At 43.6% G+C, this 144179-nt stretch overlaps 1 protein-coding gene across 1 annotated transcript; it reads right to left on the bottom strand.

The window, feature by feature from the left end:
* Positions 1-68952: 68952 nt before the first annotated feature.
* Positions 68953-140824, bottom strand: LOC138786495 (G-protein coupled receptor 54-like). The gene is made up of 5 exons (XM_069963479.1): positions 140533-140824; positions 94925-95049; positions 91696-91831; positions 69918-70156; positions 68953-69342 (listed from the first exon to the last, which is right to left on the bottom strand). The coding sequence occupies exons 1-5, from the start codon at positions 140822-140824 to the stop codon at positions 68992-68994; spliced, it is 1143 nt and encodes a 380-aa protein (XP_069819580.1). The 3' UTR covers positions 68953-68991.
* Between the last annotated feature and the right edge of the window lie 3355 nt (positions 140825-144179).

The raw sequence follows: 144179 nt of genomic DNA, 5'->3' as shown, positions 1-144179 counted from the left end.
TATAGTAGGTAAAGTATTTGAGGGGTTTATCTTTATGAAAATAATCTTATAACGCAGCACCAGCATGGATTTATGAGGGATCGGTTCTGTCAGACTAATCTGATCGCCTTCTATGAAGAGGTAAGTTATAGACTGGACCGGGGGGAGGCTGTGGATGTTGTGTATCTGGACCTTTCAAAGGCATTTGATACTGTGCCGCATGAAAGGTTGGTCTACAAAATGAGAATGCTGTGACTCGGAGAAAACGTATGCAAATGGGTAAGTAACTGGTTGTGTGATAGAAAACAGAGGGTGGTCATTGATGTCATTTGTGTCATGTCATGTCATTGGTGTCATTGAACATATTCAGATTGGGTTTTAGTTACTAGTGCGGTACCTCAGGGGTCAGTGTTGGGTCCACTTCTTTTTAATATTTTTATTAATGATCTTGTTGAGGGGCTACAGAGTAGAATCTCCATTTTTGCAGATGATACTAAACTGGGTAAAGTAATCAGTACAGAGGAGGATAATATCATATTACAGAGGGATTTGAAGAAGCTGGAGGCTTGGGCGGTGAAATGGCAAATGAAGTTTAATGTGGATAAATGTAAGGTTATGCACTTGGGCCATAGAAATAATAAGTACAGCTATGTGCTAAATAATAAAACAATGGGTAAAACTACTTCCGAAAAGGACCTGGGGGTATTGGTGGACAGTAAACTCAACTTTAGTGATCAGTGCCAGGCAGCAGCTGCCAAGGCTAATAAAATAATGGGATGCATCAAAAGAGGTATAGATGCTAAAGATGAGAACATAGTTTTACCTCTTTATAAATCACTGGTCAGACCACACATGGAATACTGTGTACAGTTTTGTGCACCGGTATATAAGAAGGACACAGCTGAACTAGAGCGGGTGCAGAGGAGGGCAACAAAGGTCATTAAGGGAATGGGTGGGTTACAGTACCAGGACAGGTTATCACGCTTGGGGTTATTTACGCTAGAAAAAAGACGTCTTAGGGGCGATCTGATCACAATGTACAAATATATGAATGGACAGTACAGAGATCTTTGTAGTGGTCTTTTTACTCCTAGGTCTGTAACCATGACAAGGGGGCATCCTCTACGTCTAGAGGAAAGAAGATTTTATCATCAGCATCGACGCGGGTTCTTTACTGTACGAGCGGTAAGACTGTGGAACTCTCTGCCACATGATGTTGTCATGGCCGATTCATTAAATAAGTTCAAGGGAGGCCTGGATGCTTTTCTTGAGCAATATAATATCACAAGTTATGGGCATTAGATTTCCGGTGATACGTTGATCCAGGGATTATTCTGGTTGCCATTGGAGTCGGGAGGGAGTTTTCTCCCTGTGGTGGGGTGGTTGTCGTCTGCCTCATAGGGGTTTTTGCTTTCCTGGATCAACACAGTAGGATTTCCCTAGGTTGAACCTGATGGACTCTTGTCTTCTTTCAACCTTATTTACTATGTTACTATGTTACCATATATTTGTTAACAATGGTTTGAATTTTTTAAAAGCCATCAAATAAAATGTATACATGTTACATATTGTTGTAATCGTAAGGACTTGAGGAACATACATAACAAGTCAGTTTTACCTCAGGGCAAACAGCATAAAAACAAAAACCCTCCCCCAAAAAATTTTTTTTTTTTCAATTTCACCACACATTTAAAATTTTTCTGCTTTTGCAGTGTACGCTCTGAAAAAATTCAGCCTTTCAGCCTTTCAGCCAGCCTGTCAAAGTATAAAAAATAACGGCTCATGTGGGTTTTTAGGTAAAAAAAAAAATGCAACTGCTATGGCCTTTTAAGCACAAGGAGGAAAAAACGAAAATGCAAAAATTTAAATTGGCCCAGTCCTCTAAGGGTTAAAAAAGTCGCAAATGATAAATTGGTTCATAAATAGAACAAAAATGGGCAAAAATCCAATTATTTGCTTAAGAATAGGCACAAAACCCCTAAATTTCCCCTACTGTCTGTTTTCGCCTTATTTTTGGATGGCCATCATTTTGAGGCAAAGACTTCTTTACGCCCCAAAATGACAGCTGTCCAAAAATAAGGCCAAAAACTAAAATTGTATGAACACAGCCTTACACTACTATTCATTCTGAGTTATTGGAACCTTGTAAAAATAACAGCAAATTGAGTACTAGAGATTGTCCAGGCTTAGATGTGTTTTTTCCAACCCTGGATAATAATTTTAAAGGAATTTGTTTCAATGCAGCATCTGAAAATGAAACTCCAACAGCAACCACTAGGTTAGGGTCCTATTACACTGAGCAATTTTTAACGACTAACGATAAACGATCGCAAACTAGATTGTTTATCGTTAACCTGAAATCGTTCACCATATTACACAGAACGATAATCGTTAGTTACGATCGTTACTATGATCGTTATTGCGATAGTTACTATGATCGTTTATTCCTTCTGATTCCAGAAAAACAATGAACAATGTGCTATTACACTGAACGATTAGTGAAAAAACGGGGAACTTGAGCGAACGAACGTGGAATTACAGCGAACGATTAACGATAATTTTAGGTTCAGATCTAACTAAACGATCAACGACATACAAACGATTTTTCGATCGTTGCCTGCAATTACACAGAACGATTATCATTTAAATTCAAATGATTTAACGATTTTTTGCACGATAATAGGGCCCTAAGTTCAGTTCTTCAAGTGGCCATTGTCAGGTGTGTACAAGAAGTAGTCATGAAATGACTAGAGATGTACAGTTCGGTTATAAAGTCCTGTACATCTAGCAATGTGAATATGGGCTGCTGATTGGTAACAGTTAGTTGGAGGCCTTTACTAGGGCCTTGTGCTGGCTTCCAGCAGAGCACTGATCTAAATGATAAATGCTATGCTAAATATTGCTTATAACAGTCTCTTATGTGGACCAGGACTGTGCATTTGGAGCCGTGGAGTCTAAGCTAGTTTTGGTTGGAGTTGGAAAAAAACTATTTCAAAATGTTATTATTAAATTTTCATATGAATTTTATTAATGTTCCTCATTAATATATTTTATATCCTATAAATCTAAGGGCCCTATTTATAAAGAAAAAACAGAAAAACACTTTCTCACGTACATTTAGTTAGAAAGGGTGAAGCTTTTCCTCCATATATCAATAATAAAGCGCTGGCCCTATTAGATTAGGGTGGTCGGGGGAAAGTTGTCAGTCACTATTTGATAGTTTGTCTCTTGCTGGATGATTAACCCCTTGCCGCATTTGGATGTACCGGCACGTCCAAATCTGCATGTAGTTCCTGCAGATGGACGTGCCGGTACGTCCATGGGATGACAGGGGCGCAGGAGCTGCACTCCTGTCATCCCCGGCGGGGCCCGGCTGTCAGTGATAGCCGGGCACCCGCCGCAACTGCCGAGATCCGGGCCGAGCCCGGATCCTGGCAGTTAACCCCTTAGTGACCGCCGATACGGCGGTCACTAAGGGGCCGGCGCTGCAGTGCTTTTTATCTCCCCCCCACCGTGAATCCACGGTGGGGGGAGATGAAATATGTAAATCAGACCCCAGATCAGCCCCCCCCCCCAGTAGCCAGTCACTAACCCCCCTCCCCCGGCGGCCATCGGATCCAAGATGGCCGCCGCCATCGCTGTGAACAGAGTATATCTGTTCACAGCGATGGAAATGTAAAAATTAATTAAAACCCCATGCTCTCCGCCACCGGAGGTAGCGGAGAGCATGGGGCAGTGATCGGGGACCCCCCTGTGGGGTCCCGGAACAGGCGATCGGCGGTATATACTATATACCGCCGATCGCCTGTTCCCAGTGCAGGGATGCACTTTTTATCCCCTGTCACCATGAATGATTGGTGACAGGGGATAAAAAGTGTCAGTGTCCGTCCCCCCAAGTAACCACTGTAACCACCCCAGGTTGCCCGTGACCACCCCATGTTTACCGTATCCACCCCAGATTACCCGTAACCACCCCAGGTTGTCTGTAACCACAGCAGGTTGTCCGTATCCACCCCACGTTGCCCGAAACCACCCCAGGTTGCCTGTAACCACCCCAGGTTGCCTGTGACCACCCCATGTAGACCATATCCACCCCAGATTGTCTGTAACCACCCCAGATTGTCTGTAACCACAGCAGGTTGTCTGTAACCACCCCAGGTTGCCTGTGACCACCCCATGTTCACCGTAACCACCCCAGTTTGTCCGTATTCACCCCAGATTACCCGTAACCACCCCATGTTCACCGTAACCACCCAAGGTTGTCCATATCCACCCCAGATTACCCGGAACCACCCCAGGCTGTCGGTAACCACCTCCAGATTAGCCGTAACCACCCCAGACTGTCCGTAACCACCTTACGTTACCTGTAATCTCATTTTCTTTATTGTATTTTAGTAACTGCGCTATTCTAATAACTATTACTAGCTGCGGTTTTGCTCCAGCAAATTGGCGCTCCTTCCCTTCTGAGCCCTGCTGTGTGCCCATACAGTGGTTTATGCCCACATATGGGGTACCGTTGTACTCAGGAGAAACTGCGTTACAGATTTTGGGGTACATTTTCTCTCCTGTTCCTCGTGAAATTTTGAAATTTCAAACTAAATGAACATATTATTGGAAAAATTTGAATTTTTCATTTTTACTGGCCAATTTTGAATACTTTCCTCCAATACCTGTTGGGTCAAAATGGTCACCACACACCAAAATGAATTCTTTGAGGGGTGCACTTTCCAAAATGGGGTGTCTTATGGGGGGGGGGGTTCACTCCGCTGGCACTACAGGGGCTCTGCAAACGCACCTGGCTCTCAGAAACTTCTTCAGAATAATCTGCACTGAAAATGCTAATTGGCGCTCCTTCCCTTCCGAGCCCTGCTGTGTGCCTATACAGTGGTTTATGCCCACATATGGGGTACTGTTCTACTCAGAAGAACCTGCGTTACAGATTTTGGGGTGAACTTTCTCTCCTGTTCCTCGTGAAATTGAGAAATTTCAAACTAAAGGAATATATTATTGGAAAAATTCGCGTTTTTTATTTTTACTGTCTACTTTTGAATACTTTCCTCTAATACCTGTGGGGTCAAAATGGTCACCACACCCCAAAATGAATTCTCTTAGGGGTGCACTTTCCAAAATGGGGTGACTTATGGGGAGATTTTACTCCGCTGACACTACAGGGGCACTGCAAACACACCTGGCGCTCAGAAACTTCTTCAGCAAAATCTGCATTGAAAAAGCTAATTGGCGCTCCCTTCCTTCTGGGCCCTGCTGTGTGCCCATACAGTGGTTTATGCCCACATATGAGGTACCGTTCTACTCAGGAGGACCTGCGTTACAAATTTTGGGGTGCTTTTTCTCTCATGTTCCTTTTTAAAATGAGAAACTTTAATCTAAACATATATATTATTGGAAAATTTTAATTTTCCATTTTTTTACGGCCTAATGGTGAATACTTTGCTCCAGCCCCTGTAGGGTTAAAATGCTCATTATACCCCTAGATTAATTCTTTAAGGTGTGTAGTTTCCAAAATGGGGTCACTTATGGGGGTTTCCAGTATACAAGCCTCCTAAATCAACTTAAAAAAAGAACTGGTCCCTAAAAAAATCAGTTTTGGAAACTTTCACGAAAATGTGGTAATTTGCTGATAAATTTCTAAGCCCCGTAACACCCTAAAAAAGTAAAATATGTTTATGAAATGAAGCCAGAATAAAGAGGACATATTGGTAATGGGACTAAGTAACTAATTTATGTGCTACGACTTTCTTTTTTTAGAAGCAGAGAATTTCAAAGTTCATAAAATGCTAATTTTTTTAAATTTTTCATGATATTTTGATGTTTTTCACAAAAAACACACAAAGTAGTGACCAAATTTTGCCACTAATATAAAGTGCCATATGTGACGAAAAAACAATCTCAGAATCAGTGACTGAGACGGGAAGTTCCTGTGGGGCTGGGATGATTCAGGAGCATGGTCGCTGACATGGAGGTGATAAATCAGGGCCTCTATATCACAGGTATCTGGCATTGTTAGCAGTTTTTCTTTGTGTATGGTGAATATTTTGTTAGAAACATAGAAGATTGTAAGCAGGAAAAGACCACCTGCTCCATCTAATTTTGTTTCAATTTCATCAGGACATGGTGGCTGGAGACTGGCTGCATCCACTGCACACACAGCAGAGAATTTGCTTCATATCTTTGCCTTATTCACTCAGAAGTCACCCCAGGATCATGTAGGACATTACATAGAGGCTGCTGAGCCAGATCTACTTCACACTAGTTAGATAAATAACTCCCCTGTTGTCTGATTGGCCATTTGTGAAGGATTCTGAGTCGGTGCCTGATAAAATAGTCGTAGCTTCAGCTTGCCAACTCCAAAGCCCTGATGGGGACTCAACCTCTCAACAAATTATGGCCTCCAGCTACATCATAGTGCTGTTAAGGGGGTACAGAGAGGGCTCACGACATGACACACCACTCCCGGATGCTGTTAGCAGCCAGGGACTATGGCTATTAGCCATCACAATTGTTTGTGCCAGCTAATTAACTATTTAAATGCCACTTTCAAAACTGACAGAGGCATTTAATTGGCTTATAGAAGCCATCCCCTGTGGTACAGTAGTGGGATCAGCTTGCTGTGATGCAATTGTAGCAAGCCAATCCATGGTACTTATGGTGTTTTTACACAGATTTAACTGAGAGATCTTTAAATCCAGGAACAGACTATAAACAGGGAACAGGTCATAAAGGAAAGACTGGGATCTATCCTCTTTTCAAATCCATTCCTGGCTTTGGCTTAAAAAATCTGTCAGATAAATCTCTCTATGTAAACACACCATTACTCTTCTGGCTCCCAGCACTGTCCCCACTGTGTGCAGCAGCCTGAAACAGAAGTACAGTAAACATTAATGAAATACATAGGTACTGCATTGATCCCTATCAGCAATCATGATATTACTCATAGGGTCTCCTAAATGGACTTAAAATTAGTGTGTTAAAAAAGTTATTTTTTTCATAAATAAAGAAAAAAAATCACATCCCATAATAAAACTTAAAATCGCAGTGTGCAGAATCACTCAGATTAATAAATATTAAATTCCTCCACGCCAGTAGCGTAATTTGGTGGGGGCAGAGGGGGCGGATGCTCCCGGGCCCACACAGGCAGGGGACCCACTGAAGATTTCACCAGTTAATGCTGTCTGCAAAAGCTATTGCTTTTGCAGACAGACTTAACAAATGTCTATTGGCTGTAGGTGGCCCCTGGCCAGCACTACGTGCTTCTACACGGCTAGCAAATGCTGTGCCTGATGCGAGAACATACGGTTGAATGCGGCACAGTGATTGAAAAGGCTCTCCACCCTGCCAATCACTGTTGTGGCCACAAGAGGCCGTTCCCTCCCTTAGAGCTTTTGGACATGAGTGATGTCACTCATGCGCTCACAGAGTAGGGAGAGAGTTGACATGAAAAGACTACAGTACTGCAACCGCACAGCAGGTAAGTATGGCTTTTGTTTCCTTAGTTATAGAGGAGGAGACCTATGTGGATGGATGGCTAACTCCTGGGAAGGATGTTATCTATAGAGGTTGGGGTATGGGATGTGCTGCCTAACTGAATAGGGGTACCTAATTTGGAGGTACAGTCCACTCACAGTGGTGGTGTCTAACTACCAGGAGGATTACCAGGGAGATTACAGCTGGGGAAGGGGGTGGCCGCATGGGGAATACATACCGGGGGGATTACCTACATGAGATGGTGCTGGAGGTGATGCCTACATGCAGGATACTATCTTTTGGGGGGGGGGGGGGGGATTGCCTGATAAAGATAGATATGAGATAAAGAGATAGAAGAATGGATGGATGGTCAATTAGAAAACAGATACAGCGCCATAACTTCCTCTATGTTGTTTGTGGTATTACAACTTGGTTCCATTCTCTTTTACTGGAACTGAGCTGCACTACCACATCCAAGCTTTGGGGGAGAGTGGCACTGTTTCTGGAAAAAGCCTGCTATGTTTTTGCAATGCTGGATAACCCCTTAAATTTTTACATGGTTATATACAGTATGTGAAATGTAGAAAGTATTTTCCACTGTTCTCAGTCCCTGTGCACTATGAATAATGTAGTAGAAAATACCCTTTATTATTCGGAAAGCATTGTCATCTACTGAGGTTCCCTATGGGTAACATAATTGGTTGGGGGCCCACTGAGACTCACTCGCCCCCCCTAGGCTTAACCCCTAGCTACGCCCCTGCTCCACGCAAATATTTTTTTTCTGCGTTTCGCAGAACAAAAACAAAAATTGGCCTGGTCACTAATTATTTCTATTGGTTATTATTGGAGATTTATATTCAGACTTGTGCTAAAAGGTCCCTATCACATTATATATGTTAGCAACCTGTCAAAAAGGTACCACACATAAAACATGTACATTCATAAAAATTGACTGAACAGGGTCACTAGACTATGTTCTGTCCATTAAAGTCAATCAATATTTTGCATTATACGCAGTAAACCTTTTGACAGGTTCCTGACATACTTGCCTTATGTGCAGAAATTGTAATGTAATACATTACCACATTTACATTTAATACAGTTTAAGTGTCACTGTCGTTTGTTTTTTTTGTTTCCAGAAATCAATGGTCCAGGCGATTTTAAGAAACCTTGTAATTGGTTTTATTAGGCAAATATGCCATTATCTGCATTCAAAAAGACTTTCCCTCATCTCCCTCCACCCCTCCCCTCTCCATAGAAAACCATGAAGACGGGGAGAGCTTCAAACTGCTTTTTCATGATAAAAATGCATTTTTCAGATAATAAACCCAAAGTTTCTTAAAATCATCTGTACTATTGATTTCTGCAAAAAAAAAATTAAACGACAGTGACACTTTAAAGTAAGTTGTGGCATACCCCCATTTGCTGTTTTGCCATTGAGACCATACCAACTTTAAAGAAGTACTCCAGCGGAAAGCTTGTTCCCAATAATTGAAACACATTACAGAGTTATATAACTTTGTAATATGCTTTAATCACCTATCTGCCCAACGTTCCTATCTTTTTTCCCCCTCAGCCCCCCACCAGGAAATGAAGTAAACTCATTCTTACCTAAGGACTGCTGACCCCAGGCTGCTTTGTGGCAGACATTTTGTGACAATGGCATCATCAAGAGGGAGGCCCTGTTAGGCCAGCCTCGCTTTGTCAGATGACACAGGTTGCTCAGCTCTGATCTAACAGTTTTACAGAGTCAGACATCACAGGAGCCAAATGGCATCATGGGAAAGCCCAAACCAGGAAGCGAAGAAAAAAATTAAGACACAAACTGGAGCTTCAGGGACCTGCAAACAGCGGGAAATTCAAATGGAGACAGGCACAGGAGGGATGGTAAATGTAAAAACTATCCTTATGATTTATTTATTTTTATTTTTTTATCAGAGGCGCAGTAGCCCTTTAAGGATGTCTTCACGCAACGAGTTTGCAACGGAACTTTCATTCCGCTGCAGATATGTGTCCCGGCCCCTTTAACCCCGGCAGCGGTGCGCAGCGCACTGATTTGCTGACCGCCAGGAGATGCTGGGAGGCCCCGAAGTAGCCTGAAGCTGGTGATGTATGCTCAGGGCTGTGGGCAGCAGGGGTTAAAGGGGCCGGGTTATGTATCCGCAGCGGAATTTTTATATGTAACCCCATAGACCTTCACAGCACCAGGATCCGCAGTGGATTTCGCTGCAAACCCGCAGTGTGAAATCCGCTGCAGATCGGTACGTGTGAAGGCACTCTAAAAGGGTTTTCTGATGTTAAGCATTTCTTAATATATTGCTGCTGGCGCATATAAAACAATGAACAATGTCCTGTTGCAGTGTTGCCAGTGTACCCCAATGAGTGCAGAGCCTCCGCTTCCAAGAGGAACTCGTCTTGGGAGTGATAGCCCGTTCAGCCAATCAGTGGCTGCGGGGCTGTCCCACCTTAGTTGGTGCTTGGCTGAGCGGGCTGTCACTTCCGAGGTGAGTTCGTCTTGGAAGTGAAGACTCTGCATTCAGCGGGGGACACAGGTGACACCGCAGCAGGACACCAGGGGAGCACAGAGAGATAAGCATAGGATGTTTATTGTTTTATATGTGCAACAGCAATATGTTAAAAAAATGGTTAACGTCGGAAAACCCTTTAATCCATTCACAATTTATACATAATAGGGCTTGGTTAACAGCAGGATTGCTATGTTGATGTAAGAAACAAAAAATGAATTCATACAAAATAAAAAGTAAAAGTTGCCTTGCAGAAAATAAGGCGACCATGGAAAAAAATGTAGCCTGAAAGTTAAAGGGGTTGTTCACCAAATTTTTTTTTCTTTCAAATCAACTGGTGCCATAAAGTGCCAGAGATTTGTAATTCACTTCTATTACAAAATCTTAAGTCTTCCAGTACTTATCAGCTGCTGTATGTCCTGCAGGAAGTGGTGTTTTCTTTCCTGTCTGACACAGTGCTCTCTGTTGCCTCCTCTGTCCATGTCAGGAACTGTCCAGAGCAGCAGCAAATCCCCATAAAAAAACTCTCCTGCTCTCCAGACTGGAAATAATACAACTTCCTGTTGGGCATACAGCAGCTGATAAGTACTGGAAGGTTTGAGATTTTTTAATAGAAGTAAATTACAAATCTCTGGCACTTTATGGCAGCAGTGGATTTGAAAGAAAAAAATTTTTGGTGGACAACCCCTTTAAGACCATTACAGTTGTGTTACTTTCTAGCAGATTTGATACTCATTGACATGTAGTAATGTTGCTGCCCTGTAGAGGGAGTAAACATTCTGTTTTAAAAGAAGTGTTTTGCAAACTTTCAAACAAGATATTTTCAATGAAGGTAGGTATAATACCCTCATTCCCTTTAAAGTGAATCTGTCATACAAAAAAAAGTTGTATGTAAAGTTATAACCACTATATACACTATATACTTTTGTGAGCCTTGTGGCAGGATTGGCCATCAGTATAGCGTGTACGGGGCCCTCCCAACACTTTACCCACAGATGATGTGCCATGCCGAACATTCCTGTGTATGTGGAGGACGGGAGAGATAACTGTAGCCTGAACAATCATTCAGCTCACAGTTATTGAAAGCCACCTTAAAGCGAATTTACCATTTACATGAATAGAACAACGCCGGCACTGGGAAGTCAGTGCGCGGTCCTTTTTAGAACCATGGATTAGAACTCGGTTTATAACCTCAGCCTATTCCTAGGAATCAATGGAGCTGCGTCACAGAGGGGAGGGGAGATCGTCATACGGGGGGTGGGCAGACCCATCTCCAGTGCTTCATGCCCCGCCGGGGCCCGGGAATAGAAAGAAAGGATCATTGCACTGGCTTCCCTGCATTAGAGCCATTCTATTCTTGTAAAATACTTAAAGCAATGTCCCTGATGGTACATTCGCTTTAAGAGGGGAATTTACTAACACTGGCATTTCTTACACTGGTCTTTAGTAAACTCCCACTGCCGTTCTTTCTGGGAGATTCATTGAGCTTTGCAACATTTTAATGCTACAACCTGGTGTAAACAAAATAATAAATTTATCCTCACTATATATTTTGGGGTTTGATTATTAGATGTAAAAATAATTCATTGTATTTAGAAGATTTGGGTACAGATTTACCTTTACACCATGGGGGAGATTTATCAAAGGGGGTAAAATATAGACTGGCGTAAACTGCTCACAGCGACCAATCTTAGCTCTGCTCTCAGCTCTGGTAACATGAAAGAGGAGCTGTGATTGGTTGCTGTGGGCAGTTTACACAAGTCTGTATTTTACACCCTTTGATACATCTGGACCAATGTGTTTAAATAAAAATACACTTTCACCAAGGAGGTTTAATACCTCAAAAACGTATGACACATTCTCTGGGACACTCACCTGTTGGGAGAATCGGGCTCCTCTTATTCCCATTCTGCCAGATTAGAAGGTTAAAAATGTATTGAAAGGTTCCCCAATAAAAATGGAACCTTTATTTAAAGCTAATGTACCATCAGGTGCATTCACTTTAAGAATTACACATGTATAGAATGGCGCCAGTGCCGCGGTCCTTTTTTTTGACTGCAGCCTGGTTCCCCTGTACAGTGCCGCTCTATTCACGGGTACCAGGCCGGGGTGAAGCACTGAAGGCGGGCCGGCAGGCCCCCAGTGGGAGGACACCCCTTCCCCTCTATGACAAGGCTCCATTAGAATCAACATGGGTAATATGGTAATTTGATCACTATATCAATATTATTTGCTGCAATGTGGTGCTGGTTTGGCATTGCTTGGTGATATTATGTGCACTATGTGGCGGTATTCGTAGCTGCATGGTAGTGTTTGTTGTTGAGGCCCCAGCATCAACATGGATTGCCTGGTAAGACGCAGTGAATACAATTGTTATAAACACAATTCTTCAATATTTTAAAACATCTCCAAACAGTATATAAAAGAGTATTGCTTGCAACCTCATCATTCTGTATGAATACGATAGTGATGAAACGGGGAAAAACATTGCCTGCCAACAATGAGTGCATAGGAGGTATGTCTTTACTGTTTTATTTCTAGAACATTCAGGTTGTTCAATAGCTGCTTATTGAAGTACCCAGATTTAATTGCATGTGCTGAGGAAAGATGGAAAAGGTTGTTTTTATAGCTTCTTTGAAAAACACATTGTGGCCTTTTGTTAGTGTTTACTTATTCTTTCATTTCCCAAGTGAACGTAAGCTTTATTTTATTTGCATCTATACAACTGCTGATGCCGGCATATCTGTACTTAATTCATTCACATATTCAGTACTCTTAGATAAATATAGACTTGCTTTGCAGAATATGTAATAATTTAGATTTAAGCCTAAAAGCCATTTGCCTGTTTGCCGCTTTCCTAATTTATCTGATTCATATGATGGCAGGAAGACATACAACACAATAAAAGTTAGGATGGAAAAGTTAGAGGTTGGACTTTCTTTAGTAACACCAAATTCCAAATTATATTTAATAATTATAAATAAATATATAATTATATTTAATAATAAAATATAGTGTTTTTGTAGATATAGTGTATAGATTGATGCAAGGATGTGAGGAGAGATAGAGATGGGGATAGGGAGATTGATAGGAGGATAGAGAAATATGAGGATAGACAGATGCCTTTTCCATAGGATAGGGAATAACAAGCTGAACTGTTGGGCTCCTGCAGTTGGGACCTTCTATCAATCCCAAAATGGTAACAAAATTGTCCTCAGAATAAGTGTTGTGCACAGTGCATGGCCAGTGTTCCATTCAGTCACTTTAGGGCCTCCAATCATTTTAGAGTTCAACACTCAGAAAGGTTCACAGTATAAATGGAAATATGAACAACAACACATGGGGCCCCATCCCCTCTTTCCCGGCCGTATTCACTAAGAAGTGCACACCTCTTAGTGAATCCGGGCAGCCGTGCTCTTGACCCTGCGCCCAGTGTATAAAATCTGGAAGCAGATGTAGATTTGGATCATGATTTACGTCTGTGAACAGGCATAAATCATGATAAATTAGGTGCAGAGGAGGCCACTCCTCCTCCCTACTTTGCTGAGCCCCCCCTGCCTGCCCAATGGTGAGCGAGGAATACGGCAGGCGTACGCCAGGGAGAAGGGGCAAATCTGCGCCTTCTCCCTGGCGTATGCCCCTGCCATAACTTTGATAAATGTCTCCCATTGTGGGCACTGTTCATTGTGCAGATAATTTTGTCACCATTCTTGGGATCGGTGGGGGTGCCAGTGATCAGACCTTGATGATCAGCTTGTTATCCCCCTATCCATAACATCTTGAGATGGAACCCCCCCACACACACTCACAATCTTTCCCCCCAAAACCACTTGTACCTTCAGATAGCTGCTTTTAATCCAAGATCTGTCCTGGGGTCCGTTCGGCAGGTGATGCAGTTATTGTCCTTAAAAAAACTACTTTTAAAACTTGCAGCCCTGTGTCAAACTGCCGTGGCCTAGAGTATCTGTGCCCTAACCTTGCACCACCCCTCTGTCCCTCCTCCACACCCTCTTCATCATTAGGAATGCCACTGGCAGGATTTTTCCTATTCCACTGCAGTGAACACTGCACAGGTGCCTTAACAATCCAGCCCATGTGCAGTATTCACACAGGTGATGAATAGGAGAATACCTGGCTGAAGCATTCCTTATGATAAAGAGGGTGGGGAGGAGGGACAGAGAACTTGTGCAAGCCTAATGCACACACACTCAAGGCCATGCCAGTTTGACACAAGTTTAAAATTTGTCTTTTAGAACAATAACTGCATCACCTGCCGAACGGACCCCAGGACAGATCTTGGATTAAGAGCAGCTATCTGAAGGTACCAGCGATTTGGGGTGGGCAGATTGTGGTTACAGAGTCACTTTAAGATATAAATAACCTGTTAGGCTTTATGCTCTGTATCGGTAGGAGTTGGACTGTGTGTGCCTCCTGACTGCAGGGAGTATTTTAGTAGTGGAGAGGTTAATGATGCGGGCCATTCCCATACTAGTGCCCTGGGCCCCCCCAAGCCCCTCTGGTGGGGCTATTTAGGTGCCATCACTTTCCTACTCTCTGCAATGATCTGGCACCCACCCGTACCAAGGAGGAGAAATGTTGCTGCTGTATCACCCTGTTTTGTATGTTGTATTGGTCGGAGCATACTCCTGGTGTAGACTGGTCTTAGTGGGTATATATGCCGATAGAAGGTTCTTTGTTTTTCTCAGTAAAGTGGAGTATTTCATAAGATAGTAAGAAAAGATCAATAAAGCTTTGGTCATTATTCTCCATAACACCATGGACACAAGTGGGTACCATAAATTGGTACTACAAAACTGCAGTATTTTCACTAGAGTTCATTTAAATGACTAATAACCGTATGACTTTGAATAATCATTGTTTTGCATCTTTCTGTTGCATATGATGTCATAAAAATCACATATAATAAAGTGGACTATATACTTATGTTGCAAACAATTAGTGAATGGTTCTTTAATTTACGGCAAAAACAATAGGAAATGAATGATAACAGCATGTAGTAGTGAGTATGTGACAAGCTTTCATAGTTACTCATTACAGCTGAGAGCCCTTTCTGTGAGATTTGATTAGTTTGTCATCATCAGGATGTCCGTAGATGTAAGATAATAGAATACAAAGAGCAGAAATCATTGCACAGTGTCCTGCTACATGAAGTATCAGTTTAAGAGTCCTTTCCCAAGTATAGGATCTGCAGCAGATTTGATGCTGTGTTCCATCATTTAGTCACATTGGCATAAAATCTGCAGCTACAAATTTGCTGCATCAAATCTGATGCAGATGTTGTATGTGTGAATAGACCCTAAGGGTGGGTTCACACAAACCGGAATCGATTCCCGGCACTGTCAGTTTAAATAGTTTTACATACTCACAGCGGAATTTTCATTCCCTTAACCTGCCGCGGCCCGGTGAATACTTTACCCATCTGCGCTGCGGCCTGCTTCTGTGGCTCCCAACTCCCTGGCTGTGGCGGGACAGCATACTGATTGGCTGAGCAGGATGCCAGGGAGCTGGTAGCCACAGAAGCAGGCCGGAGTGTGGACGGGTAAAGTACTCTCTGGGTCGTGGCGGACTAAGAGGGACGGAGCTTTACATACTCGTATTGGAAAAAAAATTCACACATGACAATTTTTTTTTAGTGTTAATTATGCGTTTTTGCTGCTATACTCCTAGCATGTTGGCTGGATTGCTTCTTTGTCTGGCCGGTAAAATCATTGTTATCAGCCGCACATCTCTTTGTCTAAATAGGGGATGTGCGGCTGATAACAATTTCTATGGTCACACAAACAATACATCTGCGCTCATTTGTGGCAGCATATGTTCCCACATCAGATGATCTTAAAGCGACTCTATGCCCGACTCTGTGCCCAAACCGATTGTACCTTCGGATAGCTGCTTTTAATCAAAGATCTTTCCTGGGGTCCTTTCGGCAGGTGATGCAGTTATTGTCCTAAAAAACAACTTTTAAACTTGCAGCCCTGTGTCAAATGGGCATGGCTGAGAGTGTGTGCAGCCTAGAGTGTGTGTGCCCCAGGACTGCGACTCGCCTCCGTCCTTCCTCCCCACCCTTTTCATCATTAGGAATGCCCCCAGGCAGGATTTTTCCTGTTCCTCACCTGTCTAAACAGTGCACAGGTGCCTTAATAATACAGCACATGTGCAGTGTTCAGAGAGGTGATGAATAGGAGAAATTGTTCTAGGGGCATTCCTGATGATGAAGAGGGCGGGAAGGAGGGATGGAGAGGTGTTGCAATCCTAGGGCACAGACACTTTAGGCCATGACAATTTGACACAGAGCTGCAAGTTTAAAAGTTTTTTCAGGACAATAACTGCATCCCCTGCCGAACGGACCCCAGGACAGATCTTGAATTAAGAGCAGCTATCTGGTGGTACAAGCGGTTTGGGGGCAGATTGTGATTACAGAGTTGCTTTAAAGGGCCCTTAGGGTAAGTTTCACACATGCAGATTTGTTGCAGTTTCTGCACTAATACAAATCAATGTATATACAAGTTGCAGATCTGCTGTGGATCAGCTGCCATAAATTTGAAGCAAATCAGCATGTGTGAACATACCCATAAGGCCTTAGTACTAGCAAACACTGATCATCAGCTGATTAGGGGTGTGGGCTGTCAGGAGTGTGTGTGTGCATCTGGGAACATCTAATGCGGCATCAGTAAGTTACTGCAAACTTATCACCTAATCAGGAGCTATCATGTATGAGTGCTTTTTATGGGTGTTTGCGGTGTAGCACAGCAACTTACAATCTTATAAACTATTTATACTGTTCCCCAAACGACAAATAACGTAAGATAAATGGCAGAGGATGCTGTGATGTCTCTTAGGGGTGGGTTCATACTGAGGAATTCTCGCGAATAATATCCGCAGAATTCCGTTGGCTGTCTGCGCACGGCCGCGCGCCTTTCCGCCGGCTCCATAGACACCATTTTATGGGCCGGCTTATTCTGCTATCCGCCGAAAGAACTGATATGTCACTTCTTTTGGCGGATAGCGGAATACGCCGGCCCATAGAATGGTTTCTATGGAGCCGGCGGAAAGGCCCACGGCCGTGCGCGCGGACAGCCGACGGAATAACGTGAATATTATCCGCGAGAATTCCTCAGTATGAACCCACCCTTACACAGTATAATGTGGCCTGTGACAGACAATAGCCCTGACTAAACCAACTAAAGGCCCAAAATCTACTGACCCGGGTCCCTTTTAGATATCTGTCGGGTTGTTTCACCATCTCACACTGCAGCGATCGTATGTGTTTCTTCAATGATAGTAGATGAGTGATCTGTGCAATAGATGGGACAGATCTGCTGCTATATAATGTACCACGCAATCTAACCCTTTATATCTATTTTGGGGTGCATTGAATATTTTTACATTTCCGTTGGTATGAGGGTGCTGCAAAATGATGGTGGGCAGGATTAAAGTGTCACTGTCGTGAAATTTTTTTTTGCAGAAATCAATAGTCCAGGCGATTTTAAGAAACTTTGTAATTGGGTTTATTATCCGAAAAATGCATTTTTATCATGAAAAAGCAGTTTGAAGCTCTCCCCCGTCTTCATTGTTCTCCTATGGAGAGAGCTAAAGAAAAGACCAAAACAGGACAACAAAGAGTTAATCTACAAATCCCTCACCCGTTATCTGTTCTGACCATCACCAGTGACCTGTCTGAGCTCGGATTACAGCTGTCACCCAGCTCCCTGCCTGTAATCCTCTGTTATCTGCTTTCTGCTGCCGGCTAACTCCCTCCTTCCTCCTCCCCCCTCCCCTCTCCCTAGAGCAGACAGGGTACGTCTCCTGCAACAAGTCACAATTTTCAGATTTTTCAGAGTGGATGAAAAAGAGGAAGGAGGGGGGACCTGGGAAAAGGCTTTTTACATGCAGATAATGGCAGATTTGGCTAATAAACCCAATTACAAAGTTTCTTAAAATCGCCTGGACTATTGATTTCTGCAAAAAAAAAAAAAAAAAAACGACAGTGACTCTTTAACAGTTTACAGTATCATGGGGTGGTGCAAGAGTGGGGCAGTTTCATTGATAGGTGTATTGAACATGCCAAGTACAGTAATACCTCGGTTTTCGAAGGCTTTGTGACTCGAACTGCTTGGTATTCGAACGAAAATTTACCCAGAAGTAGTGTTTGGAACTCGAACTTTGCTCGGTTTTCGAACGTTTTTTGAACATTTTTGCGAGCGTGGATGGTGGGTTGTACCTGGCGAGTTAAACAGTGGTGAGGCTTCACATACAGTACAGTGCTGTATAAGACTGCTGGAGTGCGTATACAGTGCAGTAGTAGTACAGACAGTGCACCACCATCTCCCATACATTACAGTGCTTGGATGGGGGGGGGACGCTATACAGTAAAGGATGGGTGAGGAGTTGGTGACTACTGTACTATAATTGCTGGTTCTGATGAACATTTCTTATGTTTAATGTCCTGTACAGTATAGTGCTGTTCTGTACTGTACTGTGGGGATTATACTGAGCACTTATCAGTGTAATAAATGAGTATTGTAGGTAATTATTGGTGGCTGCTGGAACCAATTAATCACATTTACATTATTTCCTATGGGAAGACACTGCTCAGTTTTCAAACTGCTTGGTTCTCAAACTGCCTTCCGGAACCAATTAAGTTCGAGAACCGAGGTACCACTGTATTTTGTTATGTCATGTGATATAATTTATTTAAACATACATTGACTTTCTACCTTATGGCCCCTGATGACGTAACCGACACTGGTACTGAGACGCGTTGGGAAAGATGGTGTTTTAGCCTCCTGTAGATAGAACTGGATTGAATATGGTTGATTGACTACTAGGAGCATTTTTTCATATTGGTGTATCGATACCTCATGGTAGCCTGGAGTTGGCAGTGTTAACTGTTGTTATGTTAGAATACTGGAATATACATCTGTGCACAATAGACAGATTGTTCCATGACAAAGACAGACTGACTAATAGTCCTCCTCTCAGGCTCAATACTGTTTTTGGAGATTATTGTAAATTTTTGTAAATACTTTGTTTAAACATGTACCTTTTAATTTATACCTAATAAAATTTAGTCATTTAAGCATATCCTTCATATCTCATGTTGCTAGGGGCAATAAAGACAATCCCACTTTACACCAGTTTGATAAATCTCCCCCTTAGTGTCTGTCTTCCTTACCAGGCAGCTTTTAATTAGCATTTAGACTGCAGGTAAGGGAGAAATTAGATACACGGGGTTTGTGTAAAACAAGAACTTCTCCAATTTTTTACCTACGACATCCATCATCAAATCAGCAAGTATTACATTCCATATAAACCTAAAAAACTGTTGAGATTATGTTGTTATATGGAAACCCCTAATGGTGTGAACATATGCCATTTGACCTTCTTTTAACAATGGTTACTTTGACCTGGGATAACATTTTGCATGTATGACAAAGACACTCTTCCACATGGATTATGAGTAGAGATGAGAGAATCAACAGTATTAGCAAAATGCTGTTCTACGGGGGCGTGGCCTGGACATGGAACGGGCCGGACGTACTGTGTGAGAGCTCCGGCATATGCAGCACCCCGAGCACCGACGCTGACTGCCCACGGCCTCCTAGAGAACCCCAGAGACCTCCCAAGAGATATCCAGGAGATCTAGCCGACCTTCAGCTACGCCCGGCTCCTCCATCACCCGCTACCTCACAGCTGCCGGCGGCTCTGCAGTATCAGCGCGCGCATCCAAGATGGCGGCGCTGCGCGCTTCACAGAGGCAGGCACAGAGGGGACTGACGGGGTCCGTCTGTCTCACTGCAGACAAGCGATCCGGTGAGTCTCCTACCACCCGATCTCCCACAGCAGCGGGCACTAGCACTACCAGACCCGGGGGCGGAGGAGGCAACAGCATGTCGGGCAGCCCGAGAGGACCGCTTAACCCTCCCCATACCCCACAACAGGCCCACATTGAGACAACCCCTAGCCTACGCCGCTCAGACCAGCAGGGAGAGGCAGCTATGGAGAAAGGTCAGGGGAGAGCTGCTGAGGTGACACGTGCAGCACATACAGCTCCCCTTCATGGACTCAGTGACATGACCCAGGGTCCTGGTGATCAGGGAACCCCTCTGCCTGGGGGGTCCCACAACGACAAAGGGGGTGCTGCAGAGACTTTTTCTCAGGGTCAGTCGCCCATTTCCTCACAGGAGGGAGACACAGCCATTCTGCCTGCACTGCAAAACCAAACACATTCCTGAGGCAGAATATGCATTGAACCCTGCTCCAGATAACTCAGAGGACTTTTCCAGTACCCCAATGATATTTCACACTCAAATGCAAGGGGACTCCTCCAGTGATGCTTGTTCCCTGTCAGGGGGATCGGACAGCCCATCGGGTAGAAAAAGAATGAAACTCAGGGACCTCTATTCCATTCTAAGTGATCTGCCTACAAAGAAGGACCTTTCTGCTCTAATCCAACAAGTAGAATCTCGTCATGAGAAAGTGTTAAAGGAACTGAAAGTAGACATCGGGTCCCTTTCTCAACGCTTGTCCTCCCAAGAATCTGGTGCTAGTGCCTTAGACAAACGCATCACCAAGATAGAGGACAGCCTTGCCTTGCAACGTTCCCTTAACCGTACTTTACTGCTCCAAGTGGATGATCAAGAAAACAGGGGTCGCAGGAACAACGTTAAACTAAGGGGTGTCCCGGACTCGGTCCAAGCCAAAGATTTGCAGCTTGCAGTCACAACTATATTTAACACGGTCCTGGGTAGACCACTGGACACTGAGATTAACATAGACAGAGTACACAGGATTTCTGGTCCGAGGGTCCCGGGTCGACTAGACCCTAGAGATGTTCTCTGCAGAATTAATTTCTATAAGGAGCGGGAAGTTATCCTGCAAAAGGCCTGGCAGAAGGGCCCGGTCCCCTTCCAGGACTCCTCGATCCAACTTCTTCCGGATGTGTCCAGACGCACACTAGCTATGAGACGCTTGCTCAAGCCCCTATTGCAGAAGATACAGGAGGCTGGTGCATCTTATCGTTGGGGCCATCCATTTCATGTGATAATACGTTGTGGCAATGATGTCTTTACGCTGCACTCTCCGGATCAAGCAGAGGACTTAGCAAGGTTCCTGGAGCTTCCGTCTCTCTCTCTCTCCCCGATTGGCTGGACTTTCCACTGCCGCAATCTACCTCTGCCCCGCTACCTTGGAGGAAGAATCGACGTGCTGGGGGATCACGGCCCGGCGGAGAAGTCGCCTCCCAGGCGGAAGATGGCTGATGAGGATATGCAGACTTTGTTCGTCTCGCTCCATTTGATGTCTCTTTGTTCTTGAGAAGGCCCAGTTATCTATTTGCCCGTAGAGAGTTAGTTATTTATCTTATTTAATTTCCCCTTTTTTTTTTTTATTTTATTGTTGTTTCTCTCTCGGGCTTAGTGTATAGGTTCTTGACACTACCTCTCTCTCATATTCTCTCTGGTGGTTGGGGCTCACTGGGTAGAAGGCCCGTGGGTAGCCTTCAAGTTTTCTACATGTTATTTCTCCATTGGTGCATTGGGGTGTTTATTAGCCGTTCCTGGTTTCTGTTTCAGTCCCTCACGACCCCACGTTAGTCTGACCTCGACGGGTGCGTTCTGTGCGTCCCCATAGAGGTTCCAACATAGTATTTTCTATACCATCCCTGGATTAGCCAGGTTTGGCAATTAGTGTTCCTACACTAGATCTTTATTCTCTGTAACTTTCTTCTTTTTCTTACTTTCCTTCTTCCTCTACTTCCCTCCCCCCCTTTTTTTTTTTCTTTTTTTTTTTGTTGTTTTTCCTTTCGTTTCAGGATGTCCAGACCGGACCTCCTGTCCTTTGCAACTCTGAATGTCAATGGCCTGAACACCCCGGAGAAGCGTTCTGCGCTGTTTTGGTTGTTGTGGAGTTAACGCACGCAAATCGCCTTCATCCAGGAGACCCACTTCCGTGCAGATGCCGTCCCCTCTTTCAGATCTCCAAGGTACCCGGACATTTATCATAGCTGCTATGCAGGCTCTAAATCTAGAGGGGTTAGCATTTTTATATCCAGAGCTGTCCCATGGGAATTTGTCAAGTTGCTGAAAGATGACTCGGGCAGATTTCTTTTTGTCCAGGGAAAACTAGCTGGTAGACTTTACCCGCTTGCTAACATATATTTGCCCAACACCCACCAAACGCAGACCCTGGAACCCATCTTAGCAAAGCTTGAAGAGTTTGCAGAGGGAACAGTGGTCCTGGGGCGGGATTTTAATCTAGCTATTGATCCGAGACTTGATGTCTCCAGGGGAACATCTAGTGTACCCGGAGTTTACCTTCGGAAGTTCCTCCGTCTTCTCCATTCCCATCAGCTGATGGATGTGTGGAGGACGGCACACCCTGATGGGAAAGATTTTTCCTTCTTCTCAGCTGTCCATGATGTTTATTCCCGCCTTGATTATTTTTTCATAAAACATGCAGACCTTCCCCAGGTGCGCACAGTGGTGATCCACCCGATCACATACGCTGACCATGCGATGGTCCGTATGGAGATGGTGTCCCCCTTGTCTCTTCTCCGTCAGTGGCACTGGAGGTTAAATGAGTCACTCCTGAATGACCCCTTAGTGGCTGAGGCGATCAGGTCGGACCTCGCCAATTACTTTAGAGAAAACCGTCCTGTGGATACATCCTCTCTCTCGGTGTGGGCAGCTCATAAGTGTGTTATTAGGGGCTCGTTTATCAAACACGGAGCCAGACTGAAAAAGAAAAGGGCTCGGGAGTTTGCTAGACTGATAGCCTCGGTGGAGTCCCTGGAGAGAACGCATAAAAAGTCCCATAATCCTGAAGTGTTAGCAGACCTGATAGTCGCCAGGAAGAAACCGAGAGACAGTTTAAACTTTAAAACTAAATTTCTCCTTCTTAAGGGGAGACGCCATCTCTTTGAGTTTGGCAACAAGAGCAGTAGGTGCTTGGCAAGATCGCTGAGGGAGCAGAGATTGAGAGCTTTTGTCCCGGTCATAACCAAAGGTCACTGATCCTAGTGGGATAGCCGCGGAATTTACGGCCTTTTACCAAAAACTTTATAACCTCCCTGAGCCCTCATCGGACTTAGCATCAGTGATCCGCCAATATATTGTAATGTCTGGCCTACCTAGCTTCCCAGAGGATGTTACTAAGGCTTTGGAGGCCCCTATCACAAAAGAAGAACTAGCTCTGGCCCTAGAAACAATGCATTCTTCCAAAGCCCCAGGCCTAGATGGGTTTCCGTCCTCATATTATAAGAAATTTCCCGACCTACTCCTGGAGCCCCTCTCGATGGCACAGGGTCTCTCCATGGGATCACAATCCGTAAAACTGGCCGCATATGCGGATGACCTTTTTTTATTACCGCGCCCCTGACCTCTTTCCCTAATTTGTTAGAGGAATTGGGGACGTTCTCTGACCTAGCTAACTTTAAAATTAACTACCAGAAGACGGAGGCTCTTAATGTCTCGCTCCCGTCCTCCCTACAATCTTTCCTGGCAGACTCCTTCTCCTTCCGCTGGTCTTCCTCTGCTATTAGATATCTCGGAGTTTGGATCACCAGGGATCTCTCAGAATTGTATGCCCGTAATTTCCTAACTTTGTATAAGACTCTCCATGAGGACTTAGCCAGGTGGTCTAAAGGCCTCTACACATGGTTCAGTAGATGTTCCATTTATAAAATGAATGTGTTGCCCAGACTCCTGTATCTTCTGCAGACCCTCCCAATTAAACTTCCTAACCACTTCTTTTGTCTTCTCTCCAGGGACTTGACCAAGTTTATTTGGGCAGGAAAGGCGCCCAGAATCTCACGCTCTCTTCTGTACATACCGAAGCATAGGGGTGGCATAGGGCTACCGAAAGTTAGGGCTTATTATGAGGCCTCTGTGATGCAGAGAGTCCTGGACTGGCATCGTCATGCCGGTCTTAAGCAATGGTCCGCTTGGAACAAACTTTCACCCCAGTGCCTCTCACGTCTCTCCCCTGGATCCACCCTGCGCACCTGGGGAATTTGTCTAGGCATCCCTCTATAGGCCCAACCCTAACTACCTGCCAACGAGTGTTCCCTAGAGCGGATGTTTCCCCTAGACCTTCTCCGCTTTTTCCGGTTCTAGGGAACCCTCAGTTTGGCCCAGGGCTGTCAGGACCATTCCGGTCTTGGCGAACTGCAGGGAAATACAGAGCACAGGATTTTCTTCACCATGATAGGTGGCTTACAGCTCAGGAACTATTGGAGGTGCGGGACCCGATTAGTCTCGGTGCCTGGCGAGTACGACAATTGTCGCACTTTATGGGGGCTCTTCCAACACCGTCAGGGTTCGCCCGCCCCCTTACTTCTTTTGAGACAATCTGCTTGGGGTCCGACCCATTGCGCCATTCCCTCTCAGTATTCTATTCTCTTCTGGTCTCGCCCCGGATGATTTTCGTCCTCCCTTTATAGCTAAGTGGGAAGAGGACCTCAACATCACACTCACTGACAAACAATTAGAAAGGGTGTTCCAATTCACGCATAAATCATCTATTGCTAATAAATTTCAGGAAGCGGGCTACAAATTGTTAGCCAGATGGTATTATGTCCCTGTTAGATTACATAGAATCTTCCTAGAGGTGCCCTCTGCGTGCTGGCGATGTGGATTGGAGGAAGGCACGTTACTCCATGTCTTCTGGTCGTGCCCAGTGCTACGACCCTTCTGGGAGGGAGTCCATAGTGTCATCAGTACCAAACTGCAACTTCAAATTCCAAACACTCCTGCCTTTTTTTTACTACACCTGTCAAACATCCCCATTAAATGGTACAAAAAAATCTATCCTGAAATTTTTGGTTAATGCAGCTAGAGCCTGCATACCAGCTCATTGGCAGTCCAGAATCCCGCCTACAGTGGGTCATTGGATTCGCAAGGTGGAGGACATACAGAGGATGGAGGAGTTGACGGCATCTTTGCGGGAACGGTCGGACAAATTTGCCTCTGCCTGGACGGCTTGGACTGTCTTTGAGAGTTCTCCCGACTACAAGCAGCTTTTAACCATCTGAGGGCGTTAGTGTGCGGTCCGGGAGTCCTGAGCCTTCTTCTCTCTTCTCATTAACGCCCCTCCCCCCCTTTCTGTTTTTTTTTTTTCTTTTCCTCTTCCCAGTCTTTCCCCTTTCCCTCCTCTCCGTTTCTCTTTACTTCTCTTTTTACAACTTAAAATGGTTTAAGAGCTATGCCTGCTTTGCGGTGTTTATTATTTCTTTGCTGTTGTTTGTTGGCTTTCAGCAGTTGCTACAATGTTATACGTTGATGTACAATTTATCCTTATTTGTCTGCGGTCTGTAACCGCTTGGATGATCTTCTTATTAAAAATTTTATAAATAAAGAATTAAAAAAAAATGCTGTTCTACGCTTTGAACTCCACTCCAGATGCCTGAAAAAGCTGGATGCAGTCCTGGGAAAATCCCAAGATGGCATCCAGCTTTTCCAGGCCCATGGAGCGGAGTTCAAAGGCAGCCGGCTGACAAGCTGAGGGCCGAGCGTAGAGAATTGCTTCTCTAATACTGTTGACTCCCTCATCTCTAGTTATAAGAAGGTGGAGTATGTTCATCATGAGTGTGTGTGTGTATATATATATATATATATATATTTGCCATGTAAAAAAAGAAAAGTTTGGTCAGCGGTCCTAGAACACCATTCACACTAGGCATGAGCATGTTGCTATGGCTGAAATTGTAAACACAAAAAAATGCAACAGCTCACCGCAATGGCAAGATACAGACCCACTACAGACATGAAAATAGTTAAAAGCAGCCCCCCAAACTGCTAAAAAAAATTCCCACAAAAATAATGAGGCTCTTGGTTACCATTTGCAAACAGTGTAAACCACCCCACCACGATAGGGTGGCCTCATATCGGGGCAGACCCTACACTGTACTATGGCCTCTTCATGGCGTGTAATATGCCTATGCTCTGGGCATGCAAGATCCGTCTTATACCTGCAAAAATAATTGCACCACCTGGGTGGGATAGGTGGAGTGCACGACCAAGTAGAGCCAGCCACTCCCCCCATCTGGAACACAGGAAAAAAGACAAGTTTAGTCAGCTCTCCTATATGTTACATGTGTCATGGAGTGCTTCCAGAAAACATATATATCACATAATTTTAAAAACCTTTGTCATCTTACTATGAAAAGCAATGCAGTATATATGAAAATGTCTAGCAAGACAGAGTCTCCCCATGTGATGGCGCTCTGTTTATTTTAAAACAAATCTGTATTGTCAAAAAAATATATGTATGTATGTATGAGTAGTCAGACTCCCAACAATCAATGTTTTATAAGCTACAGTATCCTGTTGATCGGTCACGAAACATCCACAAGACAACCTTTTAGTTGTGTTTCTTCAGCCAACCTGACATTTAGAAAAGTTGCACTATAGCAATTTAGTCACTTCATATTCTCAAAAATCTATATTAAAACCTGTGATTACTAATAAAACAATTACAAATATGGATAATATTTCTCTGCAATCTTACAGCACAAACATGAACAAACAAGTGTCAGTTACCTGGTGGGGGCTCTGCATATTTGCCCGTTGCTCCTTTGTTTTAAATAGAGCCGCAGGCATGGCACGTGACCCGCAGCTCTATTCGTACCTATGGAGTCATCGGAAAGAACCGGGTGCTGTACTTGTCTCTCTCTCTCCGGTGCCTCCATTAAGAATGAATGGAGTAGCCAGAGAGAGGCGAATACAGCAGACCCTCCTCCAGTTTTTAGTGTGTCTTATGTGTAACTGTTTTTTTTTTTTTTTTTTTACCAATATACATTTTTATTAAGAAGAGTTTTAACATTTATTTTTTGAAAGAGTAAAGTATGTGTCCACTAAAAGATGTTCATCATTTAAATGGTGCTAACGATACAGCCTTTGTGGATTGCAAACTGAATATAACAATAGGTCAAAATGTAAATAAAGAAACGGGGAAAAGTCAGGTATGGGGAGGGGCACACAAGGGGAGGTAGAACGGAAGAGGTTGAGGTGACAAAACAGTACGTGAGGGTATGGGCAAAAGTAGGGAAGGTAAGTGGGGGGGGTGCAGCAGCTATTAGTTAAGAGAACAGATAACTTGCGGCATTTGTTTCGTCCTATAAAAGTTTACACAAATGGAAGATATTTTCTCACTTGATGGGTTGCTTATTGGCGTCACAGAGTCAGGTCCCACAGTCAGCATCTTGAATATTTACTCGATTAGTTAAAGTATATTGTTTATCGGTATGTTTGTGTCATATTTAAGTATGTTTAAAGTGTCGTTGGTACTTTAGTTGTTCTGAGAGTGAGAGTTTTGTGAAGAGGATACAGCCGTTGTGTTTAAGAGAAAGTTACTTTCTCTGAGTGTGACCCAGGGTAACCATTTAGTATAAAATATTTTACTGTTATTTGCTTCATCTGAGACCAGTTCCTCTAATCTGCGGTAATTATCCACTTCTTCTGTCCACTCAGTTAAGGAGGGGGGAGAAGTGTTTTTCCAATTCCTTGCTATTACAGCTTTAGCTGCTGTTAGTAGAAAGCCTACCAAAGAGTTTTTGCAGAGGTGTTGAGGAATAGGACGGCGTCATTCCCCTGCGATCATGTGACGGCGTCACGTGACCGGGAGGTGTGACGCACTTCCGGGGAGCGATCGGGCCGTGTCAGGAAGCGGGTGAGTAGCGTGCATGCGCTACTACGCCACAGGTGATTGTTAAATGCCGAGACACTATTGGAGGATAGGAGTATATAAGGCCCCCCCTGCTAGGACGTCATCACCCCCGGACGAAGGACACGAAACGCGCGTCGGGGTGGTGGCGTCCTGGAGAGTGGTTTGATTCCTGTGACTTGTTGGTAATATATACAGTTCAGATATGGGGTGGGACGGACTTGTATTATATACTTAGGACATTGTTCCAGCGTTACTATCTTGCACTTAGCACTTTGTTGTCCAGTCTCAGTGTTCTTTTTCATGAATTGTTCTTACATTTGGTTGTTACATATGATATCTCTCCAGGATTGCCGCCCTGCTTTTAGTGTTGATCACATTTTTGTTAGATTCTTTTTGTATTTTAATATGGTGTGAAATAAATTTATGCTACAATACTCAATTTTGTGTTTTCTTGGTTTAGTTTAGCTATGTTGAGGTAGCATCACGGCTTAGGCACCATCTTTTGATGGATACCCATTTGGGGATTATATATGTGTAACAGTGGGTGCCTTACGTTTATGCGATTTTGGTTAATATATTGGCCCAAGCTGAGTACAAGCAATAAATAAGGCAAGCAACTGCATAGTGAAGTTATCTAAGGGGGACTAACAAATAATTAAAAAAAAAAAAAGTTTACAAAAAATCTAAATACCCCAACCCCAAGCATATTATTATTATTATTATTATTATTATTATTATTTTTATTTTTATTATTTTTTACAAAAATTGTCACATGAACAAATGTCTGAGCTATTAAAATATTACCATATTTATTTCCTGAAGTAAACGCCGAAAATGAAAAAATACCCTGTCTATGTGACTTTTTGATTGCTTTTTGGTATCACATTATGCCATTACAATAGCATAATGTGATACCAAAAAGCAATCAAAAAGTCACATCTACCCAAATATGTTACTTACAAAATGTAAAGATTGACACCTAAAAAATTAGACCCCCCCCAACTCTGTCAATGGAAAAAGATATGCAGATCCCAGACAGTAACATGGATTTTTTTGCTGTTTTAAAGGAGAAGTCTGGCAAACATAAAAAATTTGGTGCAGGCAGGGGGGAACATAATAAAGAAAGTGTCCGGAGGGGGAGGTAGAGACAAAACAAGACAGTGGACCCTAAGGCTGAACCCACCCACTGTCCCTACCTACTTGCCTCAGTCAGCACTAAGCGGTGGCGGAAAACCACAAAGACGTGCCCTACACTTAATAAGTACAAAACAAAAAGTAGAGATCGAGGCGCTTTCTAGTGTAGTATCCAAGCACAGGTTAGTAGAGGCTACAAAAGGTGAACAGCAATATGCTCACCTGGGCGAGTTGTGCTAAGCATAGGCACAACTCTATTGTAGGCTTAGAGAAGCTCACTGCTGCCAGCTCTAGGTGTCTCGAGGTAAAACCAGGAGATGCAGGATAATGTTTCCCAGCAGTAGCCGTCTGGGACAGGAAGACCTTGGATGAGTCCGGCGCAGGTGACATGCACAGTGGTAGCAAATGCCGCTTAGTATATAACCATTTTTTTGGGGGGGGACATTTGACCTCATCCACCCGGAAGTGGTTGAGGCCTATTAGAGTTACTATCTGTATATAAGAGTGTTTGCTGTGTATATCTACATGCCTGAGGAAGGCTCTGCCTTATTATAGAGCCGAAACACGTTGCTTGTAATAAATCTTCATTGTAATATACCGCCTATGGTTATATACTAAGCGGCATTTGCTACCACTGTGCATGTCACCTGCGCCGGACTCATCCAAGGTCTTCCTGTCTCAGACGGCTACTGCTGGGAAACCTCTCCATTACACTTAATAAGTGTAACACCGAACAAGACAGACAGAAAAACACAACAAAGGAGAGTCGACAAGCCAGGTCAGAACCAAACGGACAACGCAGTACAAAATCAGGGATTAAACGCATGGTCAGAAGGTCTAGCAGGAGGTCAGGTAAAAAGTCAAGCAAACGGAGGAATTAGGAACGGGGATCGCAGAAGTAGACAGGTGGAGCTGGGATAAGGGTATGAACCTTAATTTCCAGCAGGGAATAACTGGCTCTGCTTTCATTTATGAGGATCAAGATCCCGGTCCGGATCCCCATTGGACCGGCACTCAGGACCCTCAAGGTGCCGGACAGGTAGAGGCATATGTCGATCAAAAACACTGCTCAGCTGCAGTGATCAAGACTAGCAGTGAGCAGTGTAACTCCTGCATTGCCAGGAGACTGAAAGAAAAGCGGGTGTGCCAGTCAAAAAGTAGAAACAGGCTTAGTTCACACCAGGCTCACTGCACATTCCTGACAGTACCCCCCTTATGAGGGGCCTCAGGACTCTTAAACAATGGACCCTGCTTTGAAGGTTTATGTATGTGGAATTGACGGATGAGACGTGGGGCATGCATATCTTTGCCAGAAACCCTCGTACATTCCTCTGGGCCGAATCCTTTCCAATGCACAAGTTATTGTATGGAACCCTGTACCCGGTGTGAATCTAAAATCTTTTCTACTTCATATTCTAGTTCCCCCTGGACAATCAGCGGAGCAGGGGGAGTCGACGGAAGAACTAGAAGAACATACCTTTTTAACAGAGATTTATGGAATACATTGTGGATTCGGAATGACCTAGGCAATTTTAATCTAAAAGTAACAGGATTGATGATCTCCACAATGGTGTATGGACCAATATATTTGGGTGCTAGTTTACCGGACTGTAACCTTAACCTTAGGTTCTTAGTAGAGAGCCAGACCTTTTCACGTAAAACGTATTGATGGCCAGGTATGCGTCTTTTATTTGCATGTTTTTGGGATAGCTCTTGGGCTTTAACCTGGCTCTGATGAGCCTGGGCCCAAACTTTGCACAGTTTAGAGAAAATAACTTCAGCTGAAGGGCTTACTGACTCGATGGCATGAATAGATGAATACCTCGGTTAAAAACATAATTGCAAAAGAACGGTGACATTTTTAATGAGCGCTGCTCATGATTGTTTAGTGCAAATTCTGCTAGGCAAGAGATATAAAGTCCCTCCATTTGTCTTGGGCACCAGCCACGAAACATCTCAGAAACTGTTCAAGAGATTGGTTAATCCTCTCCGTCTGCATGTTCATCTGTGGGTGAAAGGCAGACCAAAAAGTACAAGCAGATACCTAATCGAACATGTTGAAAAACAAGTGACTGATATAGCAGCAATCTGCTGCCGTCGCTCCGTTGAATAGGAGCATCGGCAGCAGGCGCTGCTGTATCCTATGGGCTGCCCGGACAATCAGCGATCCCCCGGGCAGCCCCCCCAGCAGCTCCCCGCGGCCCCTCCCGCACTCACCCGCTCGCTGACGCCGCGTTGAATAGCGGCAGCAGCGAGCGGGGAACGAGGAGCAAACGAGCGCTAATAGCGCTGGTTTGCTCCTCCAAACGACTCGTGGAATAGGGCCTTTAGGAAGTTTGCACAAAGGGATAAGATGACACATTTTGGAGAATCTATCAACAACTACCCAAATGACAGTTTTCCCCTTGGACAAGGGCAAGTCTGTGATAAAGTCCATTGAGATGTGTGTCCACGGTCTCATAGGCACTGGCAGAGGATGTAACAGACCCTCAGATGGCCTACGAGGGACCTTGGACCTAGCACAGGTCTCACAAGCATCAATAAAGGACTTGACATCTCGGGCCCAAGAAGGCCACCAGTAATGGCGCAAGAGTAAGTACCTGGTTCCCAGCTAACATGGAACTGTGAATTTTCTCCAAGACCCGGAGGAGAAGATTCGGGGGTACAAACAACATAGAGTCACCAGGTCCGACTGCAAGATAGTCACAACCACAGCGGGGGACAAAATAGTATTGAGCTAGTCCCTGGGAGTGGTCTCGATGTCAAAGCTGCAAGACAAGGCATCAGCCTTGACATTCCTGGAACCACGCCGGTAGGTGATCTCAAAATTGAACCGAGTAAAAAACAAGGCCCATCTGGCCTGATGTGGTGTGAGACGTCTAGCTTTGTTCAGATACATGAGGTTCTTATGATCGGTAAGAACCACAACCTTATGTTTGGCACCCTCTAGGAAGTGTCTCCATTCATCAAAAGCCATCTTTATGGCCAGTAACTCTCTGTTACCTATGTCGTAGTTACCTTCTGCCTTGGAGAACATCCTAGAGAAGAATGCAACTGGTCGGAAGTTGGTAAGAGATGCGGATCCTTGATACAGAACCACTCCTACCCCCACCTCGGATGCATCCACCTCAACAATAAAAGGTCGCTTAAAGTACGGCTGTGTTAGTACTAGAGCCTCTGAAAAACACTGCCCTTGCTTGTCAAATGCCATGATAGCGTCTGGGGTCCAGTTTAACAGGTCCAGTTGGCTGTAAGCGAGAACCCCTTAATGAATTTCCTGTAGTAATTGGCGAAACCCAAGAACCTTTGCAGAGCCTTAAGGTTATTGGGTCGCTCCCAATTTTCAATGGCTATGACCTTCAGAGGGTCCATACTAAACGAGTTTGATATTATCTAATACCCCAAGAATGAGCCCTCCCGAATTCCAAATTGGCACTTTGACAAGTTGGTGCAGAGATGATTTACTCTCAGAATCTCCATGACAGTACGGACATGCAGAATGTGAGAAGACCAATTGGAGGGAAAAAATCAAAATGTCGTCAAGATACACAACAAGAAAACGACCAAGGTATTCACGGAAGATATCATTGACAAAGTGTTGGAAGACTGCCGGGGCATTGCATAACCCAAAAGGCATGACAAGATACTTAAAATGGCCCTCTGGGATATTGAAGGCAGTCTTCCATTCATCACCTTCCTTAATTCTAATCAGATTGTATGCTCCCCGCAAGTCTATCTTGGAGAACCATCTAGCACCCACAATTTGGTTAAACAAGTCAGGGATAAGGGGTAGTGGGTGCTGGTGTTTAACCATGATCTTATTCAGCTCCCAATAGTTTATACAGGGATCGAAACCACTGTCTTTTTTTACCCACGAAGAAGAATCCCACTCCCAAAGGAGAAGAGGAGGGACAAATGTGGCTCTCCTTTATATACTAACACATGGCCTCAGTCTCTGGACAGGATAGGTTGAATATAAGACCCTCGGATATTTGCCACCTGGAATGAGATCAATCGAACAATCATAGGGCCGTGGGGGAGCAATCCACTGAACTCTCATCAAATACTTCCACATAGTCAGTCAAAAACAGGAATCCGGAATCTCCACCTCCCCAGGGCAACACTCCGCAAGCGTCATAGCAATACAATGGGAACCACACTTTACTACAATACAGACAGAAGTTGTTCAGCAGACGGTGTGCCCATCTGGCCTTGGTGTCTGTGGCATCTACTTGCATAGGTTCCTCTAGAGGGGGTAGAACAGGAGGGGAAGGTATAGAGGAAGAGGTCGGAGACAAGGAGGTTCTAGAAAGGTCTGGGGTACCCTTCTCCCACTGTCTGTCCCTCAAACGTTGGTCTACTCAAATGGCCAAAGTCATGGTTTCCTTGAGGGTGTCGGGACTCGGGTATGCCACTAACGTGTCCTCCAAGCGGTCACTCAACCCAGCCCGGAACAGGAACCATAGGGCGGGGTCGTTCCAAGTGGAAGGGCCACTCCACTGCCTAAACTCGGAACAGTAGTCCTCAACCGGACGCTTGCCCTGCCATAGCATAATGAGATGTCGCCTAGCATTGGGTGTGTCAGACAAAAAGTAAAAACAGGCCCAGTTCACACCATGCTCACTGAACATTCCTGACAGAAAGTATACTTACCCATCCCCATTCCCCTACAGCACAACATCATTGGCTCTCTAACAGCTGCTGGAACTGCTTCCTGGTATGTCACAACTTAGGTGAAAGCACCTGAGCTGGCTGATGGATTGCCCGCTCAGTCAGTCAGTGACTGCAGTGGTGGCCTGCCCCAGTCATTGACCAGTTAAGCGGAAAATCCATTAGCTGGGTCATGGCGTTGCTGGAAGAAGAGCTGTAGGGGGCCAGGGAGGGTACAGTGACAGGTAAGTATACTTCCTATATTATGTTCCCCCCTGCCTGCACCAGATTTTATTTATTTTTGCCGGATTTCTCCTTTAAAAGAGTAAGGCCCCTTTCACGCATTCACTAAATCTGTTGGACAGATGCAAACTCATTCATTTCTAGGGATCCATACACACATCCGTACATGTTATGGATGTGTGTTGGGGCTTGGATTCGTGCCGCAAAATATAATAGGATCTCCTATCTTGAATGCAGAGGTCTGTGCCCTTTCAGACAGGATGTGGATGCACATTCGTGGTCTCACCTGTAGCTGTGGGTGCATGGCTACTGGTGGGAAAGTGGATGTGTAAATGGGGCCTTAAGCAATACGATTGACAGTATATAGTTTGAAATGCATTAGAGACTCTTTTGCTCTACAAGACAATTATCATCTCTCCCAACATGACTGTACTTGTTTTCGTCATGAAATAACAATTCTGGATCTTTGCTCTTTATTGTGCTGTTCCTTAGTTATTACTAACAGAAAATTATTAATTGACAACTTTGTTCCTACACATTGAGTGTTCACTCATTACTCACTGTGTTAAATTGTGTATTTCTTATTGATAAGAAGAATGGGAACACCAGGTTGTGACTTGGGCTACACAGAGACTTTTTGTATCTTATTTTGTACTGATTTTTTTTGTCATGTCATGCAACTCAGTATTTGACTGACTTTGCAGTGGTAGCTCCTTAGAATAAAAAGATAAAGCTCGATGTACTGTATGCCAGGGCAGACAACAAGGAAAAGCGCAAGTAAACATACTTCACAAGTACACCAGAATACATACTAGTACCGGAATGTCACTGTTTATGTTGATGGTAGAAAATTACATAAAACAGAAAGAAAAAAGAAAAAACTATACATATGCCACATCTTTAACAACCCTAGCTATAAAACTATGCCATTATTTATACGGCATGATGAATGCTGTAAAAAAAAATATTTTAAAAAACTACTCCAGCATTGTTTTGTCAATTCACCCCAGGAAAAAACTTCATAAAAGAAAGATAAGATTGCTTTGGGTCTTGGATTGTGACAACAGTTTTTTTTTTTTTTTTTTTTAAGATAATAGTTTCTATTGTGCCAAAGTGGTAAAAATTAAAGGAGATGTCCGGTGATAATTTTTATTAAAGTATTGTATTGCCCCCCCCCCAAGAGCTATACAAATTACAGATATACACTTATTACGGGGAAATGCACATAAGGTTACTACTGCATCAAGGCTTCACTTCCTGGATAACATGGTGATGTCACGACTTGACTCCCAGAGCTGTGCGGGCTGTGGCTGCTGGAGAGGATGATGGCAGAGGGATGCTCAGTGTCCCTCCAGTGCCCTGTGTCCCTCAGTGTCTCCCTGCCATCATCCTCTCCAGCAGCCACAGCCCACACAGCTCTGGGAGTCGGGTCGTGACATCACCATATTATTCAGGAAGTGTAGCCTTGATGCAGTAGTAAGTGCTGTTGGAGGTCAGCGATGAAAAAAGTAAGAAAATTGCTTGGTCACTAAGGGCCAAAATAGGTTAGTCACAAAGAGGTTAAATGGACACAGTAATAAAATTTTTGGATATGTCACAGGGACAAAAGGTTTAGTTGGTTGGGATCTCACTTCTGAGACCCCCACCGATCAGAACAGGCCAGGAGAAGTACATAGTACAGCATTTAATTCTCTTGCTTGCAGCAACCTCCTCAGTATGCTCCTCTGTGTCACTAGCTCTGCAGCTGCCGCACATTGAAGCAGCACGAGCCAGGATAACTGTCAATCACCATTCACTTTGCTTCACTGCACCACGGCTGCAGCGCTTCTGACACAGGCTGCTTGCCCAAGTGTAATGTCTAATCTAATGCTAATACGTTAGAATAAACATTAGCGAGGCTCATTACCGCTAACGCTGCATGCATCAGCATTACCAATGTCAAACTGTGTCAGGACCAAAGAGACTCCTGCCAGACGCCCACCTAGATCTTCTCTTCACTGCAAGTCTAGAAATATAGCTTGAGAAAGATCCAGAGGGGCCAAAACATTGCTTATTGCACTACTTCTGGATCTTGTTATTGCCTTTATCTGCCTTGAGTATGTATGCTTCTGCAATTTTGTAAATAAATGTTGCATCCACTTAACTTTTTAAGTGCCGCGGTTTTCCTAATGACTTATAACAGAGAATAACAGATAGAGAATGCTGTATAAATTCAGCAAGGTCAGGACCATTAGGAAAACTTTCTGGTAGACCCAGTGGAACTACATGAAAAAATTGGGGTCAGAGGGAGAAATTTTTAAGGCTTATAGTAAGATTCTCTTTGTTGCCCATAGAAACCAATCACAGCTTAGCTTTCATTTCTCACATTGCTTTGCTAATATTAAAGCTGAGCTATGATTGGTTGTTATGGGCAGCAAAGAGAATATTACTATAAGACAGCTTGATAAGTCTTCTGTATAGAAGCTATCTGAGAACCACAGTTCCCATCTGTGACGCGGCTCCAGAATGAAATCTGCCCGCGTCACAGAGGACACAGTGGGGATATTGGTACACACGGGGGTGCCAGGCCCCCTCCAGTGCATAGAGCAGCCCTTTTTGCATATCAGAAACCAGTGCAGACAACAGGTACTCGGCAGTAGTTTAGAAAATGTACCGCACCACTGGGGTGTACGCGTCGCCACTGGCAAGGTAGCATGAATTTTTTTTCACTGATCTACGCGGTACATTCGCTTTAATATAGATGTATAAGTGATAAGACAACTAGGTGACATCAGTTGGGGCATATCCCTACACTGTCTCAGACTATTCAATCACTTTGGAGGGCCCTTTTACACAGGCCGATTATCAGCCAGGAGCTTTGCTAGGAGCATTAGCCAAAGAGCACAAAAATGCCCAATCCTCCGCTGATTGCATCTTTTGGATTCTGGCAAAATTTGTCACTATCGGCCATATATCTTTTTATATTACACAGCAAATTGAGCGCCCATGTCTGTGCTGTCAGTTTACAGATCACACAAGCGGTGCATTTATACCTAGTGCGCTGCTGTATGATCCGGCAGGATGGGAGAGCGAGATGCCGATCACACAACAGCACAAAAGGTATGTATGCACTCCTTGTGTGATCTGGAATCCTGGTATATCTGTGCTGTCCATGGCTGCATGAACGATACAAGGATCATTTGTGCGGCCTGGCTGCTTGATTTTTTTTTTTTATTGTGCCATGTAAAGCTACTGCAAACGAGTGCTGATCTCACTGACTGGATCCTTGCATTCCCCCATGTCAGGCTGTGAAAAAGGACCCTATTACCCAATGGGTTATTTAGTGATACATTTCTAGTAAGTATAACAGGAGCGGCACAACAAGGAGCTAGAAGAAAAGATGCTCCAGAACTATTTATTGAGGAATACAAAAATGGGCTAAAAGAGCGAGTCAAAGGAGGCCACAGGTCATCTTCGAAGAAAATGTGTCATCTCAAAATAATATAATTGCTTTAAATATATTTTTAAGATTTTTTTTTCAAAATTTCCATTTTACTAACTATATGAGATATATATTATACTAATATTTATTTTGTCCATACAGTGGACACTCACCAAGAATTTTCCTCAGTGTTATTTGTTTCAAAATGATACCAGCTCTGTGGCATCTGTACATTTTATTACTGTATCTAGGCCACGTAATCTCAGCCACCCTTATGACTGATTTTAAACTGCATCTTTCCCCTTTAAAATCTGCTATCTATCCCATGATGCATCAGAACAGCATCTCATGGGCAACTAAAACTATTAGCATATATATGCCTGCTGGGACGACAGTGTAATAATCCTCATCTGTATATATCTGTAAATAAGCTAAATGACCGTAATTATACGGGGCAAGGATAGTGAATTGTAACTGTGTGACAGGACCTGTGACAGAAGCTTTTGCTAAAGGAAAGAATTTCAGGAATTTTCATACAGAAAGGAACAACTAAATGAGGTAATACTAGCTGAATTATATATGGTGCCTGACTATCTGCATAATGAATAACAAAGAAAAAATACCGGAGTGCTTCTTTATGGTGAACAAAGAAATGTTGCACCTTTCTGTTGCCATGGCTACACAGAAGAGCATAACTATCAGTTGGTCATTTAATTCAAAGGCTATCAGTGACTTAATCACTTAGTTACTATGCCCACCTTAAGTTCCCCTAGGAGACAGCACCATGGCCAATGCTAATTTTAGTTTTGCTCGAACTTTAATGTCTTCTCTAAGAGCATATTAAATGCTACTCTTCATCATCTGTATTCCATCTTCAGGAATATGAGTGGCAACCTGTGACCTGTGACCCCTTCCATGTCAAATAAATACAGAGGAAAATGGTAGGGGGATAAAGGTGTGCTCTTTTTACTTTAAAACCCAATTCTTAAGAGACTTGGAGGCCTACTCAAGCTTTACAATTTCCTTTTTTTTCTTATTGATTTTCTTACTTGTTTTTTTTGAAAAGTAAGAAAAGGCATTACAATAACAAAGGTGAAAAAGTGTAAGCAAAGCGAGGAGTCCTATGGTACAGGAATAATGAGGATAGAATGATAGAATGGTAAAAATACCATTGAAAACAAAGCCAAGCCTAGTCAGTAATAATAAACCCAATATAAACCTCTGTGGCAGATGCAGCTACGATAGGCAAATGCCTGTTTAACCCCTTAAGGTCAAAGCCAATTTTCGTTTTTGCGCTTTTGCTTATTCCATTTTAAGTTTAAAAGTCAACAGCGCTTGCATTTTTTCACCTAGAGACGTATATGAGCGCTTATTTTTTGCGAAACCAATTGTACTTTGCAATGACAGGCATTATTTTTCCATAACATATGCTGCGAAACCGGAAAAAAATCATTTGCGCTGTCAAATTGAAAAAAAAAACTAATTTGTTTTGATTTCGGGGAGTTTTGCATTTACGCCGTTCGTCCTATGGTAAAACTGACTTGTTATGCATGGTCCTCAAGTCGTTACGATTACTATGATATATAACATGTATAACTTATATTGTATCGGATGGCCTGTAAAAAATTCAAACCATTGTTAACAAATACGTTCCTTAAAATCGCTCCATTCCCAGGCTTATAGCGCTTTTATCCTTTGGTCTATGGGGCTGTGTGAGGTGTAATTTTTTGCGCCATGATGCGTTCTTTCTATCGGTACCTTGATTGCGCATATACGACTTTTTGATCGTTTTTTATTACATTTTTTCTGGATTTGATGCTACCAAAAATGCGCAATTTTGCACTTTGGAATTTTTTTGCGCTGACGCTGTTTACCGTGCGAGATCAGGAATGTGATTCATTAATAGTTCGGCCGATTACGCGCGCGGCGATACTAAATATGTTTATTTATTTATTTATTAATTTATATTTATAAAATGGGAAAAGGGGGGTGATTTGGACTTTTATTAGGGGAGGGGATTTCTTATTAATAAAAACACTTTTTTACTTTTTTTTTTACTTTAACTAGAAGCCCCCCTGGGGGACTTGTATATAGACAGCACTGATCTCTCATAGAGATCAATGCTGTGTATATACACAGCAAAGATCGATTAGATCGGTCATAGATTACTATGGCCTGCTGCAGGCCATAGCAATCTATTGCCGAGCCGGGATCAGCGTCATTCCGACGCTGAGGCCCGGCACGGGCAGAAGAACGGATCTCCCCCCCGCGATCGCATCGCGGGGGGGAGATCCGTCCCACTAGGCACCAGGGCCACGGAGAGCACAGCATCTACGTGCAGCTGTCAGGTTTGACAGCTGCACTTAGAGGCTTAATTAGCCGGCGCGGCAACGGGACCCGCGCCGGCTAATAGAGGCACTGCCCGGCTGCACGTGTCAGCCGGGATCAGCGCCGTTCAGAGCGGGGTCCCGGCAGGACCCCTCTCTGAACACCCCGAGCGGCACCATGACGTATCAGATACGTCATGGGTCGCTAAGGGGTTAAATTGCCCAGGCTGTGAGAACATGGTACACCAGGGAGAAAGTGATTCGCTTTGTAGTCCCTGCTCTCTTTTTAGGTAACCAGTCCTCCTGACAGCGAGGCTGGTAGCCCTGGCAACAGAATAAAGCTTAAAGGGGTATGCTATAATATAGAGGTTAATCAATCTTACCATACAATAGCTAAAAAGTAATCACTAATGCAAATGGTTTTTACAAGGGTGTTATTGAAAGTCTAGGAAAGTCATCCCTAATGTTATATATGTCCTCTGCGTATAGAAATTATTTGGATTTTTTTGCATGAAATAAGTATTTGATCACCTACCAACAATTAGAATTCTGGCTCTAAAAGACCAGTTAGTTTTTCTTTACCTGTATTGCACCTCTTCGAACTTGTTAGCTGTATTTAAAAACTTCTGTCCACAAAATCAATCACACTCTAACCTCTCCACCATGGCCAAGTTCAAAGAACTGTCTAAGAACACCGGGAACAAAATTGTGGACCTGCACAAGGCTGGGATGGAATACAGGATAATAGGCAGGCAGCTTGGTGAGAAGGCAACCGCTGTTGGTGCAAAAATTAGAAAATGGAAAAAAACACAAGATGTGGTTTCCTTGGTTTGCGGCTCTATGCAAGATCTTGCCTCATGGGGTAAAGATGATTCTGAAAAAGTTCTGGAATCATCCCAGAACTACATGGGAGGACCTGGTCAATGACCTGAAGAGAGCAGGGACCATAGTCTCAAAGATTACCAATTTAATATGTGGATTTTCTGGACCATGTCAAGTGGTGGAGAAAGCCGCACCAGGGAGCCATGTCTAAGGGGCCACTGGCCTTCAGCAGACACCACCACAAGGCAGGCTGGGTGACCCCCAAATTGCTACGACTGGTTTGGCTGGCTTGCGGTGGTTGGCGAGGTGCAACAGAGAGCAACATAGGCAGGGTGCAGCCAGGGACAGCGGCAGGGAATGGTATTGACACAGAGGCTTCAAGAGAGGAGCCAGGAAAGGGTAGTGCTATTTATACACATATACTGCAAGGTACCCAGTTATTGGCACACTGGCCCTTTAAATCTCAGTGAGCCAGGGCACCATTGGAGGTGGGGATACACACGCTGGCAAAGAGAGGAGTCACCAGGAGTGGGGATGGTTAAGTGGCTGTGAGGGGGGGTAGAATTGCAGGCGGAGCAAAGACCCCATTCTCTGGCTGCTGCAGCCATGGGTGTGTTTCCCCCTTTTTGCCTCCACATTTTCTTGGGGGTAGATTGCTTTTCAGTAGATTCCGGTCCAGGATGTTAATCTCGGGCTCCCAAGATCTCTCTTCAGGACCAATGCCCTTCCAGCCTACCAAAAAGAAATGTTTTCTTGTAATTGTCTTCCTAGCAAGGTACTCCTTAAGAGTGTAAACCTGAGAGGTACTTAAAAATCGTTGAGTATACCTACTTTTAGAAGGGAAACATAGAAGGACTTCAGGATGCGCCAGGTAGGAGAAAGGTGGAGCTTATAGGCAACTGGGTTAATGGTTTTCAGCACTGTAAATGGTCCAAGAAACCGTGGGCCTAACTTGTAACTAGGAATCTTCAGTTGAACATACTTGGCAGACAACCAAACATTGTCACCTGCTTAAGACTTCATCCAAACAGGTGCATGCACTAGAGATCAGATTTCAGATTGAAGCAAAGTCCTTAATTAGATCTACCATGGCAGGAACTTCGGAGGATGTGGACAAAGGCAGCCGGGGCAAGGGCGTCATCCATAGATAATAACAAACGGAGATGCACCTGCAGTGCCCAAATCCAAATGGTTGTAGAACAATTCTGCCCTTTGTAGCAGATTTGAATAATTGTCCTGACAGGTAGAAACAAAGTGACAAAGATAGTTTCCAAGGAACTGATTGACTCTCTCAACTTGACTGTTGGTTTGAGGATGGTAAGCCAATGAAAAGTCTAACTTCACCTGAAGATGGCAACTGAGCGACCTTTAGAATTTAGAGACAAACTGGCATCGCCAGTCAGAAACAATTTGAAGTGGTAATCCATGGAGATGGAAGATGTGCTGGAGAAAGAGACTGGCAAGGCAAGGAGCAGATGGCAACCCAGGAAGGGGTACAACATAAGACAAAATGAAAAACAATCTGTAACCACCAAAATTACGGTGTTGCCTGCTGATGGAGGAAGGTCCGCCACAAAGTTCATTGCTATATGCACCCATATAATATCTGCCCCGGGCAGTTAGGAATTGGCAAAGGCTGAATCAGACCAGCTAGTTTAAGACAAGAAGCCTTATTTGGTGCAGGTAATGCAGGAGGTTACATACTTTTTGACATTCTTAAAAAGACTAGGCCACCAGTAATGGCGGGAAATCAGTAGTCCGGTATTATGGATACCAGGATGACACCATTTCAGTACTCTCTTCTTCAGCGCTGGGTGAACTTAGGTGTTGCCTGGAAGAACATTCTGTAGAATCAAGGTGGCCATAGGAACTAAACATTCAGGTGGAACATTATGGTGAAGTATAGTTTCTTGACCAAGGAAATCAGAAGCCAGTTTCCCAGAAAGCATTGTATAGCCCAAAGGCCAATGGGTCACTGAAGAGTTGGCGTAAGAAGAGATGGAAGACTAGTCTGGTGGAAAATACACTTTTCCAACTTGGCATAGTGATGATTGCTTCTCAAGCGTCTTAGCACTTGAAGTACACATTCTCACCAAATTATATATGCCCACAGATCCAGTTTAGAGAAAATCCAGGCGCCTCAAAGATGGTTGAAGAGTTCATAGATTAATGGTAAAGGATACAGGTTCTTATCATTCACCTTGATGAGACCTCGGTAATTGATGCATGGTCAAAGAGATCCATCTTTCTTCTGTATGATGAAGAACCCAGCACTAGCTGCAGAGAGAGACTTGCAAATAAACTCTTCTTGCAGGTTCTCTTTGATATAAGCTGACATTGCCTGGGTTTCTGGTAACGAGAGTGGGTAAATTCTTCCCAGAGGGGGTGAAGCTTTGGGCAGAAGATCAATGGGGCAATTGTATGGGCAATAAGGAGATAACGTCTGCAAAATCTTTATACGGAGCAGGGAGACCTGGCAGATGTCAGTGTGAAATACAATATCAAAAGAAGGGTTGGCACTATGATCAAACTGGTGTCAGGCGCCGGATCTAAATGGCTTAGGTAGGCTAGGCAGTGCTTGCATTAGAAAGACTTCTTATAAACATCCAGCAAAGAGAAAAAGCAAAAAGGCTGATTCACTAAACAATACTGTTATGGATCCTTTAGTTTCCATGTAAAAAATGTACAAGGACAAAGTGTGGACAACTACCGGGCAGATGCAAGATAGGTGTAAGTGACACTGTGTCACGGAATCTGCATTTCAACAGATCACCCCCAGGTCACTACCCCTGGTTTGGTTTTCTTGCAGTGGCGGGTGAGGTGCAACAGAGAGCAATGTAGATAGGGTGCAGCAGGGGTGGTCTGTTGAAGCCTGGATACTGGGAACCAAGTTTAGCTTGCTTGTGGTGGGCGAGGTGGAACAGAGAGCAACGTAGACAGGGCGAATCATAGATTCCTACGAATGTTCTTCAGAGCCTCACTAGTGTTATATTGTGTTGCTGACTTTCTGCTTTTACCTTGATTAACCTCCTGCCTGCTGATGCTTTTGGTACATGACCTCTTGGACCCTTGAACTGTACCCCAATTACCCATAGCCTGCAGATACATTATCTCCAGGTACCAGCTCACCCTTCCTTTTATTTCCAGTCTCCCTGCCACTTAGTTTAGGAGCGGATCATTGCTTAGGTTGGATTTACCCTTTATGGCAAGTGCTCCCAGATGCAGGACAGAGGTTCAGAGACAGATTGGAAGGCAGTGCTTACACTGAATAGCATAATGGCCATAAACTGATTACCACCCTACAAATAATGAACACGTTCATTATTTACCATTTGCTTTTGCAAAATACAGCTCTTTTTTCTATCTGTTAACACATTGTTTTGTTTTCACTCAAATGGTCATATGGTGATATTTAGCTTTTATTTTACTGTGTGTGAACTTAGCCTAATGCAGGAAATCAGCAGTTTCTTTCTATTTTCCTTCTGTTCAATAGACTCTGTTAGCAGTGAGAGGGAAAGTATGAAACAGCTCACACACCAAGACAAAACATGCAGCCCTCCTTCCTGCGATTGAACGACATATTAACCCCTTAACGACATCGGGCGTAAATTTACGCCCCCGCGCCCTGGTACTTAGCGCAAATGGACGTAAATTTACGCCCGATGTTTCCCCGATCGCAGTGTCCTCACACACAGCGATCAGGGAAGATGGCCTGCTATAATGTATAGCAGGCCATCTCTGCTCGTCGGCACGGGGGGTGGTTAACCCCCCCGTGCCGACGATCGCTGCTATCGGCTGATCAATACAGATCAGCCGATAGCAGCTGAATACAGCTTTCCGGGTCATCGGTGACACGGAAAGCAATGGCGATTGGTGCTGTCCGGGACAGCACCAATCGCCATTACTGTCCCCAACAAAGATGGTGCCGGTGCCACCCCACGATCGCCGTGATAGGCCAGGCCAGTACCGGCCGGCCCATCACGGCGATCTAACAGTTAAAAAGTGTCCGGCCGGGTTCTGCACCCCTCAACTAGGTAGGTGAGGGGTGCAGAACAGGTGTGTGTATAGTGTAGTGCACTATACTCACCTGATCCTGGCCTCTGGAACGAAGATTCGCGGTCCCACGCGTCCTCTTCTCCTCGTCGCCGCCGCCGGGTTCGTTCGGTCTTCGTTTGATCTTCGTCCGGAATCTTCGGCTCTTCAGGCTTTTCCGTCGCCCCCATCTTCGGCCAGCTCCGCCAGCTCCATTCTACTGCCCCCCTAGCGGCTGATCAGTGTTTTTTTTTATTCGCCCTAACGCCGCTGAGTGCTCATCAGCATCGCATGTAAGTGCGCCGCTGATCAGCAACTCCTCCTTTTTGGCGTAGGGGCGTTTTTCCCCCCTATATCCTACCGCCACTGTCTGCTTATAAGTGCCACACATAAGTGCGGCATTTATCAGCAGCTTCTTTTTTGGCGTAGGTTTTTTTTTTCCTTACTGTTAAAAAAAGAAAAGTAAAAAACACTACACTACACCACACTACACAAAAGTTTTACACTACACCAGAACACATTTACATACCCCATTTACTAGTCCCGGTATAAAGATGGCCCCCAGGGTGTTTTCGGCGTCGGACGCATACGTTATTATTGCGTCCGACACCGAAACAGCCAGTGAGGATGAATGGGGGGGATCCTTCTGCCCCCCAGACACGTCTTTTCCGCCAGTACCGTCCCAATAAGAGATGACGGTATGGCGTGAAATTCTCCAAACTCTGTGAGAGTACCTCAGGGTACACTTACAGATTTAGGGTATGTGCACACTGCGGAATGGCGAAGGATAACCCTTTGTGCATTCCGCAGCTCGCAACCCCGGTGGACTGATGCGGGCGTGCGTCTCCACCCGTGTCATAGACTCCATTCCATGCATGGGCGGATTCCATAGAATGAACACATTGGACGGAGAGCGGAATCCGCCCGTGCATATGTAACCGGTTGCTTTTGATAATAGTCGGAGAAGGCTATAACCACACAGATTTATAGAAAAATAAGGTATTTAATACAAAGAACAATACTTAGCTGTAGTTACAGATGGTACAGATGCATAGTTGTTTTATCCACAATGAAATGGGGAGCCCCTTTGTATATTATGGTCTAATATACGCCCATTTCCCTCGATGACCACCAGGGTGCTGGGCACCTTCCATCCATGGTCCCAGCTGAGGCTGGCTCGAAGCTACATACCCCCGACCTTTATAGTAAGTTTGGGTGGGGGTGATGTGCTTGTATGTCTATGTAGACCACTGATGACCATGAATGGAAGTTATCTGATGTTTCTCCGGCCTTGTACATATTTACCAAGCACAATGGGGACCCAGTTTTACAATTACAGCTATAAGGTTCTTTCAGCCATACAAAAATAGCAACAAACAACTGTATCCTCCAATGTTTACACTATTGTGAAGGTATATGGCTGGACAGTTGACATAGGTGTGACAGTATACATACACACACACAACTACAATGACTTCTACACACATAGCCATACGAATAAATATATATACATATATATATATATATATATATATATATATATATATATATATGCAAAAAAGGGATCCGTGGAGCCTCAGTTACGAGTCTCAAAACACGGGAATAGCCAGATATCCCTCTCTCCAGAGAAGGAAGCCCATTGCCAAGGGGTGCCTCCTAGTGGGGAGAGCACCAAACCACCCTGATACGTAGTCCCTCAGGTCTTCACTTTGTTGCGAGCTTTAGGACCTAAATAGGGAAACACCAGGGTGGCCCCTGTGAGTCAAAGTCTAACTCTGTGACGAGTATAACGACATAAGACAAGGGTTACCAAGGCTAGGCATCCATCCACAGACTGCAGTTTCGGGGTATTTGCCCCTCGTCAGTGTGGAGCAGGATTCTGGCTACTGGGGCAATGATAAATAGACCAACAAAACACAACAATCACTGAACTCAGGGAGAACAGTGAAAAATTCCAATGGAGTACTCATTTACGAGTCTCCATTGATTGTCCCATACAAAATTTAAATATGCAAAAAAGGGGTCCGTGGAGCCTCAGTTACGAGTCTCAAAACACGGGAATAGCCAGATATCCCTCTCTCCAGAGAAGGAAGCCCATTGCCAAGGGGTGCCTCCTAGTGGGGAGAGCACCAAACCACCCTGATACGTAGTCCCTCAGGTCCTCACTCTGTTGCGAGCTTTAGGACCTAAATAGGGTAACCCTTGTCTTATGTCGTTATACTCGCCACAGAGTTAGACTTTGACTCACAGGGGCCACCCTGGTGTTTCCCTATTTAGGTCCTAAAGCTCGCAACAGAGTGAGGACCTGAGGGACTACTTATCAGGGTGGTTTGGTGCTCTCCCCACTAGGAGGCACCCCTTGGCAATGGGCTTCCTTCTCTGGAGAGAGGGATATCTGGCCATTCCCGTGTTTTGAGACTCGTAACTGAGGCTCCACGGACCCCTTTTTTGCATATTTAAATTTTGTATGGGACAATCAATGGAGACTCGTAAATGAGTACTCCATTGGAATTTTTCACTGTTCTCCCTGAGTTCAGTGATTGTTGTGTTTTGTTGGTTTATATATATATATATATATATATATATATATATATATATATATATATATACACACAAGACATTAAAATAATACATTCCTTCTCATTACATCAATAAGACACCATCCGGTTACACTCCACCCCTTGTCTTATTGATGTGATGTAAGGAAGTTACAAAACATTATTAGTGACGCCATTTACACATTCTTCTGATATCATCCTCATTTAACCATGTGATTGCTCACTTCCTATTTTCTCTTACATTGGTCGGTTGTTACAAACAGAAACTGGTGCGGTCACAGCTGGGCTTAAAACCAAAAAAGAAAAATCAAATGTCCAGTAATACAAAATACAATATCCATTCTGGTGGGAATTTTCTTTCTTCTGATCTTCTTAGACCCCAATCTCAGGTGCAGGGAAGCAAGGGTATTATTGTGCCCTCGCCACAGGGGCCTATTGCTCAGGTAACGTCACTACTTCCATGGTTGGCCAAAGGACAGATCCTCAGTAGGCATCTGCCCCCACTCTTTACATGTTCAGAAGTCTGTCTCATTCCTCCCCTCCCCTATGTATCTCTGGTGATGGATCAGGGGGTTGCAGGTATGGCTGGAGGTGCAGACTGTAGAGCCCCTTTAGCAGTGTTGTTCCAGGTACATGGTCTTCCTTCACTCGTGCATCATCTTGGCACCTTGGAGACACTGTAGATCTCTGGATGTCAGCTCTTCAGGCTCTCTGCACTTGCTGAGTTTTAAGAGGGGTCAATATCCAAATAGGAATGAATCAACAAATCCACAGCAGATAGGAAACATGGTGGCTTTAGACTCAGTCACATGAGAACAGAAGGTCATTTGCGAAGTCTCTGTAAACTCTGTATAAAGTCCTGTGCATTATTTATGGTGGTCGCTCATTCCTTCATCAAATGGAGAACTTAAAAATAAAAATCCAAATGTCTTTCTTAGGGAAAAAAAAACAACAAATCAAATCTCTGCCCAGGAAAGTGTTTCTGTTGATAGCAAGGACATGTAACAATGGCTATCTACCTAATCCCATTACCAACATGTTTATCGTCAAACAACATTCTTAAATTTCAAGCATACAAACTAAACATATAGTATATGACTTCAGTCTATTGGATGAATAAACAAATCAAGAGTATACACACATATCCTTTAATATGCATCCCATGTAAAGCAAACCCATCATCCTGTATTGGAGATATATATATATATACACATACATATATAGCTATATCCAATGCAGGCATTTTCTCACTAATGGTTACCCATACATATTTGCATTTTCCCAACACAATTCACCCACCCTTATTGTTTTGTTTGTAAACAATCTTGAACGTTCTGAACTCATTCAGTTTATTACTTCAATATTGATTAATTTTTATCCCAAAACCAATTTCAGTGAAATATATTCAATTCAGCATTCAGATACACCACTTATATAGCACCAAGTAGGCATCTGAAGACAATTCAGACTTCTCAATCTTATTTCCCTCTCAGGGTTTCAAGTGACAATGAGGTCTTTAGGAGGGACAAAGGGCTGGTATTTCCAAACATAAGGAGCTGTCACTCTCCCTTTCTTATCCCACCTTTCTCCTCCCACCTTTCTATGTCATTTGTCACCACCCCTTAGTCCAGGGCTTTGTACTGTCATACTTCAGGTCAGTGGTCTGCAACCTTGGGACCATAAAAGCCTACTAACCTTCTTGTGGTATCACAAGACAGACAAAACATATAACAATACAGACATGTACAAACATAAAACACACATGGGCCCATTCATTCATAACATATAATTCACACAAAAGAAATGTTAAAAATAAAACAAAAGAAGGAGCTCCTTTAAAATAAAAAAAAAAATTAAAAAGCTTCATGAAATGCCTACAAAATTGTGGTTACCATATAAAAAAATGTCTCTTTCATGTGCAAATCCTAAAATATAAATGGACAGTTAATGGCATTTTCACACAGTTGAAGTTCTCGGTGACCATCCTTCCTGCCAAACTGTGAAAAAACAAAACTTTTCATTAGGGCAAAACTTTCCTACAGCTGTGGAAATAAACAAAACTCATGGTTATTTTTCAAATCTTAAAAGATGTAATCAATATCACCACGTGGATTTTTCTCTTTCTATACCCCAATTTACATTTACCAATTTAAATGGATCCATTATATTACAAGTTATACACATACTATATACTGTATAGCAATACTCCTTCAAGAACCTGCAAATAAAACACAGACATATTAGTTATATCATAGATTACATAATCCCATGAAGTCATCAGATGCCATCAGATTATCGTCTATCTGACTGGTCCACAAACAGAAAATACAAACACTAAAACAATGGACAGAGTACAACACTTTGCACAGAGATTACGTTTATAGCTCTCAGACACAAAATCTTCAAATGACAAACAGAGAGTCCTCAACTAACCTTTCCAGAGAAGTCACAAAAAGAAAACCTTCCTGCCGCAGCAGAGCTACATATTGTCATTTATCAATTACTATGAGATTAAACCTCCTGTGAGCTCCAGACCTTCTATTGTTTTCTTACTGACAAGCTGCTTCTCACTCTGCTCTCCCAGGTACAGAGAGAAACATTTCTGCAGTGTAAAAACACATACAACGTCATTATAAAAACATATACAAGCCTTCATTTATGGCTGGAAGTTACACTTTTTACTGTCACACTGTTACCTTCTACACATTAATCGTTCCAATACCGGTAAAACAATAACATCCATTCTTACCTGCCAATAACACACAACTTCTACTCATACTCTTTGCAAACACATTACTACAGGTTTCACATCTCTCAAACACTTAACTCATGAGTTACTTCAAACCTATAAAACAACACACTGCGACCACTCATTGGCCAAAACCTGGTGAGGAGCCTGCTCCCACCCTACAATCTCCACATCCATGAAGCCCACTTGCTTCACTTCTTTTTCTTGTATGTCTCTCTCAATTCGCACCAGCAGACAGATCCATCCCACATCTGCTGCGGTCTTCTGCCATTCAAGAGACATAACAAGATGCACCACCAGCTGAAATGGTGTCACCATCTTCGAGTGCTGGGTGCACAGGGTCGCGAATTACAGACCCACCAGGGGACTGGACTCGCTTTGTCATCTACCCCACAACTACACATCTCAGCTAACACATACATTATATCCTATTAAACAGTTATAGCAATTCTATGACTATTATCCCACTTCTGACACCATTATGTAATCGGTTGCTTTTGATAATAGTCGGAGAAGGCTATAACCACACAGATTAATAGAAAAATAAGGTATTTAATACAAAGAACAATACTTAGCTGTAGTTACAGATGGTACAGATGCATAGTTGCTTTATCCACAATGAAATGGGGAGCCCCTTTGTATATTATGGTCTAATATACGCCCATTTCCCTCGATGACCACCAGGGTGCTGGGCACCTTCCATCCATGGTCCCAGCTGAGGCTGGCTCGAAGCTACATACCCCCGACCTTTATAGTAAGTTTGGGTGGGGGTGATGTGCTTGTGTGTCTATGTAGACCACTGATGACCATGAATGGAAGTTATCTGATGTTTCTCCGGCCTTGTACATATTTACCAAGCACAATGGGGACCCAGTTTTACAATTACAGCTATAAGGTTCTTTCAGCCATACAACAATAGCAACAAACAACTGTATCCTCCAATGTTTACACTATTGTGAAGGTATATGGCTGGACAGTTGACATAAGTGTGACAGTATACATACACACACACAACTTCAATGACTTCTACACACATAGCCATACGAATAAATATATATATATATATATATATATATATACACACAAGACATTAAAATAATACATTCCTTCTCATTACATCAATAAGACACTTTAATTTTCTGAAATGAACCCATCCGGTTACAGCATAGAATGGAGTCTATGACACGGACGGAGACGCGCACCTGCATCAGTCCGCCAGTGGGTGCCAGCTGCGGAATGCACAAAGGGTTATCCTTCGCCATTCCGCAGTGTGCACGTACCCTTAGAGTGTATGAAGGAAGGGACACCCAAATCCAGCCCCCAGATGCCCCCCCCATCCTCGGAGTTAGTGGGAAGATCGTTCGGGAACTGATCTTCCCACTGCTGGATAAAGGTTACCACAGGTACGGGGATGACTTTTATACCAGCACCCCCTCTTCCGGTCCCTCGCTGCCCGAGCTACCAGAACCAGTAATTAGAGCCCTAATATTTAGCAGCCATGGAGCGGACCCAGCGCTTCTGGATATGAAAGACCCCGTATCGCACCAGGACAACATTTTCCAGGTGACGTCCCCCACACTGGAAAACAGGAGACCCCAGAAGAAGTGCAGAGTGTGGCATAACAGTGGGATCAGGAAGGACACCCTTTTCCAGTGTGACACTTGTCCTGATCACCCCGGCCTCTGCATACTGGATCGCTTCAAGGCGTACCACACGCCATTGGAGTTCTACATTTTCTAAATTCTGTCCCTTATTCCTATTTCAGGGGTCACGTTGATCCAGGGATTATTCTGATCGCCAATATGGAGTCGGGAAGGAATTTTTCCCCTGAGATGAGGCTACTGTCGTCTGTCTCACAAGGTTTTTTTTTTGCCTTCCTCTGGTTGAATTTGATGGACACCTGTCATTTTCAACCTTATAAACTAATAATTGGCCTAATACCCCCAAATAAATTAGAATGGTCCCTTTTCCCCAGCTAAATAGGTATGGCCACCATTCCTATTAGAGACTTGCCATGATGCAATTACAAAGCCTTTGTGCGGCCAGGACAGTAGAAACCCCCCACTAGTGACCCCATTCTGGAAACTACACCCCATAAGGAATCTAAAAAGGGGGGCATTGGGGATATGGCCCCCTGGTGACTGCCACATTTGGGACGTGAAAATGAAAAAAAATGGTATTTTTTATTTTCCTGGCACATGTTCGACAAATTTGCCCGTCACTAGTGGGGTCCATATGCTCACTGCACCCCTTGTTAGATTCCTTATGGGGTGTAGTTTCCAGACAGGGGTCACTTGTGGGGGGGTTTCTACTGTTCTGGCAGCACAGGAGCTTTGTAATTGCGACATCCTCCATTCCAGCCTCTAAATGGTGCTCTGTCCCTTTGGTGGCTTGCCCTGTGCCCATATGGCACATAATGTCCACATGTGGGGTATTTTCGTACTCAGGGGAAATTACTCTACACATTTTGTGTTCATTTTCTTTTTTAACCTCTTGTGGAAATGGGAAAAATCAAGGCTAGACCAACTTTTAGTGTAAAAAATGCTTAATTTTTACACTAAATCATTGATCTTGTCCTGATTTTTTTTCATTTTCACAAGGGGTTAAAAGATAAAAAAAAGCACAAAATGTGTAGAGCAATTTCCCCTGAGTACGAAAATACCCCACATGTGGACAGAAAGCGCCATGCGGGCGCAGGGCAAGCTTCCGAAGCGAAGGAGCGCCATTTGGTTTTTGGAGGCTGGATTCGGCCAGAAAGGATGATGAACGCCATGTCGCATTTACAGAGCCCTCGTGCTGCCAAAACACTGGAAACCCCCCACAAGTGACCCCATTCTGGAAACTACACCCCTCAAGGAATCTAACAAGGGGTGCAGTGAGGATATGGACCCCTTGATGACGGGCACATTTGTGCCGTGAAAGTGAAAAAATTTAAAATTTCCCTTTCACGTAACATTGTTCCATATTTGTGCCCGTCACCAGTGGGGTCCATATGCTCACTGCACCCCTTGTTAGATTCCTTAAGAGGTGTAGTTTCCAGAATGGGGTCACTTGTGGGGGGTTTCCAGTGTTTTGGCAGCACGAGGGCTCTGTAAATGCGACATGGCCCTTGAAATCCATTCCAGTGAAATTCAGCTTCCAAAAGCCAATTGGTGCTCCTTCCCTTTGGAGGCTCGTCCTGCGCCCGCTTGGCACTTTATGTCCACATGTGGGGTATTTCTGTACTCGGGAGAAACTGCGCTACACGCTTTGTGTTTTTTTTTCCTTTTATCCCATTGTGAAAATTAAAAATTGAAGGCTAGAACAACGTTATAGTGTAAAAAATACATTTTTCTTTTTTCACGCCACATTGTTCTGAAAATCTGTGAAGCACCTGTGGGGTCCAAATGCTCACCGCACCCCTTGTTACATTCCTTGAGGGGTGTAGTTTTCTAAATGGTGTCTCTCTAGGGGTGTTTTTTATGTTTTGGAACCCCAGAGCCTCTGCCAACCTGAAGTGGTACAGTCAAAAATGACCAAATATAACGGAGGCGTTGAAATTCACTAGGCGCTCCCTTATATCTGAGGCTTGTGGTTGCGTCAAACAATGCAATAGGGCCACATATGGGGTATATCTATAAACTGCAGAAACGGGGCAATAATTATTGGGGTGCATTTCTCTGGTAATAGGTTTATAATTATGAAAAATATTGAATTACAATAAAATCCCTGCACAGAAAATAAAAATTTTCAAATTTCTTGCATACTTAACTTTTATTTCTGTGACTCTCCTAAAGGGTTAAAAAAAATTTGGATGTGCTTTTGCAGAGTTTAGGGGGTGCAGTTTCTGAAATGGGGTGCTTTGTGGGGCTTTCTAACATGCAGTCCCCTCAAATACACTTTAAACCTGAACAGGTCCCTAAAAATATCTGATTTTGAAATTTTACTGAAAATTTGGAAAATTGCTGCTAATGTTTTAAGCTTTCTATTGTCTAAAAAAAATGAAAAATAGTTTAATAAATACCGCCATCATAAAGTAGACATGTTGTTAATGCTATTTAATATATAATTTATGTGGCATAACCATTTTCTGTATAAGCAGAAAAGTTTCAAAGTTGGAAAAATTTATTTTTTCACAATTTTTCACGTTATTTTGGTTTTTTTCATAAAGATTCGTTATAAGTATCGACTCCAATTTACCAGAAATGTAAAGTACCATATGTCACGAGAAAACATTCTCAGAATCGTCCGGATAGGTAAAAGCATCCCGAAGTTATTAATGAATAAAGTGACACTGGTCATATTCATAAAATTTGTCTGTCCTTAAGGCCATTTCAGGCTCTGTCCTTAAAGAGAACCTATCACCTAAAAATCACTGTCCCTATTATTAAAGGTCCTCTCTCCCGAAGTCTATTCCTGAAGATACAGACTGCCTTTGCAGTCTGTATCTTATTCTTTACCTAATCCTCTTCTTCGGTGTAGTAATGCCGGGGCACCGCCATCTTGATGACGTCACGCTGGATTGCACGTGCGTTCCAGCGTGACATCATCAAGATGGCGGTGCCCCGGCATTACTGCACCGGAACAAAGGAGTAGGTAAAGTATAAGATACAGACTGCAAATGCAGTCTGTATCTTTATGAAGTCTATTTATGAAGATACAGACTGCATTTGCAGGCTGTATCTTATACTTTACCTAATCCACTTGTTCCGGTGGAGCAAGGCCGGTGCCGCCATCTTGATGACGTCACTTTGCGTTCCACCGCTGGAACGCAAGTGACGTATTCAAGATGGCGGCGGCCGGCCTTGCTGTACCGAACAAGAGGATGAGGTAAAGTATAAGATACAGACTGCAAAGGCAGTCTGTATCTTCATTTTGTCTATTTATGAAGATACAGACTGCCTTTGCAGTCTGTATCTTATACTTTACCCAATCCTCTTGTCCGCTGCCGGGCGCCGCCATCTTAATTTAGTCACTTGCGTTCCAGCGGTGGAACGCAAAGTGACGTCATCAATATGGCGGCGCCCCCGGCATTGCTGCCACTCTGCATGACGGGAGCTTCCTGTCTCGCGCCGGCTCTTTTGAAAAGAGCCGGCGCGAGACAGGAAAGTAAAGTGTGTATATCTCAAAAATACAGTTATAAAAATAATTAAGTGTATTTGCAAATATTAATAAAATTTAAATGTACAGCTAATTAGCAAAAAAAAAATTTTTGAATTTCGGCCATGATTGGTTCTCTTTAAGGTTAATATTAAGTCATCTGAAACACACTACACATCCATCTATATTATAGCAATTATATCAAAGGTACCAAAGGTCTGAAACTAGTTTATATTATGTACCGTATTCTCCGATGTATAAGGCGACTGGGCGTATAAGACGACCCCTGACTTTCAACTAGATTGTCAGGAGTTCGCCTTATATGCCAGAAAATGTTAACCCCTGCCTTACTGCAGCAGGGTTTACTAACTGGAGCCCTGCTGCGGTCAGGCACGGGTTAGATGCAGTTAAAGAAAAACAAAAAACAGTTAACTAACCTGTGACCCTTTCCTGGCAGCCGCGTGTCTTCCATCTAATTCCCTGCTCAGGCTAGGTTCACACTGCGTTTTCAGCATCCGTTTTTTGCAAAAAACGAATGAAAAACGGATTGCAAAAAACGGATTCATTTGTGTGCATCCGTTTTTCCATTGACTTCCATTATAAAAAAAAAACGGATCCGTTTTTTTTTGGCGGACCAAAACGGACCAAAAAACGTTGCTGACCCTATTTTTCTGGATGTTAAAAAAAACGGATCCGTTAAACGGATGCTGAAAACGCAGTGTGAACCTAGCCTTAGGCAGTGTGACGTAGACTGTCTGCGCCAGAAGTCCCTGAAGCTCTCCCGGGCAGCTGAGTGTCTCTGAGCTTCTCCGATGTGACGCTTGGCTGCCCGGGTGAGCTTTGGGGACCTCCGGCACAGGCAGTGTCACACTGCCTGTTCCGGAAATGGGTCACAGGTAGGTTAACTGTTTATTCTTTTATATTGGTCACCCAATATGGTGGGGATGCAGCCATTTTTGAGCTCCCCCACCGTATGCGGCGACCATACCCGGCGTATAAGACGACCCCCGACTTTTGAGAAGATTTTTCGGGGTTAAAAAGTCGAGGGTACGGACGGAACGCGTGGGGCTCTGTGGTCGGCACCCCAGCTTATCCCTGTCTCCCTATGGTGATATACAGCCTTGGTCATTTTCTTTTATAGCCATCATTATTCAAATTCTTTAGTATTACTTACTCCCATCATACTTTTGTTGTATACCTTACATGTATTGTTGTGCTATAGTGGTTTTTCTTATACTATATATATTCACATTTTTTTGCTGTATCTCTACTGTATGTATTGCTGCATCTTTGAATTAGACAGGGATACTGTATGTATTGTATATAGGGTTGCCACCTTGGATAGCATTGGATTTTATGCTTTCCCTGGAGTTTTTTTGGGGGGATTTTAAATGGTTTTAATGGGGATCTTTCATTTGTATCTTTGTACCTGATTCAATAAAGTACTTTTATATATCTAACATTGTGGTGTGCCGATGTTACCATTATAGTACACGTCTTTTGCTTTCTTTTTTGTGTTGTGTAGGTTGTGACTGTTGATTTTGAAGTTTAGGTATAAGGCTATGTTCACACACAGTATTTTTGCTCAGTATTTTGGTCAGTATTTTCCAACCAAAACCAGGAGTAGATTGAAAACACAGAAAGGCTATGTTCGCACACTGTTTAAATTTAGAGGATGGCCACTGTTTTAAACTAACAATAATAATTTGCCGTTAAATGGTGGCCATCCACTAAATATATAATGTGTGAACATTTTCTGTGTTTTCAATTCACTCCTGGTTTTGGTTGCAAAATACTGACCAAAAATACTGTGTGTGAACATAGCCTTAAAGGGGTAGTGCACCCAAAAATTTTTTCTTTCAAATCAACTGCTGCCATGAAGTGCCAGAGATTTGTAATTTACTTCTATTAAAAAATCTCAAGCCTTCCAGTACTTATCAGTTGCTGTATGCCCAGCAGGAAGTTGTATTATATCCAGTCTGGAGAGCAGGAGAGGTTTTCTATGGGATTTGCTCCTTCTCTGGACAGTTCCTGACATGGACAGAGGAGGCAACAGAGAGCGCTGTGTCAGACAGGAAAGAAAACACCACTTCCTGCTGGACACACAGCAGCTGATAATTCCTGGAAGGCTTGAGATTTTTTAATAGAAGTAAATTACAAATCTCTGGCACTTCATGGCAGCAGTTGATTTGAAAGAATTTTTTTTTTTTGGTGCACTACCCCTTTAAGGTGTTTTTGATATGCTCTAGACTTATAATGGATTAATAATTAAAAGAATGTATTACCTACTTCAAAATTGCATTGTGTAACTAAATATTGTAAAAATCAAACACACCCATCCATCTTTTTATTTGTACTGCATACAGCTTTATACATAATGTAATTACATATGAGAAGACATGGTATACATACAAGAAAGTGTAATACAAAGATTTGCCAATTTGCACAAAGAAATAGTATGCTTGCTACAAAAAATACTAGCCAATTTAATATATATATATATATATATATATATATATATATAGTAAAGGAAAATGAGTGGCACTACAGAAAACACGAAGTGGGTGCCTGTAGACGTTGTTCAGACCATGAACCTTCTTTGTAGATATAGGCGAAAATCCACGGCACTCCAGTAGGTGAAAAACTTCAAATTTATTCACAAAAATAGATTACATGGTGCAACACAGCAAGACACGACGTTTCGGCGGAACACCCGCCATTTTCAAGTGCAAAAAGTGAACTTCATGACATCATTAAATACGTGCAAGGTGTAAAGTAATTGGATTACACAGTTGTCAATCACACATCAAATCATCCAGTGATTGGTGTAGACATGTGTCTATCTTGGTAAGGGACTGACAGTCCATCAGTGTTTATTGGATACAAGGAATCCCTTTCTTCTCCTTATTCTTAAAGCGCCAACTTGGGCGTGCAGGTGCAATATATGTGCAATATAAAACGTGTTGTGTGAATATATACAAAAAACTTGAAAATCCATTGTATAGTTGCTTATGAAATTGAAACAAAATAATCACATGATAGCGAAGAGAGGATATGCTCACCGAATGTCTTGGGAAACACCACTTGGGTTATTAATGATAAGGTCACGTAACTTAGAACATACCGCAAAAGAATTTTTTCAGTGAACATCTGTATACTCGTAGTCTGCATCACGGTCAATCCGGTAGTTGGGGTTTGCACCGTTCCTTCTCCATAGGAAGAAGGTTCAGCACATCGGGAACCAGAGCCCACCTGACCGCATGGAAACCGCACGGACGTGTGAACTGGACCCGACTTCCCCTCCAATGATTCAGATATATTCCGATCTTCTGCAGATGGTATTTACAATTACTAGATGAAGGGCATTGTGTGGCGTTGTTCCTAGTTCGGTGAGTCCTCTCTCCATATAATACATGATCTGAAATAAAGAATATAACCATGAATGTCCAAAATAATATAAATTACAATTAGTATAATCAGGAGCAATACAGATAATTACATTTGTTTAGGAAGTTCACTTAAACCCATACGAGGCTGATATGAGTGGAAGATGCGTATGGGCAGAGTACAACTCCTATCTGAACATAGACCTACTAACAACGTACTCTACATTCAAACCTTTAGGATGTAATGTATCCAATTCATGTATCCAAAATAATTCCCTTTTCATCAGGAGTGCATGTCTATTACCTCCTCTCTTAGGCATTAAGACTCTGTCAAGGATCGTAAATCTAAGGTCTTTTTCAGTATGTCCATATTCCGAAAAGTGCTTAGATACAGGAAGATCCATTTTTTTTTTACTTCTAATTGAATATCTGTGTTGGTTTAATCGTGTTTTTAAATCATATGTTGTCTCGCCTACATACAATTTACCACAGGGACAGCAAAGTACATATACTACCCAATCCGAAGCACATGTTAGATGTTGTTTAATTTTGTATTGTTTACCATCTCCAGGGTGAGTAAATGTTGTCCCTTTATTCATGTATTTGCAGTTTACGCAACCTAGACACGGGAAGGAACCGGTCCTTTTGGGTCCTAGGTAAGTTTGTCTGTCTTCTTTGTATTTGTCAATGTCTGCATGTACTAGTCTGTCTTTAAGATTTCTCCCTCTCCTGTATGACATTAATGGAGGTTGTTTAAATGCAGGAATATTTTTATGCACTTTTACCAGCATTCCCCAATGTTTTTGAATGATCGAATTTATTTTGTGTGAAAAGTGTGTATAAGTTGTAACAAAGGGAATCCTTTCTTTCACTTGTCTCTGTGTTCTACGTAGTAATTCAGTCCTGTTCACATTTTCCGTTTTGTGCCTACAGTCAGCCAATACACGCTGGGGATACCCTCTGTCTGCGAACCCCTCCTCTATGTTGTCAAGTGCAATAGTAAGTTTATCCTCATTATCTATGATTCTTTTAGCCCTGAGCATCTGGCTGTAGGGTAATGATGCAATTGTTTTTTTAGGATGACAACTGTCAAATAGTAACGCATTGTTACAGTCAGTTTTCTTAAAGAATATGTCAGTATGTATATTATCTATGTATGCTCCTGTCCATGACCACAATTGCACCGCCCTTGTCGGCAGGCTTGACAAGGGCGGTGCAATTGTGGTCATGGACAGGAGCAAATATCTCAATGAGGCATATAGACTGCTCAATGACACAGAAGTATACCAGAGACTGTCTAGCGACCCCAGATTCTCCATACAAAAGAAAATTGAGCACATTTTGACAGAAGCATTGACACATGACATTATCGATGAGGACACAAAAGAGTTTCTAATTGTCAATAAACCGGTCATGCCACTTGTGTATTTTTTACCCAAAATCCACAAGGACTTGATGAACCCTCCCGGCAGACCTATAGTAATATTTCCATCTTCCTTGACAGGCTATTAAGACCACTAGCAGAGCAAGCCACATCATATTTAAAAGATACCACTGATTTTCTCACAAAATTACAAAATACTGAAATATCATTAAATACCATCTTAGCCACACTGGATATAACAACTCTATATACTTCCATCGAACATACGTTATGGCGATGGATGGCGGCGATAGCTGCATCACTACCAACTCTACAATTTTCGGAAAAACAATGTGACATCATTTTAAGACTATTGGATCTTGTGTTGAGTAATAATTATTTTTCATTTAATGAGAAAATCTTTTTGCAGAAGAGAGGCGTGGCGATGGGTGCCAATGTGGCACCCACATATGCCAATGCAGTAGTAGCGGCTCTGGAGGAACAGCACATCTATGGAACCCACCACTTCGGGCATGTCCTGAGGTGGTGGCGTTTCATAGATGACGTCTTCCTTTTGTGGACGGGGACGGAAGAACAAATTTTACAATTTGGTGAATATTTAAATCAAATTGATCCAACGATTAAATTTACCATGTCGTATGATAAAAGAAAAATACAATATCTTGATGTACTAGTGACTAATGACTCAGGTAATATACATACTGACATATTCTTTAAGAAAACTGACTGTAACAATGCGTTACTATTTGACAGTTGTCATCCTAAAAAAACAATTGCATCATTACCCTACAGGCAGATGCTCAGGGCTAAAAGAATCATAGATAATGAGGATAAACTTACTATTGCACTTGACAACATGGAGGAGGGGTTCGCAGACAGAGGGTATCCCCGGCGTGTATTGGCTGACTGTAGGCACAAAACGGACAATGTGAACAGGACTGAATTACTACGTAGAACACAGAGACAAGTGAAAGAAAGGATTCCCTTTGTTACAACTTATACACACTTTTCACACAAAATAAATTTGATCATTTAAAAACATTGGGGAATGCTGGTAAAAGTGCATAAAAATATTCCTGCATTTAAACAACCTCCATTAATGTCATACAGGAGAGGGAGAAATCTTAAAGACAGACTAGTACATGCAGACATTGACAAATACAAAGAAGACAGACAAACTTACCTAGGACCCAAAAGGACCGGTTCCTTCCCGTGTCTAGGTTGCGTAAACTGCAAATACATGAATAAAGGGACAACATTTACTCACCCTGGAAATGGTAAACAATACAAAATTAAACAACATCTAACATGTGCTTCGGATTGGGTAGTATATGTACTTTGCTGTCCCTGTGGTAAATTGTATGTAGGCGAGACAACATACGATTTAAAAACACAATTAAACCAACACAGATATTCAATTAGAAGTAAAAAAAAAAATGGATCTTCCTGTATCTAAGCACTTTTCGGAATATGGACATACTGAAAAAGACCTTAGATTTACCATCCTTGACAGAGTCTTAATGCCTAAGAGAGGAGGTAATAGACATGCACTCCTGATGAAAAGGGAATTATTTTGGATACATGAATTGGATACATTACATCCTAAAGGTTTGAATGTAGAGTACGTTGTTAGTAGGTCTATGTTCAGATAGGAGTTGTACTCTGCCCATACGCATCTTCCACTCATATCAGCCTCGTATGGGATTAAGTGAACTTCCTAAACAAATGTAATTATCTGTATTGCTCCTGATTATACTAAATGTAATTTATATTAATTTTGGACATTCATGGTTATATTCTTTATTTCAGATCATGTATTATATGGAGAGAGGACTCACCGAACTAGGAACAACGCCACACAATGCCCTTCATCTAGTAATTGTAAATACCATCTGCAGAAGATCGGAATATATCTGGATCATTGGAGGGGAAGTCGGGTCCAGTTCACACGTCCGTGCGGTTTCCGTGCGGTCAGGTGGGCTCTGGTTCCCGATGTGCTGAACCTTCTTCCTATGGAGAAGGAACGGTGCAAACCCCAACTACCGGATTGACCGTGATGCAGACTACGAGTATACAGATGTTCACTGAAAAAATTCTTTTGCAGTATGTTCTAAGTTACGTGACCTTATCATTAATAACCCAAGTGGTGTTTCCCAAGACATTCGGTGAGCATATCCTCTCTTCGCTATCATGTGATTATTTTGTTTCAATTTCATAAGCAACTATACAATGGATTTTCAAGTTTTTTGTATATATTCACACAACACGTTTTATATTGCACACATATTGCACCTGCACGCCCAAGTTGGCGCTTTAAGAATAAGGAGAAGAAAGGGATTCCTTGTATCCAATGAACACTGATGGACTGTCAGTCCCTTACCAAGATGGACACATGTCTACACCAATCACTGGATGATTTGATGTGTGATTGACAACTGTGTAATCCAATTACTTTACACCTTGCACGTATTTAATGATATCATGAAGTTCACTTTTTGCACTTGAAAATGGCGGGTGTTCCGCCGAAACGTCGTGTCTTGCTGTGTTGCACCATGTAATCTATTTTTGTAAATAAATTTGAAGTTTTTCACCTACTGGAGTGCCGTGGATTTTCGCATATACATATATATATATATATATATATATATATATATATATATATATATATATATATATATATATCAATTATTCAAAAAATTAGCAGAACTCCAATCAGTTCAAAAAAATGAAAAAATTTTTATGTAACCCATGTGCAGCAACAATAACATTTCTGTCCACTCAATTGAACACACATCTCTAGTAAGGGACTGTTGTTTTGCCCAGACACTTGTGTGAACTGGTTTAGTTTAGATCTTGATCTGTTTCCATATTTTACATGACTGAAATTGAGAGTGCAGGAGGGATACTTTGGTAGAACAAAATGTTAATGTATCTGCATTAGGTACCACTGAATTATCGTTAAAAAGTTTAATTTACATTTTGTTTCCACTCAGATGGTAAATCCTATTGAAACATATATCCAACTAGTGAGGAAAGACATAGGGGGAGATTTATCAAACATGGTGTAAAGTGGAACTGGCTCAGTTGCCCCTAGCAACCAATCAGATTCCACCTTTCGTTTTCCAAACAGTCTGTGAGGAATGAAAGGTGGAATCTGATTGGTTGCTAGGGGCAACTGGGCCAGTTTCACTTTACACCATGTTTGATAAATCTCCCCCATAGAGTTGTTACATGATAACACCCCAGAAGGTTTTCTTAAAACATTCATCATCTATGTGTCCCACCATGCCCATCATTTGTTGGGGGGGGGGAGAGATATAGACAATGGGGGAGATTTATCAAAGGGTGTAAAATTTAGACTGGTGCAAACTGCCCACAGCAAACAATAACAGCTCATCTTTCCTTTCAGCACTGCCTAAAGCTGAGCTGTGATTGGTTGCTGGGGGCAGTTTGCACCAGTCTAAATTTTACACCCTTTGATAAATCTCCCCCAATGTCTTTCTCGTTTGGATGGGCAGGGAGGAAAACCTAAAGAAATTTTGGGAATTTCTAAACCACGTGGTTTTCAATGGATTACTTCCTCACCCAAGTGTTCTTCTCTGTACAAATATTCACACTAAGCCTACAGACAGAAACACTATTGAAGTTTGAATCAAATCATTTATGGAGCATGAAAAACAGTTTGCACAAGAGCTAGTTCTTGCATGCTAAACGCATGAATAATGATGTCAACATGTTGGATAAAGCCCTTATAACTATGTCCAATAATTTTATGAAGAGTGATTACTCTAAACATCTGATAAATATTGTGCTTTTGTCCATTAACTAGACAGAAAAACACTCTTAGGGTGCCTTCACACCTACCGGATCCGTAGTGGATCTCACCTCTGCGGATTCGCAGCGAGACAGCTGCGGATCCAGTATCAATTCACCCCATTTATAGCACATATTCGCAGTGGGATTGACATCCCGCTGTGAATATGTGCTTTAACCCCCCCGCTGTCCGCAGCCTCGCTACTGAGAGCATACAGTACCTGCTCTGCGGCGCGGCTGCAGTGAGGCTGCCGGCTCCGGGCCCGCTCAGATCAGCGGGGGATGGGCTGATGCGGCCGGGGACGGGGGGTTGCGCCACCGCCGGGAATGCGACGCCGGGGCTGCGGACAGCGGGGGGGTTAAAGCACATATTCCCAGCGGGATGTCAATCCTGCTGCGTATATGTGCTATGATAGGGGTGAATGGTACCGGATCCGCAGTGGTTCTCACTACGAATCCGCAGAAGTGAGACCCGCACCGGATCCGGTAGGTGTGAAGGCACCCTTAAAGGACAACTCGGTGCTGATAGAAAAAAAACCTAAACTGAACTGAAGCTCCAGTTAGAGTTTTCATTATTCTTCACTTCCTGGTTTGGGTTGTCCCATGATGCACTTTGTCTCCTGTGATGTCTAACTGACTCTTTAGAACTGTTAGATGGCTTACATCTTGTTCAGCCAATCAAAGCTGAGCAACCTGTTTTATCTGAAAAAGGGAGGCTGGCCTAACAGGGCTTAGACTCGCCTCCCTCTTGATGATGTCTTTGTCACAAAATGGCTGCCACAGAGCAGCCTGGGGTCAACAGTCATTAGGTAAGAATAAGTTTACTTCACTTTCTGGTGGGAGGTGGAGGGGGGAAAAAGATAGGGAAGGGGCAGATAGGTGATTGAAGCATATTACAAAGTTATATAACTTTGTAATGTGTTTTAATTACTGGGAAAAAGCTTTTCACCAGAGCTGTCCTTTAATTACTATGACCACAGATAGAGGGAATCCTAGAATTCCATTTGTTTCCACTTACAATTCTTTGAGTCCAGCTCTATGCTGCATTTACACGGAACGATTATCATACGAATATCGTAAACACAGCGAACAATCAAGCGACGATTGAAAACATGTTCTTAAATCTTTGTTCGCACAAAAATCGCATATCGTTCCGTGTAAACAGTCTTTTACCGATTCACCCTACGTGTGAGATAGGCTTAAGTGATCATAAAATTATCGCAATGCGATTTTTCTATACGATATATTGTTCCATCTAAACGCTGATCGTTCTAAAAAAACACATTGTTCTTTCGAAATCGTTAATCATACGATCTGGCGAATTATCACTCCGTGTAAACTCAGCATTAGCTAGTATACTTAATAAACACTGGATTTTTATAAGAAACAGTTTCCTTAATATTCCAGAACATCAAAATCGCTCATTTTTGTCCTATTAGAGAGCCAGGAACCTTAGAGATTGTCTGGTTAAAACGAACCCATTAAACATGCTCCTGGGATGACTACTGCACTTCTAGGTTGAGGCTATGTTCACACTGCGTATATGTCCGGCCGTATATTTTCGCGGCCGGACATATACGCGGTAAACTCCGGCCGGGGATTTACGCTACTTGCGGCCGGCTACGTACGGAGCGTGAACTTACGCCCGCAGTCTACTTACACTTCCCGAGCGCCCTACGTAGCGATCTGACAGCGGTCTTTTACTTGGAAATCTTCGCCTAGCCCCGGACACCCCACAGAACCTTTTGGATCGGCACAAAAAGATGGCAAAATGAAGAAATCACCACTACGTACGGGACCGCATGTTACGCTACGGGCGTAAGTTACGGCATTTTCGTCCTTAAACAATGGTCTGGTTCATTTTTTACGGCGCCGCGTACGATCCTCACATAAGTTCTTAAGTAGCGTGAACTGTGCCGCCGTATATCGTATACTTTCCATTGTATGCAAACTACGTAAATCTCCGGCCGCTTATTCACGGAACGCGCTACGTCCAGAGACTTGCGTAGTGTGAACATAGCTCCCAGGTAAGTGGGGTTATAGATAAAACAAGATGTATTCCAGCAGTCCAATTAAATCCGGGATTTATTGTAGAAAATTCATATAAAAAACGTTAGATACAAAAACGCAGGTTCTCTGGTACTGCTAGACGCGTTTTGGCTCACACTGAGCCTTGATCACAGCATATGAGAAGGTTGTACAAAGGCTGACTTATAAGCACAAGAAATTAAAGGGAATCACCTGTAGACAATCACATCACATGACAACAGGTGAACCCACCTCACATAGGAGGCGGAACAAATACAAACGTGCACATAAAAAAGTGTGTATACATAACAGGTGAATAAAAATAAAGAGCATGTATGTGAGCAAATGAGCATATGCAATGGCATTATTAACATTTTACAGACAACTATGCTCTTCTTTATCTATAAGCTTTAATGAAGTCAAAAATCATAATTAAAATGAAAAAAATAAATAAATAAACGGGGAGGGAACTGGATATCTTTAAATCTGTTATTATGGCTTGCTGGATTTAATGATATTATCAGAAAAATGAAAAAATAAGCAAAATGAGAACAGAAGATGAACACATGAGGAAACTTAAAATGTGTACTGTATATTGGAATGAATTAATAAATATGGAGTAAATCTGATAATTCATTCCATTTGGTATTCTGGTTTGTAACTGGTTTGTTAATAAAGTTCGTTCGTATTGCCGCCTCCTCTGACGTTCTGACGTATTTTCTCTAGACCAAAAAACCTAAATGTGTGAATGTGTCCCTGATGCTTGTTAATGAAATGTCTGGCGTTTGGTATCGTATATTGTGTATATGTTCTGAAATACGATTTTTTGATTTTCGAATTGTACAGCCAATATTTTGGCTCTATTTATCATTCATTGAGGATAACCACATTGTTTTAATCTGGTTGACAATGCAGATGCAGGATGTTTATACTAATAGTTTTCAGTACATAATCTCTTTAGCCTAAGAAACTCCCCTACAGGCACCGCTTTGATGGTATGAAAGATATGACAACTATCAGCCTGCAAAATACTATTCCCTGCAGTGGGTTTTCTGAATTGTGAGGTGACAACCCTTAAGTCGGTGGAGTCTCCCCTCAAACACAAATCCAAAAAATTTACCTGATTAGCAAATAATTCACTGGTAAAATGTAAATTTAAATGATTAGAATTTAGAAAGGAGACGAAGTCCGGGACAGCCGCCACATCGCGACCCCATATAAGTGGGGTAATACCCATTCGTAAATTGTGCCAATGTCAATTGCAAATACATGCTTAAAGGTAACAAATTTATATTTCCAACAACTAAAAAAAACTTGTGGAATAAAAAAAAAAATGACATGCAATTCAGATTGGGTAGTATATCTACTTTGGTGTCCTTGTAGTCTTCTCTATGTGGGAAAGACAACATACGACTTACAAATTAAAGTGGTTACGGTGGGTTTTTAAGTGTAAACTGGATTTACCAGTAACAAAACATTTTTTGGAGGCACAACACACACAAAATTCATGCATTTAGACCGAGTTGCTCTTTTGCTGAGAGGGGGTGATAGACTTGCTGCATTGAAAAGGAAAGAGTTGGAGTGGATCTAAAAGATCTTAAATGATCTTAAATGAAGACTGCGCTGCATCGCATCCTCTACCGCTCTGTGTCAACTCTCCTGCTCTCCATAAGGCTCCATTATAATTCCGACTGATCATATGAGACAGAGGCGGGAGAGGACCGCGCTTAGGGTGGTCTTCTCCCTGCTCTATCTCCCGATTGGTATGGGTCTGAACACTCTTTGTCTCTATGATATGTCAAAAGTTTTCTGAAACGACAGATACACTTTAATCTGTGATAAATTTTTTCACATCTGGTGTTAAAGCTACCTCTGGAAACAAGAGATGTATAACCATCCAATAAAGATGGTCAGCTAGAATATTTACTCATTCCTATCCCTCTGCCACCACATCATTATAATAGTAGTCTTATTAGAAATAAACCATCACTTTGGGAGTCACCATTTATATTAAGTTTAGGACCCAATCCACAATGGGCAGTTCTTTTTCCTGGACTTCTATCTTTTTTAGAGAGATGCAGAGATGTGTGCAAGTTGGGTTAGTGAGGAAGCTCCCAAGAGTTTACACTGAGCCTCTGTTTTGTTTTGCTGATTGGCTGGGTGAGAGAGGGGTCCTGTGTAGTTGGCTCTATATGTCTCGTGTGAGTCCCTTTTGGTTGCACCCCTTGTGACAATTGGTTTGTGTTCCATAACATTACATTCATTGCTTGAAGTGGTTGCAGTGCATTCTTTTCACTTACATGGCTGACGTTAATATATATTTCACGGTTATGATCTACACTGATTCTGTATCCAGGGACCTGCATTCCCTTTACTATGTAACACTGCTATATATGCACAGTGCTTTTTGTACTAAACTACCACATGTATCCTTGTCATTACTTAAAGGGGTTATCCAGCGTGGGGGCTATTTTTACATATGGCCGGGGAGGAGGTGGCTGAAAGAAAAGACGTCCACTCACCTCCCCGGTTCCAGCGGCGGGTCCCGCATCGCGGCGCTCCGGTGCCCGGTTCCCAGCTCAGTGCCGCGGCCGGGAACCGGGCACCGGAGCGCTGCGATGCGGGACCCGCCGCTGGAACCGGGGAGGTGAGTGGACGTCTTTTCTTTCAGCCACCCCCTCCCCGGCCATATGTAAAAATAGCCCCCACGCTGGATAACCCCTTTAATTGCTACATGTTTGATGTGATATATAGGGATCTGGTATGGGTATGTGTGTGTTCACTCTGGCTTGAAAAAAGTCCACGTTGAGTGGACAGAAACATTCCTGTTGCTGCATATGTGTTAAAAAAAAATTTCTTCACTTTTTTTAACTGATTGAAGTGCTGCTGCATTTTTGAAGGCTATATTACTGCAACGTCGACCTTGGTGGAGCAGTGGGCATCCATTTGCATCTTTATTTAGAGTATATATATTTTCATCTGCAACACTGCACAAATATTGTCACCACATACAGTACTGTATATCACTCCTTGTCCCTATTGGGGCTCACAATCTTAATTCCAAATGAATCTAACTACATGTTTTTTTTTTAACACAGGAGGAATTCGGAGCGATAATTCGCCCAACCGTACGAACGGAACAATCTGCGAGTTTTTTGCGAAAGACCAACGACGATTTGAGAACATGTTCAAAGATCAAAATGAACGATTTCTCGCTCGTTGCTTGATTGTTGGCTGCGTTTACACGTACGATTATCGTTCGAATTTGATCATTATCGTGCAAATTCGCACAACAATCGTTCCGTGTAAATACAGCATTACTTGTTTTAATTTCACTATTTCAATTTCTTTCTTGTAGCTTTACTATTAAAACATTTTAAATTTTCTTCCCTGACAATACTAGTCAACATATATCATGTTCCAACTGTTCCTTAAGTACAACATATGAATTTAACAAGAAAAATAAGTTAATTGAAACAAAATACTCAAAAGGCATGGAATAAATCTTATTTTCTCAATATATATATATATATATATATATATATATATATATATATATATATAAAAATATATAAAATAATAAATATATATATATATATATATATATATATATAACTATCAATGCCTTAAATAGAAATAAACAGCAAAAAACATAAAATACAATATGTTTGTCCTGGCTACCACAATGGCACATTTCTCATGTTCCTGATGACACAAAGTGCATCTCAGTATTTCTGGCAGCTCCAGTGATACACTCGACCTTTGGCTTGAATATGAAAGGAAAGGCTTTCTTGAAGGACTTTCTGAAGTTAGCCCCCATGAAAGCATATACAATAGGATTGACTGAGGAATTGGAATAACACATACAATGGGCAAAAATTTTCAGCTTGTAGGTTTCATAGCTTTTCTGAAAATTTGAATCAAAGGCTTGAAACAAAATGAAGAGCTGGATGGGTCCCCAACAGATGGTAAAGAGAAGAACTATTACCACCACCATCTTGGATATTTTTGCTCTTACTGCCTCTGATCTCTCTGTCAAGAGCTGAACCTGTAGGGAATAGAAAAAAACATTAAAGGACTTCAATGACAAGCAGCAAAGCAGTGAAACTCCTAGCAGCCAATGCTTCTGGGGCAAGGAATAAATTGGTTTACAAATATGTCAGGAATCGCCTAGGTTATCATCTCTGTGTTTAAACCCCAGTATAATAGCTTGCACTTCATTTATCACTCATAATGGTTCATTAAGGTTAATGAGATTGTCCCTTTAAGTGTGACCATGTATAACCAATAACTTGAATTCTACTATCTGCGGCATGCCCACTCTGTCGCAGAAAGCCTTCCGATTTTCTTGACGTATACTACCCTTTGCAATGAATAAAGTGATATCCACGGCAGATTATATTTTTTTAGACTTCCGTCATCATTATAGTACATATAAGTAGATTTCATTCACTTAGTGCTTTCATGAATGGAATACTCTCCATTGAAGGTAATATGCGCAAATACATTGTACATAAAGCCAGTTTGTGTGGGCGGACAATTGTGAGAAATAAATGCAGAGTCTGCCATACTTGTGAATGATGATTATATTGATTAAGATTTTTCTTTGTCAGTCATTGTTACCTGATAGTTGTTGTCAATAGGCTCTACGACTGGTCTGCTCATCCTTTTCAGCATGAAAGCATAGCATACACAAATAGTCAGCAACGGTAAGAGGTAAACTGCCAGAAACGTGTATAAGATGAAGGCTTTTTGATGTGCAGCAGTTGGGAAGGCTTCTATGCAGTAGGTCTGCGGTCCATACCAGTACCCGCTACTCAGTTTTTGGTACATTGCACAAGGAATAGATAATACAAAGGAGCCTGTAAATAAATGATAAATGTGAAAGGGAAAGTCAAATAAAATAGTATTATTTGTGACAACTAATTATTTCTTCTCATGCAGTGCGCATTGTATTGTTGCCTGGTTACGTGATAAAATACCATACTCTTTGTCTACATGAGAGCTTAACCCCTTAACGACATCGGGCGTAAATTTACGCCCCCGCGCCCTGGTACTTAGCGCAAATGGGCGTAAATTTACGCCCGATGTTTCCCCGATCGCTGTGTGTTCACACACAGCGGTCAGGGAAGATGGCCTGCTATAATGTATAGCAGGCCATCTCTGCTCGTCGGCACGGGGGATAATTAACCCCTCCCGTGCCGAGGATCGCTGCTATAGGCTGATCAATACAGATCAGCATATAGCAGCTAAATTCAGCTTTCTGGGTCATCAGTGACCCGGTGACCCGGAAAGCACTGGCGATTGGTGCTGTCCGAGACAGCACCAATCACCATTAGTGTCCGGGGAAAATATGGCGCCGATGCCACCCCCACGATCGCCGTGATAGGCCGGCCAGTACCGTTAAAAAACAGTGTCCCCGGGTTCTGCACCCCTCAGCTAGGTAGCTGAGGGGTGCAGAACAGGTGTGTATAGTGTAGGTGCACTATACTCACCAGATCTGGGCGTCCGGAGCAGCGATCGGGTCCCGCGCGTCCTCGCGTCTTCACTTCCGGGTTCGATCGGGTCCCGTCGGCAATTTCCGGCTCTTCGGGCTTTTCCGTGGCCCCCATCTTCGGCAGTCTTCTTCAGCTTTTCTGTACTGCCCCCTAGCGGCTGATCAGTGAATATCATTCACTGATCAGTTGCTTTAGGTTAAAAAAAAAGTTTTGTTTTGTTTGTTTTTTTCCAATTTTTTTTTTTTTTACTTTTTATTCGCCCTAACGCCGCTGAGTGCTGATCAGCATCGCACGTAAGTGCGCCGCTGATCAGCAACTCCTCCTTTTTGGCGTAGGGGCGTTTTTCCCCCCTATATCCTACCGCCACTGTCTGCTGATAAGTACCGCACACAAGTGCGGCATTTATCAGCAGCTTCTTTTTTGGCGTAGAGATATTTTTTTCTTACTGTCAAAAAAACGTAAAAAACACTACACTACACCACACTACATGAAATAAAGTTTTACACTACACCACTACACATTTACATACCCCATATACTAGTCCCGGCATAAAGATGGCCCCCAGGGTGTTTTCGGTGTCGGACGCATACGTTACTATTGCCTCCGACACTGAAACAGCCAGTGAGGATGAATGGGGGGATCCTTCTTTTCTCGATTCATCCTCATCCTCCTCATCATCCAGTGACGTGTCTGGGGGTAGCGTAGCGTACGCTGCCCCCCAGACACGTCTTTTCCGCCAGTACCGTCCCAATAAGAGATCACGGTATGGCATGAAATTCTCCAAACTCTGTGAGAGTACCTCAGGGTACACTTACAGATTTAGGGTACGTGCACACTGCGGAATGGCGAAGGATAACCCTTTGTGCATTCCGCAGCTGGCACCCGCCGGCGGACTGATGCGGGCGCGTGTCTCCACCCATGTCATAGACTCCATTCTATGCACGGGCGGATTCCGTTGTCCGTCCAAAGAATGAACACTTTCATTCTTTGGACAGAGGGCGGAATCCGCCTGTGCATAGAATGGAGTGTGACATGAGCGGAGACACGCGCCTCCATCAGTCCGCCAGCGGGTGGCAGCTGCGGAATGCACAAAGGGTTATTCTTCGCCATTCCGCAATGTGCACGTACCCTTAGAGTGTATAATGGAAGGGACACCCGAATCCAGACCCCAGATGACAACCCCCGCCCCATCCTCGGAGTTAGTGGGAAGATCGTTCGGGAATTGATCTTCCCACTGCTGGATAAAGGTTACCACCTGTACGGGGATAACTTTTATACCAGAACCCCCTCTTCCGGTCCCTCGCTGCCCGAGTTACTGTAGCTTGCGGCACGATCCGAAAATATCAGAAGTAGTAATAGAGCCCTAATATTTAGCAGCCATGAAGCGGACCCAGCTCTTCTGGATATGAAGGACCCCATATCGCACCAGGGAAACATTTTCCAGGTGAAGTCCCCCACACTGGAGAACAGGAGACCCCAGAAGAAGTGCAGAGTGTGGCGTAACAGGGGGATCAGGAAGGACGCCATTTTCCAATGTGACACCTGTCCTGATCACCCCGTCATCTGCATACTGGATCGCTTCAAGGCGTACCACACGTCATTGGAGTTCTACATTATCTAAATTCTCTCCCTTATTCCTATTTCTATTTTTTGCCTTCCTCTGGATCAACACAGGTTGAATTTGATGGACACCTGTCATTTTCAACCTTATAAACTAATAATTGGTCTAATACCCCCAAATAAATTAGAATTGTCCCTTTTCTTCAGCTAAATAGGTATGGCCGCCATTCCCATTAGAGGATGCCATGATGCAATTACAAAGCCTCTGTGCATCCAGGACAGTAGAAACCCCCCACAAGTGACCCCATTCTGGAAACTACACCCCATAAGGAATCTAACGAGGGGGGCAGCAGGTATATGGCCCCCTGGTGATGGCCACATTTGGCCGTGAAATTGAAAAAAATTGTATTTTTTATTTTTACGGCACATGTTCTACACATGTGCCCATCACCAGTGGGGTCCATATGCTCACTGTACCCCTTGTTAGATTCCTTATGGGGTGTAGTTTCTAGAATGGGGTCACTTGTGGGGGGTTTCTACTGTCCTGGCAGCACAGGAGCTTTGTAATTGCGACATGGCCTCCATCCTCCATTCCAGACTCTAAATGGCGCTCTGTCCCTTTGGTCGCTTGCCCTGTGCCCATACAGCACATTATGTCCACATGTGGGGTATTTTCGTACTCGGGGGAAATTAACCTACACGTTTTGCATTCATTTTCTTTTTTAACCCCTTGTGGAAATGGAAAAAATCAAGGCTAGACCAACATTTAGTGTAAAAAATGTTTAATTTTTACACTAAATCATTGATCTTGTCTTGATTTTTTCATTTTCACAAGGGGTTAAAAGATAAAAAAAACACAAAATGTGTAGAGCGATTTCCCCTGAGTACGAAAATACCCCACATGTGGACATAAAGCACCATGCGGGTGCAGGGTAAGCCTCCAAAGGGAAGGAGCGCCATTTGGCTTTTGGAGGCTGGATTTGGCTGGAATGGATTTCGAGGGGCCATGTTGCATTTAAAAGGCCCCTGTGTTGCCAAGACAGTTGAAACCCCCCACAAGTGACCCCATTATGGAAACTACACTACACAAGGGATGTAGTGAGCCCATATGGACCCCACTGGTGACGAGTACAAATGTGGAACAATGTGGCGTGAAAATGAAATATTAAATTTTTTACACTATAATGTTGGTCTAGCCTTGAATTTTTCATTTTCACAAGAGGTTAAAAGAGAAAAAAAGCCACAAAATGTGTAGAGCAATTTCCCCCAAGTCCATAAATACCCCACATGTGGACATAAAGCGCCATGTGGGCGCAGGGCAAGCCTCCAAAGGGAAGGAGCGCCATTTGGATTTTGGAGGTTGGATTTGGCCAGAATGGATGATGAACGCCATGTCGCATTTACAGAGCCCTCATGCTGCCAAAACACTGGAATCCCCCACAAGTGACCCCCATTCTGAAAACTACACCCTTCAAGGAATCTAACAAGGGGTGCAGTGAGGATATGTACCCCTGGATGACGGGCACATATGTGCCGTGAAAGTAAATAAAAATGAAAATTTTCACTTTCACGTCACATTTTTCTACATTTGTGCCCGTCACCAGTGGGGTCCATATCCTCACTGCACCCCTTATTAGATTCCTTGAGGGGTGTAGTTTCCAGAATGGGGTCACTTGTGGGGGGTTTCCAGTGTTTTGGCAGCACAATCGCTTTGTAAATGCGACATGGCCCTTGAAATCCATTCCAGTGAAATCCAGCTTACAAAAGCCAATTGGCGCTCCTTCCCTTTGGAGGCTCGCCCTGCACCCAAATTGCGCTTTATGTCCACATGTTGGGTATTTCCGTACTTGGGAGAAACTGCGCTACACATTTTGTGGGTTTTTTCCCTTTCATCCCTTTGTGAAAATGAAAAATTGAAGGCTAGAACAACGTTTTAGTGTAAAAAATTAATTTTTCTTTTTTCACGCCATATTGTTAGGAAAATCTGTGAAGCACCTGTGGGGTCCAGATGCTCACCGCACCCCTTGTTATATTCCTTGAGGGGTCTAGTTTTCCTAATGGTGTCCCTTTAGGGGTGTTTTTTAGGTTTTGGCACCCCAGAGCCTCTGCCAACCTGAAGTGGTACAGTCAGAAATGACCAAATATAACGGAGCCATTGAAATTCACTAGGCGCTCCTTTATATCTGAGGCTTGTGGTTGCATCAAATAGCGCAATAGGGCCACATATGGGGTATTTCTATAAACTGCAGAAACGGGGCAATCAATATTGGGGTGCATTTCTCTGGTAATAAGTTTATAAATATGAAAAATATTGGATTACAATAAAATCTCTGCATAGAAAATAAAAATTTTCAAATTTCTTAAGCACTTAGCTTTTATTTCTGTGACTCTCCTAAAGGGTTAAAAAAACCTTTCTGGATGTGCTTTTGCAGAGTTTGGGGGGTGCAGTTTCTGAAATGGGGTGCTTTGTGGGGCTTTCTAACATACAGGCCCCTCAAATAAACAATCAATCAATCAATCAATCAATCAATCATAAACATAGTTTTTACATTTACCATCCCTCCTGAGTTTGTCTCTGTTTGAATTTCCCACTGTTTGCAGGTCCCTGAAGCTCCAGTTGGTAGCTTCATTTTTTCTTTACTTCCTGGTGTGGGCTTTCCTATGATGCACTTTCTCTCCTGTGATGTCTAACTGACTCTTTAAAATTGTTGGCTTACATCTTGTTCAGCCAATCAGAGCTGAGCAACCTGAGACATCTAACAAAGAGAGGCTGACCTAACAGGGCTTAGACCCGCCTCCCTCTTGATGATGTCATTGTCACAAAATGGCTTCCCGGGTCAACAGTCATTAGGTAAGAATGAGTTTACTTCATTTCCTGGTGGTAGGTTGAGGTGATAAAAGATAGTGAAGGGAGGCAAATAGGTGATTGAAGCATATTACAAAGTTATATAACTTTGTATTGTGTTTCAATTACTGGGAAAAAGCTTTTTGCTGGAGTATCCCTTTAACAGTAACTTCACATGTAGTATTTTCTGGAAAAATTAATGCATGGCTTTATTTAATGGAGAAAAATTATGTGGCCCAATGTTAGCTAGGACTAAACATGAAAATATATAAGCTATAGCTAGAAAAACTGCACCATGAAGCACAAAGACAGAGATAATAGACGATAAAATCTCATGCATTCAAACCATCCTTATTTCAACACTTTAGATCACTATGGTTACTGAATTCACAGTATATGTCTGATAGCATTGCATGTACTGCAAAGGCTTTTCAAGGGAAACCTATATATATATATATATATATATATATATATATATATATATATATGCATTATGTTCATTGGTTAAAATGTATTTTTTTTTATTTGAAAATATCTCTAGCAAACCATCTTAATGTTATATATTTTTTTACTAGAGGGCAGAAAGACAGATCTGAAAATGGGATGAAAGTAATAGAATTGAATATAGATGTCTACTACTGGTCCTAAAAGGATATATCGCAGTACCATTGGGTAATGATTCCTTGGAGGTCTGTATTTAGATTGGCTCATGCGTATAGGCTCAGGCCCAGCTCAAACTAACAAGAAAGTCAGCGTGTAGAGAACTGATTTCAATTTCACAAATGTCTACCAACTAAACTAGTGCGGCTATGCCATAATCATTTACCTAGATTCACAGTTTCCACTTTAAACGCCCTATTACACAAAGCGATTATCCGCCGTATTTGGCTGACTATCGACTATTACAGCTGCAGTGTCCCAGTTCGGAAGATTTCTCTTTATGTCTCATTCATATCCCTGTATATCTCTGTATATATCGGTGATTCACTTGAACCTGTACTGGAAAGGGTTAATGGCCACTGCAAACTGGTTGTATTGAATTGCCCCCAGTGTTCAAGTCTGGTATTCCTATGTATATTCATTTTGCCTGTATCCTAATGGTGTGATGATGCAAATGGCCAGTGTCATGTGACTTCCCTGGCTGCCATAGTAACCCCAATAGTCCTCAAGCTTTTGGCTGGGGTCAGTTAGTTACTTCCCTTTTACCTCAGTAGTCTTCTCTCTACCCTCAAGAGAGGAGGTCGTTTTGTTCTCTCCTCCACCTTCAGGAGAGAGAACGTCCTCTGCTGCTTCCAAACAAGGCCGCAACTTTGTGATCTGCTTCCCTGTTCTAGAGACAGATTCCGGTCCAGTCCTGACTAGTCTCATCTTTAAGATTCTGCAGTATATTCAAGATCTGGGTGTCGTTCTCAAGTCACTATCTCTTCATCATCATTAACAGCAAGTATTCTATTCAGTCTAGTCCGCCCAGCATCATTCTCAGGGAACCACTACCCTCATTCTCCGTTAAGATTCCTCTCACTCAAAGTAACGCTATCACACCACGGCCTATTGCAGCATCACCCATCTGCTTAGTTATATTCAAGTTTGCCTATTCCTGGTTGCATCCAGAGAGACTGTTGCTATTGACAACCACCGTGTTAATAAACGCACAACCACCGATGTTTCTGAACCCTGGCATTAGTCTTGTTATAGGTGCCCTGACTAAGAGCAACGAAGAATTGCTGGGGCCCCACATGGTCAGGTTTCCGTGGGTTAGTCACCTTCCCTCGTGCCATAACCGTGACCTAACATCTGGCAAGTGGCTACCTAGGTCCTACCTACCACCGCTGACAACTACTACCCCCAGCGGGTTGCCCCATCGCACAGCCTATAATCGCTTTGTGTAATAAAAGGCAACGATGAGCCGGCATGCGCAATGTCTGCTGATCATTGTCTTTCAATGTTTTTTAACATGTTGAAACACCAACAATCCAAATAGCAATGATCTGCTGTCTCTTCGTGCAATAGGAGCAGCGGCAGCAGAACGCCACTATCTTCTATGGGCGGCCCAGACAATTTAACATCTGCCCAGACAGTCCCCCGCAGCTCCCTGTGGCCCCCACTGCACTTACCCACTTACTGTCGGCCTGTGTAATAGCGCTGCCAGTGAACAGGGAACAAGGGGCAAGCTGACAGGTTGGCGCTCACTTGCTTCCACTGATCGCCCCGTATAATAAGGGCTTAAGGCTGGGTTCACACACTGTAAAGAACTAAAACGCTAGCATAAGATAGCTATAAGGCTATGATAGCCTGTTTAAAGTTAACCACTTATACAATGAGTTTAACCCCTAGTGACCGCAGATACGGCTTTTTTAAAAAAATTCTGCTGCCATCAGCTTTTTACGGTGATGGCAAAGAATAAGGCAGCGGCGCCGGTGAGGCCCCCACCCTGTCTCCCCAGCTACCGAAGGTAGCTGAGGGGTCGGGGCAGTGTGTGGGGTCCGTCCCGGCTGTTACAGCGGCGACCGCCGGGATTACTGGCGCCGCTGCTGACTTTCATCTCCCCTCACCCTGAATCCACGGCTGATCGCTTGTACCCAGTGCAGGGATGTACGTTTTATCCCCTGTCACCATAAATCATTGGTGTCAGGGGATAAAAAGTGATACTGTGCCCCCCCCCCAAGTCGCCCATCCACTATCAGTCACCCCCACCCCCTATACTCACCTGATCCAGGGAGGTCCTTCCTCCTCGGCGTCCGTACTACGTAAATTTAAAGTGACAGGGACCAATTTGGCCAGATTAACCCTAACCCCCCCAGATTACCCGTAACCACCGCAGGTTGCCCGTAACTGCCCCAGGTTTCCCGTAATAATGCCAGATTGCAGGTAACCACCGCACATTGCCCGTGACCACCCCAAATTGCCAGTGATCCCCTCCAGATTGCCCGTAACCATGCCAGATTGCCGTAACTACCCCAAATTACATGTACCCAGATTACCTATAAACACTTCTGTTGATCCGTAACCACCCCAGATCGTCCAATACCCCCCTAGATTGTCCGTAGCCCCCCCCCCCAGATTACCCGTAACCACCGCAGGTTGCCTGTAACCAGCCCAGGTTGCCCATAAACACGTCAGATTACATGTAACCCCCCAGATTGCACATATCCACCGCACGTTGCCCGTAACCACTCCAAATTGCCAGTGACCCCCTCCAGATTGTCCGTAATCACCCCAGGTTGCCCATAACCACACAAGATTACTTTAACCACCCCAAATTACATGTACCCACATATACCTATAAGCAATTCCGTTTATCCGTAACCACCCCAGATTATCCGTAACCACCTTAGATTGTCTGTAACCACCACAGGTTGTCCGTAACCACCCCAAACTGTCTATAGCCACCGTAGGTTGTCCATAACCACCCCAAATTGTCTATAACCATCGCAGGTTGTCCTTAACAACCCCAGATTGTCTATGACCAACGCAGGTTGTCTGTAACCACCCCATGTTGTCCGCAACCACCCCATGTTTTCCGTAACCACTGCAGGTTGCCCGTAACCATTGCAGGTTGTTCGTAACCACCACAGCTTGTTCGTAACCACTGCACATCATTGCCCGTGACCACCCCAGATTGTCTGTAAGCACCGCACATTGCCCGTAACCACCCCAGATTGTCCGTAACCACCCTAGATTGCCCGTAACCACAGCAGGTTGCCTGTAACCACCTCAGGTTGTCCGTAACCACCGCAGGTTGCCCGTAACCACCCCAGATTACCTGTATTCTAGTTTTTTAAATTTTATTTTAGTAACTTTGCTATTCTTATAACTATTACTAGCTGCAGTTTTGCTCCAGCAAATTGACACTCCTTCCCTTCTGAGCCCTGCTGTGTGCCCATGCAGTGGTTTATACCCACATATGAGGTACCGTTCTACTCAGAAGAACCTGCATTACAGAATTTGGGGTGAATTTTCTCTCCTGTTCCTCTGAAAAATTGAGAAATTTCTAATTAAAAGAAAATATTATTGGAAAAATTCTAGTTTTTCATTTTTACTGGCCAATTTTAAATACTTTCCTCTAATACCTGTGGGGTCAAAATGCTTACCACACCCCAAGATGAATTATTTGAGGGGTGACCTTTTCAAAATGGGGGGGATTTATGGGAGGGGTTCACTCCGCTGGCACTACAGGGGCACTGCAAATGCACCTGGCCCTCAGAAACTTCTTCAGCAAAATCTGCACAAAAAAAATGCTAATTGGCGCTCCTTCCCTTCTGAGCCCGGCTATGTACCCACACAGTGGTTTCTGCCCACATATGGGGTACTGTTGTACTCAGGAGAACCTGCTTTACAGATTTTGGGGTGAGTTTCCTCTCCTGTTCCTCATGAAATTGAGAAATTGCAAACTAAACCAACATATTATTGAAAAATTTGTAGTTTTTCATTTTTACTGTCTAATTTTGAATACTTTCCTCTAATACCTGTGGGGTCAATATGCTCACCACATCTCAAGATGAATTCTTTGAGGGGTGTACTTTCCAAAATAGGGGGTGACTTATGGGGGATTTCACTTCGCTGACACTACAGGGGCACTGCAAACGCACCTGGCGCTCAGAAACTTCTTCAGCATAATCTGAAGCTAATTGGCGCTCCTTCCCTTCTGAGCCCTGCTGTGTGCCCATACAGTGGTTTATATGGGGTTTATATGGGGTACCTTTTTACTCAGGAGAAACTGCTTAACAAATTTTCGGGTGCTTTTTCTTTCATGTTCCTTTTCAAATGAGAAACTTTAATCTAAATGGATATATTATTGAAAAATTTTAATTTTCCATTTTTTTACGCCCTCATTTTTTTAGAAGAGAATTTCAAAGTTCATAAAATGCACATTTTTTATGATATTTTGATGTTTTTCACAAAAAACACAAAATAGTGACCAAATTTTGCCACTAACATAAAGTACCATATGTGATGAAAAAAACATTTCAGAATCGCTAGCATACGTTAAAGCATCAGTGAGCTATAAGCGCATAAAGTGAGACCGGTCAGATTTTCAAATTTTAGCCTGGTCATTAAAGACCAAATTAGCTGCCACACTAAGGGGTTAATATTACTAGAATACATTATCACGCAGCAGTTAGAACACAGTATTAGATTTTTAAAAGTACAGTATTAGATTTTACTAAATGTTTGTTTTTTCTATTTTGCACTGTGTGAACCCATGAAGAACTTTTTATAAGCAGTTCAATTTAGTTAAAGTGTAGCTCCATGTTCATAGGCTTGTACGTGAGTGTACTGTAAATAGCCTTTTTAAATTATTTACTGGGCATTCATTTTATTTGAGTTGATTCTAGTTTATATCATATACCAGACATTCGCTTCACACAGCTTCTCAACCATAACCAAAAACCCACTAAAAATAATATATTATGGTCTGATTAGAAGTAAAATGTTTTTAGATTGCAGGGTCCTTGGACACTACTGACTTTAGGGATGATGTAATCACTATATAATTGTCACGGCTGCGGCGGCGTCCCGTGCTCCGGGCCGCCGCCGCAACTTCCCTCTGCCTCATGCAGCCGCCGGGGTCCATGTGCGCCTTACCTCGCCCCGCTCCTGTCTCCGTCTGTCCCGGCCGGCGCGCGTCCCCGCCTCCTAGGGCGCGCACGCGCCGGCTGCCTCAGATTTAAAGGGCCAGTCCGCCTTAATTGGTAGTTGCACCAACCACTCCCTATTTAATCCCAGCATGCCCCACCACAGGTGTTGGAGCCTCTACATGCTTCCCATAGCGTTTGGCCCAGCTCCCTGTTGTTCCTGACCTCAGTACTTGTTCCTTGTTCCTGTCCGCAGTCCTTGTCCCTAGTCCCTGCCTGCTGCCTTCCTATTGTTCCTGAGTACTGTCCGCCACCTGCGATTACGCCTACAGATCTCCTGCCTACTGCTCCTGCCACGCCTCGCCTGCCGTCACTAGCAACCAAGCCAGGGGTAGCGACCTGGGGGTCGCCTGCCGCAGCAAGTCCTTCCCGCCTTGCAGCGGGCTCTGGTGAAAACCAGCGGCCCCTTAGACTCCGCTCCCTGGTGAGGTTAGTGCCATCGCAAGTGACGGTTCAGTGGATCCACGACTCCAGGCGTTACAGTAGGCTCCAACCATAGATCCCGGTGAGGTGCCTGATCTCCGTGACGTAGCCAGAGTGGTCGATTTAACAGGCTCAACAGATCCAGCAACAGTCGCAGCAGATCCAGCAACTGACTGCCGCCTTACAGCAGCATACTACAGCTCAGCGCTCACCACCTCCTGCAGCCTCTTCGAGACTTCGACTGGCTCTCCCGAGTAAATATGGAGGCGATCCCAAGTTGTGCAGGGGATTCCTGACTTAATGCACCATGCATATTGAACTCTTAAGTAGTCAGTTTCCCACCGAGCGCTCTAAAGTGGCTTTCATCATCAGCCTATTGGAGGGTAGAGCTCTGGCCTGGGCCACGCCGCTGTGGGACCGAGATGATCCTGTTGCTGCCAATCTCCGAACCTTCCTGGCCGAGTTTCGCACCGTCTTTGAGGAACCTGCCCGTGCTTCTTCAGCTGAGATTGCTCTCCTCAACCTCTCTCAAGGGAGCTCCTCTGTTGGTTACTACGCCATCCAGTTCCGCACCCTGGCAGCTGAATTAGACTGGAATGAGGCCGCTCTAATAGCCACCTTCAAGAAGGGCCAATCCAGTCGGGTAAATTACGTGCTCTCCGCCCGCGACCTCCCTACATCTCTGAACGATCTAATCCTACTGGCTACCAGAGTCGACAACTGATTTTCCGAGAGAGAGGAGGAGGTCCGTCAAGAACGGCGACTGTCGCCATCACCGCCTGGCACCGGTTTTCCAGAATCCTGTTGCTCCAGTACCCCAGTCGACTCCAGAAGTTGCTATGCAAGTAGAACCAGTTCGCTTGACTCCTCATGAGAGAGCTCGCCGACTGGAGCTAAATCTCTGTCTCTATTGAGGTGGCTCCCGGCGGAGTATCAAGACTTGGCTGACGTCTTCTCTGCCAAGGAGGCGGACTCTCTATCCCCTCACCGGACGTACGATTGTCCTATAGACCTCCTTCCTGGAACTTCTCCTCCGCGTGGTCGGGTGTACCCTCTCTCCGTACCGGAGACTGAAGCTATGTCCTCCTACATCCGGGAGAACTTACTGAAGGGTTTCATCCGAAAATCCACGTCCCCTGCTGCCGCAGGATTCTTCTTTGTGCAGAAAAAGGACGGTTCTCTTCGCCCATGCATAGACTACCGGGGCCTAAATAAGGTGACTGTCAAGAACCAATATCCTCTTCCGCTTATCCCCGAACTATTCGACCGTCTCCGTGGAGCCAGGATCTTCTCCAAGTTGGATCTCAGGGGAGCGTACAATTTAATCCGTATTCGTGAAGGAGACGAATGGAAGACCGCTTTTAACACCAGAGATGGGCACTACGAATACCTGGTCATGCCATTCGGCCTATGCAATGCCCCAGCGGTCTTCCAGGAATTCGTCAACAACATATTCCGTGACCTCCTCTATGTCTGCGTCATCGTCTATCTTGACGACATTCTGGTCTTCTCCCCTGACCAGCAGACTCACGTGACACAGGTACGTCAGGTCCTATGAAGACTACGGGCCAATCATTTGTACGCCAAGCTGGAGAAGTGCGTTTTCCATCAGCGCAGCCTTCCGTTTCTTGGCTATATTGTCTCCGATCGGGGTCTACAGATGGATCCAGACAAACTCTCAGCTGTTCTCCAGTGGCCACGTCCTGTGGGACTCAGAGCTATCCAACGCCTCCTAGGATTTGCCAACTACTATCGGCAGTTCATCCCACATTTCTCTACCCTGGTCGAACCCATCGTGGCTCTCACAAAGAAGAAGGCGGATCCCAGGCATTGGCCACCTGAGGCAGAGCAAGCCTTCACTAGCCTAAAGTCTGCCTTTGCCTCTGCTCCTGCTCTAGTCCGCCCGGATGCCACCAAGCCGTTTTTACTTAAAGTCGACGCATCTTCAGTGGGCGCTGGAGACACCCTCTCGCAAAAGGACGCATCAGGCAAGACCAGAACCTGTGGGTTCTTCTCAAAGACTTTCTCCCCTGCCGAGAGGAACTATACTATTGGCGACCAGGACTCTTGGCGATTAAGTTGGCACTGGAGGAGTGGCGTCATCTCCTAGAGGGGGCTAGGCATCCGGTCAATATCTACACGGACCACAAGAATCTTCTATACCTCCAGTCGGCCCAACGTCTTAATCCTCGGCAGGCCAGGTGGTCGCTTTTCTTTTCACGTTTCAACTTCGTTATCCATTTCCGTCCGGCTGAGAAGAACGTGAAAGCCGATGCTCTCTCCCAAGCATCTGACGTCATGGGACAAGAGGACTCTCCTCGCCACATTATACCTCCCGATCGCCTAGTGCCAGTCGCCACATCTACTTTACAAAGATTGCCTTCCGGAAAGACCTATGTGCGCCCTGCTCTTCGTAGATGGATTTTGAAGGTGGGTCATTCCTCTATGGTGGCCGGGCATCCGGGAGTTCTAAAGACCGGGCAACTGATCTCTCGCCACTATTGGTGGCCCAGCCTACTCCAAGATGTCAAGGACTTTGTGGCATCCTGTACCATCTGTGCCAGAAACAAGTCCTCTCGTCTAAGACCTGCCCGCCTACTTCAGCCCTTGCCAGTCCCAGACCGTCCCTGGTGCCATATAGGCATGGACTTTGTCACAGACTTGCCTCCATCTGCGGGTAACACTGTCATTTGGGTTGTTACTGACCGCTTCTCCAAAATGTCCCACTTCGTGGCTATTCCTGGACTACCATCCGCCCCTCGCCTGACTCAGTTGTTCTTTCAGCATATCTTCCGCCTGCATGGTCTTCCTCTTCATATTGTGTCAGACAGAGGCTCACAATTCGTCTCCAGATTCTGGCGTGCTCTCTGTTCTCAACTCCAAGTGAAGCTGGACTTCTCGTCAGCCTACCATCCCCAGACCAACGGGCAAGTGGAAAGGGTCAATCAAGTCCTTGGCAATTACCTACGACACTTCGTCTCTGCTCGCCAGGACAACTGGTCCAGTCTGATTCCATGGGAGTTCTCCTACAACCATCTGGACTTGAGTTCCACAGGCAACTCACCCTTCTATGTGGTCTATGGGCGTCACCCTCGTCCTCCTCTACCTCTCTCTCCATCCTCTGAGGTCCCAGCCGTGGAGGAATTGTTGTCTGACCTGCAGTCGATCTGGGAACAGACTCGACAATCTTTGCTCAAGGCATCTGACCGCATGAAGGACCAGGCGGATAAAAGAAGAAGACCTGCCACAAATTTTCTCCCAGGTGACAAAGTCTGGCTTTTTGCCAAATATGTCCGACTCAAGATTCCCAGCTACAAGTTGGGTCCTTGATTCCTCGGTCCTTTCTCGGTGCTAAAACGCATCAACCCTGTCACCTACAAACTCCGCCTACCCCCTACTATGCGGATCCCGAACGCCTTCCATGTTTCCCTCTTAAAGCCAGTGGTCCTCAACCGATTCTCCAATAAGTCTTCGTTCACTGCTCCTCAAGCCGTCTCTGATGACGTCTACACTGTTAAAGACATTCTGGCCATGAAAACTGTCACGGGGGTACTGTCACGGCTGCGGCGGCGTCTCGTGCTCCGGGCCGCCGCCGCAACTTCCCTCTGCCTCATGCAGCCGCCGGGGTCCATGTGCAGGGACCCGGCGCTGCCACTAGTTCGGCCCTGGGGGGGCGCCTTACCTCGCCCTGCTCTTTTCTCCGTCTGTCTCGGCCGGCGCGCGGGTCCCCGCCTCCTAGGGCGTGCACGCGCCGGCTGCCTCAGATTTAAAGGGCCAGTCCGCCCTTAATTGGTAGTTGCACCAACCACTCCCTATTTAATCCCAGCATGCCCCCCCACAGGTGTTGGAGCCTATACATGCTTCCCATAGCGTTTGGCCCAGCTCCCTGTTGTTCCTGACCTCAGTCCTTGTTCCTTGTTCCTGTCCGCAGTCCTTGTCCCTAGTCCCTGCCTGCTGCCTTCCTATTGTTCCTGAGTACTGTCCGCCACCTGCGATTACGCCTACAGACCTCTGCCTGCACTATCTCCTGCCCACTGCTCCTGCCATGCCTCGCCTGCCATCACTAGCAACCAAGCCAGGGGTAGCGACCTGGGGGTCGCCTGCCGCAGCAAGTCCATCCCGCCTTGCGGCGGGCTCTGGTGAAAACCAGCAGCCCCTTAGACTCCGCTCCCTGGTGAGGTTAGTGCCATCGCTAGTGACGGTTCAGTGGATCCACGACTCCAGGCGTTACAATAATACAGAGATCTGGCTGATGTTTGTGTACCTAGACCTAAGGATGAGCGAACCGAACCGTAATGAACGAGATTCGTTACAAACTTTGTCACCGAACCATACTTTGAGAAAGTTCGTAACGAATCAAGTTAAAAAACAAATAAAATCACAGAATAGACCAGGATACAAGGGATTATTACTCCTATAATCCCTTGTATCCTGGTTTTCTGTGAAAAGGAGACCTTAAAGTAGTCTCCTCAGATGTACTTGGGTGCTGCCTAATCAAAAATGTAATGTGACAGCTGTCTGTGAGTATCAACCAAGACACATGAAAGCAACTTCAGTGTTCAAGCTGATCTACTTTATTAAGTGAAAATCTCAGTTTATATCTTTACAATAAAGCTTCAAAAAATAATATGAGAAACCCGTTTAACCGCAACCAAAAAGTTAAAAAAAAAATAGTCCAAAAAAAGTCCCATCCGCTGTCCCATCACTGCACAGTTGTGTAGAAAAATGATGGCCACTCATTGGGATTCTTGGTGTCCAAGACCGTGCACCCCAGTGCTGATGTCTGGTCCTCCCAGAAGACCATCAGAAAGCTAGCCCATTCTTGCCACTCTCACCTCCTCGAAGCTTTAGGGGGGCAGTTCTGCCTCCACCACCTTGCAACCATCCGCCGCTTTGACTGCAGTCCAACCTACCCCAGTGTCTTACCAACAATGTCAGGCCCGGCGCTCTCAGGCTGTCTTCCATTTTGTGAGCCTGGGTAAACGGAGCCACAGTGGGCAGGAGCTCCTCTGGACCATCAGGGAGGAGATATGTGAATGGCTGACCCCACGTCAACTAACGGTGTGAAGTGTTGTAGCCGACAATGGGAGGAACATTGTCTCTGCAGTGCAGCAGGGAGGGCTGAGTCATACACCTTGTATGGCACATGTGATAAACCTCATAGAGCACAGGTTTCTTCAAACATTTCCTGCCAATTATTGATCCCTTTTGAGGACGTGACTCTGTTTGTGAGCAGGCATGACTATGGGATTAACGACATCATCCTACTCTGTGTTCTGGAAAGTGCGCTGAACAACTTCATCAGCGAGGCCACCACTCCAAGGCTGAACATCCTCCTCCTCTGTCAATTGTCTGTTCTCAACCATACTGGCCTGGGTGCAATCAGGTACTGCCTCCTCCTCCTCAAATAGTCTGTTCTCAACCATACTGGCCTGGGTGCAATCAAGTGGTGCCGGCTCCTCCAATAGTCTCTTCTCAACCATACTGGACTGGTGCAATCAAGTGCTGCTGCCTCCTCCTCCTCCTCCTCCGTCAATTGTCTGTTCTCAACCATACTAGGTCCAATACAGTACTATTACTGCTGCTGGTTCCACTGTCAAATGTCTGTTTTACGCCCTACTGGGTCCAAGGAACTTTGTGTCCTATGTCCCGTGTAATCACTTACTCCTTGGCTAATTTTTTTTCACTATTTTTGCACTTTGATATTTTCCACTTTTTTCATTGTAATAGCAACTGCAACTAAACGAAACTATACCCTATCATACTCCCACTATTGTAGCTGCAATTATTCAGCCGTTATAGCAAGGTTTGTTTTAGGTTCGGTTCGTACGAATCCGAACTTTGCGAAAGTTGGCCGGATCGAACCAAACTGAACTTTTCAAAGGTTCGCTCATCCCTACGTAGACCTGTAACTATAAAGAGGGGGAATTCAATATGTTTAGAAGAATATACAGTATATTTAACCATCATATTTACTGTAAGAGCAGTGAGACTATCCTGGACCACATGATGTTTTTTGGAGGTCAAATGTTTTAAATGGGACCTGGAAGTTCTGGTATAATAAATAATAGTCACTGAGCCACTGATGTATGTATGATATACTTTGACTTATGGGGGTTGTTTTGACTTCTTCTGAACCAACAGGATAATAGGATAGATTATAGCTCGATGGCTGACATGTCCATGCTTAAGGCCCTATTCCACGGAACGATTATCGTCCGTATTCGGCCGATATCGGCCGCTACGGATGATAATCGTCCCGTGGAATAGAGTGCAACGATCAGCCGACATCGTTCATGTCGGCTGATCGTTGCAGTCGCTTGTTTTTCAACATGTTGAAAAACAAGCGACTGAAATAGCAGCGATCTGCTGCCGTCGCTCCGTTGAATAGGAGCCTCGGCAGCAGATGTTGCTATATCCTATGGGCTGCCCGGACGATCAGCAATCACCCGGGCAGCTCCCCCCGCAGCTCCCTGCCGCCCCCTCCCGCACTCACCCTCTCGCTGCCGCCGCGTCGAATAGCGGCGGCAGCGAGCGGGGAACGAGGAGCAAACGAGCGCTGAGAGTGCTCGTTTGCTCCTCTGACGACCCGTGTAATAGGCCCTTTAGTCAGACCTTGGCACAGAGCTCTGCTCGTAAGGTACGACGCAATTATGTCTGCTCCTCCCTGTTCAGTTATATCTGGTCAGTAAGAAGTTAACCTTTGTTTTGCTTTTGATGGACACTCTGACACTCCACTTATCCATCACTTTGTCAGCCTGGGTTCTGGTTCTCTGGTCCAATCACGTGCTGGACCAGACCCCTGACCTCCTATATATACTTTCTTGGTCCGTTAACCCTTTGCTAGCTATTAGACTTACTTGTAAGCGTGCTTAGCCTTCTTTATCTTGCTATTCCCTGTATTGTTATACCTAGCTTTTACTGACCATGGCTCTGTTTTCCCGACTATTGGATCCTGGTTTTGTGCTTCACTGTCCATCTGGTTTTGAACCTGACCTGTTGACCATCCCTGTCTTTGTTCTGTGTTATCACCGCAGTTATCCTGGTCAAACCCTACCTTTGTGTTGTGACAATGGCTTTTTACACCCATATTAACTATGTTATGATGGTCGTACACTGATGTTATTCTTAAAGAACTGATGTGCACGCCTAATGGGCACTCATCCAGAATTCAGATCCCTAGCTATTAGCTGTCAAAGCCACAGCTACAACTAAAGTCAAGTAAAAAATATTGTTGCATTAAAACCTTAATTTCACTCTACAAACCTCCATACTAAATAATATATCATTGGCGTAATTTGCTACTATTGAAATGGCATTTAATGATGGGAAATTATAGAGCAACTTGTACAATTCAATACAATTTCCCCACAGTGTAAACATTTTATGTTTATAAATATAACTGAAGACCAATTATGTACCTAAAACATCATTATAACGCTGAGGGTAGGATGTAATTATAGTAGGCTAGAGAATAACATAGCAGATACAACTAGAAAATCAGAAACAACTGGAAAACGGACTCAAAACATTGCTGTTAAAGTACGACCTTTGCCCACTCAGGTCATCATTTAATGTCTTTAATAAATATTCATGAAAATATAGCATGTCCCTTCCACTGTAATTATGCTATAAATGTATAGAGAATGGAAAGGATTTATTCCTATAAGTATTAAGCATGTTTCCTCTGTATAAAGGCGTACATAGCTAAAAATAGACAAAAATCCAACATTAGCATTTCATCCATATATTCAAAGGTATGACATGGAATATCCTCCCAAATGTTACAGTCCTCAGTGTCTACTTAGATATGCTGCCATGTAATTTCTTCTTTTCCATGTGTTTAACAGAGATATATACATGATCAAATAAACAATGACTTCTTCCCACCCCACTAGTCTTATTACATAAATCTTTCACTAGGAAGAGATCTATCAGTCAGGCATGCTTGCTGGGAATGGCTGGCTGGGACTACGATACTAAGCTCACTCGCAGAAAGCTTTAAAGTTATTATTCTGTCTGAAACACCACGACATACAACATCTGATGGTCCATGGCACATTTTTCTACTGTATATGGACACAGCTCAGGGAGTTGGGTCGTGACAGGAAGTGAAGTCTGGATGCAGTAGTAAGTGCAGGGAAAAAAGGACTTTAAAAGCATTTCCCGTAATAAGTGTATATTGGTGATTTGTATAACTTTTGGGGGCAATACAATACTAAAAATTTTGTTGCCAGACCTCTCCTTTAATCAAAGAATTTTCTTTAAAATGTATTTGAAAAACTAAAATAAACATTAAAAAATTACAGGTCAACAATGTAGAAAATTCATTTTAAATATATATTTTTCACTGACTATTGGAGGCAGAAGCATTTACAAGGTAAGTGCGCTAAAAACAAGTACCACGAGGCCACAGAAGCACTGGCAGCACATGCCATTCAAAACCTCTGTCGGCAAAACACATCTTGCTTCAAGGACATTCATTTGTGTTCTTTATAAAACCATCATCATTTTACAGCACCTGCGACTATATGCATCTAACTGAGTAACCACTGATCAATGAAAATAACCTAGAGTTCAGGGTGCTAACTCTATGAATGGGCATTATCCTGAGTGGGGACTAAGAGGTTTTATCCCATGAGCTGAACACGAACAATCAGGTTGTATTGCAGTTCCGTTGCTATCTGTTACTACGAGTACAGGTCGTGACATCACCATTTTATCCAGGAAGTGAAGCCTTGATATAGTAGTAAGTGCAGGGAAAAAAGCACTTTATAAGCATTTCCCGTAATAAGTGTATATTGGTGATTTGTATACCTTTTGGGGAAACAATACAATACTTTAATAAAGGTTTTCACTGGACTTCTCCTTTAAGCCTTTTAAATGTAAGATTTTGTAGTAAATTGTACCCAAGAGTTGCCTGTTGGATGAAGCGGCATACTGGGGATAAGAGGGACCACCTATATGTCCCAACATAATAAAGCATGCAATATTAAAAAGATTCCAGATCTGTGCTAGTTATACACCAGGTCACATCACGTATGTTCATACCACCTAATTCCACCTGGATTCAACTTTTCCATTCTATATACTCTTGGTAATTATTAACCTATGGTCAAGCTCATATTGCCTAGAGGTTAAGCCCCTATTACACGGGGCGACATTGAGAAGAAAACGAGGGCTATCAGCGCTCGTTTGCTCCTTGTTCCCCGCTCGCTGCCAGCGCTATTACACACGTCGGCAGTGAGTGGGTAAGAACAGGGGGGGCCATGGGGAGCTGGGGGGGCTGCCCGTCATCGCTAGATCGTCCGGGAAGCCCATAGCAGTTAGTAGCGGTCTGCTGCAGCCGATCCTATTCCACGGAGCGACAACAGCAGATCGCTGCTATATGAGTCGTTTCTCTTACAACATGTTGAAAGACAAATGACTACAACGAACAGCCGACATCATTCATGTCGGCTGATTGTTGTGTTCTATTACACAAGACGATTATGGGTCGTAACAGCCAATAATCATTTCGTGTAATAGGCCATTTATCATTACCACCAGGGCTGTTTTTTCCATGTGGCGAAATGAGTTTACTGCTTAGGCGGGAGATTTGTAGGGGCGGCAGATTTTTTTGTGTGGCCATTAATAATACTGTTTGCAACACACCACTGACTTCATTGCAGATGATAACTGGACACAGATGTAGGGCACAAAGATGTCAGGGCTACAAACACTGTGCAGGTATTGGTAAATGCTTCAGACATCACTACACTACAAGTGATCACTACCTCTTTATATGGAGCATCATGGTAGTATGACCATGAATAAGACCACCAGGAGTAGTCACAGTGTATTGACTCTTGTATATGTCAGGGGCTTTTATTCTAGGAGAAGCAATTAAGATGAAATAATTGGTTACACAATGGTGGAATTGAAAACTTTGAAACTTTCTTTCTTGTCCTGACCAAGGATGGAAGGTAGATGCTTGAACAGGGTGATGTAATGGTTGAGCTACTTACTTATGATTTTCAATAGGCTTGGGGGTGGAGGTGATGGGGCCATGTGGACACTGACCATAGGTGGATACTTACCAGGTGTGTATAGGGTGAAAAAAGTTGAACCCAGTGGCCCAGATTTATCAAAGGGCGTAAAATTTAGACTGGTACAAACTGCCCGCAGCAACCAATCACAGCTCCTCTTTTATTTTACCAGAGCTGAAAACTGAGCTGTGATTGGCTGCTGTGGGCAGTTTGTACCAGTCTAAATTTTACACCCTTTGATAAATCTCCCCCAAAATGTTCATATGTGGTGTGACCTAGTTTGTATAACTAGTGCAGATTGAGGATCTTTTTACTATTGCATGTAATATCTTCTATTGAGGACCAGGATAATATCTCACTCACCAAGTGATTTATTATTTGTAAATAACTAATAATATTTGTATTTTTTACCTATCCAAATTCCCAGACTGATAGCCATTGCTAAGCGAGGGGTGCGATGCCGTAAAGATTGCAGTGGATATACTGTTACATAGCAGCGGTCCACACTCATTGCAGTCAGGGTTATACAGGTTGCCTGGGCTGTAACCTAGTAAAAACAGATATGGTTATCATACAAAGTTGAAGATTGTAAAGTTAGTGTACGGTGTTCACAATGCATGAAAAAATGTAACAGGTTTAATATCACAAAAAGTATAAACTGTAGAATAAAATCATTCAGGATTTCTGAGCATTTAAAGAAGCATTTCACCATTTTTTTTTATTTGTCCCCCGCTGTGTGCTGGCACATATACATACCAGTGACTATCGGTGTCCCGCGGCGCCGCTTCCTTGTGGTCCTGCAACGCTGTTTAAATACCACGCGCTGTGATGTTTTTTCTGTTACTTCTTCTGTCTCCCTGCCTATTGAAAGAGACTCTGTGCCCTCAATCTGACCCCCCAAAACTAATAGTACCTTCAGATAGCTGCTTTTAATCCACGATCTGTCCTGGGGTCCATTTGGCAGGTGATGCAGTTAATGTCCTAAAAACAACTTTTAAACTGGCAGCCCCGTGCCCTACGGGCGTGGCCTAGATTGTGTACGCATTAGGCTGGCACAACCTCTCTGTCCCTCCTCTCCGCCCTCCTCATCATTAGGAATGCTCCAGGCAGATTGTCCCCTATTCTCCACCTGTGTCAGCACGGCACATGGGCTGGATCGTGAAGGCACCTATGCAATGTTCAGACAGGAGAAAATGTTCCAACAGCATTCCTAATGATGAAGAGGGAAAAGATAGGGAAAGTTAGGGAAAAGATATTCTAAGCCACGCCTGTTGGGCACGGGGCTGTACGTTTAAAGGCTGCGTTCACACTACGTATATTTCAGTCAGTATATGTATATTTCAGTCAGTATTGCAACCAAAACCAGGAGTGGATTAAAAAGACAGAAAGGATCTGTTCACACAATGGTGAAATTGAGTAGATGGCCGCCATTTAATGGCAAATATTTGCTGTTATTTTAGAACAACGGCTGTTATATTGAAATAATGGCCGTTATTTACTGTTATATGGCGGCCATCCACTCAATTTCAACATTGTGTGAACAGATCCTTTCTGTGTTTTTAATTCACTCCTGGTTTTGGTTGCAATACTGACTGAAATATACGTAGTGTGAACACAGCCAAAAGTTGTTTTTCAGGACAATGACTGCAATACCTGCCAAACGGACCCCAGGAGAGATCTTTGATTAAAGGCAGCTATCCAAAGGTACAAGTGGTTTGGGGGGGTCAGATTTTGGGTACAGAGTCGCTTGAAGGCCGGAATTCAGGCTCTCCAATACATCTCTATGAGAGCGCTGTCATAGAGATGCATTGGAGAGCCTGACTTCTGGCCTTCAATGGACATGGAGACAGAAGAGGGGTGACGTCACTACGGGGGATTTGAATGATGCTGCAGGACCGCAACCAAGCTGCGCCGGGGGACACCGATCATCGCTGGTGAGTATATGCACCAGTGCGCAGCAGGGGGACAAATAAAAAAAAAATCTTTAAATTACATCTAGAAAGGATGGACAGAGCCATCTGGAGTAGCCAGACACTTAGCCAGACTGAAAACCATGCATATAATGTTGGCACACTAAGCTGTATAGGTTAAGAATTCAAAGTGGGATCTAGAAGGGAGAATAAGTATTGGGACCTAGAAGGAGTAGAGACTGTGTAAGACAAGTTTTCAAGCATGAAACCTTCTTGCTAATGCTACTGAATACAAGGTCCCCAGAAGGGATGAGTTCTAGCTCAAGTCTAATTATGGCAAAAAATAACTTTTAATGTTGCTATAAGGAAGAGGATTTTTTGGATTAAAATTTGCTGGAGTTCATTAACATTATGTTATAATTACCTCATCGGCAAAACAGGTACTCTAAGCACCTTTAAGATGACGGGACATGGAAAAACCTTGAATGTGGAGTAGGTGAACATATTGCTTTCTATGCATGGATCAACTTAGGGACATAAAAAGCACCTGGGGCAGGTGCTTTACGCTCAATCTGCAACAAGAGTTCTTTCATTGGTACTAAATAGAGTGACAGATTTTCTAAAGACCACGGTCCAAGGCAAGTCTCTGTATTTTGAAAGGTCCTGTCATTTTCTAGGAAATGTAGAAAGAATATACCCAAGGTGTATCAACTATTTAGTCTTAGTTTATAATATAAGGATGATTCATGGAAAGTCCATAAAGCAGAATTTGCACTGCACAGTATACTCATTTTCCCCATTATGAAACAGAGGAGGGTCCTACATACATTTTGACGCCTCCCAGTCTGCTACCGTCTTCGATCACATGATTGTTGCACTTTAGCTTTTGCATTTAACTCGGTGACATCATTTGTATGGATTCTGATCCCTCCTCCCCCCTTAGAATTTTACTGTATAAAGTGTTGGTTTTAGCCTTCTTTGTTTTATAAACTACAATTTCATGCTTAATATTGAATGGGATAAGCATATTTTCTGTCTATGGCTAGGTTCACACAACGTCAAAAATAGAGAAAAGGCGTCCGATTTCGCTACTAAAAAAACGTCAGTTTTTGCCACGATTTAACTTACTGCAATGGCAATGCAGTGAAGTCAATGGCAAGACGGACGTCCAATGCACACAATCTATTGAATAACGGACGTTTTTACCGCAGAGGTCAAAATAATGAACATTATCATAATTTTCGGACGTCTTTTGCAAACAGAGGACATTTTTTATTAGTTGTTCACACAGTTTCTCTTTTGTCACTGTTCTTTCTCCGTTTTTACTATTAAATTCAATGGACTTTTCAATTAAGCCAAACCCAAAGGGCAATTAGTAATCCCAAACTAGAATAATGTGCAAACACCAGTCATCGCACAAGGGGAGGCCAGACTACTAAATAACGTCCGTTATTTTAGACTCAAAATGACGGACGTCATTTTAAAAGGAGCTGAAAAATTGTTGTGTGAACATAGCCTATCTCAGGCTTTTTCTTTGTAGTGTGGTCAATGAAAAAAAGAAAATTCACCTTCAAGAAAATGTCAGTGGCTGCAATCCCTAGTGACAGGTACTGTAGAACAGGAGTTGAAAATCTATTAGGTAATTGCACTATTTTTTGTTAAACAATTATTTTTTTTTTGTACAAGAAAATAAACACAAGAAAGCATAAGCTTACATGGAGATCACTTACTTGTTGTAAATAATTTACTCCTCTGCACATGATGTCTCCGAAGATCCAGCTGGGAAGTGGATAAAGTGTTGCAGTAAAAGGGACACAACAAACCAGAAAAGTTATGTCCGTCATGGCAAGATTTGCTGTGAAGAGAAAGATTTCATTATGGATTACTCCAACTTCTAATTTAACTATCTCCATTCTAGGGAGCAGTGAAACCAATGAAATCAGAAGATCATTTAAACTCAGAAATTCCTGACAGCTATGTGTTTTGGCAACAGCTACATTATTAGGCTATGTTCACACACTGTATCATACCGGCCGTTCTGTGACTTAAGTACCGGCCGGATGATCCGTCCGGCCGCAGAGCTCTGATGCAAGCGCATCAGCGTGCGCCCGCATCAGAGCTTCAAATAGCCCACAGTGAAGCAAGCGTCCGGAGCCACTCGCTTCACTGTGTGAACTGACAGGGCCTTCTGCGTCCAGAATTCACTGAATTCCGGCCGCAGAAAACTGACATGTCAGTTTTGTTCCGGTGCCGCATGGGTTCCCGGCCGGAGCGCATACAATGTGTGTACGCTCCGGCCGGGATCCCATTGAAAATAAGGCAATGTTCCACACCTCAAAACTACGGCCGTAGTTCTGTGGCGAGAACTACGGCCGTAGTTTTACGTAGTGTGAACATAGCCTTATTATCATTATTAGCTGATGTGTAAGACTACTGTGTTTATACTACATATGGCAGGATCAGAAATAAGCCCAGTATTACATTTGTGACATTTGTGTCCCTAAAGAAGATTTCCCATAGTAAACATGCAGCATCTCTCCACAGGATCCCAACAGACACAGAGATTAGTCCACTATTTCTTTATACTCCCACAACTGTGGTGACGGGGAATTTTGATGGAGTGGAAATCTAGAACACTGCTGAAAAGCAGTTTAAGGTAATTTTTTAAAATAATAATAATAATAATTATAATAATATTAGACAGTGCTCCATAGTGTGAAATCAGACACGTAAAGGGAAGAAATGGAGATTCTCACCTGATAGGTTTGTGCAAATGCAAGGCACAACATTCAGAATCAGCAAAGATAGGGAACCACAGCCACTTCCAGGTAACCACAAAGGGATAATAAATAGGGATGAGCGAACTGGCTGAGGTTCGGGTTCGTATTAACCTGAACTATCGGCTTCTGATTCCCGCTGTCTGCCCGCTCCGTGGAAAGGGTGGATACAGCCTGAGGACCGCCTGGAAAACTGGGATACAGCCATAGGCATAGGCAGAAGCTGATAGTTCAGGTTCATACGAACCCGAACCTCAGCCGGTTCGCTCATCCCTAATAATAAATGCAACTCAAATACTTCACTCTACAGCTGGGTCCAACGGGCTCAGGTCCAGATTAAAAATACAGATTTTTAATGCACAATTTTTTTTTATCTGGACCTGCGCCCGTTGGACCCAAGTGTGGAGTGGAGTATTTGAGTTGCATTTTTTTGATAATGACAGAGGCAAATAATGTTCATGAACCTAATCTGTGGCGTCTTTATGAAATACTGGCCTAAAAACATTGTGGGTTCATAGCCTCAATGGTTACTGTCTTTTCAAACTTCAAAACTTACCTACATGTGATAGCCTTTGTGATTCCTATTATATCTGTGGATCATTTCACCAAAAATAACTCTTTACCCCCCCTCCCCCCAAAAAATCAATCAATCAATAAATATATAATAATAATATTAATAATTATAATAATAACTTAATAAACCTATTCGTGTGATGATATATGTGGTTTGTAAAAGAAATAATTATAATAATTTTTAAAAATGTAAAAAACAAACAAACAAAAAAAAACTTTGGCTATGTTCTCGCAACGTTTTTTTCAGCTTTGTTTAAAATGACGTCCATTATTAGTGGTCTAAAATAACGGACGTCATTTAGCAGCCTGGCCTCCCCTTAGTGCAATGACTGGTGTTTGTACATTATTCTAGTTTGGGGTTACTAATTGGACTTTGGGTGTTGCTTAATTAAAAAGTCCATTGAATTTAATAGTAAAAACGGAGAAAGAACGGTGAAAAAAGAAAAACTGTGCGTGAACAACTAATAAAAAATGTCCGCTGTTTGCAAAAGATGTCCGAAAATAATGATTATGTACATTATTTTGACGTCCTCGGTAAAAACGTCCGTTATTCAATACATTGTGTGCATTGGACGTCCGTCTTTCCATTGACTTTAATGCATTGCCATTGCAGTCAGGTAAATCTGGGCAAAAACTGACTTTTTTTTTTAAATATGATAATCGGACGCCTTTTCAATAATTTTGACGTTGTGTGAACATAGCCTTTAAATCTGATTCTACTTCTCCACCAAATAGTTTTCAATACCGAAAAACTCATGTGCTGTAATGTATTATAGATGTACCTGCAAAAGTTAAAACACACACACAAATACATACATACATAAATAAATACACAAATAATTAAATAAATAAATAAATAAATTAAATTAATTAATAAAAAATATCTAAATATGCATATTTCCCATCCCACCTTTATAAATGATCCCCTATAAATGAGATACATATATTAGGTCTATTAACCCGTTATATTAATAATACTGCCCGATTAACACAGCAAAAAAAAAAAAACCTAATGACAATTTTTGGGTAATCCCACACCCTAAAAATATAGATAAAAGCTATTAAAATGTCACACATACCTAAAAGGTGTACCATTAAAAGCGTCAGAGTATGCTGCAAAAAAAATCCCTCACATAACTCCATTGGCAAAAAAATTTAAATATTACTGCTCTTACAATATGCAAGACACAAACAGTTTTTATAGTATAAATGCCATAAACTATAACAAAAGCTATATAACATGGATATCGCTGTACTGTCCTGACGAATAACAATAACATGTCATATGTAACGTATAGTAAACGGCGTACAGAAAAATGGTGAAAAATAGCTGCTAAATTGTGTTTGTTTTTTTTCATACCACCTCATAAAAAATTTAATAAAAAATGATTAGGGTGTCACTTGTCCCCCAGAATGGTACCGATGAAAACGTTAACTTGTCTTACACAAATAATATGGCACCGCAAGGCCTCTGTGACATGGTGTATTGGCAAGTTTTTACAGTGGAGGGATTTACAGGCCCCACAAATCCACTTTAGAACTGAACTGGTCCCTAATAAAATCAAAATTTAAATTTTTCATGAAAATTTTAAAAATCGCTGCAAAATTTCGAAGTCCTCTAACATCCTGGTGACATCCAAATGACGTCACCATAAAGTAGACATGTTGTAGATGTTACATTAATAATTAGTGGCATGACTATCTTTCTTAGGAAAAGAGAATTTTGAATATAAAGAAATGTAAATTTTTCTAATTTTTGCGCAAATGTGTGTTTTTTGGGGGTTTTTTTTACAAAAAACTACTGAGTGTATCAACGAAAGTATACCACCAACATAAAGAGGAATATGTCACGAAAAAAAATCTTAGAATAACCGTGATAGTTAGAAGCAACGCAGAGTTATCACTACATAAAGAGAGACAGGTCAGATTTGAAAAATAGGCCCTAGGCATTAAGGCCAAAACAAGCTGAAGAGGTAAGGGGTTAAAATGTAATCTCTACGCAAAGATCCATTTGACACATTTATAGTGGGGTTACTACTGGTTATTCTACTTACATGATCATTTTGTTATTTTCTTGCTATAACTGGCGTAGTCTTTCTTTCATTTGAAGAGAGACAGCACACTGTGCCTTTAATAAGTGAGAATGGAAATCTATACATAACATAACATTGACATCCATAACTTTTCCCCAGTATAAATTTATGTAATGAAGCAATATTGTATCTGTATTGATTTGTGTTGTATTTTATGCTATTTTATACAGATTATTGTCTAACTAGAGGCAAAAGAATTAAGATGAGCTATTACATCACTATAGTTATGTAATTAAATGTAGTAATCTATGGCCAAAAATTAGGTTGTAAAGTAGTAAACCGCTTAAAGCAACCAATCACAGCTCAGCTTTTTTAGTTCTGGTAAAATGAAAACTGATCTATGATTGGTTGTTGTTGGCATTTTACACAGTGATAAATCTAGGTAGAGAAAATGCTTTAATTCACAATATTTTTAAAAGTGGGCTTTGGATTCCTTTTACCCCCATAACATATCCTTATGGATTGTCTTGTGTGTTAACCCTGCAAACCCTGTATAAAACCATGTTTGACAGCCAGGTTTAAGTTTCACATTATGTACCTGTTCTGCCTGAATGGTTTTGCTAAATTATTCCTTCAAAGTGACGACAAATAATTTTGGGGCTTTTACTGATGTTATTGAGTCCCTGAGAGCTCTCTCCATGATACAAAGTTATTTTTCATTGTCTCCTTTGAGCTGAGTTGTTTGCCAGCAGTATTTATACCTGGACTTCTTAACCTTACTTATCTGGCTTATCACAAGAGAACACCTACTACCATGCTGGAGAGAGTGCACTAAACTCAGCATGGTGGCACTGTGCTGTGGGGGCAATCTACAGTACAGCAGATGGATGGCATATGGGGGAGAAGGGGTTATTGATAGACTGGCTTTACAATGTGCAACGTGAGCAGACAGGAAAACAGCAACAGCATCACAGAAAGACAGGGGTTATATGATATATGCAGCTCTGGTTTAAGAATAAAATAAAGAGGATTACAGCAAGGTAAGGGTCTCTTCTGCACATAGCACTAGCTAAGCCCTACCTCCACTTTCTGTGTTCCACCTTGGTGTTTTTGTTACTAGAGACAGACTGAGCCTAACAACAAACAATGAACAGCAAATTCAGTGGAAGAAAAAAGCCTAGTGCGTGAAACCTTAGACACATTTTTAGGGGTTAAGAGGGCAATATTTGGAAACATTTGGCCCAAGTATGCTAAGTATTTCAATACTTTGCATAAGAGACATAATAGAGAAGATTCAGGGGTACAAATGTCATAGTTTTCTATTGAGAAACATGTAAACATTAGTCTAAGACTACGTTTGGCAGATACTAAATTACAGATCTAGAGATTCACATTTTTGTATGTTGGAATGGATTCACCTCAAAGCTGTGTGTACTAATGTGTTCTGCGATACAGTATGATGCCGTTAGTCACTCTGGTGCCAGTAATGTACAGATTCTAATTCTTTTATACTGCAGTTTGGAGCCTTGTCTCTCTAATGCAACTGCTCTTTTCTTAATGCAGCTATCAGATGATCATCACAGGAAGGTGCAAAAGGACACTGGTTGACCTCAGGGAGATCAACCAAAACACTGCAGAGACACCATCATGTGTCTAGACGTCATTGTATTCTAGGACATTGCCCACTGGGAAATCAAATATGCAAAAAACACTGCAGAGACTTCAATATGTGTCTCGACGTCAGTGAACTAGCAGTGTTTTTCGCATATTTGATTTCCCAGGGGGCAATGTTCTAGAATACACTAAAGTCAAGATACGTGATGGTGTCTCTGCAGTGTTTTGGTTGATCTCCCTGAGGTCAATCAGCGTCCTTTTGCATGCACTTACTAGGCATTGCTCCCACTAGCCAGAATCCTACTCCACACTGATGAGGGGGAAATACCCCAAAACAGCTGTCTGTGGATGGATACCTCGCTTGGGTGGTTTCCTTGACTGGAGACATTCCTGGGCTTGGTTGTTCCTTCCCAGAGGAAGGTCTGGCTAGCTCACTGTCATTGAGACTAGAGATGAGCGAACCAGCCGAGGTTCGGGCTCGTATGAACCTGAACTCTCGGCTTCTGATTCCCACTATCTGCCCGCTCCGAGAACCGGAGTATGCTCTTAATGTTGTTAATATTTGACTTTTTGGGTCATTAACATGAATAGTGCCCTTTTTGACAACATGCAGGCACACAGAATATCCTAAACATAAGGGGAAAACATGATGTAAATAGCCTCTTTCGGGCACTGTCTGATGCTATGCTTACACAAGGTAAGTTTTATATAAATCATGGCCATTGTTGCTGATTTACAACAACGACCTTGATTAATATAAACTTACGTTGTACTGTAGTCAATAGGATCCCGGCTAGAGTGTATACACATAGTATACACTCTAGCCGGGATCCCTATCAGCTGCAGCAAACGTGTCAGTTTTGTGTGCCCTGTATTCATTGAATAGCTCTCGCCTCACTCTCCAGTGTGTTCAAATGTTTAATTACGATGTGGGTGCAGACGCGTGCGCCCGCATCCCAATTCAACAGAAATGGAGATCATCCGGCCGGTACCAGCCGGGATGATCTTTACTGACACCGGCCGTTCTCTGACACGGCCGGGTCACAGAATGGCTGGTGTCTTACATAGTGTTAACACTTGGTATAGAGGAAAAAGTCCAAGTGCACTCACCGTTGCGGTAAAAAAGACTTTCTTTATTCGATTCTCATGTTCATAATAGCGTAGTGCGGGTAGAGGGGGAGAGGGACGCCAACACCTTCCACTGGGGATAGTGTTAACCCGGCCTGATAGTTTATAGCCTGTATAGCAATATTATAAATACTATAGGTTATTATAAATTGAGGATTGCATGGTGCTGTATAATAGTATTTGGTCAGTAATAGCAGTATTATTTGTGCACTTGGCACTATGATAATATAATGTTTATATCTGTACATAAATATATCTTCTTGCCTAATGATTTCGTATAGCCTTCAATAATAGTTGTATTTTTTCTGTTATATGAAGAGTCTATAATACATTATTGCAGCAAGACATTTAAGTCTAATATCCTCTTTCCCCAACATCATGCAAAATTGTTTATAAAAATAATTTGCCTACATGATTCAACGAAAGTACTTCAAAATAATTGAAATAATCTTCACATAGAGACAACCCTAATGCTCTTGTCTGGTAAACTGCTTAAGTAGTGAATTGCTTAGAGAAAACGTAAAGAGAAAACAATTAGAGTGTATTGCCCATGCTCTTACTTCTCTACAAACAAACTAAATAGCCAGCTAGACAGATGTATTCTAACTTAAAAGCAGCCCCCCCGACTGCCCAAAAAATTCCCACAAAAATAATGAGTCTCTTGGTTACTATTTGCAAACAGCGTAAACTGCCTCACCACAATAAGGTAACCAAGAGACTCATTATTTTTGTGGGAATTTTTTGGGCAGTTGGGGGGGCTGCTTTTAATTATTTTCATGTCTATGGTGGGTCTGTATCTTGCTGTTGCGGTGAGCTGTTGCATTTTTCTGTGTTTTTGTGTGTTTGCAATTTCAGCCATGGCAACGTGCTCCTGCCTAGTGTGAACAGTGTTCAAGGAGAGCTGACCAATTTTTTCCTTTTTTTTCTGTTTTCCAGTTGGGGGAGTGGCTGCCTCTATTTGGTCATGCACTCCACCTGTCTCACCCAGGTGTTGTAATTATTTTTGCAGGTATTAGACGGATCTTGCATGCCCAGAGCATAGGCGTATTATACGCCATGGAGAGGCCATAGTGTACATACAGTGTAGGGTCTGCCTCGATATGAGTCCACCTTATCGTGGTGAGGCAGTTTACGCTGTTTGCAAATAGTAACCAAGAGACTCATTATTTTTGTGGGAATTTTTTGGGCAGTTGGGGGGGCTGCTTTTAATTATTTTCATGTCTATGGTGGGTCTGTATCTTGCTGATGCGGTGAGCTGTTGCATTTTTCTGTGTTTTTGTATTCTAACTTAGATGGTAACTAACCTTTTAACAATTGTTTTAGGATAAGCTGTGGGGTGTGTACACGAGAAGTAGCATGACTGGTCATTATATAACTTGTTTATTGCATTTTTCAGCATATCCCCCACACTTCATCTCTAATTATCAGTTGTCCTTAAAAGAAGCACTCATGGATATTTTTGCCCATGTAATGCACACTCACCACCACTATGCTGGCGTTCTGTTCATCTGTTTCATCCCAGCTCTGCTGCATCCATACATTCCATTAAAGTGACCCATCCACCCCCAGCCCAGAATCATAATATGGCCAACTAAAACTAACAATATCTGCCTGCTGGAAGGACCTCATCTCTATGGTCTGATAAATAAGCTAAGAGACTATGGGCGACATGTATCATCCGGCGTACGGATGGCCGATTTGCAAATAAAATATTCGCAAATCGGCACTTTCCGCCGAGTACGCCGGGGGCGGGGAGGGGGTGTGAAGGGGGGCGGAACAAAGGGCGTGGACTCAGAGTCCGCGCGATTCACCATCCGTTCCACCAAAAGATACGCCGAAAACCTACTCCAGTCCTCAGCTGGCGTAGGTTTTCGGCCATGATCTTCAGTAACTCCGGGTCACAGAACATGGCCTGACTGTGTGACAGGAGCTGTAAAATCGTCATCTGTAACTATAATTGGAGTTTCTGTTTTCCCCCGTGGAGAGTTTGTGTGGAACAGTCCATGCAGCTTTATTATATGGGTTTTTCTGGCCAAAATGGAGACTCATTGACAGCACATTTCCAAGTCCATTTCTAAGATGATCTACATTACCCAACTAAAGGATTCTAGAGTATAGAACCTAACAACCAAATAACACTAGAGGTAATCCTGATCCCCTAATATATCTATAGCACACCTTTAGAAGAAACATGGAGAACATTATAGAGCAGTAACGGACAATGTCAGCAGTGAATCACGCGCTGCGCTGACATATAACACTTACTACAAGTCGCTGCAGATGTTTTGCAGTTGGGGGCTATGTTCACACTACGTAAGTTTCCGGACGTAGCGCGTTCCGTGAATAAGTGGCCGGAGATTTACGTAGTTTGCGTACAATGGAAAGTATACGATCTACGGCGGCACAGTTCACACTACGTAAGAACTTACGCCAGGATTGTATGCGGCGCCGTAAAAAAAAATGAACCAGACCATTTTTGACGAAAATGCCGTAACTTACGCCCGTAGCGTAACATGCGGTCCCGTACGTAGTGGTGATTTCTTCATTTTTGCACTTTTCTTTGCCGATCCAAAAGGTTCTGTGGGGTGTCCGGGGCTAGCCGAAGATTTCCAAGTAAAAGACCGCTTTCAGATCGCTATGTAGGGCGCTCGGGAAGCGTAAGTAGACTGCGGGCGTAAGTTCGCAACTTACGTAAATCCCCGGCCGGAGTTTAACACGTATACATCCGGCCGCGAAAACGTCCGCGGCCGGACATATACGTGGTGTGAACATAGCCTTTCAGAAGAAATTAATTTAGGAAGAAAAATAAATGGTGACATTACTAAAGAAAACAGTGGGAAGAATACTTATATTGATGGGAATAGGATAGCCTCTGACCACCTGAATAGGTACTTATGGTCAGTCTTTTCAAAAGGTAGCTTTTAGAAGCGTAAATATGGTTGGAGCATTGCCTTCAGTTGTAATAGTTTAGCTCCAGTGTTTTCAAAAGCTGAAGTTTTTAGGAAACTTGCCTGTTTAAAGTTGAATAAGACAATGGAGATGTTCCTGATTATTGGAGAGTGGCCAATGTTATACCCATCCACAAGAAGGGGAGTAGAGAAGAGGCCAGTAACTACAAGCCAGTTAGCTTCACATCTAGTAGTAGTAGTAAAATAAAACTTATGGAAACTCTCTTAACAAGAAGAAAATTGCCCCCCTAAAAATCAACCACTTGAAGGACCCAAACTAATATGGTCTAACCGAGAGCAGATCATTAAGAGTTCATAGGCAAGTTAGTAAAAATTGGACTTAATCCCTAGATAGTTCAGTGAATTTGTGGTTGGCTGAAGGATGGATATCAGGGGGTTGTTGCTAATGGTGTGTATTCAAAGCAGAGACTGGTGGCCACAGGGGTCTGTTGTGGGTCCTGTTCTTTTTAATATGCTTGTAGGTCACATACTGTACGAGAAGGTTTGGTAGGTAAGAGTTGCCTGTTTGTTTGTAACCGTATATAATAAAAAGGACACTCAGTTGGAGGTTAGTTGTAGAGTAGTAGTTGAAGATGCTTGGAACAAATGTCCAGCAAATGTGGCTGGAGAATCAACTATTAGTGGACAGGGCAGATTAGATGGACCAGGTGGTCTTTTTTTCTGCTGACAATTTTCTATGTTTCTAGGAGAGGGAAGAGAAAGGAAACCTGATAAGTGAAGAATGAGACAATTTCTCTGATAAGATATATTACACAGTTTATTATTAGAGATGAGCGAACCGGGTTCGGGTTCTAGTCGATCCGAACCCAAACGATCGGCATTTGATTAGTGGGGGCTGCTGAACTTGGATAAAGCTCTAAGGTTGTCTGGAAAACATGGATACAGCCAATGACTATATCCATGTTTTTCACATAGCATTAGGGCTTTATGCAACTTCAGCAGCCACTGCTAATCAAATGCCGAACGTTCGGGTTCGGATCGACTCGAGCATGCTCCAGGTTCGCTCATCTCTATTTATTATACCTGCTTGTACTATTGATTTATGCAAGGGTTGTTGAAAAGTTAGTGACCATAGACAGAGACAGATACTTGAACAGGGAGAACAACAACATAATCTATGGAAGAAAATTTGTTCCATTTTTAGGTAAAGTATGACAAAAGTTGTAGTACATCAGTCATATGGTGAAGTGTATAATATCATAAAGCAAATAACAGACAGATATTTGAAAATTAATGGTTTTCTTAGACACACAAGAACTTTACTGCCCTCTGACAATTGGAGCATCCCTGTCTGTCCTTTGTATCCAAACTGTGTCCATGTGAGTTTGGCTACAAAGGATATGTAAGAAATATACATAAATGTAAATAATGTAAATCTAATGTGGAAATGGAGACAATGATGAAGGTATCTGTGGCATGCTATAAATAGGGCTATAATGCAATGCTTACACTTGCTGTATTACTTAGTGTTAAAAATTCACTCCCTAACAGTGCACCTGGGCTTGTGGCCGCAGCAGTGAAAACTGTTAATTTACATGCCTTTCATCAATGGAAGCAGCTCAGTAGAGAATAGAGAGGGGATCTCTATAGATATTTATGGAGTTTTAGTCTCATTAAATATATAATTATTTACAAATCAGCTTGCAATGATTTCCCTTCTTCTGGTGATGGATTTGAGGGATTTTAACATAGTAAATAGAGATGAGAGAAGCAGCCAGAAATTTGTTTTGTGAGATTTGCTAATTTTGGGTCAAAGATTGGTGAATCGAATCTTAACAAATTTAATTAAAATAGTCAAAACTATAGTTAAAGCATGTTGTTGTTAAAGTGTCAAAAATGTCAATCAGTCAGTCACTCATCCAATTTCTGCCATGGACAGCAGTGGACCTTGGTGGGTCAGCGGCATAATATAATTTTTTTTCCCCAGGACAGGAGTGGAGTGCGACCACTGATTATGTAAGGCGCATGCTCCAATCACTGATGCCAGTAAATTGGTATAACTTAGGGTGCGTTCACACGTACAGGATCTGCAAAAAGAAGGGTCTGTGGAGTCTCAGTTACGAGTCTCAAAACACGGGAGTAGCCAGATATCCCTCCAGGGGAGGGAAGCCTATTGCCAAGGGGGTGTGAATTCCCAGTGAATTCCTTTAGGCACCCAGTTACTTGGTAAACTTGACACTTGGTTAACAGCTACAAAAAACAATCCCCCACAATCAGCCATCCTCTCCTCTCTATCATTCTGTTAGTCTCTCCCTGCTCTGCTCTAACTGCCTGCTGCCATCCTGCTCTCTCCTCTGCACACAGTCAACTGGCCACCTCTGTTACCGAACCGCCTTATATAGAGAGGGAGATGCTGACATCACAGAGGAGCCTGCAGCTGATTGGACGTTCACTAGGGATTATGATTAATCCCTTTCTCCCACCCAGTGACGCTCCAGACAGCATGTGCAGCCACCATTTTGTTTTTTTGTGTAATTCATATGGGCTGGAATTAGCTTTGCAGAACAAAGCGAATTGGCAGCCCGATTTGCAGCAAATTTTTATTTGTGGGATTTGCTTTGCTCATCTGTAATAGTAAATATTTTGAAATGTGAGCGTTACCGAATTGGAGAATTTACAAGTAAACACGTTTGTAGAATAAAAAACTCGTAAGGTAAATTATAGCTATTTATACATTATTTCTCGTCGCCAAGCAGTACACCAGGTAATGGTAATGACGAATATAAGGAATTTTGATTTAAAAAAAAAAGTCACCTGTAAATCACTGGTTGTAACTGTGTATTTTGCTTTTGACTGTGTCTGATCAGTTTATTATTAGTTGATCAGTTTATTAGTTTTTATTATAGTGATGTTATCCTGTCACAGTATTGTGGGGTCATTTAGACATGGGATGGCATTATACAGTTATAGTATGGAGGTGTTATGTGGTGAGGGTATGGCGGTGTTGTCAGTCATCATATGGCGGAGTTATACAGTTTCCATATGGTGGTTTTATCCAGTTATCATATGCCAGTGGTATTTAAGGTAGGTTTAATCCATGTATTCTTGTCATAAAAATACCTTGTGTGAACATATAGCCTACCAATTTACAAAAAAAGCCGAAACGCCAAAAAGGAGAGATCAGTACTGAAGAGTATATAAGACTGATATGAGAAAATATTGTAATCCAAACTATTCGTAAACATACACGGTATATCTCATATCACAAAGGGCAAAACATGCACACCTTACTCATATAACATAGTAATAAAGGTCAAACTGCATTACATATGTCATGCATTAATGTTTAGCATCCGGGTCTGCTTTCTAGTTGTTGCTTTGTCTCTTATTGATCTTGTGTGAACATAGCCTAAATGAGCCTTTCCTGGGGTGTGTTCATTATTTTGATGGTCAGAATAATGCTGTACTCTCCATGAGATTTGTCATTGATGGCTATGAATGGAGCGTCTACTATCATTGTGCACAGAGCCTTGCACTGTAATTGAGCAGTGTAATGTTATATCAGTTTAAATTTTTTTGTAATTCATGCCCCTTTGTGTTCAGATTGGTGCACTGGTAATATTATAATGGAAACAATAGGTTTACAATGTATGATTGTATGTTACTTCATCTACTTATTTATGTGATATTCCTATTGAATGTGAATGCCAGCCCGAATGTCAGCTCTTCTTCTTTTTCATCTAATAAATACAGGTTTTGCAGATATGAAGATGAGGGTGTTCCCTTTTCATTTTCAGGTAAATTCTTTTCTCTCATATGTGAAACCTTCTTTACATCAATGTTACGGCATTATGCTGTCAAAAAGCTTTTTTTGCATAGGAAATATGTTTGAGGCCTGTATGTTATGTATGTTTATTGTGCCAATGATTAACCCCTTAAGGACAGAGCCTCAAATGGCCTTATGGACAGAAACAAATTTTATGAATATGACCTGTGTCACTTTATTCATTAATAACTTCGGGATGCTTTTACCTATCCAGTCGATTCTGAGATTGTTTTCTCGTGACATATGGTACTTTACATTTCTGGTAAAATGGAGTCGATACTCATAACGAATCTTTATGAAAAACACCAAAATAACGTGAAAAATTGTGAAAAAATGCATTTTTCCAACTTTGAAACCTTTCTGCTTATACAGAAAATGGTTATGCCAAATAAATTATATATTAAATAGCATTAGCAACATGTCTACTTTATGTTGGTAGATTTTATTAAACTATATTTCATTTTTTTTAGACAATAGAAAGCTTAAAACATTAGCAGCAATTTTCCAAATTTTCAGTAAAATTTCAAAATCAGATATTTTTAGGGACCTGTTCAGGTTTAGGCTATGTTCACACTACGTAAGTTTCCGGCCGTAGCGCGCTCCGTGAATAAGCGGCCGGAGATTTACGTAGTTTGCATACAATGGAAAGTATACGATCTACGGCCGCACAGTTCACACTACGTACGAATTTACGCCCGGATCGTATGCGGCGCCGTAAAAAATAAACCAGACCATTGTTTCGGGACAGAAATGCTGTAACTTACGCCCGTAGCGTAACATGCGGTCCCGTACGTAGTGGTGATTTCTTCAATTTTGCGCCGATCCAAAAGGTTCTGTGGGGTGTCCGGGGCTAGGCGAAGCTTTCCAAGTAAAAGACTGCTGCCAGATCGCTACGTAGGGAGTTCGGGAAGCGTAAGTAGCTTAGGGCATAAGTTCGCGGACCGTACGTAGCCGTCCGCAACTTGCGCAAATTCCGGCCGGAGTTTTTAAACGTATATGTCCGGCCGCGAAAAATATGCGGCCGGACATACGTTTATTTTCTGTGCAGAGATTTTATTGTAATCCAATATCTTTCATAATGATAAACCTATTAGCAGAGAAATGCACCCCAATATTGATTGCCCCGTTTCTGCAGTTTATAGATATACCCCATATGTGGCCCTATTGTGCTATTTGACACAACCACAAGCCTCAGATATAAAGGAGCGCCTAGTGAATTTCAACGCCTCCGTTATGTTTGGTCATTTTTGACTGTACCACTTCAGGTTGGCAGAGGCTCTGGGGTGCCAAAACCTAAAAAACACCCCTAAAGGGACACCATTTAGAAAAATACACCCCTCAAGGAATGTATCAAGGGGTGCGGTGAGCATCTGGACCCCACAGGTGCTTCACAGATTTTCAGAACAATGTGGTGTAAAAAAGGAAAAATTCTATTTTTTACACTAAAATGTTGTTCTAGCCTTCATTTTTAATTTTTACAAGGGGATAAAAAAAAAAAAACACCAAACGTGTAGCGCAGTTTCTCCCGAGTACAGAAATACCTCACATGTGCCAAGCGGGCGCAGCACGAGCCTCCAAAGGGAAGGAGCGCCAATTGGCCTTTGCAAGCTGGATTTTACTGGAATGGATTTCAAGGGTCATGTCGCATTTACAGAGCCCTCGTGCTGCCAAAACACTGGAAACCCCCCACAAGTGACCCCATTCTTGAAACTACACCCCTCAAGGAATCTAACAAGGGGTGCAATGAGGATATGGACCCCACTGGTGATGGGCACAAATGTGGAACAATGTGACGTGAAAGTGAAAATTTTATTTTTTTCACTTTCACGGCACAAATGTGCCCGTCATCAAAGGGTCCATATCCTCACTGCACCCCTTGTTAGATTCCTTGAGGGGTGTAGTTTCCAGAATGAGGTCACTTGTAGGGGGTTTCCAGTGTTTTGGCAGCACAAGGGCTCTGTAAATGCGACATGGCGTTCATCATCCATTCTGGCCAAATCCAACCTCCAAAATCCAAATGGCGCTCCTTCCCTTCGGAGGCTTGCCCTGCGCCCACATGGCGCTTTATGTCCACATTTGGGGTATTTACGGACTCGGGGGAAATTGCTCTACACATTTTGTATGTTTTTTCTCTTTTAACCTCTTCTGAAAATGAAAAATTTAAGGCTAAACCAACATTATAGTGTAAAAAATGTAATATTTCATTTTCACGCCATATTGTTCCACATTTGTGCCCGTCACCAGTGGGGTCCATATGCTCACTACACCCCTTGTTACATTCCCTGAGGGGTGTAGTTTCCATAATGGGGTCACTTGTGGGGAGGTTCAACTGTCTTGGCAACACAGGGGCCTTTTAAATGCAACATGGCCCCTCTAAATCCATTCCAGCCAAATCCAGCCTCCAAAAGCCAAATGGCGCTCCTTCCTTTTGGAGGCTTACCCTGCACCCGCATGGCGCTTTATGTCCACATGTCGGGTGATTCCGTACTCAGGGGAAATTGCTCTACACATTTAGTGTTTTTTTTTTATCCTTTAACCCCTTGTGAAAATGAAAAACTCAAGGCAAGATCAATGATTTAGTGTAAAAATTAAACATTTTTTACACTATATGTTAGTCTAGCCTTGATTTTTTCCTTTTCCACAAAGGGTTAAAAAAGAAAGTGAACACAAAACGTGTAGGGTAGTTTCCCCTGAGTACGAAAATACCCCACATGTGGGCATAATGTGCCATATGGGCACAGGGCAAGCCACCAAAGGGACAGAGCGCCATTTAGAGCAGGGGTGGGGAACCTCCGGCCCGCGGGCCGCATCCGGCCCCTGACACCTCCGGATGTGGCCCGCGGCTCCCCTGTGACATGCGCCGCTCTGGAGGAGAAGGAGCCGACACACACTGCATCCTCCTGTGTCTGTGACAGCTGCCAGGAGGATGCTGTTAGTGCCGGCTCCTTCCCCTCAGAGCGGTGCACATCTTCTGACTCCTGCCCTCCTGTGACGTGCGCCGCGCTGGTGAGGCAGGAGCTGGCACAGACACAGGAAGATGTGTTGTATGCCTGCTCCTGCCTCACCAGCGCGGCGCACGTCTTCTGACTCCTGCGGGCCGTGCGCGATGACGTCATTTCATCGCGCGCCGCCTGCAGGAGAAGACTGGCACAGAAGAGAGGAGGGAGAAGAGGACCTGGACAGCGTGGGAGCGGAGGAAAGGTGAGTGGGATGTTTATTTTTTTCATTTGGGGCAGACACTGGGGGTTAACTAGGCCACCAGGGACATGACTGGGGGGGGTTAACTAGGCTACCAGGGACATGACTGGGGGGGGGGCAGGGCCGTCTTACCCATTGGGCATGGTAGGCGGCTGCCCGGGGGCCCTTGCGTCCTAGGGGGCCCCTGCAGCCGCCTCCCATGCCCAATGGGTAAGACGGCCCTGCGCGCCCCCCTTCCCCTTCTCTTGCGACCGCAAGCACTTTCTTGCTTGCGGTCGCAAGAGGAAATCCGGCCCCGGCTGATGCGTCGCTCCCCGGGGGATTCCCAGGGAGCGCACGCATCAGGAACCTCAGTGCGCGTCGCTGGGGCTTCCTGTACCGGAAGTCCCGGCCTGGGCGCACACTGAGCTTCCGGATGTGTGCGCTCCCGGAGAATCCCCCAGGGAGCGACGCATCAGCCGGGGGCAGAAGAGGAGAGGAAACAGCGACGGGGGAGCGCTGGTAGGTGAGTTGGGTGTTTGTTTTTTTTATCTGCTGTGCAGGGGGGAGCCATCTATAAGGGGGGAATACGGGGGGGAGCCATCTATAGGGGGGAGCCATCTATAAGGGGGGAGCCATCTATAGGGGGGGATACAGGGGGGAGCCATCTATAGGGGGAGCCATCTATAAGGGGGGAGCCATCTATAGGGGGGGATACAGGGGGGAGCCATCTATAGGGGGATACAGGGGGAGCCATCTATAGGGGGGATACAGGGGGGAGCCATCTATAGGGGGGATACAGGAGGGAGCCATCTATAGGGGGGATACAGGGGGGAGCCATCTATAGGGGGGGATACAGGGGGGAGCCATGTATACGAGAGGGGGGGTACAGGGGGGATACAGGAGGGAGCCATCTATACGACAGGGGGGGGATACAGGGGGGAGCCATCTATGGGGGGATACAGGGGGGAGCCATCTATAGGAGGGGGGATACAGGGGGGAGCCATCTATAAGGGGGGATACAGGTGGGAGCCATCTATAAGGGGGGAATACGGGGGGGGGGAGCCATCTATAGGGGGGGATACAGGGGGGAGCCATCTATAGGGGGGGATACAGGGGGAGCCATCTATAGGGGGGGATACAGTGGGAGCCATCTATAGGGGGGGATACAGGGGGGAGCCATCTATAGGGGGGGATACAGGGGGGAGCCATCTATAGGGGGGATACAGGGGGAGCCATCTATAAGGGGGGAATACGGGAGAGCCATCTATAAGGGGGATACAGGGGGGAGCCATCTATAGGGGGGATACAGGCGGGAGCCATCTTTAGGGGGGGATACAGGGGGGAGCCATCTATAGGGGGGATACAGGGGGAGCCATCTATAGGGGGGAATACGGGGGAGCCATCTATAAGGGGGGAATACGGGGAGCCATCTATAAAGGGGGATACAGGGTGGAGCCATCTATAAAGGGGGATACAGGGGGGAGCCATCTATAGGGGGGATACAGGGGGGAGCCATCTATAGGGGGGATACAGGGGGAGCCATCTATAGGGGGGGATACAGGGGGGAGCCATCTATAGGGGGGGATACAGGGGGGGAGCCATCTATACGAGAGGGGGGGGATACAGGGGGGAGCCATCTATACGAGGGGGGGATACAGGGGGGAGCCATCTATAGGGGGGGATACAGGTGGGAGCCATCTATATGAGGGGGGGATATAGGGGGGGATACAGGGGGGAGCTATCTATACGAGGGGGGGATACAGGGGGGAGCCATCTATACGAGGGGGGGATACAGGGGGAGCCATTTATAAGGGGGGGATACAGGGGGGGAGCCATCTATACGAGAGGGGGGGGATACAGGGGGGAGCCATCTATACGAGGGGGGGATACAGGGGGGAGCCATCTATAGGGGGGGATACAGGTGGGAGCCATCTATATGAGGGGGGGATATAGGGGGGGATACAGGGGGGAGCTATCTATACGAGGGGGGGATACAGGGGGGAGCCATCTATACGAGGGGGGATACAGGGGGAGCCATTTATAAGGGGGGAATACGGGGGAGCCATCTATAGGGGGGGATACAGGGGGGAGCCATCTATAAGGGGGGAATACGGGGGAGCCATCTATACGGGGGGGGATACAGGGGGGAGCCATCTATACGGGGGGGGGGATACAGGGGGAGCCATCTATAAGGGGGGGATACAGGGGGGAGCCATCTATAAGGGGGGGATACAGGGGGGAGCCATCTATAAGGGGGTAATACAGGGGGAGCTATCTATAAGGGGCCAATACAGATGTGCAGTGTGTAGAGAGATGAGGATGGTGACAGAGTGTGGAGCCTAATATGTCTGTCTGGCAGATTCTGTGGATTCGTGGCTCGGAGAAGTTCTTATAACGGCCCAGGGCAAATGGAAAAGAAGAAGAAAAGGGAAGAACTCCGATCAGAGAAGACGTCCCCTGTGAGTCACTTGATGTATCTGCACTGTAATGTATATGGTGTACAGAACCTGTGTAGAGCTGGGTACCTCTATATGACTGGATGAGGTGATAGTGATCTGTGTACAGTGGATTAGTCAGTAGCAGCGGTGGTGTTAGTCAGTATGCGGTGGTAATATTTGTTGCTTGTTATCTGGCATATATATAGAAAGAAGGGCAAAACAACATGTCTCATATAGACAGAGGAGCAACAACATGACTATTATATTATATATGAACCATGTTGTTTCCCTGTATTCTGTATACAGGGAAACAACATGGTTCTCATATATAATAGTCATGTTGTTGCCCCTCTGTATATATGAGACATGTTGCCCTGCAGATTGCTGTTGGAAGTGCTGTCTCCATTGCGTTTTTTGGATACTTTGAAGCCAACCTGGTCTGGTTTGGTGCGGCACGCACGGTTATTTTTTGTTTTTGCGCTGCTGAAAGACTGTGTTGTGAATTAAAGTTTATGTTAACAATAATTTGTATTTTTTATTGTACGTAATTGTACTGGCTAGGGGCGGGGTTGCAAAGATGGGGGGGTTTTGATGGCGGTGGCCGCGGGGGGGGGGGGCAATTCGCACCTCTGCCCAGGGGCCCATAATGCTGTTAAGACAGCCCTGGGGGGGGGGGGTTAACTAGGCTACCAGGGACATGACTGGGGGGGGGGGTTAACTAGGCTACCAGGGACATGACTGGGGGGGGGGGTTAACTAGGCTACCAGGGAAATGACTGGGGGGGGGGGGTTAACTAGGCTACCAGGGACATGACTGGGGGGGGGGTTAACTAGGCTACCAGGGATATGACTGGGGGGTTAACTAGGCCACAAGGGACATGACTGGGGTGGTTAACTAGGCCACCAGGGACATGACTGGGGGGTTAACTAGGCTACCAGGGACATGACTGGGGGGTTGACTAGGCTACCAGGGACATGACTGGGGGGTTAACTAGGCCACCAGGGACATGACTGGGGGGGGGGGGTAACTAGGCCACCAGGGACATGACTGGGGGGTTAACTAGGCTACCAGGGACATGACTGAGGAGTTAACTAGGCCACCAGGGACATGACTGAGGAGTTAACTAGGCTACCAGGGACATGACTGGGGGGGGGGTAACTAGGCCACCAGGGACATGGCTGGGGGGTTAACTAGGCTACCAGGGGCATCACTAAGGATTCAAATCAGGTACAAGGGGCATCACAGAGGGTTAACTACAATAGCAGGGGCATTAGGGGAACAATACTTTGCCTTGTTCGGGTGCTGCAAACCCCCGCTACTAACTGCCGCGCACGGTATAACATTGAGTGCGGTCCTCGAATGATTTTATTAAGGCCCGACCGGCCCTCGGCATGGAAAAGGTTCCCCACCCCTGATTTAGAGGCTGGAATGGAGGATGGAGGCCATGTCGCAATTAAAAAGCTCCTGTGCTGCCAGGACAGTAGAAACCCCCACAAGTGACCCCATTCAGGAAACTACACCCCATAAGGTATCCAACAAGGGGGTACAGTGAGCATATGGACCCCACTGGTGACGGGCACATATGTGGAACATGTGCCGTGAAAATAAAAAATAAATTTTTTTTCATTTTCACGCCACAAATGTGCCCGTCACCAGGGGGCCATATCCCCGCTGCCCCCCTCGTTAGATTCCTTAAGAGGTGTAGTTTCCAGAATGGGGTCACTTGTGGGGGGTTTCTACTGTCCTGGCCGCACAGAGGCTTTGTAATTGCATCATGGTATCCTCTAATGGGAATGGCGGCCATATCTATTTAGCTGGGGAAAAGGGACAATTCTAATTTATTTGGGGGTATTAGGCCAATTATTAGTTTATAAGGTTGAAAATGACAGGTGTCCATCAAATTCAGCCTGTGTTGATCCAGAGGAAGGCAAAAAAACACCCTTGTGAGGCAGACGACAGTAGTCTCATCACAGAGGAAAAATTCCTTCCCGACTCCATATTGGCGATCAGAATAATCCCCGGATCAACGTGACCCCTGAAATAGGAATAAGGGACAGAATTTAGAAAATGTAGAACTCCAATGATGTGTGGTACGCCTTGAAGCGATCCAGTATGCAGAGGCCAGGGCGATCAGGACAGGCGTCACACTGGAAAATGACGTCCTTCCTGATCCCCCTGTTACGCCACACTCTGCACTTCTTCTGGGGTCTCCTGTTTTCCAGTGTGGGGGACGTCACCTGGAAAATGTTTTCCTGGTGCGATACGGGGTCCTTCATATCCAGAAGCGCTGGGTCCGCTCCATGGCTGCTAAATATTAGGGCTCTATTACTGCTTCTGATATTTTCGGATCGTGCCGCAAGCTACAGTAGCTCGGGCAGCGAGGGACCGGAAGAGGGGGTGCTGGTATAAAAGTTATCCCCGTACGGGTGGTAACCTTTATCCAGCAGTGGGAAGATCAGTTCCCAAACGATCTTCCCACTAACTCCGAGGATGGGGGGGGGGGGGCATCTGGGGGCTGGATTCGGGTGTCCCTTCCTACATACAATCTAAGGGTACGTGCACACTGGCAAAGGATAACCCTTTGTGCATTCCGCAGCTGGCACCCACAAGCGGACTGATGGAGGCGCGCGTCTCCGCCCGTGTCATAGATTCCATTCTATGCACAGGCGGATTCCGCCCTCTGTCCAAAGAATGAACGTGTTCATTCTTTGGATTGACAACAGAATCCGCCCGTGCATAGAATGGAATCTATGACACGGGCAGAGACGCGCGCCTCCATCAGTCCGCCGGTGGGTGCCAGCTGCGGAATGCACAAAGGGTTATCCTTCGCCATTCCACAGTGTGCACGTACCCGAAATCTGTAAGTGTACCCTGAGGTACTCTCACAGAGTTTGTAGAATTTCACGCCATACCGTGATCTTTTATTGGGACGGTACTGGCGGAAAAGACGTGTCTGGGGGGCAGCGTATGCTACGCTACCCCTAGACACGTCACTGGATGATGAGGATGAATGGAGGAACGAAGGATCCCCCCCATCCTCACTGGCTGTTTCGGTGTCGGAGGCAATAATAACGTATGCCTCTGACGCCGAAAACACCCTGGGGGCCATCTTTATATGGGGATTGGTATATGGGGTATGTAAATGTGTAATGTAGTGTAGTGTAAAACTTTATTCCATGTAGTGTGGTGTAGTGTAGTGTTTTTTACGTGTTTTTTTGACAGTAAGAAAAAATATCCCTACGCCAAGAAAGAAGCTGCTGATAAATGCAGCACTTATGTGCGGCACTTATCAGCAGACAGTGGCGGTAGGATATAGGGGGGAAAAAACGCCCCTACGCCGAAAAGGAGGAGTTGCTTATCAGCGGCGCACTTATGTGCGATGCTGATCAGCACTCAGCGGCGTTAGGGCGCAAAAAAATTAAATAAAATTTGGAAAATAAAAAATAAAAAAAAAATCTTTTTAACCCAAAGCAACTGATCAGTGAATGATATTCACTGATCAGCCGCTAGGGGACAGTAGAGCGACGCTGCCGGAGAGGCCCGCCGAACCCGAGGTCCCGAGCGTTTGCGAAGATTTCCGACGCTGGACAACCGAACCCGGAAGTGACCCGAAGAAGACGCAGACGGCCAGATCAGGTGAGTATGGTACACCTGCACCACACACATCTGTTCTGCATCCCTCGGCTACCTAGCTGAAGGGTGCAGAACCCGGCAAAACAGTTTTTTTACAGTTTGATAGCCATGATGGGCCGGCTGGTACTGGCCGGCCTATCACAGCGATCGTGGGGGTGGCATCGGTGCCATCTTTCCCCAGGACACTAATGGCGATTGGTGCTATCTCGAACAGCACCAATCGCCATTGCTTTCCGGGTCACCGATGACCCGAAAGCTGAATTTAGCTGCTATATGCTGATCTGTATTGATCAGCATATAGCAGCGATCGTCGGCACGGGAGGGGTTAATCACCCCCCGTGCCGACGAACAGAGATGGCCTGCTATACATTATAGCAGGCCATCTTCCCCAACCGCTGTGTGTGAACACACAGCGATCGGGGAAACATCGGGCGTAAGTATACGCCCGTTTGCGTTGAAGCCCACCCTGCGGGGGCGTATACTTACGCCCGATGTCGTTAAGGGGTTAACCTTGTATTGTATGTTTTTGCATAGGAAATATGTTTGAGGCATGTATGTTATGTATGTTTATTGTGCCAATGATTAACCTTGTAATCAAATAAAAACATCAGACAGGGTTTACATGCTCATGTTAAATAACAGATGATCAATTGCCTGTAAGAAATGGATATTTTATTGTATCATCTACATTTTATCATCTTCTTAAAGTCCTTGAAGATTTGGTAAATCCTCCTGAATTACCAATAATCTCTAGGGTCTCCTCCCTAACATGCAATTTATTCTATTATGTAAAGGCTGTATTACATGGCCTGATGTTCCAGGGAAGTAAGCACCAACCTGAGATTGGTCCAAAGTCAAAGGGTGTGTAGAACAGTGGATCCATGGCCATTGTCACATTAAAATGTAAATGTTTTACTTAAAACCAGGGATCCCAGGGATCCCCACACCTCACCCAGTTGGCGCCAGTGTGGGGAACCCGGTGGCATGGTCCTTTTTTTAAAACACTGCCCAATTCCCACAGTCAGCACCATTTTGTTCTTGTGCAACAATGCACCTCCATTAGAATCAGCAGGGCGGCCCCATCGAGGGGAGGGGATATTGTCACACTGGGGTCATCGGGCTCGCCTCCAGTGCGTTGGGGGTGGGAAATGTGAAAAAAAATGCTTTCACTAATGGTACATTCACTTTATAACACATGTGAAGACATTAAACTTGTATCTGAGAGAATCTGCCGGACTGGGTATGAGATTACTGGCTGAGTTGAGTTGTTGGGTTACACTTGACCTGGAGTCTCTCAGTTCAAACATCCTACACAATAAAAGGTATCAATGTCACTCACCTTTTTTCTTTTTTAGACTATGATCCTCTAAAGGGGTATTCTCATCACAATAATTAAATCCAAAACAGTAGGTCATTAAAAAGTAAGAAGCTTTGCAATTGGGTCTATTTACCTTTTTTTTTTTTTTTTTTTTTAGCTTTGTCTCCCTACTAGGCACTCTGGGCTGTCTGTCATATTTACAGCTTGTTGTCTAGGTTCCCGACCACCTCTCTGTGTTAACAGTGGTGGCTGGAATGGTGACTCACTCCCTCACTGCTTTAAAGGGAGGGGATCTCGAAGCTAGCATCAGTGAACATATGCGTATTCGCACCTTTGCCCGGCCACCTTATCTGCAGCAATCCACAACCTAATCTTCACACTGACAGCTCCCAGCTGGAATAGCAGAGCTCAACACAGAACAGCAGGGTGCAGAGCGGAGGAGCACAATGCTGGTGGACAGAATAGTCAATGACTATAGAGCTGTCCGCCCTCCACCCAAAACAGGAAGTGAAAGCAGGCAGCGTTTGGCAGCTAAGAATACTCCTTTAATGCTATTACCTCACAGTATTTCATTCTTGATACACTCAGATTTATTCTAACTTGCAATACTTTTCAAATACATTTGAAGGCTAGGGTTACACACAAACTGGGGCATCAGAATTCTTTTAACCTTTATATTGGTCTTTTTGTACAGGTTTTTGTGTATTCTGTGGCAGGGATGGGCACAACAAGGTAGTAGACAGGACACAAACATTGAGTCCTAAGCTGGACCTGCCCTCTGTTCCTACCTACTTGCCTCAAGACAGCCCTAGGTGACTGCGGACAACCACAGTGACAGTACCTTTACTGCTAAGGTGTAACACAAAAGAGAGACAGACGAATAAACACAATGGGGGACATTTATGAAGTCCAGCATTTTTTTACACCAGGCTTACAAATGTCCCGTCACCTCCGCAGCTCAGGAGATTTATGTAGAGGTGCATTGCCTCTACATATATCCCGATCGCTCTGAGCCAATCCGTGCGAAAATTACGGCGCACGCAGAGTCCGTGCCCCCTCTGCGTGCAGCCGCACCCCCTGTAATGCCCCACTGGCGAAGGTGGCGCAGATGGGGCAGATGCGAAAAAAGTATTCGCAAGAATATCATTTGCAAATATTTTTACGCCAATTTGCCAATCTGCGTCCAAAAAAGGCATTTATGCTTTACATACATGTCCCCCAATAAAGTGTGGTGAACAGTTTCGGTCAGTAAAAGCAGGCAACAAAGGTACAAAAAAGGGAGGCAGTCAGATAGTAAAGGGTCAGGAAATTTTGAAACTGGGAAGTAAGAAAACAATGAAAGGGTCAGAAAACGAGTAAAGGGTTACAGTACAACAGGTCACAACAAGCTAGCCTAGCAATGAGCACTAATAGCCAGCGACTTGCTGCTGGCCACATAGACTATTTATGAGATAAAGGATCCCGGTCCAGACCCCCATTGTACTCGCACACAGAAAGCAAACACCCTAACTGGCAGAGGCACCTGCCAGTCAAGGGAACACAAGACTGCTCAGCTGCAGGAATCAGCTTGCAGAGAACAGAGTAACCCTACCCTTGCCAGAGGCTGAGAGGCGAGGCTGAAAAGATAAAACAGAGCCCTGTTCACACTAGGTTCAGTGCCTTCTGCCCTGCACACCTCTAACTGAGGAGGCACATTCCTGACATTCTGGTTACCAGTGGACCAATATTGTAACAACCTATAAAAGATCTATAGGAAACCTTTTTATTATTTGGAAGTAATACCAACCTTCATAGATGGAGGAACTGAGAAAGTAGTTAAGTCTGCTACTAATAAATTAAGATTTTGACAGTGACGTGTTGTGTAAAAAGTTACTCAAAAATGATATAGACAGCTCTCACTAAAAAGATTGACTATAACCTAGAAGTACAGTAGGAATGTAAAGATACTAGTAATACTAATATCCTTACAAACTTTAGAACTGTGGCCTTAAAGGAGACCTGTCACCCCCCGAGCCGGGGTGAAGGCCACCCGACCCCCCGCTAGAGACCCTTATACTTACCCCTTCTCTCTATGTCCCGCCCCTGGAGCAGAGATATTCCCGTCGGAAGCTCGGCGCGCACACTCCTCAGATGAGTTTGACTCCCATAGAGAATGACGGCATCGGACTCATCTCAAGAGCGGGCGCACCGCTTCTGATGGGGATAACTCCGTCCCGGGACCGGCTCCAGGCGCGGGACTTGGAGAGAAGGGGTAAGTATCCAGGGCTCTAGCAGGGGGGTCGGGCGGCCTTCACCCTGGCACGGGGGGTGACAGGTTCCCCTTAATTGTATTATTGGGTGCCTTCACACGTACCGGATTCGCAGCGGATTTCACATTGCAGGTTTGCAGCAAAATCCGCTGCAAATCCATGTAGTGTGAAGGTCTATGGGGTTACATATCCGCAGCGTAATTTTCATGTAATGAAATGATCTGGGCTGGGGGCTGCGGGTGGCGGGGGGTTAAAGGGGCCGGGTTACATATCCGCAGTGGAATAAAAATTTCGCTGTGGATATGTAACCCCATAGACCTTCACACTACATGGATTCGTAGCGGATTTCGCTGCAAACCCGCAGCATTAAATCCGCTGTGAATCCGATACATGTGAAGGTACCATAAGGTAAATACATACAACCCATGTTACAGAGATAATGGCCTGTCTATATGATGTCACCTGTCAGAGATGTAGACTGCTGGAGAACCTCATTAAGCCCAGTACAGTAAACATCTCAACAGCAATCCTAAAACAAGAAGTGGTACCGTCCCTTCTCCATTCCCAAAGGTAAAAGGTAAGTTTTAAATGTGATCAAATAAGATGTGAATGCAGTACAAACATTGGCAATAAGATCCAGTCTGTACAGGTAAATGTTTACACCAAGTCCTTTTAACCCCTTAGGCTAGGTTCACACTACGTATATTTCAGTCAGTATTGTGGTCCCCATATTGCAACCAAAACCAGGAGTGGATTGAAAACACAGAAAGGATCTGTTCACACAATGTTAAAATTGAGTGGATGGCCGCCATTTAATGGCAAATATTTGCTGTTATTTTAAAACAACGGCTGTTATATTGAAATAATGGCCGTTATTTACTGTTATATGGCGGCCATCCACTCAATTTCAACATTGTGTGAACAGATCCTTTCTGACTGAAATATACGTAGTGTGAATCCAGCCTTAGGCTATGTTCACACTATGTATGTGTGCGGCTGTATTTTTTATGCGGCTGGAAATGTGCGGCTGAAACTACGGCCGTGGGAAAAAATAGACATGCGGCTGAAAACATACGGTCATTTACTTGGAAATCTGGTTCAACTAAAAATAACAAATAAAATCTTTAGAAAGTGATGCAAACACCTCTGGATGCATCTGGGAAAGCAGGAAACACAGTTTACATGAATTGCTATTACCGGGGTTTGCGATCCTCTGCAGTATGCTGATGTCTCTTATGGTTAATATATTTAATTAATAAAACACATTTTCGTTGTAATAAAGTCCCTTTCATTGTTCAATAATTAAATTTAAACGATTCCATCATTTTGCAATTAAATATACTGTTAAAATATATATATATATAAATAAATGTATATTTATATATATATATTTATTTTTTGACAGTACATTTAATTGCAAAATGATGGATTCGTTTAAATTAAATTATTGAACAACAAAACTGATTTTATTACAACGAAAATGTGTTTTATTAATTAAATATTAATTAGTACAGGAAGCTCCAGTAAGCCGTTAATTCATATTGCCGGCAATAGAGCATTCTGTACTAATCATCACTTTACTTTAATTAAAACATCAAATGTTTCTTCTAATTATGTTATCACAATAGCATTATTAGAGGAAACATTTAGAATTATATGTGCGCTCAGCTGATTGGCTGATCGGCTCAGCGCACGTATAATTAGCGGGTCCGCAGCACAGTGACTTCATTGTGCTGCGGACCAGCGAAAAGGACACATCGGGGTGAGTATAGAGCTCTCCCCACCCCCTCCCCAGCACTGCACCCATCCCAGTAAGGAAGGGGGGTCACTTAACCCCTTCCTTGCTGGGATGGGTGCAGTCTGACATCAGTCTGGCCCCCAAGGGGTTAAGGGGGATGCAATACATCCTCCCTTAACCCCTTGGGGGCCAGACTGTAAGCAGCGATCTGTAAAGATGCTGCATACTGTAAGGAGCACAACACCGCTCACAATGATGGGTGTTGTGCTCCTGTTTGTGTGTTTTTTGTGTGTTTCTCCCTTTTTGTTTTTCAGATATCGGTATCCTGTGGATTACGTCGGATTCGGTGGACTACGTCGATGACCAGCGGTTGTTTGGTGTTTTTCTTTTTTTATAAAATGGTCAATGAGGGGTGTGGGGGTGTTTTTATTTGAATAAAAAAAAATTTTCACTTGTGTGTTGTCTTTATTTCTTTACTTTATAGACTTAGTAGTGGAAGCCGTCTAATAGACGGAATCCATTACTAAGTTGGGGCCTAGTGTTAGCCGGTATAAAATGGCTAACACTAACCCTCTATTATTACCCCAGTACCCAATGCCACCAGGGGTACTGGGAAGAGCCGGGTGCCAGTGGTCCCGGAGCGTCAAAATTGGCGCTCCTGGACCGGGCGGCAGCAGGCTGGTAAGATTTAGGCTGGTGGCATTGGGTACTGGGGTAATAATGGGGGGTTAGTGTTAGCCATTTTATACCGGCTAACACTAGGCCCCAACTTAGTAATGGATTCCGTCTATTAGACGGCTTCCACTACTAAGTCTATAAAGTAAAGAAATAAAGACAACACACAAGTGAAAATTTTTTTTTATTCAAATAAAAACACCCCCACACCCCTCATTGACCATTTTATTAAAAAAAAACAACAAACAACCGCTGGTCATCGACGTAGTCCACCGAATCCGACGTAATCCACAGGATACCGATATCTGAAAAACAAAAAGGGAGAAACACACAAAAAACACACAAACAGGAGCACAACACCCATCATTGTGAGCGGTGTTGTGCTCCTTACAGTATGCAGCATTTTTACAGATTGCTGCTTACAGTCTGGCCCCCAAGGGGTTAAGGGAGGATGTATTGCATCCCCCTTAACCCCTTGGGGGCCAGACTGATGTCAGACTGCACCCATCCCAGCAAGGAAGGAGTTAACTGACCCCCCCTTCCTTGCTGGGAGGGGTGCAGTGCAGGGGAGGGGAGGGGGTGGGGAGAGCTCTATACTCACCCCGATGTGTCCTTTTCGCTGGTCTGCAGCACAATGAAGTCACTGTGCTGCGGACCCGCTAATTATATGTGCGCTGAGCCGATCAGCCAATCAGCTGAGCGCACATATAATTCTAAATGTTTCTTCTAATAATGCTATTGTGATAACATAATTAGAAGAAACATTTAAAGTTTTAATTAAAGTAAAGTGATGATTAGTACAGAATGCTCTATTGCCGGCAATATGAATTAACGGCTTACTGGAGCTTCCTGTACTAATTAATATTTAATTAATAAAACACATTTTCGTTGTAATAAAATCAGTTTCATTGTTCAATAATTTAATTTAAACGAATCCATCATTGTGCAATTAAATATACTGTCAAAGAATAAATATATATATAAATATACATTTATTTATATATATATACAGTGTCGGACTGGGGTACCTTGGGCCCACCAGGGAATTTAATACTAGGGGCCCACCCTACATATAGCAGATATGACCAGCGCCAAACCTTTCACATTGCTATAGTGACTTTGCACAGAGCTGTGTATGTCATCAGTAATGCTAGCTCACTGCTAGTAACTTCAGTCACTCCACATAAGTTTCTTGAAAGGAGAAGTCCCGTTAAACTGATAAATCTCAGGCAGGCAGGGGTGTGTGGGAACATAATAACGAAAGTATACTTTCAATTTTCATTTTTCATTTTTCATTTACCGCCAAATACCGCCTGGAAAATGGGGATACAGCCTATTACGTAGAATGTATCCGTTTTCCAGGCAGTACTCGGGCTGTCTCCACCTTCCCCACGGAACGGGAAGGCGGCGGGAGTCAAATGCCGATGGTTCGGGTTTGTACGAACCTGAACATCTGCCCTGTTCGATCCTCTCTAGTAGCTCATCCCCATAGAAAACCTCTCCTGCTCTGGACAGTTCACGTCATGAACAGAGGTAGCAGCAGAAAGCACTGTGTCAGACTGGAGAGAATACACCACTTCATGCAGGACATACAGTAGCTGATAAGTACTGGATTTTTAAATAAAAGTGAAATACAAATCTTTATAACTTTGGGACACCAGCTGATTTGAAATAAAAAAATTCGCCAGAGTACCCATTTAATTTACTATAAATCTGAACCAAGAATAAGACTGTTGCACATTTTCTTGCTGTTTGGTGTTTTTTCAGGCACTTTTTTTTCCCATTTTAGTGTAAATTACTGTTTTTTGTTTTTGTTTTTGTTTTTTTCAGTACAAGTCATGTGATTCTTTATCATGTGATTCCAGGTTTGCTGTCGAAGAGCTGGGGAAAAAAACAATAATTTCCATATAGACATGACAATAGTCCCCCCTATAGAAGTCTGGCAAAATACTGTACCAAACACATAGGGGGAGATTTATCAAAGGGTGTAAAATTTAGACTGGTGCAAACTGCCCCCAGCAACCAATCACAGCTCAGCTTTAGGCAGTGCTGGAAGGAAAGAGGAGCTGTGATTGGCTGCTGTGGGCAGTTTGCACCAGTCTAAATTTTACACCCTTTGATAAATCTCCCCCATAGCCTGCTATGATTTCACCAAAAAAAAAAAAACATAGCAGAAAAATGTCCTATGTGCATTGCGTTTAGCTTCTCCCCATCAGCTAACATCTGGTCTCTGCGTTTTTGAACCCCAAAAAATGCTATATGCCATATTTCTGAAAAAAAGCCTAGACTGGGTCCAGCCGTATACTACATGAGAACATACCCCTCTCCCAAAATTATTCACAGGATAAGGGAAAACAAGACCTATAAAAAATTAATGGAGCCCTGTCCCTACTGTTTATTTGAGGGGGACACGTTCCCCACATTCTGGTGACCACTGGGACCCCAACCAATCAGCTTAATATCCCCTATCCTGTGGATTTTGCAGGGGGAGGGGGCAGCTACCTAGCCCACACCTGGATGTATGGTTGTGGGGGTGCAATACTTTGCCTTGCCCCTCATGCTGTCCACACATAAGAGCCACTAGGTTGTGTATATATGATGTATTTGTACAGTTGTGTCCATGTTGCTATGATTGGTGTGACCCTGGTGTTCCTTCAAATTAGGGATATGCACATACATGCAGTTCTACTATCTACTGCTCCATCCTACTTGCTCTCATTGTGCAGCTTTATGACTCTGCTATATGTGATGGATCCCCAACTGGCAAGCAAAATAAATTAAACCAAAGAACGCAAAATAAAGACACAACACATTGTAATCAGATGTCAAAGGTGCCCAATTTTATTTAAAATTACATTACACTGAAAATGGCAGACCCCCGACTCACAAAGAGTCACTCTCCAGCACTCAGGCGAGGAAAAACCCCCTGTGGGGGAAACCTCGAGGGAGCCATGGCTGGAGAGTTGCCCCTCCCCTGGGCTTAGAGGGTAAAACCATATTATAAATATAATAAACTGGATGTGAGAGAGATGAGGCTGCAATATCTGTCACCTTATCGATGGCGGCTGTATCCTTTCTCCTTCACAGATCCAGGTCCACTTCTCAAGAAGGTGGAGACTTGATAAAGGAGTAGTCTAAAGCAGACCACCCCTTTTCCCCTACTAGAACCTCCAAATTACATCAAGAGTAGGGGGCAGTAAAGTATACAAGCTCAAGGTCCTCTGGCGCATCCAAGATGGCACTGATCAGGGTGCGGTGCATTGCTTTATGGAGCTTTCTTTATGACATAAGCGCTTGTCATCACAGTGCACGGTTGCCATGGTTACTGAAGGTAAACACAATGTGAAGCGTTAACCCATTAATGACTGGTGATGCGCTTTACTGCAGAGGTCACTAAACACACTTGTGACCAAGCAAAGAGCTTATGGTTAGGCCACACTAAGAACACTAAATAATATAGTTTCATGTGGCCCATAGCAACCAATCACAGCTCAGCTTTCATTTCTCAAATTACTCTGGTAAAATAAAAGCTGAACTGTGATTGGTTGCCATACACAATTTAGACAGTCTAACTTGCCCATAGCAACCAATCAAATATCAGCTTTAATTTTATAAGAGCTTGTTAAGATATGAAAGGTGAGCTGTGATTGGTTGCTAGGGGCAAATTAGACCGTGTTTTGCCTCTGGCAGATTGATAAAGCTGCTACATTACTGTAAAGCTTATGGTGATGATGATGATGATGACATGACATCCCTATAATGCTTTGCAGTCAGTCCTTCCTTCATTCATACCTCCCAACTTCACAGATATTTCTATACACTACAATTCCCAGCATTTCCGGTCAGTTTAGAATCCACTGGTATACGGTTATATATGGCGGATTTGTTTACATGAAGGAGACTGCTGACAATCTGATGTAACTGTATGTGGAAAGGGCGGCCAAAGAGTATTATACATCAAGCTGCTGAAATGAATAGAGAAGGAGGGAATCCCTACCTGGAAATCCTCCAGAGTAAAGACAGTATGGGTGGCATGTAAAAGTATATTATCCAGGCTTTTATAGGAAATCGGTCATGACCTGATTACTTAATCAACGGAGAAACTGCATTGACTGTACAAAAGGGGTGATCAAGCTGTTTAAGGGTGCGTTCACACGTACAGGATCTGTAGCAGATCTGCAGCATATTTGATGGTGCAGATTTGATGCGGTGTTCAATTATTTAGATCAAATCTGCTGCGGATCTGCAGCAGTAAATCCGCAGCGATATGGTGTGTGTGAAGCTACCCTAAAAGTAAAATAGTCCACAGTATTAAAGGGGTACTGCAGAAAAAAAATTATTTCAAATAAACTGGTGACAGAAATTTGTAATTTACTTCTATCAATAAAATCTCCAGTCTCCAGTCTTACAGATATCACGGTGTCAGACTGAAAAGAATACACCACTTCCTGCAGGACATACAGCAGCTGATAAGTACTGGAAAGCTTGAGGGTTTTTAGTAGAAGTAAATTAAGGATCTTTGATTCTTGGGGCCCACCCTGCTTACACCAGATATAACAAGCACCAAACCTTTCACATTACTATAGTGACTTTGCACAGCGCTGTGTATGTGACCAGCAATGCTGGCTCACTACTAGTAACTTGTCAGTCACTTTATGCAAACAGCATAACATGGCACTTAAGTTTCTTGAAAGAAGAAGTCCCATGAAACTAACAAATCTCAGGTAGGCTGGGAGGTGCAGGAACATAATAAAGAAAATATACTTACCCATCCCTGTGCCCCCGAAGCTCTTCCTTAATGATATCCAGTAGTCACCAGCCTCCTACAGCTCCTTCAGCTGCAACATCACATACTTGGCTGATGGATCACCTGCTCAGCCAATCACTGACTGAGGATGGACACCGCTGCAGTCACTGACTGGCTGAGCAGGCAATCCATCAGCCAAGTATGTGACATTGAGCTGGGGCCATGACATACACGGGACCCTGTCAAAAATGACTGAAAATGACTTCCAGCAGCTGAGGGAGAGAGCGATCCAGGGGCACGGGGACTGGTGAGTATAGTTTCTTTATTATCTTCCCTCACTCCACTGCCTGCCTGTCATTTGTTACGAGACTTCTGTCAGCTGTAATTCGTGTTCCAAATGCTGTTAGGTCAAGAAGAGTTAGACTAGGTGGCCCATCTCCTGCCAGGGGCCCACCAAGGGGTAGGGCCCACCGGGGGATTCCCCTGTTCCCCTGTGGGCCAGTCCGAGCCTGTATATATATATATTTATTTGAACAGTATATTTAATTGCAAAATGATGGATTCGTTAGAATTAAATTATTGAACAACGAAAGGGACTTTATTACAAAGAAAATGTGTTTTATTAATTTAATATATTAACTATTAGAGGCATCGGCATTCGGCATCATTGCCGGCTATTTTTGAAGTACTCCGTACGGACCGCCTGTCAATCCACGGCTGTGAATTTGCACATTTCCAGTCGCAAACAATGGTCTTGTTCATTTTTACGGGTCCGTTTACGATAGGGCCGTAGATTCATACATAGTGTGCACTGTGCAGCCGTATATCGTATCCTTTCCAGCGTACGCATGAACCGGAAAAATCCGGCCGATGATTTACCGCCCGCAATACAGCCGCACAGATACATAGTGTGAACATAGCCTTAGTAAAGGACAAAGCCCAAAATGGCCTTAACCCCTTAAGGATGGAGCCTGAAATGCCCTTAAGGATCGGGCCAATTTTCAGTTTAGTGTTTTCGTTTTTTCCTCCTCGCCTTCTAAGAGCTATGTGAGGTCTTATTTTTTCAGGATCAGGTGCATTTTGTAAAATATCATTTATGGGGTGAATTTAGGATGAAAAATACAATTCAGACAATTTGGGGGGGGGGGCGTGTTTACGTTATGCACTTTACGGTAAAACTAACATGAAATATTTATTCTATAGGTCGGTCTGAACACAGCGATATGCAGGTTTACATAGATTTTCCAATGTTTTAATATTTTTATTAACAGTAAAACTTTTTTTTTGCAATTAGATATATTTAAAATAGCCCTATTGTGACTCTTATAGCACTTCTGTTTTATCATCTACAGGGCTCTATGGGGTGTCATTTTTTTGTGTCACAATCTCTAGTTTTTATTAGTGCCATATATGTGTAGATCGGACATATTGATCGCTATTTATGAATTTTTTTTATATATATAAAAGGTAATTAAAGAATCAGCACTCCTGGAGTTTTTTACATTGTGGGTACAGAGTCGCTTTAAACGGTGCAGTCGCAATCACTGCGTTTAAGGGGTTAATGGCGGGCTGCCGCACGATATGGGCGAGTGAGCGGCGGCCCACTATTGAGAGTGAGGGCCTGGCTGCTAATAGTAGCCAGTCCTCACCAGTTATGAAGCGGCCCCCCAGCTGCGTTAAGGCCCAGGCGACGGGGCGTACATGTTCGCCAGCCTTCGTTGAGGGTTTTAATTGTTCATCTACCTATGTAATATATTTGATTGCATGTACATGTTGATTGCAGTAATAGGTAGAATGACTCAAGCATTGTTACAGTGCTAAAGATGACCACTGTCTGGTTAAGTACATACAGTAATGCCTTGGATTACGAGCAAAATCCGTTCCGGGGCCGTGCTTGTAATCCAAATCCACTCTTAAATCAAAGCAAATTATCCCATTAAGAAATCATTGAAATGCAGACAGTTGATTTCACACCCCAAAAACAATGATTTTTTTATTCTGAATAACATGTAAAACAAATGAAAGAAACATTTAGAAAGAGCTGAATATGTGATATTTTTAGTTACTGTACAGTATAACAATCAGCATGTGGTGTATAATGTATAGTAAGTGCAGTGAAAACACAGCAGCAGTTTGTAGATACAGGATGGAACTGCAGATCCCTATAATGCAGTAGTGTACTACAACAGGCTAGAATAGAGAAGCAGGGCTGCTGTCAGAGGTCTGTGTGGTCACATGACAGCAATGGGGAAGGGGTGTGTGTTCAGCATGGACCAATCAGGAAGTGAGAATCACAGAGCTGTGCAGGAGGACAGTGACAGAAATTTTTCAATACAGCAGTGTGAATGGTTGAGTGTAAGTGCAGGCAGATTATAGCAGCCATGTATATAGCTGAGTGTAAGTGTAGGCACATTTATTGCAGGAATGGAGAGCATGGGAAACACAAGGGCTCACCTTCATATTTTTGAAGGTGAGGGAGACTTCCTGGGTCACAGTACAGTGCTGTAGACCTCGCTATGCAGACCATGCCCCTCCCCTACTCCCCTCCCACCCAATACAGGGAGCTCCTAAATCAAAGCAATGCTCTTAAACCAAGTTACAATTTTGATACCTATGAGCTCTTCTTGCAAAGCGCTCATTCATGTTACTCTTAAACCAAGGTACCATTGTATTTGTATTACCAATGAAATAACAATTCTGGATGTTTTATGTATGACTAGCCAACTGGGTGTTTCCAGAATGGTGGGGGGAGGTGTCCATACACTGTTAGCTTTAGTTGGACACCTAGTTGGTTTCTATTTCTAGTAAGAATAACAGAAGAACAACACAGAGCTGTAAGAAAAGATGCTCTAGAATTACTTCATGTCGATTATAAGTATTTTTTTTTTATCACAGACAGGTCAGAAAAGGCCACACAGGTCCTCATTAAAATGGTTTTATAAAGCAAAAGACATGATTTGGAATACATCCTAGTAATTTTTCATCCTTTGTGCTTTTACATATAGAGTAGACAACTAAATTATTGCCTGATTGGTTCAGCTGCTTATATAATTAAGAAATGTACTGGATATGCATGCATGTACTGTATATTTGTATAGGCTTTATGTTTTTAAATACTTATCATATATACCAGTAATTGTGTCTATTTTTATTTATCTATTCACTAATTTATTACTTTCAGACTCTAATCATATAACCTTGTTATGGTTGGTCTCCATTACAGAAGGATCTGAGCTTGTAGGATCTCATGAGAATGGTATTTATTAATTATTCCAGTTTGAGTCATGCTTTACATATGCTTTTTTTCTTTCCTTTTTAAGTCACTGCTGCTTTTTGAAGATCTGTGCACTTGAGTGATGCCCCCAAAAAGATGACTGAAACAGGGCTGACGCAGATGAGCACTTATTTAGGCCACATATTACAAGGCATGAATGTTGCACAGACAGTGCCACACGAATGGTCGATAGAACATTTAGACAACCTTAAAGTGAATGTACCACCAGGTACATTCGCTTTAAGTCTTGCATATGAGAAGCAGGTGCCACGGTCCTTTATTTGAACCGCAGCCTGGTTCCCGCACATGGTGCCGGTCTATTGCCACACACCGGCTCGGGCTCAAGCACTGGAGGCGCGCCGGGCTGCCCCCAGTGGGAGGAAACCCCCTCCCCTGTGTAAGCTTCCATCATTCATTCACCATAAAAAAAACTATTTTTGAATTCGCTCATTTGTAGGCACATTTGACTGTTAACCATTCCATGTAGTAGAGCCCTTAGGTATGTTTACATGTATACATTATGAATAACATAAATAGTTCTCTGTTGCGACCTGTAAATGGTTGTTCTGAGGAATATGGACAGCTTTATTCATGTAATAAGTACACAGATATGTGTTGTGTTTTATATACACATTTAGGCCATGTTCGCACAACGTATCTTTTTCATACAACGGCCATGATTTGTGCAGAAGATATGTTGTATGTGCATGCGGGGCTGGCTCCAGGCTTTTGTGGGCCCCTGGGCGACAGAGCCTGAGCGGGCCCTTTTGTATAGAAAATCATGTGGTATCATTATTAAGACTGGACTGCTTCAGGAAGAAAATTATTACATTTTTATATACTGACTACAAGATGCTAGGAAAGCTGGGTGACCTCCATCACGCTGACTACAAGATGCTAGGAAAGCTGGGTGACCTCCATCATACTGACTACTATACAATATGCTGGGAAAGCTGTGTGACCTCCATCATACTGACTACAATACAAGATGCTAGGAAAGCTGGGTGACCTCCATCATACTGATTACTATACAAGATGCTGGGAAAGTTGGGAGACCTCCACCATACTGACTACAAGATGCTGGGAAAGCTGGGTGACCTCTATCATACTGACAACAAGATGCTGGTAAAGCTGGGGGACCTCCATCATACTGGCTACAAGATGCTGGGAAAGCTGGGTGACCTCCATTATACAAGATGCTTGGAAAGCTGGGTAACTTCCATTATACAAGATGCTGGGAAAGCTGGGTGACCCCATTATACAAGATGCTGGGAAAGCTGGGTGACTGCCATTATACTGCCTACTATACAATTGCTAATTAATCTGCAGTGTGGATTAATACTTAGTGGGGTATAAACCTCATGATCCCATTGATTACATATAATTCATGGACTCCAGGTTACACAATACTCAGCTCATCCATGTAAAGTGCAAGTGGCAGATATAACTGTGAGGGTCAGTGCAGTATTCCTTGGCTCATCACAGCATCACACTGACCACAGAAGAGCAGACAGTCATTCTTCCCCACAATAACATTGCCCCTCAGCCTCACCCTCCAATGCATGTTTGCTGATCTTCCTCAAGGAGTGGTGAAGTTAGGGGGAGACAGGAGAGGCTTATATATGACAAGCCTTCCGTGTTTGGCCATCTGTAGTGTGCAGCAGCTCCTTACCTACACAGCGCGGCCAGGGGCGTAGCGAGGATTCATGGGGCCCCATAGCAAAAAACTGTACGGGGCCCCATGAATCTTGTACATCCCCCCCCCCACAGACAATGATGCACATATACACACACAGAGGCACCATTAACATATATACAGATACACCACTGACATACACACATATATACGCTGTAATGTGATTACACTAGTGCTGATGTATACACCATGAGTAGACTGTACACAGGGAAATCATCTCAGTGTAATAATAAATAGTCAACCAGAAATAAAAGAAAATGCAGCAGATATTAGTGGTGGGTTCTTTTATTAGAGTCCAGCATTAATAGAAGCTGCTGCAGAACATCTTTGGGAGCAAACCTGTCAATCACTTGAGACACTACTGACATACACTAACACATACATATTGACCAGTGTTACAGACATTGCTGACATACACACACACACATATAGCCACAGATACAAACACATACTGACATATAAATATATACACAGATACATATATACACACACTGATATATACATATATACCCACAGATACATATATACACTCACTGACACACATACACAGCACTTACAGCTCCCAGGCTTCCCCCTCGTCCTCCTGTAGTCCGGGCTGATCTTCACATAGAAGTATTGAGGACCTTTGGGTCATGTGACCCAAAGGTCCTTCATCCCTCTCCTGTGCCGTCTGGCAGGCCCTGCTCCTCTGTTCAGCCCGCTCACCCGGCACTACAGTGAGGGGGCTGAACAGTGCAGTGGGGGTCCCTCTTCCTCTCTGGACCCCTGGGGGAGCGGGGTACCTACCATGAAGGCAGGGCAGGCTTCCTCGGGCCCCCTTCCTGCAGGGACCCCATAGCAGTCGCCTTCCCTGCCTTCATTGTAGCTACGCCACTGAGCGCGGCTAATCCTCCACCCACGAGAAGTGCTGGGGACGGGGCTTGCTGTGATGGGGGCGGAGCTTACCGGGACATACCCGGTACATTAAAGTGACTGTACCACCAGGCCCAGGCTGAAGCACTGGAGGCAGGCCGACCATACCTTAGTGGGAGGAAACCACCGTCCCTCTATGATAGGGTTCCATTGATTCTAATGGAGTCATGTCATGGAGGGGATGGGGTTTCTTCCCACTGGGGGGTGGGTCGGCCCGCCTCCAGTGCTTCAGCCTGGGCCTGGTGGTACAGTCACTTTAAATTTTCAGGGGATGAGGTGGGGAGGGAAGGGAGCGGCAGGTACAACTCAAGGGGTGTCCAGTGGCCCTGCATCTCAGGGGAAGCAAGTGCCGGGGGCCCCTTGAGATGCTGTGGGCCCCAGCACTTGCCCGAGTAAGCCGGGTGCTGACCCTGTGTGCATGAATGGAATCCCGGCCGGAGCCTATACACATAGTATACGCTCCAGCCAGGATTCCAACCCGCCGCACAAAAAACTGACATGTCAGTTTTTTGTAGCCGCCATTCATTAAATAGCGGCCACACAGACATGTCAGTTCACACAATGGAGCGTGAGGCTCCGGATGCACGCTCCATTCTGTGCAGCGGTGAATTGGGAGTCGTGTGCACACGGATGCGCCCGCATCCCAATCCAACAGAAATTAAGATCTTCTGGCCAGTACTGCAGTACCATCCGGGATGATCTTCTCTTACACAGACCGTTTTGTGACCCGGCCATTTCACAGAATGGCTGGTCTCATACGCCATGTAAACATGGCCTTACAGTGGGTATTTTGTATATTAGTGTAGTATTTTTGTGTAGGCCTCTGAAAAATATTTTGCTTGTGATAGGGGATGATTTATGGGTTAAGGATATTCAATGATTGATTAGAATGGAGTCAGACGTCTCCTCACCTTTGGAGAGAGCCAAACTACACTCTCCAAGGGGAAATTAGTATGAAGCTATTAAAGAAGTTTTTACACTTTCTGGACACCTTCAGACAGACCTGCTGACTCCATGATTGGCAGGGGGGATAACCACTGACAGATAATGGACAAGAATATGTAATCTTCCATGACCTGCTCCAGATAAATCAGATAACAACAGAAACAACTTCATAGCTTTGAGTGTGACAAGGACATCGCAGGAAGTCTAAACATGATTTATTTACCTGTCCTTGTCATCACATAAGAGGGATCTCGCCTTCTGCATGTCCGGGGCATATCGTGTCTGATATGCTAGGAATCAGAATGGTAAAATATATTTTATGGAGAAAAGGGCTGGGGTCCGTATCTTTGCCGGGGCACCTGGGAAATTATCTTTTCGATATTTTCAGGCGTGTTCTCTTGATGGCTGAGAGGGAACTCCCCCCCTCCCCCATGGGTAATGAAACTCTGCTAAGAGGGGAGTCAGAGATATGAGGTTAGAAAATGGATAAACACCATAATCCTCTCTTAAATTTAAATTAGTTACAAAGGGGCCCTAATACACCAGCGATGACTGCTCCTAGCTCAGTTCTCCCATATTTAACAAGCCTGTCAGCTACCTCACATGACTCAGTCTGGGATTCGCCTTTTATAATTCCCCTAGCCATACTACAATGAAACCACTGGATGCTACCCTCGATGTCTCTAAACCCACACATGTCTTTCACTTTCTACATGTCTATACCATACAGTGTACAGGCAAGAAGTTTCTACTTAACTTACCATTACGGCAAATAATCGTTTGGTGTAATAAAAGACAACAATAAGCCGACATGAGCGATGTTGGCTGATTGTTGCTGTCGTTTGTCATTCAACATGTTGTAAGACAAACAACCAGGATAGCAACAATCTGCTGCCGTCACCCTGTGGAATAGGAGCGGTGGCAGCAGACCGCCGCTATCTTCTACAGGCTGCTCGGTTAAAAGCACTTCCCCGGCCCCATCGCGCGAGTTGGCTTGCTCCTTCTAATGATAATCAATGGAGCAGACGGGCCAGGTCGGCGTTCTAGGGGCGAGGCAGTGCTCTAAATGGTGCTCCGGACCGAGGATTACACTGCTAACTTCACGGGAACGGCGCAGAGGAGGAAGGTAACAGACATAACTTCCTCCTCTGTGCCCCATGCGTAATAGGGGGCTATCAGCAGGTTATAGTTGTCAGAACATATGCATTGCATTTGTTCAGAACATATCCATGCACTTTTGGGATTGGAAAATGACTGGCTCTCCCCACACTCATAGGCACTTTATTATTCTATGCACAATGGCTAGACCATCTGCCTATAAAGCACTTTCTGCATCTTGTGTCTCCCCCGGTCTTCCTAGTCTGTAAGCTCCTGCATGCACGTCTCTCCGCCTATTGTATCTTTATTTATTTATTTTCATTATTCAATTCTATATTGTTTTTAAAGCGTAACTGTCATTTTAGGGTCATTTTTTTAAAAACATTAAATATCAACAGTACAAACGATTTTAAGAAACTCTGTAATAGGTTTTATATACCAAAAGAGTTTCCTTCTGGACTGAAAAAGCAATCTCCCAGCCTCCCCCCTCACTTCAGAAGAAGCAGGATTTCTGTGTCCATTATGTGGCTATGGAGAGGGGAGGGGCTGTTAGGAGTGACTGAGCACGGAGCAGTCCTGCACAGCACAACACCCTGCAATCTTCTCTCAGTAAGTTCATAGATAAGCACTGACCTTTCTGAAACCTGAATCCAGCGTTTTAGGTGCCCAGAGAGTCTACAAACAGCTGACCTTCATGTCACCTCTTCCTGCTCCCTCATCTCCCTCGGCCCCTCCCCCCTCCATAAGGATAGAATGGAGAGAGCAGAGCCCGTCTTCACTGGCTTCTCTGTAATGAAGACGTGTTTGCCTGATAATGCACAGATAAGAAGTCAGGGGGGAGGCTGGGAGATTGCTTCTTGAGTACAGAAGGAGGCTTTTTTGGCTGATAAAACCTATTACAGAGTTTCTTAAAATCGCTTATACTACTGATTTCTGCAATAAAAAAAATATGACAGTTACGCTTTAAAAAAAAGTGATGTGGAATCTGTTGGCGCTATACAAATAAATATTGTTATTATTGCATGAGATTGTCTAATTCAAAGTTATGCTGGAGATGTGGAAGGGATATAGGCCCCTTTACATACATTTGGTGGACATGTCCACTTATCAAATGCTACTGGGCAAAGGTGGAGCGCACCATCAATCAAGTTTTCTCCATATAGCTTAGCTCTCCAGCAGCCACAGCCCGCACAGCCCTGGAAGTCATGTTGTGACATCACCATTTTATCCAGGAAGTGACATCACCATGTTATCCAGGAAGTGACATCACCATGTTATCCAGGAAGTGAAGCCTTGATGCAGTAGTAAGTGCAGGGAAAAAGCATTTATAAGCATTTCCCATAATAAGTGTATATTGTGAATTTGTATAACTTTTGGGGGGGAAAAACAATGCTTAAGGGTAGCTTCACACGTGCCGTATCGCTGTTGATTTTCTGCTGCGGATCCCAAAATGACCCAGTGGACCGCGCAAATTTTGATCTTAGTGTTTCCGTTTTTCCCTCCTCCCCTTCTAAGAGCTCCAGCACTTTCAGTTTTCTATCTACAAGCCATGTAAGGGCTTATTTGTTACAGGAATAGTTGTACTGTGTAATGGCGTCTTTCATTTTACCATAACATGTATGAGAGAATCCCAAATATATTATTTATGAAGATATAAATTGGTGAAATCGCAAAAAAGAATGCAATATGGTAACGTTTGGGGGGTTCCTGTGTCTACGTAATGCACTATATGGTAATAGCGACATGATACCATTACTCTATAGGTCAGTCCGAACACAACCATATGCAGGTTACACAGATTCTCTAATGTTATATATTTTTTTTAAAATGAAATCCTTTTTTTTGGCAATTAATTATAAATAAAATGGGACTATTGTGACGCTTATAACGGTTTTATTTTTTCACCTACGGGGCTGTATGGGGTGTCATTTTTTCCGCCATGATCTCTAGTTTTTATTAATACCCTATTTGTGAAGATCGGACGTTTTGATCACTTTTTATTAATTATTTTATATATATAATGTAACATAAAATCGGTAATCCGCGCACTTTTTTCCCTCTTTTCGTGTACGCCGTTTACCGTTCGCAATGACGCTTGTTATATTTTAATAGATCGGACAATTACGCACGCTACGGTATATTATATGTTTATCTATTTATTTATTTTTATATGTTTTATTTATATAATGGGAAAGGGGGGTGATTTCAACTTTTATTGGGGGAGGGGTTTTGGGGTAGTGTGTTAGTGTTTTTAACTTTTTTTTTTTTACACATTTGAAGTCCCTTTGGGGGACTTCTACATCCAGTACTTGGATTTTTACACTGATGAATGCTATGCCATAGGCATAGCATTGATCAGTGTTATCGGCGCTCTGCTCATTGAGCCTGCCTGTGCAGGCTCAGTGACCAGAGCGCCGATCGGACCGCACGGAGGCAGGTGAGAGAGCTCCGGCGGCCCGTTTTACCGATCGGGACCCCCGCAGTCACACTGCGGGGGTCCCGATCGGTAAGTGACAGGGGACTCCCCCTGTCACTTACACTTAAACGCCGCGGTCGCGCCGTGATCGCGGCGTTTAAGGGGTTAATGACACGCGGCAGCGCGATCGCTGCAGCGTGTCATTACCGGTGAGGTCCCGGCTGCTGATTGCAGCCGGCCCCCACCTGCTATGAAGCGCGCTCCGCTCCGGAGCACGCTTCATAGCGGGAGAAACACCCAGGGCGTACAGTTACGCCCTAGGTCGTCTGGGGACAGACTTCCATGGCGTAACTATACGCCCTGGGTCGTCTAAGGGTTAAAAAAAAGTGATGTGGAATCTGTTGGCGCTATACAAATAAATATTGTTATTATTGCATGAGATTGTCTAATTCAAAGTTATGCTGGAGATGTGGAAGGGATATAGGCCCCTTTACATACATTTGGTGGACATGTCCACTTATCAAATGCTACTGGGCAAAGGTGGAGCGCACCATCAATCAAGTTTTCTCCATATAGCTTAGCTCTCCAGCAGCCACAGCCCGCACAGCCCTGGAAGTCATGTTGTGACATCACCATTTTATCCAGGAAGTGACATCACCATGTTATCCAGGAAGTGACATCACCATGTTATCCAGGAAGTGAAGCCTTGATGCAGTAGTAAGTGCAGGGAAAAAGCATTTATAAGCATTTCCCATAATAAGTGTATATTGTGAATTTGTATAACTTTTGGGGGGGAAAAACAATGCTTAAGGGTAGCTTCACACGTGCCGTATCGCTGTTGATTTTCTGCTGCGGATCCGTAGCAGATCCGCAGCAGATTTGACAGTGTGGATTTGATGCTGGATTCATTCAGTCAAATCTGCTGCGGATCCGCAGCAAAAAATCCGCCGCGATACAATACGTGTGAGGCTACCGTTAATAAAATTTTTTTGCCAGACTTCTTTAATTAAAGAATTTTCCTTAAAATGTATTTGAAAAACTAAAATAAACATTAAAAAATTATAGGTCAACAATGTAGAAAATCCGTTTTAGGGTATATTCACACGGACGGGCTCGCAGCGAGATTCTCGCTGCGAGCCCGGCAGGTCCTGGCAGTTCCCATACACTACATACTTGCTGCGGTCTAAACGACCGCAGCGAGTATGTAATTATACCACCCTTAACCCCTTCTGCTCCCCCGCTGTAAGCATACTTTACCTGTCCTTGCTGCACGGGTCCGGCGTCCTGCTCTCCTGTCCGGCCAATCAGTGGCTGCGGCTGGGCAACACACTGATTGGCCGGGCGGGAGAGCAGGACGCCGGACCCGTGCAGCAAGGACAGGTAAAGTATGCTTACAGCGGGGGAGCCGGGCGGGAGCAGAAGGGGTTAAGGGCGGTATAATTACATACTCGCTGCGGTCGTTTAGACCGCAGCAAGTATGTAGTGTATGGGAACTGCCAGGACCTGCCGGGCTCGCAGCGAGAATCTCGCTGCGAGCCCGTCCGTGTGAATATACCCTAAAATATATATTTTTCACTGACTATTGGAGGCAGAAGCATTTACAAGGTAAGTGCGCTGAAAACAAGTACCACGAGGCCACAGAAGCACTGGCAGCACATACCATTCAAAACCTCTGTCGGCAAAACACATCTTGCTTCAAGGACATTCATTTGTGTTCTTTATAAAACCATCATCATTATACAGCACCTGCGACTATATGCATCTAACTGAGTAACCACTGATCAATGAAAATAACCTAGAGTTCAGGGTGCTAACTCTATGAATGGGCATTATCCTGAGTGGGGACTAAGAGGTTTTATCCCATGAGCCGAACACAAACAATCAGGTTGTATTGCAGTTGCATTGCTATTTGTTACTACGTTATGTCAGTTTTCAATAGTAAGCCATGGAAGAATTTCATTGTTGTATTAGAAACTGTAACGCAACCTTTTTGTGTGTTTTCTCCCATACTGCGCCAGTAAATTGACAAGATTCACGTAACTGGCAGAATCAGTGCATATCATTGTAGGTTGGGATTACAGGTGCTCTCCCTGTCTCATATGACCTGTGCATATTAACAATCTAAAGCAAACAGATGATATTAAAGACTTTCAGCTTACCAATATAAAAGTTAGTCACTGTCCTCATCTGTTTGTGCTTGGTGATGACATATATGACTAGTGAGTTACCAACAAGTCCGACCAGCATGATGAGTGCAAAGAAGAGAGGGACCAGCCATGCATCCACCAGCAAAGGGGGGGTCTGTTCTGTATCATACATTGTTCTGTTGGATTGAGGCAAAGAGTCATTTTGGGGACCCTCCACAGAGCCATTAAAGCAAGAGTGCTTTGATAAGTCTCCTTCAGTTGGTATATACCCAAGAGGCAGTGGGGTTCCTGTAGCTCCTTTCATGGTTACAAAAGTTTGAACTGTAGTTACTTTGAAATCCAAGTCATCCGCCGTACACTTTGTCATCTTCACTGATTGAAATTCATTTAAAATATCAATTGTAAAAAAATTCTTGTAAACTTGATTCTTTATAGTCCTTATTTCTGAGTGGTGCAGAGCAATTGATTCTTCAGGTGCTTATACGGGTATATGTTCCCAGTTAGGTCTGATCAGCCTGGGTATCATGCTTCCTCTCGTCAGCTTCAAGATGTGCAGCTTGTAAATATAAGTACTCATGGTGAACATCCTTCTGTCAAGTTTCAATGCATGTTCGCTGCTTATTGCTGCACAGTGTGTAATCATTAGGCAGAGACACAGGGAAAACAGGGGAAAAAAAAGAGCACAAGCCTAAGGCTTCCTCTGGGTCCTAACACTTGCATCTTCACTACTCTGACACACATGGTAACATATTGTAGCATTATCTAATAGAAATATCTATAAATTCTCATAAAAAAACAGCTGTTATTTATATGTGTTGGTATTGAATAAAAAAAAAATCTCATTTTTTATATAAAATAAAATTATTTTTGATAACAAGATAAACAGATTATAACACAGATTATAGCTTTTCTATCGAATATCCAGCCTTGTCCTACAACCCCTCTCCCCCACTCCAATCCCTGTGGTACTTTATTAGAAATGTTCAATGCAAGTATTTTATATCCGATTAAACCTTCGTCTATTATTAATGGATTTGTAGTTCAGTATTAATACATTCTAAGATACAGAAGAGCCAATTTGCATAAGTGATATTCTGATTAGACATCTGTAAGCTGTAAAATAATTATTCTGGCTGCATATAGCAGTTTGATAATCCTCTTCTTGGTTTTATCTTTGACCCATTATAGATGGGCTAATTTCGCCCTTAGCATTTTAATTTTTTCATGTTTTATTTTATTTTCCCCTCTACAGAATGATATAAGGGCTTTCTTATGGGATCAAGTGTACTTTGTAACGACTAGTGATGAGCGAACATCCCGATGTTCGGTTCGGATCCTGAACACGAACATGAAAAAAATCGGTGCGTGTTCGCTGAACATTCACGAACAAGTAAGATGTGTACTTTTCGTTCTATGCACACGCGTACAGAATATCAGGTGCAAAGCGTAAATTACACTGTTGCGTACATTTCAGTCTATGCACACGGTACGTATCATTAGATGCAAATGGTAAATTTCGCTGTTGCGTAAGTTTCGGTCTAGGGATACGGACATGCGTACATTTTAACAGGTGCAAAAAGTAAATTGCGCACTTGCGTACATCGCGAGATAAGCGTTTGCATGTTCGAATATGTTTGGAAATTATTGTTATAGCCATTCCGATCATCAAACAAATTGTTTGTGATCTGTGAACAGAAACAATTAGTGCCATGTTAGTTCGGACCTACTAACATTTACGAACATGTTCGCTCATCACTAGTAATGACACCCTTCATTTTACCATAAAATATCCAGTGAAAACACAAATAAGTTACCGTATTTTTTACTTTATAAGATGCAATTTTTCCTCCCGAAGTGCAGTGGACCTCACTGTATCACTACACCTGCACCACTGAGACAGAGGATCGGTGCAGTGCATCTGCCTTGTCCACCCCCAGCACCGGCAATGTGAGAAGAGAGAAGTCGATCTCATCCTTGGATGCCATGAGGAAGAGGGTTATCCATGGCTCTTATGAAGTTGCAGCCGGGGGGATGGGGAGTTGATCCAGATGTGCTGCAAGGGCCATTTTCCACTTGTAGGTGTAGGAGCAGTGAGGGCAGGTTAAGAGCCTGCACTACCGAGACTGAAAACAGCATCTGGATCATCTCCCCCAGCCCCAGCAACTTTATAAGCGCCATGGATCTCAGTGCTGGACAACAGCAGGGAGAGAGTTAAATGGCCGGAAAGAACACTGACCACCTATGATCAAAAGTGCTTTTAGAAGGAAAACAAGATATTGCAAACTGTACCAAGACAAATTAACCCCTTCCTACCCTCTTCATTGTCCCTGTCCTGTTGCTGTACCTGATTGCCATCTTTTTGTGTACCTGATTGTTGCTGCTGTTACTGTAAGTGAGATTTTAAGAATTTTCTAATAAACCTCTAAGCCCTATAACATCCTAAACCTTCACCAAATAATGCCAACATTATGGCCGCTTTTTGGTTCAAAATCTTTATTTTCCTCCTCTAAAATTTAGGTGCGTCTTATCATCAGGTAAATCTTATAAAGCAAAAATACGGTACTTGTGGGGTGAAATTGAAAAAAAAAAAATTGTACAAATTTGAGGGGGTTTGTTTCATGGGATTCATCATGGAGTAAAAAATAACATGTTATCTTTTTTTCAGCAGGCCAGTACAGTTACAATTTATAATTTTTTTTATGTTTTACTACTTGAAATAAAGACATTATAAGGTTATGTTCATTCTAACTAAAAAAAAAAAGAGGCGTCTGCTTTTTCTTTTGTTTCTACATGCTGTACAAATAATGGCTGTTTCCCAGTAAACTTGTTGTTTAACACTACATATGGTTGGAATTAATGATCTTGACCATTAGGCCGGGTTCACACTATGTAAAAAACACGGCCGTATTGCATAACAACGGCTGTATTTGCGCAAACAACGGCCATTATTTTGCAAATACAGCCGTTGTTATGCAATACGGACATGTTTTTTTACGTAGTGTGAACATAGCCTTAGGTAGCGTTAAACAACGGCTGTTCATGGAGGAATGGCTGTTGTTTATACAGCGTGTGAACATAGCTTTAAAATGATGCCCGTTATTACTGCATTAACTTTTCAACTAAAGACACACACAAAGGGCAACCAGTACACCTGAAGTAGAATAATGTAATAATAGACGTCATTGTAATGATGAGGGCCCAAAACGCAAAATGACCAATGCCATTTTGAGAAAGAAAAAAAGGAAAGAAAAAAACCATCATGTAAAGATAGCTTAAAAATTATTTGAATCCTCATATTCTGACTCCTATAACTTTTTATCTGTCTATAGAGCTCTTTTTTTGCATTTCTTTTTAAAATTACCCTTTATTATTAAAAAAAAAAAAATTATGGGAGATTTAAAGCGTTACTACAAAATATTTTGACCATTCAGTTTTAGTAAACTTAGGTCATGATAAGAATTTTTGCAATATACATTAATAAACTAAAATGAAGAGTTTTTTTAAATACATAAGGCTGACTATGCCCTTACAGCCCTCTCTGGCTGTCACTTATTTCTGCATTCCTGCTGGACACGCCCCCTCCCTGGAGATCAGTCCTGAGAGTACGGACTGTGACAGGAGGATCAGATAACAGCCCTGACACAGAGAGAAACATAACC

The sequence above is a fragment of the Dendropsophus ebraccatus genome, chromosome 3, assembly GCF_027789765.1.
Source record: "Dendropsophus ebraccatus isolate aDenEbr1 chromosome 3, aDenEbr1.pat, whole genome shotgun sequence".
Classification (NCBI taxonomy): Eukaryota; Metazoa; Chordata; class Amphibia; order Anura; family Hylidae; genus Dendropsophus; species Dendropsophus ebraccatus.
Note: the sequence above shows the minus strand (reverse complement) of the source record. Positions and strands in the feature narration are given on the sequence as shown.

Excerpts from the sequence above, each read along its gene's own strand:
- LOC138786495 (XM_069963479.1), bottom strand. The coding sequence starts at position 140,824 with ATGAAAGGAGCTACAGGAACCCCACTGCCTCTTGGGTATATACCAACT. Across the intron at positions 95,050-140,532 it reads AGTGACTAACTTTTATATTG|CAAATCTTGCCATGACGGAC; the intron begins GTAAGCTGAAAG and ends TTCTCTTCACAG. Across the intron at positions 69,343-69,917 it reads CTATTGACAACAACTATCAG|GTTCAGCTCTTGACAGAGAG; the intron begins GTAACAATGACT and ends TATTCCCTACAG.